We start from the raw sequence: 144,179 nt of genomic DNA, 5'->3' as shown, positions 1-144,179 counted from the left end.
TAGAAAACCTGTACAAAGACAACCTAATAAGAAACAGCATGACTCAGATTGTGTCAGAAAACGTACAATTAGAGTGTGTTACTCATTTGAAATGAAATTTTTGTATGTGTGTGAAGGGGAGCACTGTTAGGGTAGGTTGGATGTAGGCTATTTTGTCGTTATGTAGCTATTGCTATCATGGTTGCTAATTAGCTACAGTGGCATAGACCTGGGGCCTGTCACACAAAGGATTTCTTGCTTAGCCAACAAGATTCTTGGCTTAGCCAGCTAACTTTCATCCAGCGCATAGATTTGGGGTCATTCATGCAAAAAGGAATGTACTTTTTTTAGGTTTTCAACACCACACAGCATTAGCTTGCTCCGGTTTCTCCTGAGAACTTAGTTGAGCTGTGCTAGTTCCCATAGGCTAACCTTGATAATGAGTAGCAGTAGTACTTGACCATGGTAAAGAAAAACAAAGCTCAATACCATGAAAAAGTGATGAGAACATCACAACCATACATCTACTCCTAATGATCTAGGTTTTTTGTTAGTGAGCCTTTATGTGGTTTTGTATGTGGTCAGTTTTTATAGAAACTTACATAAGCCAGTTATATAATCATGTCCTGTGTTTAATGTTCCAAATTGTGTTATTCTGCCCTTCTTATTATGGTAATGGGTGGATAAATGTCTGACAATTTGTAATTAAGTTGGTTAGTTGGTGGTTTCATCATCCTCACTCTAACAATATCTCTGGGCTCTATTAGCTTGCCCCCTCTATTTGTAACCAGCCCACCTCTAATATGTAAATTGGCAAGTTATCCTGGATTTCTGTCTTGTTAACTCACACTCCTAACCTTCTCCAGGCCAGGTGAAGTATAAGAGTTTGGATCACAAACAGCTCTTGGACCCTCAGGGTCGAGCTTCTGACCAAAAAATGATGCCAACCAGCCATAAAAACAATCTTTATACATAGATATCGAACATATAAAGCAACTATGACTCCACTAAGTACTAACATAGTGGCAGTGGTGACAGTGTGGCTTTTTATCATTGTAAATGCTTTACTTTCTACAAATTTAGTTAGGAACCCTGTCTTTGAACTTCCCTCAGTTCCATAGCTCAACATGTAGCAACAGCAATCTAAGAAGCCAACAGTTGCAATGAAAGAACCTGTCAATGGGTGGAGCATAGTCCACTGTCCTTTTGTGCATACGTGTGGCTGCATCTGTGCATTTGATCCATTGTTTGTGTCATTTATCAGCTTATCTGCAGAGATAATCTCGCATTGTAAAGCAAACAAGAAGCTAACACCTCACGTGCATTAAATTACAGTGCCACAGAGAGTGCAGCAAGGACAGCATTCAAATGGACACAGTTTGAGCGAAGAAAAATCAACGCTAATAAGACCAGAGTGATCATAATTTACTAGAAAACATCACTTCTCTGCGAAACTTCCCATCATTCTGATTTAGGACTAACCTAGACAGCTTAATGATTGCCATGTGACATCAGCATCATTCACTTTCCATCTGCTGGCCTCTTCTTCCACATATTCAATCAAATATACACTGTTTGCCTCTGTGACATTAGCAGGGCTGCCAGAATTGCCCTTATTTACACTATCTTCATCATACAGAGATAGAGAAAGCAAGAGAACGAGAGAAAGAGAGCACGAGAGAGCAAGAAAGCGAGAGAAAGATTATGATGATAAATGAATGGCTGTCAGGCTTTGATATTCAGTAGCCTAATGCCTCACAATGGGAGGTGCACTGCTGCATTCAGCTGACAGAAACAAACAGATAGGCAGAACTAGCACAAATACACCAAGTATATAAAACATATTTAGGGCATTTGTCTCTTTAGCTGAAGGGAAGGTATCTCCGTGGTTTGAATGGATCTCTAATAACTGGAGAGTCAAGTGTTGACAGCAGGAACTGAGCATTGTGTGTCTCAGAGAACAGTACAGCTTCTGGGCCTTTCCTGCAAATTACTGGGAACTTGAAAATGAGAACAAGATCCTAATGGCCTAGGCTGTTTCGCGTTGCTCAGTAGCTGTATTGAATAAGAGTTCAGGCATTCACTAGGCACCTGGTAGCAGGAACATTGGAACACTGGTGATTCAGTAATGTGTAGTAGATGTGGAGACACTATGCAACAGCATGAACAATATAGACTGTGCAGCTCTTCCACTGTGCTTAGCTGTAGTGTCATAATTAAGTCAAAATAAAGTGACATTCCAGTCATTTCATCAATGTTTTCATTTTGTTTAAAACTGACAGTCATGTGAAGATACAGCCATGTGTCAGTCAAACATAGTAATGCTAATCTCCATTAACATTACTTTGGGGTCATACAGTGTAATTTTGGCACTAAGCTAACCATGGTCCAGTTAAGGAATTAAAGTCAAGCTGAGAAGTATTTCCTGTCAGGGAGCAGAGTGAACAGTCCATGTTTTTATGGTGCACTGTGGGAACGTTAGCACTGTGACTAGCGTGAAGTTCCATTCTGATCGGCGATCCACACATCTGAACATACATAAGAGTTTACTCTGTAGCATTCAGCAGCTTTTTAGCAGTCACACAAAAGCAAAGATCTGTGATTGTGACATTATCCACGTTACGTATGAAGACTCAGACTCATGTATGTTCACCGGTGGCTTTGGAAACTAAATAAAGCTATGTTTGTGTTGTAGACATTGCCACAACTGATTCCTCTCAACACCCCTGTGAGTTGACCAGTTTCTCTAGAATGGAGAATTTTACATCAAACCACTTTGACTTCTGACTCTGCATATACACTCACGTTCAATTGCTTGTTAACACAAATAGCTAATCAGCCAATCACAGGGCCACAACTCAGTGCATTTAGGCATGTAGAGGTGGTCAAGACAACTTGCTGAAGTGCAGACAGAGCATCAGAATGGGGAAGAAAAGGGATTTAAGTGACTTTGAACGTGGCGTGGTTGTTGGTGCCAGACAGGCTGGTATTTCAGAAACTGCTGATCTACTGGGATTTTCACGCACAACCATCTCTAGGGTTTACAGAGAACTGTCCGAAAAAGAGGAAATATCCAGTGAGCAGCAGTTGTGTGGATGAAAATGCCTTGTTGATGTGAGAGGTCAGAGGAGAATGGGCAGACTGGTTCAGGATGATAGAAAGGCAACAGTGACTCAAATAACCAACCAAAATCTCCGAGGAACGTTTCCAACACCTTGTTGAAAGTAAGCCATGAAGAATTAAGGCAGTTCTGAAGGCAAAAGGGGGTCCAACCTTTTACTAGCAAGGTGTACCTAATAAAGTGGCCGGTGAGTGTATGTCACCTAATGAATTATGCAGAAATTCTGAAGAATTCTAAAAAGAATTCCTATTTAAACTTCAATCCTGAGCTAGGTGAGTGTTCAAATTCAACACAACTCAAAAGAGCCAATATGTGGCCAATACTATCATTCCCAGTCTTGTTTCCAGCACAGGGTTCCCCGTTACATAACCACTTGCTCTCAGCAGCTTGTTACCATGTGACAGTATTGTGACAGATGATGTAGCCTTGCATTTACAGAAAATCATGCAGAATTCCTGTGCTATTATGAAACATTTATAACTCTGTTCCTTTTCTTACAAATGCCTTTTTAATGACTGCCTGAATGGGTAGCTGTTATAATTATTCCCACGGCTACAGACACCACTGCAGCTAATTAAGCTAAATTAGCAGTGCAGCTCTGGCTGGTGCTCTGATTGCATGTACCACTGTGTGCCCCCTACTGCCCGCCAGCCTGCTGCACTCTTCACAAAGCCTCTGACAGCACCAGTTTTTGCTGCAGATGCTGCCGCTACCTGGGTATCGGACCTTAGCAGTCCAGTGCTAAGAACTGGTCCAAGGTGTTTTTTTCTGAAAATAACCTTGGACCTCAAAGCCACACCAAGCAAATCTAAAGGAGCTCTTGACCTTGTTGCCTGTTTCCAACTGAGCACTGTACATCCTAGCATTAACATTCTAGAGCTCTCTGGGGATCATTCTAGAAATCTTATTGGTGTAGTCAAGATGCTAACTTTCTAGAACTCCATGGGAAGAACTATAGATGCTAGCATTCTAGAACTCTCCAGATAGCACTGTAGATGCTTGCCTCTGTAGTTAGAATCCATCTGGTGCAATCTAGATGTTATCATTATAGAACTTCCCAGGGAGTATTGTAGATGCTACCATTATAAAGCTCTCCAGAGAACACTGTAGATGCTAGCATATTAAAACTCTCTGGGGAGCGTTGTAGAACCATCCAGAGAACATTATATGTGCTAACATTCTAGAACTCTCTGTAGTGCCATCAAGCGCTAACAATCTAGAACTCCTTTGTGATGGCTGCAGATGCTACACATTTTAGAACCCTCCACAGAGCATTGTAGATGCCTTCTAGAAATCCCTTTGGTGAAGTCTAGATGTTAGCATTCTAGAACTTTCCAGGGATCCTTTGCATATGCTAGCATTCTAAAACTCTCTGGGGGCATTCTACATGCTACCATTTTAGAGATCCCTGTGGGGCAACAAACCAATATCAATTTCTTAGCAAAAATAGTCTCAGAGATGATCACATTGAAAGTAGTGCTGTTGTTGATAACGTATGTCTTACTTCTGAGAAATAACTGCAGATTTCTGATTGTTTGAGTAAAATGGACAAGATGTTAATAAAAATGACATTTTTGGTCAATACCTTATTATCTTTATTATTTTTAGGTTGATTTTAAGCAATGTAGTGATCTGTATATACTAGACAGTAAAAGAGCATTGTGGGAAAAATACCTGTGTTGCAAGAAGGCGGCCGGAACATCGAGCGGTGACAAACCCCGGCAAGGATGGTGGGGAGAGAGGTGGAGGACGGAGGCAAAGCCCGAGCTCCGAGTGACATGAGTGACCATGGGAGGATGAGGAGGATGAAGACGGTGCCGGCAACAAGAGGCACTAGGGCAAGGGGCGAGGCCGCTTCACTACACCTCACGTTCGACCCGGGCAGCTGAGTTGGGAGCAGTGAGCTCTTGTTCGGGTGCTCACACTGACCTTAATGAGAGCCACCTGATGCTGATCTGGCTGGCAGCATGAGTGCCTTTAAAAAGAGCTGAGAGGGAAGAGAGAGGGAGAGAGGGACAAGCAGCAACAACAAGAGACTGGCTGAAGAGCTGAAAAGCTTGAGTAAAAAAGATTGAGAGTCTGGCTAGTTGAAAAGTGGCCAGCAGAGCTTTGATTATTTGGTTTGTTTGAACTTGGAATTAAAGGAATCGCTGCTGCAAACATTTCCCCTGCCTCCAGTGTCCTCCTTGAGTCCGGGGTAGCACATGTCATGCTACAACCAGATGTGTGTAATAGAGCCTTAAATGCAGGTCACACAAAGCAAAATGAGCGAATTTACATAAACTGAGTTTAGAACTGCAGATGTAGCCATAAGGCTTGTGTGGTTAACAGCATAATTGCCACTCAAGGCTGAAAACATCACTGTTGGTGTCACTGCATAAAAGTGACCTCCATTTGTTGCAGCTATTGATATTCATATGATTCAGTGCAAGCTAGCTATTATAGCAGCAGTTGGCCTGTTGGCTGGCTTTATGCTTTTAGATGAGCGTTTTTATAGATTGTGTCTAGGTGTGTTGACTGCTTGGCTGTCACTTTTTCTGTGCTACTGAGACAATAGTGTGGTGCAGCCTTGGCAGGTTAGGAAAACACACTGTAATCATAGAACACAGTTAGACTAGCCCAATGAGCCAAGACATATTTGAAGTCTGAAGTTTAGCTTTGTGCTGGACTGCTGAGGCTAATGTAGCTAACAAGCAATGGAATCTTTGTGAAATCTATATAAGTCTCTGATTGATGATATAAAGTCATTACTAAATTTGACAGTCTCACATGACTGTTATGTTTAGCCTATTGTTTTGCCAACGGTAGCTAAATATACTCAAAGGCACTTATTAGCATATAGCTAGCTAACTTGTTAAAAAGAATAAAAAGGGTTCTTTATCACTATTCTTTTCATCAACTGTCAGATCAGTTTGGACTTTTTATCATTTTTCTCATTTAAAGGCTTTAATGTGATTTTGTCTTTGTCTGAATAGAATCAGAAGATGTTTTGATATAATTGTGATGCCAAAAAATAAGAAACAAGGAATAATTAAAACAACCAAGTAAGTGAATTGATTTAATTAAGCTGTGAATACAGAACCATAGGGTGTGAATTTTAATCGAATGGAGCTATGATTTCAGTGCTAAGAACTCCAGTGTTAAGAATGTAATACCACATAAATTGAGCAATATTGTTATTGATACCAATGGAAAAAAATCTGAAATCCCAAACTGACCCCTGATTAACATGCCTAGAAATCACATGTCACCTAAAAAGCTAAACATACTGGACCGGACCTGTTTGTGCTTTTATGGGCAGTGAATTAATATGGGGCTAAGAAACGCTGATACAGAGCTGGAGAAATCTTTCACTACAAACTGGCAGCTGACTTGTAAAGAGAGTGCTTTGACATCTGGATCCAACATTATAAACATGACAACGGCTCGTTTTTGCCTTTGTTAGAGACCGTTCCTCTGTCTCTACTCCCCGCTGTTCAGGCCACCACCTGCATGCAAGTCTCCTCATCTGTTTCTCTGCCCTTCTAGCTCTCTGATTGGCTGTTGTTTGAATAACTCATTGAGTAAATCTCTGACCTTCTAGCACTACAGGACTCATGAACGTAAATATCAAACATGATTGATAATATCGGAGGGCCTCTGATCACTTCAGAGTTCGATCAGAGGGCTAAAGATTTGGCTCATCAGATCATCTGCGCATTCAGTCACTTCCGATTGAGCTCCAGACCTGGAAAATCATTTCAGATTGTAAAAATTTGTCGCAAGGGGCACCTGGGGGTTAAACTCGGGCAAAAAATTATGTAGTATATGTCCAGCCTTACAGCTAAAGAAGCAACCTCCAGACAACAAACATGTCTTGGTTGAATGGTTACATTTAGGATAAGATGAAAACCCATGTACATTTGGTTTTAAATAGATATTTTCCTTTAATTTATATAATTAAGTATGGATGTGGAGGTGCTAAGGGCAAAATGATTGGCTTCCACTGCCAACTCAGCGCTTTGGGGGCATCATGATAAAACACAATCAGGAGCTCAAAGGTAATTCTCAAATTCTGAGAACTTCATTAAAAAAAGATTTTTTAAAACTTACATTTTTGAGCTAACATAATTGGTCTGTTTTTGGCTATGACTTTTTTAAAAATGTGTGTAATTCAAAATTGAATAAATTATAGTTGAGTCCAGAGTTTTAGAGAAACTGGGAATGGAGTTTAGCAGTAATCAGCAATCGCAATCACACCTTAAATGATGAGAGGGATGTGTTGGGTTGGTGGACGCATTTTCAGCTTGCTTGCTAGGCTGGCCCAAAGTGTGATAAGCATTCCTGAAAATAGCAGCAGTAGTGAGTAACCTGTACCTGTACTCTACCAGGTACAATCGACAAATCCACGACACCAGTTTTTCCCAGCAACTCAAGTGCTTTCTAACAAAGCAAAGCACTGTGAAACCATATGTGTGATAACCCATCTCTGTTCACAGGTCATGTTCCATTCTGCCTTAAAAGCCAACAGTAGAATGTACCTGCTGCACAGTTCAAGGTAGAATGAAATTTTGGTGGCAAAGAAGAAGGCAGCTTCAGCCTCATGCATCCAAATGGGTTTGGGTCTCAGTACCTTTCCAGCCTGAACAGGTTGAGCTTCAAGTTTGTGGAAGCAGGTTTGGTTCGGGCTTCAGGTTCATACCCGTGCAGACCTCTAGAGTGTGTAGCTTGACATTGGGTGTGGCACAAATAAGGCCAGTTCTGTGCCTCATGCCTACAATCTGATTGGTCAACACTCAGCTCATTTGCAGACAGCAGAGTGTGCATCAGCAGTTGCTGCATCAGTCATATGTCCATATTTGTATTGTTGTCTCACCACAATATTGCACGTTATCATGTGTCTAGTTCATGTAAATCCTGTAAAATTATTATGCAAAAAAAATAAAATATTTGGCATGACATCACGGTGTACATAACCTATATCCTGCCAGAACAATTAGCACCCTCAACTTCCTGTGTTACTGAAGTAAAGCACACAAAAATATGTCCAAGAGACAGAAAGGAGAGCGTGTTCGTGTTTGTATGAAACAAAGAGCCTGAAACTCATTGCACAGGTGGGCTTGTGTATGTGTGCTTGCGCACAGATGTGTTTCTGGGTTGATGTGATGGAGTGCATGCATATTTGTGTGTCTATATGTGTGTGTACTCGTGCACGAGTCTGATCATGGTCATGGTCAGATGGCTGAGGTATAAGACATATCGATCAAATGGACCATAAGAGAATAAGACTGAGCCTTTCTTTCTGCAGCCACCCACCAGCATGAGAGAAAAAAAGACAAACATCTGTTCCTTTTCCATTGTCCTACATACAACATGTTCCAGCTGAACGTGAGAGAGAATATGCGCACATTCTGAGGCACATTAAGTTGCCTGCTTCTGAGTGTACTTCATTTCTGCAGCTGAAAGTTCTAACCCAGAAATTTAAGCGTTCTCCTCCACACAAAAGAGGGATTTTGCATAACATGCCATGGCACAATACAATAGAATGATATGGATTAGTGGAACACATTCAGCCTGCTTAGAGTTGCTCGGCTGCTAATACCAAATGGCCTTCATTGTTGGTCAATAGACAGCGCACTCTGAAAGTACTCGCTGCAACTTTTCATTTGTCATGCGAGCTCTGTACTGCTTTTTTGGATTTTAACATGACGGAGATTAGGCAGGTTGAAGTGCTGGCTATCAGCTTTCATTTCAAACTCTTGGTGCCCGTATAAGACGACCCGCTTAGACATTATTCAACCTTTATTGAACATGTTCACCTCACTGTAAGAAATCAAAAAGAACCTGGACAGAAAAATGTCAGTGTTGTTTACAGTTGGTTACAGTACATAGACATTTACACCTGCTGGCCACTTTAAAAGAAACCCCTATATTGGTGGTACATCATGTCCAGTGCAGTTTGTCTTATTCATCCTCTGGTCTTTCCTCAGTGGTCAGTTTCTGATCACAAAGCTGGTGGACCACTTTCAACAACACGGCTGTGCCATATGTACACCTGTACCAGCACCACACACATTACTCTGTCAGCATCATTGCTGTGCTGAGATTGGACCACCACCCAAATTATCTGGCCAGCGGTGATCCTGACCAGGATCCCATCACATCAGAAACCTTTCATTCTTCATTCAGTCCACATCGGAGACACGTGAAATGGCATGCAAAGAGTTTACAGCTGATAAAGTTGCTGCCGCAGTTTTAGAAAGTAGGAAAGAAGTTAACAGAACATTTTGATATGAAATGCATGACTTATGTATCGTGTTAATTTAAGAAGATCGAGAGAAAAATCGAGAAAAACCCCAGCAGGCTGAGAACAAGTTATTGATTTTTCAGTGTGAAGAAAGAAGCAGAGCATTATATTGAACAGAAAAGTTTACAGATGCCTTAATAATAAATGTAATATCAATATTATAGTGTTTAGTGTGGCCACCCTTTGTCTTTATTGGAGCTTATATTCTATACCTCCTATATAAGTTCAGTCTTAAAAGTTGGTTCCATTTTCTGCTTCTCACAATGGAAGAAATCCAAAAAACACATTCAGTGATGTTGAGGCCCACATTCTGGGGTGGTCAGTCTATTGTTTTGAGAACACCAGCAGCTTCTTTGTTTGATTTGCATTGTTTTTTTTCTTTTTTGTCCATATTCTTTTCGCGGTAAGGGCTTCCTGACAGCTACGCATCCTTGCAGACTCATATATTGCCGGAAAACTGTATAACTTATACTTAATGGCTGTTTTGCTTGGAAATGAAATAAATTCATGGTTATCTCTGCACAGTGCTGTATTTTTTGTGAGAGTGCCTCAAGAAGGGTCTGGGTTCAATTCCCTGGCCAGTTGACCAGTGTCCTTTCTGTGTGAAGCTTACATGTTCTAAAGACAGGCAGTTAGGCCAAACGGAGATGCTAATTTGCCCCTACATTTGAATGTATGTGTCTGTATGTCTTGTGATGGACTGGTGACTTGTCCAGGGTGTTTCCTTCTGTTCAGTGACTGGGTGCCTTCTGTCCAGTGACTGCCAGGGTAGTCTCCAAGATGAATAAGTGGCTTAGAGTGTATGTGTGTATTTTATTGTGAAATTGGGCAGCTCAGAGTACACTGTGAATGGCCACAAAGCCTTTTTATATTAAACTGATGATATCTTTAAGCTTACAGATGGAGTTGGATAGAAGCAGTTCATCTTGAAGCTGTGTAACTGAGCCAACTCTACCCTGAGACCAAATAAATGCCAGCATCCATAATGCCCTCTGAGTGGGAGAACACAGCCAGGACACACACACAGCCAGTGAGATTCAGCCAAAGCTTCTGTCAGAACACACACATGCACAGCCATTCACACACACACAGAATGAACCAATTACAGCTAATAATAATTTATTACTCTGCATTATAAGTTCAATAGACATGTATAGAAGGTTTTCTGTTGTATAAATGAGCTGGAATAATTTTATGTTTTCATGAATAATTAGACTATTTGAATACCATGCTTCTTAGCTTTGCACATGTTCTGCATTGAACATGTACAATGTCCATGTGGGCATTAACTGGATCATTTATTACTTAACACCAACTTAGCTTCCAATCTACAAAACAACCACAGGTGTTTCTGTCCATCCTTCCATTGTGAGAAGACAACTCAGCTCTATAAGTCTGAAAGTATGTGTAGCTGTCAAGAAGCTCTTATTGAAAAATGGAAGTAAAGAGGAACATGTTCAAATCAAGCAAAGAAGATGCTGGTGTTCTCAGAATAATGGACTGACCACCCCAGAGTCCAGACCTCAACATTCTTGAACATGTTTGGGATTACTTGGATCATGAGAAGCAGAAAATGTAACCAATGTCTAGGACTAAACTTTGGAGATGTGAAGAAGTGTCCCAGATTTCAAATACTGAAAGAGAGTCTCCTGAAAAGAATGGAAGCCGTAATGAAGGAAAAATATGAATTTTTAAATATATGCTTTATTTGATTGCACTGAAAATGAATAACTTGTACTTAGGGACCGTTTTCAAAGTAAATAGTGGAAAGGTAGTCTCTAACAGTGGCACGGTACTGTAGACTGGGTTCTATCTTTGATGACAGATAGATCATTTCTTCCCAAGGCCAAGCCACACCACAGGCACAGAGACAGCTGTCCTTGGAGTGGACACACACTTGGGGTGTCATACACTCAAGGTTGAGAGACAAACCTTCACTTCATCTTTACCGAGGCATTTTGGGAGGGTGTGGATATTAAGTATTGATTGAATGTGGAGCAGAGCTCCTTCAACCATCCATCTTACATGCTACTGTACAGCCATTACAGTAATGTCTTGACTCACATTTCAAGAAGCAGGAGAGATCCATCTTTGGGTGTTCCTATGACATTGTAACATACCAGAACATGCTGGTATCATGTGAGAATGGTTCTTCACTGGTTCCTTGGAGGGACATTCTGGCCTAAAGCTAGAAGTTGTCATATTATGTAGTATTTAGTAGTGCAGCGTTGCTTCCTTGAACCTCATGAGTTTGACAGCATTCACAATTTTTTATCTTTTTTTATGTTTTTGTCCATTGATGTTCGCTCACTACAATACCCAGCATGCCAAATACATCATACAACCAATGGGAATCCCCCCGCCCAGCAGTAAAGAAATCCACTGTGGTATCAGTGCTAGAGCCTGTAGATTGTAGATGCTTATTATGTTGTCCTTATGTAATAGAGAGCAAGCAGCACACCAACTGAACATTCAGTAAAAAAAACACAGTTTTGTGAACAAAAACATGGAGCTTTTGGAGTTTAAGAGGTTAATAAGCAATATTTGGGATTTTTAAGAACTATAAGGAGACTATCATAATATCTTTCTATTCAATAACACACTACCCAGCATTCTGAAGATGGGTAAATCAGAAACATGGTTCAGACATGCTTCAATACTCACAACATGCTCTCTCTTTCAGAAATATTACATGCCGTGCTTAACTTGTCCTTATTGTTTCTCCTTGGAAAAATCCTAAATGCCTTTAAGGGGCTGTTTCACTTGATCAAAAATAGGGTGAGAAGGCAAGTGAACATGAATATAAACTTCAGCAGCAAAATTTGGCCAGAAGTTATAGTTATATTTTATGAAATTCATCTTTGAAACCCCATGAAAATGGTGGACAAAATAGTTTGTGATCAGAGCAAAAAAAATTGCTTAACTTACTTTGAAACTGGGCTTTATGTTGCCCAGATCTCCATTCAGATGTACCATCATTTCATGCATGTTAGCAGGCTAAGGGCTAATGTGGAGCCTCACTAGTGACATCCTTTTTTATAATAAAATAAAAAAAATGTAATTGTGAGCACAATTTAGTAATAAATGAGGCTGAGATAATTAAGTTGTGCCCACAACTTAGTAAGGAATGGGAATGAGATAATTCAGCTATGTGCAAGGCTTAGTAAGGTGTGAAAATTAGACATTTAAGCTGTGGCCATGATTTAGTTAGACATGAGAATGAGATAATTCAGTTTTAGCCACAACTTAGTGAGGCATGGGAATGAGATGATTAAATTGGGCCACAATTTAGTAAGGCATGATAATGAGATAATTAAGTTGAGGCTATGACTTAGTAAAGTGAGAGAACAAGATAATTAAGTTGTGACCCTGGCTTAGTAAGGTGTGTAAAGAAGATAATTGAATAATGTCCACAACTTGGTAAGGCATTGGAATGAGATAATTAAGTCTTGCCCACAACTTAGTAAGGCAAGGGAATTAAATAATTAAATCATATCTGGGGCATAGGAAAGTGTGGGACTGGGATAATTAAGTCATGGCCATGGCTTAGTAAGGTGTGAGAATGAAATAATTAAGATGTGCCCCAGACTTAGTAAGCCACGGGAATGAGGTAATTAAGTTGTGATATTTAAGTTGTTCCCATGCCTTACTAAGTCATGGCCATGCAATATTTTTATTAAGAAGATATTTTACCAGCGGTGCTCCACAGACTACAAAGCTGACAAAAACAATAAAGAAGGGCAATACATGGTTCTAATTCTAACATCTGGAGAAATGATTCACAAATTTATACATGTTATGCTTCAAGTTCTCAAAAATGTGTTATTAAGAAAGTTTTCTTAGCTATCCAATTAGCACATTGAGGCTCATTGTCTCCCCCTCCTTTTGTCCAGGTTGATGCTAGAACTTCCAATTTATGAGGTGACGGGAATAGTTTAATTACAATGTATATACATTGTAATTACTATATAAATACATTGTATTACAATGCAGAGCTGCTATAGAGCTCAGTGAACTTCTTGTACAGTGGAGCTTTTGTGAACTTTCTATGGTGCAGCCTTTACTTTGTAAAACTGATCAGAGCCAGAACCACAAGCCTTTAGCCACAAGTCTTTGGCTCTGCCTTCAGCGGTGGAGTCCTTGTCTGTGTGAAACCTGTTGATCTTTTATTTTGAGTAGCAGATTTTTTTCAAATGGCATCTTTCCTCAGCCATTCAACTCTAATGTATACTGTAATTGGCTGGCATTTGCGCAGAAGTACCTTTGAAAACAATCTGTCAGCATTCTGTCTCCCTCTTTCTCTCTCTCTCTCTCCCTTTTTCTCACTCTCTCTCTCTCCCTCTTTCTCTATCTCTCCCTCTTTCTCTTTCTCTCCCCCCTCTCTCTCTCTCTCTCTCCCTCTTTCTCTCTCTCTCTCTCTCTCTCTCTCTCTCTCTCACACACTCTCTCTCCCTCTCTCTCTCTCTCTCTCTCTCTCTCTCTCTTTCTCTCTCTCTCTCTCTCTCACACTCTCTCTCGCTCTCTCTCTCTCTCGCCACTGTATGACTCAACCCACTGGGCTGTGGACCTGCCTTCTTCTGAGGGGCTTCACTTCCTGGGAATTAAATTCGAGGTATAAATAGCACCTTGCCATGTCAAGGCATCATCATCACCATCATCATCATCATCATCTACAATAACCTGCAATACAACGGATAAGAGTGCCCTCTTCTGGTCACTACGTGTAGCACTACTTTCTTGTCTTCGCGCACCGGCGCTGACCACACAGCGCATCTGCCTCAATTCTCCCGCGTGCGTATTTCACGCGCCATCACATATTTCTCATAGACTGTTACAGGCCTGTGCGTTTGCTGTTTATTTGTTATCAACGTTTTTGAAGCGTCTACAGAAATAGCAGTTAGCGCGCACACGCACGCGCCAACATCAATAACAATAAATGTAAAAAAAAAACAATAACAATAAACAAATAATAATTTAAGCTTTCAGGCTACTAAGCTGTGAACTGTTGCGCGAGCGCGTGAGAAAGAGAGAGAGAGAGAGAGAGAGAGAGAGAGAGAGAGATGATGTGTGAGAGCGTGAGAGCGTATGCGCGCGCCTTTCCTTACCCTTCCACCCGTTTAAACCAAACCGCATTCCGCGCGCGCCCCAGCCGGCCAAAAACATTTAAAAAAAAATAATAAATAAAAAAAAGCGCGCGAGGAACTTCCACGCTTAAGCGTTTAAGCCTCACTCACCTGTGCTGGAGCAGAGCGCGCGCTGCCCCGTGCCCCTCTGCCCCTCAGCAGGGCGAACAGCAGCACCGACTGGCGCTCAACACCATAAGAGCGCGCGCTCCCGCGGAGCAGAGGCGAGCGTGTCCGCGAGCAACATCCTGCCCAGGTGCGGAGATCCACATGCTGCTGCTGCGCGCTGGACAGCGGTCAAGCTGCGGCGCGTACCCAGCCGCGCATCCACGCGCGTTCGAGTGAACGACACTTTTCCCTTCGTCTCGTGCACAAAGTGCGCTTCTTCGCTGTTCCTCGAACTTGGAACAAAAACCAGGTGCAATGACGAGCAACAGCAACAAAAGAGCTATGAAAGGTCGTGGAGGTGCATTTCAGCGTCGAGAGCTCGGAGCGAGACGGAGCTGCAGTCCGGCGTCCAACAACAGCGGAAAAAAGCTGCAAATGTTGTTGAAGATGTAGCTGAACTGCGAAGCGCGCGCAGGAAACGAGGGGAGAATCTGCGGGAGGTGTCGATGCAGCCCGTCCTGCGTCTGCTCACATCGCCCCTCTGCTTCTTCCAGCAAATCACCTGGGCGCGCGCACGCGGCCACTTCACCGAGAGACGGTCCGATGACGCGCGCGATCCCTTCCGCCTCCCCACCCGCTGTACCGCACCGCGAGGACGCCTGATTGACCGTTCCTGGAAAGCAGGGGAGGATCAGTCTGGAGCCTGGAGACGAGTGTGCACACTCCTCCTCTCCCTCCTCCTCTTCTTCTTCTGCTGATACGCGTCTCCGGTGGAGCTGATGGCAGCGCACGTGTGGGCTCCTCACAGACAGAAAAGAACAGAGAGAGAGAGAGAGAGAGAGAGAGAGAGAGAGAGAGAGAGGAGGAGGAGGAAACAGAAGGGCAGGGAAAGAGAGGGAGACTGAATGAAAGAGAATAAATGGAATAGAGAGAAAAAAGAAAAGAGCAAGAAAAAGAGTAAAAAAGAAAAAAGGAAAAGAAAAGGAGAGAAGAAAGGAGAGGAGGCAAGGGAAGAGAGCAGGAGAGTATAAAGAGAATATAAAAGAAAAGGAAAAGAGAAAGAAAGAGGAGAGAGAGAAAGAGTGAAATTATAGAAGTAATATGTGAAAGAGAGAGAGTAATAGAGAGTGAGTGGGATAAAGAGACAGAGGGAGAAAGAGAAAAAAGAGAGGAAGCAAGACAGCAAAAAGAGAGAGATCAAGAGAGAGGGAGAGAGAGCAAAACAGAGGGAGGGAGAGAAAGAATGAAATGATAAATGTGAAGGAGAAAAAGAAAGAAAGTGAGAAATGAGAAATCATATGTGTGTGTATATATATATATATATATATATATATATATATATATATATATACATAAAGAGAGAGAGAGAGAGAGAGAGAAGGTAAACGTAAGGAGAGAGAGACAGCATGACAAGAGAGAAAGAAAAACAGAATAAGGTATGGGAGAGAAAGGGATGAAGAGAGAAAGAGAGAGAAAGAGAGAGGAGAGAGGAGATTGTGAAAAGAAAAAGCAAAAGACAAGAAAATAGAGAAAGGGAGTTAAGCAGGAAAAGAAAGAGAGAGAGAGAGAGAGAGAGAGAGAGACAAAAGACAAGGAAACGTGAGAGAGAAATTTAGACAGAGAGACATCTTTCACTCTATAAAACCTGTTCCAGAGAGAAGCCCTAAAAGGCAGTTTGCCCCATGAGCATTTCTTAACAGGCACCAAAAAAGGTGTCCAGTCTACAGTCTCCATATAAAACAGCAGTGTTTATACTGAAAGAGCGACGACTCCTCAGCCGTAAACTTGATTGAACACACTGCCAGAGTTTTGGCTGGAACATTTGTGGCCCACTTCAGCAGCGTTGTGAGTCTCTAAACATGCTATAAAAATGATTTGTAGTTGATTTGCTGTCCCTCAGCCTTGGCGAGAGGACACTGTAAAAAATGATTGATTGTCTTAAGATATCGGACTTGTTGAAACTCAATTAGTACGTTTATAGTGACTGACCTGCTGATTATGACACCATCTGCACAGCACAGGGGAGTCTGAGTCAACTTGGGGAAAGAGGAAAAGTTACAGCGCCGATGAGTCTGAATCAGTTTTAGTGCAGAGTTCAGCACTGATTCAGCACCACGGACAGCAGCGTTAGAGGAAAGCCTCTGAAAAATCACATCACTGCAGAGTTTGGTGTTTGTCCTGCTAAGACACTTAAATCAGATCATGAATTGCTCTGTAATTAAATGATAACTTGTTACCTTAGGGCTTCTTTTAATGAAAAAGAGGTAATTATTATTCAGTTATGCATATTTGAGTGTTAATGATGAACTCAATGAAATATATTTGAATTTTACTCAATTAAAAGGACCTTTAAACAATTAAAATGCATTTGTCAGGCTTAAGGGCTTTCATTTAGCAAATTAATTTGAGGGGTGTAACAATACATCCATCCCACCCCATTCAAAAGAGCTATAACATTTGAAGTGGGTGTCAGTTCTGACTAATGCATACGAGAAGGTTGAAACATAAGACTTTATATATACTATAATTATTGCGTTATTTAAAAGAAAAGATCATGTCATATTACAGAAACTGTTGAATAATCACCAAATTTCAACATTTTCCATTAGAAGTCAAAGTTACATGGATTATTGTTACAAAACCCTTCACTTCTGAGCAGAACAGGCCATATAGTCAAAAGCCAACATAATATTCATTTCAATGTTGTGCTTATTTAAAAAACCTTACAGAAAATCAAAAAGCAAAAAGAGTGCAATACAGAGGTATTTTTTAAAAGCACCTTTAAAGAATCATATATAGTCTTATGCCAAAGTTTGGACACCCTGGTTCCTGGTTAAATGACACACTTTGTCAAAAAACTGAAAATAACTTAATGCAACCTCTATAGGCAACAGACAAATGTCATTATAACATACATTATATTTCCAAAAGTATTCACTCATCTGCCTTTACATGCATATGAAATTGAGTGATATACCATTCTTAATCCATAGGGTTTAATATGATGTCTACCCACCCTTTGCAGCTATAGCAGCTTCAACTTTTCTGGGAAGGCTTTCCACAAGGCTTAGGAGTGTGTTTATGGGAATTTTTGACCATTCTTCCAGAAGCGTATTTGTGAGGTCAGACACTGATGTTGGACGAGAAGGCCTGGCTCACAGTCTCCACTTTAATTCATCCCAAAGGTGTTCTATCGGGCTGAGGTCAGGACTCTGTGCAGGCCGGTCAAGTTCTTCCACACCAAACTCACTCATCCATGTCGTTATGGATGCACAGTCATGGTGGAACAGGAAGGGTCCATCCCCAAACTGTTCCCACAAAGTTGGGAGTATGAAATTGTCCAAAATCTCTTGGTCTGCTGAACCATTAAGAGTTCCTTTCACTGGAACTAAGCGGTTGAGCCGAAATTCCTGAAAGATAACTCCACATCATAATCCCCCCTCCACCAAACTTTACACTTGGCACAATGCAGTCAGACAAGTACTGTTCTCCTGGAATCACCAAACCCAGACTCATCCATCACACTGTCGGACAGAGACATGTGATTCGTCACTCCAGAGAACACGTCTCCACTGCTCTAGAGTCCAGTGGCGGCGCTTTACCCCACTGCATTCAATGCTTTGCATTGCACTTGGTGATGTAAGGCTTGAATGCAGCTGCTCAGCCATGGAAACCCATTCCATAAAGCTCTCTATGCTGTTCTTGAGCTAATCTGAAGGCCACATGAAGTTTGGAGGTCTGTAGCAATTGACTCTGCAGAAAGTCAGTGACCTCTGTGCACTATGCACCTCAGCATCCTCTCACCCCACTCTGTCATTTTATGTGACCTACCACTTTGTGGCTGAGTTGCTGTCGTTCCCAATCGCTTCCACTTTGTTATAATACCACTGACAGTTGACTGGAATATTTAGTAGTGAGGAAATTTCACAAGTGGACTTGTTGCACAGACGGCGTCTGATCACGGTACCATACTGGAATTCACTGAGCTCCTGAGAGCGACCCATTCTTTCACTAATGTCTGTAGAAGCAGTCTGCATGCTGCATAGGGGATTGGTTTAATATACCTGTTGCCATGGAAGTGATTGGAACACCTGAATTCAATTATTTCAATGGGTTTTCAATACTTCTGACAATATAGTGTATATATTTGTTCTTTGTAGAGGATGTGTTAACATATTTTCACTTAGAAAATCAACAAAACATAATTTGACTAGAGGTGTTCACATTTCCGCATTCAACTATACAATACTGTCTCTATCATAGAGATGAACCATTCAATGGTACAAAGAACCATTTAACATTTAAATAGTTTGTAAAATTGTTATGGTTCTGTATATAACCATTGCTTTTACTAAAGAACCTAGAGAACCCATTTATTTATGTTAATAAACTCAAAACTGATCAAAACAGGAAGAATCATTTTCAGTAATATTTTATTTGGAGTGATCCGTTGTAGATAAACAATGTATCAGTAACACATCAACAACATGTCAATGAAGTAGCAGTAGTGAAGCATCTGAATGCATTGAAGTAAGTATCTTGTAGATGTTCTGTTGATACATTACTTAGATCAAGTAGATGTAAACCCTACTGAAACTCTCTTATTTTAGACATATTCTGAGAACTGATTCACAGGAAAATATCATGCTTGGGAAGTTGGAAGTAAAAGAGGAAGAACACGACCAGCAACAAGATACAGTAGCATTGACGGAATCAGAGGAATCATGAACCAGCCATTCAGAAGCCTGAAGATCCAAACAGAAGACAGGACATTCTAGAAAAACACAATGGCCAATTAAAAATCAAAAGAAAAAAAATTTAAATGGTAACTTTTCAGCAGAACACAAATCTTCTTAACTCGTTCAATCAAATACATACATATACAAACATTGATACGCCCTCAATCAAAAGACGTGTTTTGTTGGTTTAATAAGTAAAAATGTAGCTTTTTTCAGCAAATTTTGGTTTAATACGCCAAAAAATGTGCTACAACTTTTGCAGAGGCCAGTAATTAAACAATACTTGTGCAGAAGTGTGCAGAGAGGATTTGCTCACTTATTTTCACTTAGAAAATCAATAAAACATGGAATTTTGGATGATTTATTTTAGCCCATTAATCAGAAAATGTTCACACAGTGTGAAAGGCCACTGTTTTCAAATGGAGTTACAAGCAATGATATGTACTCAGATCTTACATTCAGTGAGTTATATTACTATGAGGTGTTGTTGTTGTTTAGGTTTATGGTTTATGATTATTATTATTAGGGTTAGGATTAATAACCCTCTCAAACCCACCTCAGGGTTTATCTACATGCTTCCTCTATATAGTATAGTTTCTTACATCCATTCTTGTGGTTATTAATATCTGCTGTCATGCTATTTAAGTCGAAGCACCTACCAATGTCTAACATTAGCGTTATTATTATTATTATTATTATGTGGAACTATTCAGACTCTTTCTGCCTGAATTAATGAGCCGGTATTTGCATTCCTCTCATGCTGCCGAAGGGTGCAGCTCTCTTTGGGAAAAATGAGACATAATCCAGAATGATGATAGAGTTTCAGCTGTATTGATGACCTGACCTCAGAGAATGTTAATGGCAGAGGACAATAAAAAAGTGCTACTATATCTGCAATAGTGCCAACTGAGTGTACCATGTTATGGGACTTTGTCTCAATGATCCACAAGAGTGAATCAGGTCACTGTCCTGCACTGTCCAATTTGAATTTGCAGAAAGTCAGGAATACTTTTTAAAGCACCTTTCCAGGCCAAAGTCACAAAATGATTCATAACACAATCTAATAAAATGATACTGATAACAACAAAAACAATAATACTAATACTAATAATACTACAAATAATAATAATAATAACAATCATGTCGTTTTAACATGAGTTTAACATAACATGTAAAGTGTGCATAAACTTTTGAACAGGCCATATTTTATGTTTTATTATTTCCACCATGTTAAATTCAGTAAATAATCTGTAATTGTGCACTAAATTGTGCAGATGTGTGTTTTCTATAGAGGACATGTTCACTTACTTACATTTCAATATCATTGTCATCAAAGGGTGCCCAAACTTTCAAACTTTCACTTACAGATGTAATAATAATAATAATAATAATAATAATAATAAAATACAATACATTTACATAATCCAACAATAAATAAAAGAAATACTAAATAATTTATAAATAGCTGATATTATACAGAGTCTTAACAATAATAATAATAATAATAAAGCCACAAAATATCCATGAAACAACTATAAAATAAAACAAGAAGATGATCTGAGATGCAAACTCAAATATAAATGAATGAACAGACAAGCAAATAGATAGATAGATAGATAGATAGATAGATAAATAAATAAATAAATAAATAAATAAATGAATGAATAAATAAATAGCAATGTTAAACTCAGCTTCACATATTATATCCTATGTTATATAGTGTCAGAGTCCAATGTCCGGGGGAAAACTGTTGCTGGGTTTAGGAACATACACAGCAAAGACACCTAGAATGTTTTCTAGAATAGGTTTTTCTGGAAATTGCTAGATGACGTTAGCATCTTCATGTTATTCCAGGAAGAGAACAGCTCCAGTAATACGCTCAGGGTCCTGTGTGTGCTGTAATTTCTTAAGCTGGAGTGCTCTGTAAAGCTTGTCTAACCTCACAGCAGGTTCTATGAAAACGCTTTTTACGAGGACAGAGTCTGGATAGATTAACTGGGTCTATAGTAATAAGTTCTTTAGTAGAGTTCTTTACCACTTTGTGTCCCCACTCAGCACGCTGTGGCAGAATCGTTGATCACAAAGTGATAAGAGAAGATGAAGTAGTGGTGATAAAACCTTATGAGAGCTACAGAGAGCCCCATCCAACACTCATCAGAGTACTGAGACCATCAACACACACACACACACACACACACACACACACACACACACACACAGAGCACAGAATTTCTCTCATTTCTTAATTTCCTAAAGCTCCTTTCTCCACAAACAGAATTAAATAAATGATTACAACATTCTTTTCAATTTTCATTTTCTTTTTGACTGCTGAAATAATTACAGCTTTCAGGAAACAACACATTGTTTTACATCAAACCTTCATTAGCATTAGTCATTAACATCGAGAGAAAGAGAGAGAGAGAGAGAGAGAGATGAGAGGGGGCAGGGAGAGAGGTAAAGAAATAGAGTGGAAAAGCAAAAGAGAAAGATATGTTTGTGTGTTTCAGTGGTGTGTGAGTGTTTCAGTGGTGTGTGTGAGTGTTTCAGTGGTGTGTGAGTGTTTCAGAGGTGTGTGAGTGTTTCAGTGGTGTGTGCAAGTCTTTCAGAGATGTGTGTGAGTGTTTCAGAGGTGTGTGTGAGTGTTTCAGTGGTGTGTGTGAGTGTTTCAGAGGTGTGTGAGTGTTTCAGTGGTGTGTGTGAGTGTTTCAGTGGTGTGTGTTTCAGTGATGTGTGCGAGTGTTTCAGTGATGTGTGCAAGTGTTTCAGTGATGTGTGCGAGTGTTTCAGTGGTGTGTGAGTGTTTCAGTGGTGTGTGTGAGTGTTTCAGAGGTGTGTGAGTGTTTCAGTGATGTGTGCGAGTGTTTCAGAGGTGTGTGCGAGTGTTTCAGTGATGTGTGCGAGTGTTTCAGAGGTGTGTGTGTGTTTCAGTGGTGTGTGTGTGTGTTTCAGGGGTGTGTGCAGGGTGTTTCAATGGTGTGTGTGTGTGTGTGTTTCATGGGTGTGTGCAGGGTGTTTCAGTGGTGTGTGCAGGGTGTTTCAGTGGTGTGTGTGTGTGTGTGTGAGTGTTTCAGTAGAATAGAATAAATAGAGTGAAAGAGCAAAAGAGAAAGATATGTTTGTGTGTTTCAGTGGTGTTTGTGAGTGTTTTTGTGGTGCGTGTGAGTGCTTCAGTGTGTGAGTGTTTCAGGGGTGTGTGTGCAGGGAGTTTCAGAGATGTGTGTGAGTGTTTCAGTGGTGTGTGAGTGTTCCAGAGGTGTGTGTGGTTCAGTGGTGTGTGTGAGTGTTTCAGTGGTGTGTGCAGGGTGTTTCAGTGGTGTGTGTGTGTTTCAGTGATGTGTGTGAGTGTTTCAGAGGTGTGTGCGAGTGTTTCAGTGGTGTGTGTGAGGGTTTCAGTGGTGTGTGTTTCAGTGATGTGTGCGAGTGTTTCAGAGATGTGTGCGAGTGTTTCAGTGATGTGTGCGAGTGTTTCAGAGATGTGTGCAAGTGTTTCAGAGGTGTGTGCGAGTGTTTCAGTGGTGTGTGTGAGGGTTTCAGTGGTGTGTGTTTCAGTGATGTGTGCGAGTGTTTCAGTGATGTGTGCAAGTGTTTCAGTGATGTGTGCGAGTGTTTCAGAGGTGTGTGCGAGTGTTTCAGTGATGTGTGCGAGTGTTTCAGAGGTGTGTGTGTGTTTCAGTGGTGTGTGTGTGTGTTTCAGGGGTGTGTGCAGGGTGTTTCAGTGGTGTGTGTGTGTGTGTGTTTCAGGGGTGTGTGCAGGGTGTTTCAGTGGTGTGTGTGTTTCAGTGGTGTGTGCAGGGTGTTTCAGTGGTGTGTGTGTGTGTGAGTGTTTCAGTAGAATAGAATAAATAGAGTGAAAGAGCAAAAGAGAAAGATATGTTTGTGTGTTTCAGTGGTGTTTGTGAGTGTTTTTGTGGTGCGTGTGAGTGCTTCAGTGTGTGAGTGTTTCAGGGGTGTGTGTGCAGGGAGTTTCAGTGGTGTGTGTGAATTTCAGTGGTGTGTGCAGGGTCTTTCAGAGATGTGTGTGAGTGTTTCAGTGGTGTGTGAGTGTTCCAGAGGTGTGTGTGTTTCAGTTGTGTGTGTGAGTGTTTCAGTGGTGTGTGAGTGTATCTGTGGTGTGTGTGTTTCAGTGGTGTGTGCAAGTGATTCAGAGGTGTGTGTTTGTGCCTTCTGTGGTGTGTGTGTGTGCTTCAGTGGCGTGTGTGAGTGTTTTAGTGGTGTGCACGAGTGATTCAGGTGTGTAGGAGTGTTTCAGTGGCGTGTGTGAGTAGTTTTCATATGTGCAAGTGTTTCATCCTAAATGTTCACCCCCCCACAAAAACTATTTTGCTCTTATTGCCCCTCCATACTCTTAGCTGAACTGACCTTGGCCACTGCGTAGTAAAAGAATAAAATTATTCTTAAATAGTGCGCTCTCTCTCTCTCTTTCTCTCTCTCTGCCTCTCTCTCTCTCTCTCTCTCTCTCTCTTTATCTCTCTCTGCCTCTCTCTCTTTCTTTCTCTCTCTCTCTCTCTCTTTATCTCTCTCTGCCTCTCTCTCTTTCTCTGCCTTTCTCTGAATCTCTCCTCACACATGCTTATTTATTCTTCTCTAAAGTCTTAAAAAAGCTAAAAGTTTTAAGAGGAGACTGAGGAGATGATGAAATTGGCATGAAAAAAAGAAGATAAAATTGTCATGAGACCAAAGAAGCGTGGGAATTAAAGAAAAGAGCGGACAGAGAGACATGAGTAATTATGAAGATGAGATACAGGCAACTCCAGAGAGAGAAGGATAAAGGAGAAGCAGAGAGAGGGAGAGAGAAAGAGAGAGAGGGAGAGAGAAAGAGAGAGAGAGAGAGAGAGGGAGAGAGAAAGAGAGAGAGAGAGAGAGAGGGGGAGAGAGAAAGAGAGAGAGAGAGAGAGAGAGAGAGAGAAAAGAACTGAGAGCTGAGGAAAGTATTGAAAGCAGCCTAAGGATTCGCCTTATCAGTTGCATAAACTTCAAAAATATGTTTATCCTCTCATTGGGTAAGGAGGTGGGGTTACAGTAGCTTTTTGGTGGGCATCCTTGGCCCACAAGCTAAATTTTACCATACCTAATATAAAGTGATTCATTCATACAAGCTCTGGAAAGGTCAGATTCATTTTTTCATAGTTACCATTACAAGGTCGGATAAGCTTCACACACCACTTACAAAAAGAAATTGCATGTCAGATATCTGAATTTAGAAAGTTTCATTTTAAATTATATGAAGTGTGTGTTTATTTTTATTTTGTGTCTTCATCATTATGGTTTACATTCATCATTATAATTTGCAACCTGACTAGATCAGCTTAGCTTCAATAACACAGTCCAGCTTGGTAGCATAGCATTTTACACTGGAAGCTCTTACTGACTCTAAACAAGGAGCAGCACAGTTTCTCATTAGGGTGAATGGGAATGTTGCTAACATTATATCACTGGTGTCGGAAGAAAAGTAGTTTTTTCCTTCTCCTGTAAAGTAAAGGTTTTGGAGATATTAGGTTTTCTTCCGACAGAAGCAATATCACTAGTCATAAAAACATATTTTGTCAATTCTTATGGGATTTCACCCCAGAAAGTGTTCAGAAAGTGTATCAGAAGGAGATATTAGATGTTTTAGACAAAAGTTATAATTATAAGCTAGTTGATGTATTTTAAATACAGTCTAGGTCTTCATTCAAATGATATTTAATTGTATATTGTAGATATGAACTCAATTCTTGCTGCTGTACAGATTTTTACTCCATTCTCGAATCATCCACAACTTACAATTTCTTACACCTTGTGTGCTATGAAGTTATACCAAACTTATCTCTTAGAATAATTTCATACATTTATCTACAAACAATTTGGCTTTATATTATGGATACATTGATTCCAGTCTTTTGAATGGTGATTTCTGAACTTTTGACCTGCCTGTCCTAAATGAGGTTTTGGGGCAAAAACAACCAGTTCAAAAAACCTGAATAGAAGTCATCATGCCATGGGCGAACAGAGTACAAGGACATTGTTTCCAAATATGTTATACAACCACACAGCCTGACCCAGAATGTAACAGTCAGTGACCTCTAAACGTCTTCACACTGGAGAGTTTCAGGTGATCCATGAATGTAGCATTATGATCATTCTATTTTTTGGAGATTGTTTAAAGTGGCACTCTTACTGACATCCTGGAGCTTTTGAGAGCAAAAGAAAGAAGACAAGACAGAGAGCAATCAGAGAGAGAGTGAGAGAGAGAGAGAGAGAGAGAGATATTGAGAGAGAGAGATTGAGAGAGAGAGAGGAGACAACCTGGCCTACAACAAAAAAGTTCAAGGAGAAAAAAGCAACCAACCACAACCACAGTCATAAACAGCATGTGGAAAAAAGTATGACAAAATATCATACATATATAAACGTCAAAATATCACTAGCATAGCTGGGCATTTCTGTAACTACAGGCATATCTGCAGGGTTCATACTGCATGCTAAGAGAGAGTTATCATCATAGTAGCCAATCAGATATGCTAGCTAGGTATTGCTTCAGTATGTCCAAGCAGAAACCTCTGGACCCTTTTATGAAGAGATCTACTATTTTACAAATGTGAGACTGTGAAAACCTTTTTGTTTTTTTTTTTTACATCCTTGAAATCACACCGTTCAGGGTAACTTAGCGACTACAACCATCACTGAAGGGCAGCCTTCCTATTGACCTTATTGGTCAGCACAAATGCTGTAGGGTACTGTAACGCTTTGAGTTGAAACGTCAAAAGACGGCCATGCAGTGTGCAAAAACAGCACATAAAATGCATCTCAGTCTGCAAGAAACCTTCCAATATGAACACCCTTTAGGTCCTGGCAATGGATTTCTGGATGTGTGATCACATTTTCTGAATAAAGCACAGAGAAAACTTCACTGGTGTCATATTACTTTCATATGGAAACTGGTGCTACATTTAGTTAGTTAATCTCATTTATGAAGCATGTTTTAAGCCAAAATCCCCTTTTCTTCATATCACGCTTGTGATTTCAATCTTCAGATGTTAAAAAAAAAGAAGTTGCCAAAAGTTGAACCATTAAATAGCATCAGACCCAAAATAAAACTACTTTCAATAGAAACATAATTAAGTCAGAGAACATATAAGCAAATAAAATCATGACAAAGAAAAGTATCATAAAGAAGGAGACTTTGGCTGTAAGAAGAATGATAATGCTCGTCACATTCAGCATGGCATCTCTTCAGTAGAAAAAGTCCTATCTTTCCATATCTGGCAGTCTGATGGATGAATATGGATTTGGTGGATTCCAGAAGAATGCTCCTTACTGGACATAGTGCCAACAATAAAGTTTGGTGGATGAGGGATAACGGGCTGAGGCTGTTTTTCAGAGTTTGGGCCACTTAGTTTCAGTGAAGGGTGATGTTGATGCTACAGCTTATATTCAAGGTATTAAAATTTTAAACATTTATATCCTTCCAACATTGGAGAAGGTCCTTTCCCGTTCCAGCATGACGGTCCACATGTGTATAAAGTGAGCTCCATAAGGACATGGTTTGGCAGAATTGTTGTGGAGGAACTCCAGTAACCTGCATAAAGCCCTGACCCCAACCCTATTGAGCACATCAGTGCCTGACCTCTCAAATGCTCTTTTGATTGAATGGGCATAGATTTCCATAAACACACTCTTGTGGAAAGCCTTTCTTGAAGAGTGGAGGTTATTACAGCAACCAAGGCAGGCTGACTCCTAATGACATGTTTCTGTCCACATACTTTTGGCCACATAGTGTCATTAATGCAATGCCATTTAGTGTATAACTTCATTATTCATATTACAAACCCTGATACTTAAAAAAGTTCATTGTAACTATCCACCTACGCAAGGCTTAGAAATGCTTTGGCTCTACATTGTACATTTATCAAAACTATAAACATACCTTAGTCACATAGAAATGTTATATGCTTGTAAACTTGAATTTTTCCTTTAAAAAATTGGTGCAGGTGGATTTTTTTAAACAATCAAAGGCAAACAAAAACAAGACAACTAAATAATGAACTATAATAACTGTAAGAGCAGGAGCAGGAAAGTGTTCTTCACTTTAATGTTAATATAATGTAATACAATATGTTAATATGAGATTTTTTGGGGGGATGTAAATAATTTTGGACCACCTCTACTGGTCCTTTCGTCATGTAATGAATATTTTTGATAACATATGTAAAGATAATCAATATGGGCCTTAAAGACAAAGTTATATTTTAATATAAACAGTTCATTTAATTCTAAATGCAATAGTATTCAGTTATTTAGAGAACAGAAATTCATCTGCTAAGCCCAGAGCCGTCTGGGCTCTGGTGCTCCCGTCATAAAGATACGAGTGGTGATGAAGGACACTGTTTCTAGTCTTGGAGTCTTGCTACTAAAATATGCAGGACAGCAATTAATGTGAGTCCTGTAGATGAATTTAGACTCCGTTTGTAGATGCTAGTGCTCTAAAAAATGAGCAGGAGGTGTACGAGTACTTTCTCAAAGGACATCTGAAGTAACTTTGAAAGTGCTGCATTAAGTTGCGGTGAAAGGCTGGTAGTTCAGTAAATAAGAACCAGAATCTGGTCATTCCTATACATGAACAGCCATTTCATAAGGTAATACAGAAAGGAATAAACTCAGACATAAAATATAAGGGCCCATATTATAAAAACCAATGCACTTACATATATCTGCACATTCAAACTAGTGCAGTTCACACTGAAACGATAAGAAGTGTATGTGAGTCTTTGAGGCACAGTAGCAAAATCTAATTCTAAAAAAATTGAATTCTAAGGGATAAGAGAAGATTGAAAATGAAAATAGTGCAAAGATTAATAATTATCTATCTATCTATCTGCCTGTCAATCTGTCTGTCTGTCTCTCTGTTTGTCTGTCTGTCGGTCTGCCTGTCTACACTATATTGCCAAAGGTATTCGGTCATCTGCCTTTACATGCATATGACATCCCATTCTTAATCCATAGGGTTTAATATGATGTCGGCCCACCCTTTGTAGCTATAACAGCATCAACTCTTCTGGGAAGGCTTTCCACAAGGTTTAGCAACTGCCAAACCTACACTCTTCCATCGGATTGCCAGATGGAGAAGCGTGATTTGTCATGCCAGAGAACATGTCTCTACTACTCTAGAGTCCAGTGGCGGCGCTTTACACCACTGCATTCCACGCTTTGCATTGCGCTTGGTGATGTAAGGCTTGGATGCAGCTGCTCAGCCATGGAAACCCATTCCATGAATCTCTCTATGCACTGTTCTTGAGCTAATCTTTGGAGGTCTGTAGCAATTGATTCTGCAGAAAGTTGGCAACCTCTGCGCACTATACGCCTCAGTATCCAATGACCCCACTCTGTCATTTTACATGGCATACAACTTTGTGGCTGAGTTGCTCTCATTCCCAATCACTTCCACTTTGTTATAATACCACTGACAGTTACCAGGAGAACAGTACTTGTCTGATTGCTTTTTGCCAATGTAAAGTTTAGTTGACGGGGGATTATGATGTGGGGTTGCTTTTCAGGACTTCGGCCCCTTATTTCCAGTGAAAGGAGCTATTAATGCTTCAGCAGACCAAGAGATGTTGGACAATTTCATGCTCCCAACTTTAGAGGAACAGTTTGGGGATGGCCCCTTCCTGTTCCACCATGACAGCGCACCAGTGCACAAAGCAAGGTCCATAAAGACATGGATGAGCGAGTTTGGTGTGGAAGAACCTGACCGGCCTGCACAGAGTCCTGACCTTAACCAGATAGAATACCTTTGGGATGAATCAGAGTGGAGACTGTGAGCCAGGCCTTCTCGTCCAACATCAGTGTCTGACCTCACAAATATGATTCTGGAAGAATGGTTAAAAATTCAAATAAACACACTCCTAAACCTTGTGGAAAGCCTTCCCAGAAGAGCCGAAGCTGTTATAGCTGCAAAGGGTGGGTAGACATCATATTAAACCCTATGGATTAAGAGTAAGATATCACTCAATATTATCTATCTATCTATCTATCTATCTATCTATCTATCTATCTATCTATCTATCTATCTATCTATCTATCTATCTATCTATCAGGAGTTGGCCAACCATAACAAGTTTTAAACTGGCCGATGGGTTTCTTTCATGGTAGTGATTGTGCCTGATTGCTTTTGTATAGGCAAATTACCACTTTAATGAAATGGGCAATGAAGCATGTAATGTTAATACTGTTGGAGTAGTTCTGGGTAGGAAGCAGCTTCATTATCAGCATAGGTAAGAAACTGCCATGAAGTATGGGAGATCTGGGAACTGTTTAAAATAAAAGTCAATCCTAATAGACACCAGTCCATGGCTGTGGCAGTCTCAGATACATGTGGCGACGTGATCAATCCACCCAGTCAGTAAAATAACACTGGACCCAGGTATCAAGTGACTGTTGATGTCTATTGAACTGTTTAGGTTCCACTGCATTCAGCGCCAATTTGCAGCTTCTCTGCTTTCAGACGTCTCTGCAGAATTTCCAACTGATTACTGCGAAAATTGGGGCATATTTCAAAGGGCACATATCAAGTAAAACTGAATTGCTGTTGTTTTTATTCTTTCTTTTAGTAATAGAGTTTAAGCTGCATAAACAGCCTGTTTCGATATCATTGTTTTTGTGATGTCATGAAAACCAGCACATAGTCTTAAAGGCACAGCAAAAAAGGTAGAAAGAGGTAATGAAATATAAGATATGTGCCCTTTAAATGTTTTTTAGACTGCTGCATCCCACCAATGGGAAAAATGCCAGTAACTGTCTATGTTACATTACATCACATTACATTTACATTTAGCAGACGCTTTTATCCAAAGCGACTTACAAATCTATGGTGGACTTACAAGACTATGGTGATCAACCATTGACTACAGATGTAGCAGATAGAGATTAAAAGCTGGAGTATTCCTTTAACCGTTTAGAAAATAGATGACTTAAATTGCATTATGTCAGCCCTATGAGAACAGAGTTACATTGGAAATGACTTGTTTTTACATCTTAACTAACTAAATAAATAAATAATATGTATAATATGTCTATGCATACTGCTATATAGTAATCTGCAGTGATCATGTAGGATCTTAGTAAACTCTAGTAAATGTCCAAATTTACTATGACATTCTCATGGGAATCCTTTCGGCAGTATTACTTTTCAACAGATTCAACAGGGGATGGAATGAACATGTTTTTCATGGTCAGCAGTGTATTTTTCAGCCTGAGGGTCCAAGATGGAGGGTCTCAGAGCCATCTAATGATGACTGTCATACCTCAGGATGTCCCAGATGTCTCTAGCCTGCACTCTACAACTAACCACCATCAGAAAGAAGCCCTCTAGGGAAGCCCCCGGGGCCAAATCTCGAGAAGCCGAAGAATGAAGCTGTGAGATGTAGTTAGTGACTCTGTCAAGAAAAGAAATAAGATAAGACAGAAGAGGACAGAAGGAAATGAGGTTTGAGCATGAAGAAAAGTGAACAATTATAGAGGTAAAAATGCATCGGGGGTGAATCTCATTGACTGAGGAATGTTGGTTCAGTGACTTGCCAGTGTTTGTTTGTTGAGTAAAACTCATTCTCACTGGCTTCTGGCTCCATATTGGATGTGCCAGTCACACGTTATTTTGATAGTCCACTACAGATGATCAACAGATGCTCAAATTATTGACAAACTTTCTGGTGATACTAAGTTGATTATCAACAATATTATGGTTAGGGTCCGGAGTAGGTTTAGTTTTGTGTTGAAGTTAAAGTTAAAGTTAGGTTTAATAGAATTTATCACGCTCTTCAAACTTCGAGGTCAGGTGCATTTAATAGATATTCAGTTGAACAGTTAAAGACAGAGGGTCTTCAAAATAAAGTGTGAGCGATGTGTCTTGTGTGCTCTTTCTGCCTGGCCTACCTTCCCTAGTCTCATGGGCGGTGAGAGTCCGCATGTCCTATTGCTCACCATGCTTCTATGACAGATGGGCACTAAATAATGTGGGTGAAACTAAAAGCTGCACTGTGTAAGATTTTTGCTAAAACTGAACAAAGTAGCATTACTGAGTCAGTGTCTTGATGGAGATTAATATTTAATTATTTAACTATTTAATATTTGTCAGAGGCCGTGATGCAGGAAGGTACTGAACTGCAAAATTTGCCTTCTTATTTATTTATTTGTTTGTTTATTTTCAAATTTACATCTATCAGTATCTGTCATAATGTGCTATAATAAGGCAAAATACGCACACTTCTGATACACATCCTGATTTCTCTGTTCTCGCTCTTTCTGAACTTTATGCAAACTAGTTGAGTGGCATCCAGTCAGATTGTTGATGTGTAGCGTGTGTCAGGCCCACAGTCATATGCTGAGATTCTGCACTATAAAACGCAGCAAGCATGGCGATTTAACGTTTGATTAAAAATGAATTTAAAGCATTGGACAATAATACTTTTTAGATCAATATTAATTGATTCTCGGGGCTCAGAACTGGCCTACGGCTCTGCACACATGTTTCCTTTTGGTCCTCGACCTGTTTGTGTTTTCGTGACAGGCACCCCAAGGCAGGGATTTGGCTGCTGTAATAAAAATAGAGTGATACCTAGTGCCACCAGCCACTGTAGATTTTAAAAGTATAATTATTTAAAATTGTATTAACTGAAATTATTTTTAAATGACAATATTTTAAAATGAAAATAGTTTTTAAAATGTGTGTATTTAGCAGTTGTAGGAGCTGCCGCAGCTTCAACCTAATTTCCTAGGTCCCTGGTCAGAAGCGTCAGAGTTCTTTGGAGAACATCATACAAATTTACACTTTAATGCCACATACACAGCCTCAAATGCAGGTCTGTGAATGTTCTGCTGAAGCACAGCCCACATTACAAAATGTTCTTCACACGTTGCATGCAATTACACATTTCCACCAGAGAGGTCCAAATCCCATCCATCCATCCATCCATTTCCTAAGCCGCTTCTCCGTAAGGGTCGCGGGGGGATGCTGGAGCCTATCCCAGCAGTCTTCGGGCGGAAGGCAGGATACACCCTGGACAGGTCACCAGTCCATCGCAGGGCAGACAGGCAGACAGACAGACACAGACAGTCACTCACACACTCACACCTAGGGGCAATTTAGCATGTCCAATTGGCCTGACTGCATGTCTTTGGACTGTGGGAGGAAACCGGAGAACCCGGAGGAAACCCACGCAGACACGGGGAGAACATGCAAACTCCACACAGAGAGGACCCTGGCCGCCCGGCCGGGGAATCGAACCCAGGCCCTCCTCGCTGTGAGGCGACAGCGCTACCCACCACGCCACCGTGCCACCCCTGGTCCAAATCCCAAAAAGATTTAAATAAACGTTTAAAAGTGTTTATAAAGGCTCCTTTTGTTTATACTGCACATGTAAACAGTTCCTCCAGCTACATTTGTGTATTCAGTGCATTTCTTCAAAATAACTCTAAATATAATAATAATAATAATAATAATAATAATAATAATAAAATCAAACTGTGATGGACATATTTATGATTTATGATAAGATCATACACAATCTTTCCAGAATCATTGAATGGAATTGTTGTGAGGTCAATGATTTACATTCCTGTTAAGAAACATTCGGAAAACTGGATGAAACGAACTATGATCTGTAACACACTCTAGCATAAGGTTCATTTTCTCTGAACATCTTTTTCAGAGTTTGGAGGTGTGTTCTTGTTTTATTGTACTCCTTAAATAAATAAATAAATATGCACATGAAAGCACAAATCCGCTTTGCCCTCATGTTTGTTTAAATGTCTAAATATTAAAATGGGCCTCGGATTCGCTCGTTACTTCTGTTCTTGCTCTTCCATTTAAGCTTGTGATGTAAGCAGCATCACGTCCACTCTTTCTTTAGTTAGAGATAAGAGGATCGTTTTGGCTTCAGAGCAGCATCGTGTAGCAAAGAAATAACACTCTACAGCTCAGTCAGCACCCAGTCAGGCTTTCATCAACTAATGACAGAGAGAGAGCAAGAGAGAGAGAGAGAGAGAGAGAGAGAGATGGCGGAGAACATGTCCTCAAGACAGAACAAAGATGTTACCATGTATCATCCTTTTTCAAGGACTGTAGAGTGTTGAAGATGTTGAAGTGGTGAAATCGTATGATGGGATTGGACTATTAGGTTAATGAATGAGTGTTGGTCCATTATTGTCGCACCATGTGTCAGAAGCCTTAGTGGTCAACACTGCATAATTCCCTCTGGTGCCTGTTTGCATTGAAGTCCCTGTAGTTTCTGAACAAGAGACCTTACTATGTAATAAGCCTGGGAGTTTAAGGGGTTGAATAGGTTAACACTTTGTTGCATGTTGTATCCTTATTATATTATTTTTGGAAAATCTGCATGCTAATTTGAATGATCTGTGGGTCATTCAAAATGATCTGTGGGTCCCCCACAAAACATCCTCCATCTGTCATGCCAATGCAAGCACTTGTTTTGAATCCACCCTTCTCATGTTAGATGCCCTGAAGAATGAGGGCAAATATTGTTCATTCAATATTAAAAGTATAGGCTTGATTTGACTACTTGTGTTTAATCAACTATTACAGCCTACGGAAAATTAACTTTGGACAAGATTCTCAGCTTAATAAGCATCTTATTTTGACCAGGGAACGCCAAACTATAGCTTGTTATGTTTTCCCACTGTAAATATTCACAGTTTATGAGACCCTTAAATAATAGGCTTACAAAAAGTGCCTACATGCAGGTGATTGTACATGTTTCATACAATTTAATGTAGCTCTTAATACAGCATTAGATGTGATGATCAGTTCAAAAATCTGAACTCCAGTCCTGTAAATGTTTATGTTCTGGATATGTGTTGGTTTTGAAGGAAAAGGCCCAGATGCTTTTGGAAATTTACTCTGTCATGTTATTTTTGTCAGTTAAGAAGACTCTATTTTTCAGTGTAAGCTGTTATTTTTGAACTGTCCTGGGAAAATATTTCTGCCAAATGTTTTGGCTCAGAGTCCATGTCATGAACCTATGGTCAGCCAGAGGTCAGTGAAAACCCATGTGAGATTCGCCCATAATATGCTGGCTGCAGAAAACTCATGACTGTTCATGGATGAAAGGCTGATCAGGCCAAATTCGGCCAGGTTCTGGTTGATGTTTCCCTTCAAAAAATCACAGCATGCTGAAAATTTTCCAAATTCAGTTTTTTGCTGTTGCAGAGTTATTGTAGTCTTGTTGTTCTATATTCAATGTACATTATATAATTGCATATGGGTTTGCATAATTACATATGATAATGTATTATTGAGAGACCACCCATCATTCATTTGGTTTTCAGTCACTCCTCACCTTTATTACAACTTTTTTTTTCAGGAGACTTGCTTTCAGTTTTTCATAAAAGTCTGCAGGGATATTTTTTCCACACCTCCAAAGTTCAGTCTTAGAAGTTGGTTGCATTTTCTAGTTCTCAAACACATTCAGTGATGTTGAGGCCTGGACACTGGGGTGGTCAGTCCAATAATCTAAGAACACCAGCAGCTTCTTTGAGTTGCAATTCTTAATTAAACCTATTTCCTTTTTTCAGTAAAGGCTTCTTCACAGCTACACATCCTTTCAGACCCATAGCGCTGAGTCATCTTCTCACAGTGGAAGGATGAACAGAAACACCTGTGGATGTTTTCATATGTGAAGCAGCTTGATTTTCCCCTCTCTCTCAAAGATGAAAGCTTTAAGAGCTGTTTATCTGATAGGAAGAGTGTTGGTGGTCTACCAGGTCTTGCAAGTGGTCATTAGGAGTCCCATTTTAGTATCTTAATCAAATTCATTAAAACGTTTAGAATCTGAATGTTGCACTGAATTCCTCTGCTTGTTTCGTTGAAGTTAAAGTGAAAACAATTAGAGGCATTTCAAAGCATAGATGGTATAGCAGACCTAAAAAGGTTGATATCTTTATTTAATTTCTACCTGAAGTCATCATTTGCTGTGTCTATAATCTTTCTTTCTTCTTTTTCATTTCTCATTGTTTCCCCCCGAAGTCATTTTACCCTTCACCTCCAGTTCACACACCTTTTTCCTTAGTAACTTTTTTTCTTGCTTTGCCTCTCAGGTCACAATATCACTCTCAGCCTCTCTGTTTGTAAGTGTCTGAATTGTATAAAACACCTTTTGTGCTATTTTCCTGCAAAGCCACCTGATGCTTTACAGTGTTTCTTCCTCCTCCGAGGCCACCTGATGCTTCTCTTTTCATCTCTTTTCCATCCTCCCAGGATGAATGCGAGTCTTTAGTGTGTCCATGGCAACTGAAGACTCTCCCTTTCTCTATCTGTGAGCTCAAGCTTAAAGGCATCTTTTTTCACCAGAGCGTTCCCTGCTGAGATGTCTCCGGGTTACAAAGATCATTTATGCAAAACAGCTGAACTGCGCACCATTAGCAGAGATATAGCAAAAAAAGTTGAGCCGAGGTGTGTAATGCATGTTCCTTATGATCAAAAGAGTCTTTGAACAGTGATTATCCTCTTAATGAGTATTGACCCTCTTTTATCTCTGTAAAATTGTGAAAGTGCATGATCAGCACTGTCTTCAGGTCCATGCACACATTTACATGTCCCTACCTGTAATTCGTCCATATCTTTTGATCTTTGCGGACGCATGTTGTACTTTGACCTTCACTTCCTGTAGAAAAGGAAGGCCTGTCTTTTAAAGAATAATTCAGCCAAAAATGTGTTTTACACAAGATACAACTTACACCAGGTGTAGGCGCTCAGTGAAGACGCTTGGTGTCCAAATTCTGCTTCTTTAGTTCAGCGCTGGCGCTATGAGGCTAATGTAGCTAACGCTCACTAGAAGTCATGGGCTGGAGGTTTGGGAACCAGCCTTGTGACTGGAAAGGTCGCTGGTTCGATCCCCAGAGCTGACAGCACATGACTGAGGTGTCCTTGAGCAAGACACCTAACCCCCAACTGCTCCCCAGGTGCTGCTGATTGGCTGCCCACCGCTCAAGCCAATTGTGCTCACTGCCCCTAGTGTGTGTGTGTGTGCTCACTAGTGAGTATGTGGTATTTCACCTTACGGATGGGTTAAATGGTAATAAGGGTCTCTTAATCACTTAAATCAATAGTCACTCAGATCTTTTCCATAAATACGTCCACAAAACTTGGTTCGACCTGTTTAAAACACATGGCAGGTGTTCATTAAGGTCATCAATGTAGTTTAGAACACAGTATGACATACTATGAACTATAAAAACAAGCAAAGTTTTACAGTGTGGCCAAAAATGGGCATTTGTCATGTCCAATCCGTGTTGTCTCTATTGTTGTCTCTAATTGTCTGTCAAGTCCAATTCGTGTTGGCTCTATGACCCTGGACCGCCTTGACTATGACCCTGGATTTGCCTCCACACTCCATGTCACATTAATACTCAAACTTTAATACCAACTGCCAGTGGTGTGGATACACAATTCTTTGCTATAGGCCTAAAAATGAAAGATCACTTGCATTTTTTTGCAAATTGCAAATGTCCTCTTAGATAGTTAACTCCTTTTGTACGGCTTATTATAATGACATACACTGACATTGACGTGTTACTTTTGTGGTGTCAGTGAAGAAGCAGAAGCAGGAAAGCTTGAGGTTTAAAGGCAGCTGCTCTTTTATTTAATAGATATCAAAGAAATGCAACCAACCAGCACTGCTGAAACAGCTGAGATAACAGGCAGGTCACTTCTAACCACACAACTCTTCTTCAGGGTAGACACTTAACCCACACTACTTCCCCCACAGCACTACAAAGAATAACACATTTAACACATATGCACATCATTAAGCAGCAAAGACTTATTATTTATATAAGAAACACATTTCCTACCACGAATGCTGCACTTACCAAGAGCCTCCTCATACAGCCATGCCTCCCCCAGCAGCTACGGCAGCACAAGTCTGTAGCGAGATGCCACACAATATTCAATGCTCCATTGAAAACACAGACTTTCTCAGAACATCCAAATAAAGTGGTTAGTAGGGCGTTATGTAGCAATTGTGTTTTTTTATCTTGAAGAAGTTTTAACCTATCACGGTCTGATATGCTAAAATATGCTAACAAGGGAACTTACATCTTTCAAACATGCCTACACCAACATAATAAATTAATTATATTTAAAAATGGTGTTTAAAATTTTTAATGTCTAAAATATAATTCATTTACTGTCAAATGTGGTGGATAGGGCTGTTTTAGTAGCATGCTAGCACAGTAGCTTCCCTGCTAGAAAAAACAACGTAGACAAACAGCAAATATGTGTTTGGGATGCTGTTATGATGGTCAACCAGCATGACCATGCTGGGTGAAGAGCTAATCCAGCACCAGACCAGCATTATATGAGCATAAACCAGCTTAGACCAGCATGAAATGCATGCTAGTCCAAGCTGTATTTGCTCATTGGGATTAGCATCACCACACCACAGCGCAAGTCCATTCCAGCCAACCGTAGCTTCACTGACCCAAGTTTTGAGGATAGCGACTCACGTCTAAGCAGGAAAATCTACGTGTTTGTGTGTGGACCTGTTAGCTTGAGGTACTTGAGGTAGTTCATATCCTTGTTAGCACCCAAGGCTTAATGAGCTTAATGAGAAGGCGTAAAGAGCTTTACACAAAACAACGCAGGTTCATTCCAACTCGCTGAGGCCTCTTAGCTTTCAGTTCACTGCCCTGCTGAAGGTTTAGAAACAGGGGGAAGTTTACAATTTGCATAATTGTGCATTCACACAGATCTATGCATTATTAATGAGTGTTGAGGTTTAGAGGTGCTCCTAAGCCATTTCTATTAAGTCTCTTGGGCATAACATTAAAACATAAAAACAGTTAACAATTTATTATTTCAATACTAGGTTTAAATTGTTCCAGGGTACTTAAAAAAGTGAGAACATATGTAAAGTGGTCCTTCCTGCTTTTGTCCGATTTGTCCCATAGCATCTTTCTGCCCCCTGCTGGATGAAAGAAAATACTACTTGTGTCAACACGATGTTGTTCTGTAATGACAAGAGCACTGGCAGCCTGCCTCATCTCTGGTAATGTGGCTAATTGGGAATGCGCTGAGGGAGAAGAAGCGAAATAAACCACAAAAGCAAATCCATGAGAGGTGTTTTTGGCAGCAGACCGAGGTACCAAATACACATTGTGGAAACACACAGGCATGCAAATATCTGTGACCTTCACACATTGGATTCCCTCTCTTGTACCATCAATCTCTTTGATAAGCATATGCTACCTCATGAGGTGCATCTAGAACAAATCCTCTTCTGAGCCAGTGTTCATGCATTCATCTAGTTGAAGATCAGGTCAAAGCTTGGAAAAGAGCTATATGAACACGACCACTGTCTTTAGAACATAGCTCATTCAGGCAGTTGTCACTTCACTTATGTACATCATTCACAGACATTGTGTATGATCACACAGTCATGGGGTGTTATGCAGGCCATGAGTAGGCACAAAGTCCTTGCTAAAGCCTCCAGAGAAAGCACTGGCTTTGTTAGCTGAATAACAATTTCGCAGTGAGTCTAAATAAGGCGTTCTTAGGAATATGATTTATTGTTGTATTGTTGGTTTAAGAGCATCATGGATAACTGGATACATATGGAATAGTCTGTTTATATGGTACAGTTAATCTTTTTTTTTTAAGTTTGTTTGTTTTTTAAACCAGCCATTACGGGTGTACTTTGTGTACTTCTGGTGCCGGTCCCAAGCCCGGATAAATGGTGAGGGTTGCGTCAGGAAGGGCATCCGGCGTAAAATTTATGCCAAAACTATCATGTGGATCAAAAATATGATTGCCATACCGGATCGCTCGAGGCCCGGGTTAACAACGACCGCCTCCGGTGCTGTTGACCAGCAGGGTGCCGGTGGAAATTGGACTACTGTAGGTCGAAAAGAGGAGAGGAGGGAGGCAGGTTAGAAGGCAGCGAGAGAGAAGGAAAGGCAGGAGTGTGGAGGTTAGAGTAGGGACTCTGAACATAGGGACAATGACTGGTAAAGGCAGAGAGCTTGCAGACATGATGGAGAGAAGGAAGGTAGATATTCTGTGTGTCCAGGAGACCAGATGGAAAGGAAGCAAGGCCAAGAACATTGGAGGTGGATTCAAACTGTTCTATCATGGTGTAAAGAGGAAGAGAAATGGAGTAGGGATAATCCTAAAGGAAGAGCTTGTGAAAAGTCTTCTGGATGTAAAGAGAGTGTCAGACAGGATCATGAGCCTGAAGTTGGTGGTTGATGGTGTAATTTTGAATGTGGTCAGTTCATATGCACCACAGGTTGGTTGTCAGTTAGAGGAGAAAGAGGAATTTTGGAGTAAGATGGATGAAGTGGTAGATGGTGTCCCTAGAGAGGAGAGATTGGTGATTGGTGCAGAAATCAATGGACATGTTGGTGAAGGAAACAGAGGGGATGAAGAGGTGCTGGGAATATATGGTGTGAAAGACAGAAATGCGGAAGGTCAGATGGTTGTAGATTTTGCAAAGAGAATGGAAATGGCTGTGGTGAACACGTATTTTCAGAAGAGGGAAGAACACAGGGTGACATACAAGAGTGGAGGGAGGTGCACTTAGGTGGATTATAGCCTTAGCAGGAGATGCCACCTAAAGGAGATTGGAGGTTGTAAAGTGGTGCCAAGGGAAAGTGTAGCAAGGCAGCATAGGATGGTTGTCTGTAGAATGAGATTAGAAACAAAGAAGAGGAAGAGTGTGAAGACAGAGCCAAAGATTAGATGGTGGAAGCTGAAGGAGCAGGAAGGTTGCAGGCAGTTCAGGGAAAAATTGCAACAGGCCCTTGGGGGCAATGAGGAGCTACCTGAGGACTGGGAAAATACAGCTAAGGTGGTGAGAGAAACTGGCAAGAATGTGTTGGGTGTTTTGTCTGGTCAGAGGAAAGAAGATAAGGAATGTTGGTGGTGGAATGAGGAAGTCCAGGAGAGTATTCAGAAGAAGAAGGCAGCTAAGAAAATGTGGGATAACCAGAGAGATGAAGGAAGTAGGCAGGAGTACTGTGAGGCTAGTCGCATAGCAAAAAGAATGGTGGCAAAGGCAAAGGCTCAGGCCTATGATGAGCTGTATGAGAGGCTGGACAGTAAAGAAGGAGTAAAGGACTTGTATCATTTGGCTAAACAGAGAGATAGAGCTGGAAAGGATGTCCAGCAGGTTAGGCTGATAAAGGACAGAGAGGGAAATGTACTAGTGAGTGAACAGAGAGTGCTGAGTAGATGGTAGGAGTACTTTGAAGAACTAATGAATGAGGAAAACGAAAGAGAGAGGAGGACAACAGAGGGAGAGATAGTGAATCAGGAAGTGCAGAGAATTAGTAAGGTGGAAGTGAGGGCAGCTTTAAAAAGGATGAAGAATGGAAAGGCAGTTGGTCCAGATGACATACCTGTGGAGGTATGGAGATGTTTAGGAGAGAAGGCAGTGGACTTTTTAACCAGGTTGTTTAACAAAATCCTGGAGAGTGAGAGGATGCCTGATGAGTGGAGAAGCAGTGTACTGGTCCCCATTTTTAAAAACAAGGGTGATGTGCAGAGCTTCAGTAACTACAGAGGTATAAAGTTGATGAGCCACACCATGAAGGTATGGGAAAGAGTTGTTGAAGCAAGGCTAAGGCGAGAGGTTCAGATCAGTGAGCAGCAGTTTGGTTTCATGCCCAGAAAGAGTACCACAGATGCAATTTTTGCATTGAGAGTGTTGGTAGAGAAGTACAGAGAAAGTCAGAAGGAGCTACATTGTGTCTATGTGGATCTAGAGAAGGCATATGATAGGGTGCCAAGACAGGAACTGTGGTACTGTATGAGGAAGTCAGGTGTAGCTGAAAAGTATGTTAGGGTGGTGCAGGACATGTATGAAGATAGTGAGACAGTGGTGAGGTTTGCAGTTGGAGTGACAAATGGTTTTAAGGTGAAGGTAGGGTTACATCAGGGATCAGCTTTGAGCCCCTTCTTGTTTGCAATGGTGATGGAAAGGTTGACAGATGAGGTGAGGCAGGAGGCTCCATGGACCATGATGTTTGCAGATGACATTGTAATCTGTGGTGAGAGTAGAGAGCAGGTGGAAGAGAATCTGGAGAATCTGGAGGTTTGCACTGGAGAGGAGAGGAATGAAGGTCAGTAGAGATAAGACGGAATACACGTGTGTGAATGAGACGGAGGCAGGTGGAAAGGTGAAGATGCAAGGAGTAGAGGTCGTAAAGGTGGGTGACTTCAAATATCTTGGGTGAACCATCCAGAGCAATAGACAGTGTAGAAAAGAGGTGAGGAAGAGGGTGCAGGCAGGATGGATTGGGTGGAAACGGATGTCAGGGCTGATGTGTGACAGAAGGATAGCAGCAAGAGTGAAAGGGAAGGTTTACAAGACAGTAGTACGTCCTGCTATCCCTCATAGGGTCTTCGGGTCTGTGGGACCCGTTTCCAGTTTTTCGCTCAATAAAAATATTACAAATAATTATTTTTTCAAACTAAGATTCACTGGCCATGGCTCATTTTCTGTACATAACATAAATCAGAAAACATTTTCAACGACCCCCCCCATATACCCCCCCTTCACATTTATATTACATACAGGGTCTTCGGGTCCTCTGGACCCGGGGCTACCGAAAGTGTGGAAATCATAGGTTCTCTGTGTGTGTGTGGGGGTGTGTGAATGGATGAGCACCCACAGTGTGCACCCACTGTTCCCGCATAAGTTTGCAACATTGTTGCAAAGTTAAGAGCACCATCACTGCCAGCACCCACATTCCCACACATTTCACCTTCTATCTCGTGGGAATCAGTCTTGTGGATCTAACACTATAAACAGCTCTGTCAGCATGGTTCTATACCATAAATGATCAAGATGGCAAAGCGATTCACTGTTCAGAGTGCCTTACAGCTGATATTGGAGGAGACAGAGGGTTCTCATAGTGATGCAGAAGAAGAAGTTTCAGAATATGAAGATCCCATTTCTGAAAATTCAGAGTCTGACCGAGTTTGAAGAGAAGGATCAGCATCAGTCAGCTCCAAAGCATAAAAGAGCCTCAGGACCAGCCCATCAGCAGCCAGCCATAGGACCAGCCTGTCAGCCAGCTCCAAAACGCAAGCAAACCACAGGACCAGCCCGCCAGCAGCTAGCCCCAGGACCAGCCCATGAGAAGCTAGCCACAGGACCAGCACATGAGAAGCTAGCCACAGGACCAGCCAAGCAGGGTCTTTGGAGATAGGTAGAAGTTTGTGGATAAAACCGGTTTGGATGCTTACTTTGGGGTTCTTATCCTTGCTGGTGTTTTCAGGTCCAAAGGGGAGGCCACAGAATCCCTATGGCATGAAGAAACTGGCAGAGAACTTTTCCGGGCAACGACGTCTCTGAAAACTTACAAAATAATTTCCAGGACCATCCGTTTTGACAAGCTAGCTGCCATCAGAACAGTGTGGGACAAGTGGGTGGCCCGTCTCCCCCTGTTTTACAACCCTGGGCCCAACGTCACAGTTGATGAGCAGCTGATGCCATTTCGGGGTCGCTGCCCTTTCCGGCAGTATATCCCATCTAAACCTGCCAAGTATGGTATAAAGATTTGGGCTGTCTGTGATGCTGCTTCATCTTATGTGTGGAACTTGCAGGTCTACACAGGGAAATGCAGTGGAGGAGCCCCTGAGAAAAATCAAGTAATGAGAGTGGTCCTCAATATGGCTCAGGGACTTTCTGGACACAACATCACATGTCACAATTTTTTCACATCACACCAGCTAGGACAAGAGCTGTTAAAGCGGAAGCTGACTATGGTGGGAACAGTACGCAAAGGCAGGTCTGAGCTCCCTCCCCAGCTCCTGAAAACAGAGGACAGGCCTGTCCAGTCATCAAAGTTTGTGTACACGGCTGACACGACCCTGGTATCGTATATACCAAAGAAAGGTGGACAGAAAAACACATGCAACACACACACAGTGAAACTCTGCCCTTCATGTGTGGTATAGTGGATGGTATAAAAATGGCCACATTCAATGGGGCTAATGTGTTCAGTGGGGCTTAACTGACCTGAGCAGGTCAAAAAAAAAAATCCATTTTAGTTTTGGAAAAACATATTTCATTTGTTCATTTCTTGTTTTTATTTTTTCTGTTATGCCTGTTTTATGATGCATGTCCTTATGTTACATTTTAAATTAAAAAAAATAACCAAAACGAGTGGCATTTCTATTCATAAATGTGATTTAACAAAGGTAAACGCCACAAATTTAACCCATGTGTTGTTTATATTACTTGCAATTGGGATAAAGTAAACATCTGCTGAGTATATTAAAATAAGATAATCGATTATGTTAAATTAAAAGCCCCAAAATGCATTGGGTCCACCAGACCCAGCAGGACTCTTTATGTAACAAAAAAACGAGGACCCTATAAGGGCTATGATGTATGGTTTGGAGACTGTGGCTCTGTCTAAAAGACAGGAGGCTGAGCTGGAGGTGGCGGAGATGAAGATGCTGGGATTTTCATTGGGAGTGACAAGGCTGGACAAGATTAGGAATGAGCAGATCAGAGGGACAGTGAAGGTGGAGCAGTTTGGAGATAAAGCCAGAGAGGCCGGGTGGAGATGGTTTGGACATGTGTTGTGGAGGAATAGTGGATATATGGGGCAAAGAATGTTGGAGATGGAGCTGCCAGGTAGAAGGAAAAGAGGTAGACCTCAGAGAAGGTTTATGGATGTAGTGAAGGTGGACATGGAGATGGTTGGTGTGAAAGTAGAGGAGGCAATGGACAGGGCAAGATAGAGGCAGATGATCCGCTGTGGCAACCCCTAAGGGAGGAGCCGAAAGAAGAAGAAGTTTGTTTGTTTGTTTTTTAATGCTGAAGTAGCTAATAGTTTGAAATAACCACAACAAAAACGGGCCTAACGTAGCCAGTCCCTTTAGATGTAGCCTGAAAATGAATGTATTAGTAGAGACTAGGATATTAGTTCTCACATTTTCTTACTTTCTTGGGCAACTTTCTTACATTTCTTAGGCACTCAATAATTAGGGGGGTTGTCCACAAACCTTTGCCCATATAGTGTATATAGCAAAGGAAGAAATGGCTTATGCATATATGTTTTGCTTGTTGTATCTTTATATATATAGTACACCTCATATTGGGTAACTTGTCACACTGGATTTTTCAACATAGAAGATCAAATGTCATTGTGAATATGTAATCTATAGCATAAGAATGTATAATTAATAATAATGAACATTTAATACAGTTATCATAAAGGCAGTAGCTGATTAAACAATATTACAATGATTTAAACATAAAGTTCTATGTGTCAGTTTATACCACGGCAAGTTGTAACACATCACAACTTACCTCAAAGCCTCTGAAACACTTTACGCTGAACTGATATGTGTAACTGTAGCTATTTCTTAAGCATAGCTTACAGCTACAGTACTTTGTTCTGTAAATAAGAAAATTGTGCTTGTGAGCAACTCTGACCACAAGTGAACGGGAAGTTGACTTCACACAAAAAAAAAGACATTAAAATTTTTGAGTCCTTGAACAGTGTTAAAACTTGCCCCACCCTCTGCTAGAAGACACATCCCTGCGCTGTCTAAATGCTTTAAGAACTGACCCTTTGATAGACTACTGAAGCTGCCATTATAGGCTAAAAATTTTAGGAAGATTGGCCTTCACTATAGTTGGGCCAGGTTACAGTTTTTAGAGTCAGCCTATGTTTAAGCAGGGCAGGTACAGTATTTAGAAGATGTTTATTGAAGGGGTATTACTTATCTGTACTTCTCATCTGTACTACATTGATAATGAGCAGACAAGTTACACTGCTGCAAGGTGCTGGTTGGTGTTTTAAAGGAATTGTTCAACAAAAAAGTCTAATTTATTAAATTTTCCCATATCTCCAATGCAGTTTATCAGCCAAGGCATGTTTGGTGCCTGAAGATTGTTTCTTTGGGTTTGCACTGGAGCTACAAAGCTAATGAAGCTGGCATATAATGGAAGTCTGTGCCACCCACAATCTATTTCATTGTCTTCTATTATATTAACTGAAAAAAAAAAAATTTAAGAGGCAAACGTCAGACACCAAATATGTCTTTGCTGATCAATTACATTTTAGGTAGGAGAAAATTGTGTAAATTAGCTTTGTTTGGTGAGCTATTTTTAAGTGCAACAGGTAATGTTACTTATGCAAGTGAAGTCATTTTAAATAACACTTATTCTTATATTAAATCTGCATTTAACTTTCTGTGTAACTACAACCCCAATTCCAAAAAAGTTTGGACACTGTGTAAAATGTAAATAAATGTAAACAAAAACACAGTGCAATGATTTACAAATCTCATAGACCCATATTTTATTCACAATAGAACATAGAACACATCAGATGTTGAAAGTGTGACTTTTAACCATTTCATGAAAAATATGAACTAATTTAGAATTTTATGGAAGCAACGCTACGCAAAAAAGTTGGGACAGGGCCATGTCTACCGCTTTGGAGCATCGCCTCTTCTTTTAGCAACAGTCTGTAAATGCCTGGGAAGTGAAGAAACCAATAGCTGGAGTTTCGGGAGAGGAATGTTGTCACATTCTTATCTGACGTAGGATTCCAGCTGCTTAACAGTCCTGGACCTTCTTTGCCAGATTTTTTTGTTTTATGAGGTACCAAATGTTCCTTTGCGGAAAGTTCAGCACCCAGACTCTTCTTCTGTGAAGCCGTGCTGTTGTGATGGACGCAGTATGTGATTTAGCATTATCGTGCTGAAATATGTGAGGTGTACCCTGTCTGGTTAGCAGCATATGTTGCCAAAATCTGTATGTTTCATTCAGCATTAATGGTACTTTCACAGATCTGCAAGACATCCATGCCATGTGTCCAGAGGTGGACGAAGTACACAAATCATGTACTTGATTTAACATAGAGATACCAAAGGTAAAATATTACTCCAGTGAAAGTAGAAGTCCTTACTCTAGACCTCAACTTGAGTAAAAGTCCAAAAGTATTTGCCTTCAAATGTACTTAAGTATAAAGTAAAAGTACTAAAAGAGTAATTCTGGCTCTGATGTCCTGTTATCATTTTTATAACCAGACTGGCTTCATGATCTCATTTTAGGTGAAAGTCCTCCAGCGTCTCTCTTGGTAAACCAGTCTTTTAATAGAACGTCATTAATTAGTGACGCTGACGTCTATTAAAATGATCATAAGCACAAAACCCTGAAGGTAAACAGTTTCCATCAGGGAGAACCGAGTGGCTCTAAAATCACTTTTTACACACAAGCAAAGTTTCAGTTTAAGATTACTTTGTAAATTAGTTACTAGTTGAGTAAAAACTGGATTTAAACTCAGGATCACAAATAAGTTTTCCTTTACTGTATTGATCTGTAGGTCTCTGTTCATAAACAAAACCAGCCCAAACTAATTTACTATAAAATGAAAGTGTTTGTATGAATTCAGAAAAAAAGAAACACGTCAGTCACGACTGCATATGTGGACATATTTCTATATTGCGGTTTATTTACACAAAGTTAGGTTAGTTCATCATTTAGGGATGCATGTGCTCCCAAATTTTTACGCTGCTGCGCTGACTATGAACCGTGTGCTCCACTGGGTCGGTATGACCAACAGGTCAAAACCAGCTCAGAACAAAGTGACCGCTGTGCCCTGATTGGTGTTCTTCCTTTGAACTTCTTTTGTTTTGACATGTTACGTTTTTACCAAAAACCAAAAGGAACGACAGATTTCTCAAAATGTAGTGGAGGAAAGAGTCAGATATTAGACTCTGCAATGTAGTGGAGTGAAAGTAAAAAGAAAAACCTTCAGTACAGATACACAAAAAAACTACTTAAGTACAGTAACGAATTACATTTACTTAGTTACTGTCCACCACTGCATGTGTCATGCCTGGGACAGATTCCTCCAGTGTTGCGAATTCCATTTCCCAGGAGCATGAGGGAGATCACGTGACCAGTGATAATCGATCACCTGTGCTAGTTTGTCACATGTGCAGCATAGAACAGTTTGTAAGCCTGGGCTTAAACGTAGGTTAGATGCAAAGTATTGTTTCTTTCATGAAAGTACTGGGCATTTCTCCTGATTGCTGTATCCCTTGTTTGTGTATGACCTTTTGCCTGTTTACCTGGACTGTGATGTTTGTCTTGCCCTATGGATTCTGATTACCTGTTTTTGCACTCGACCTTGTTCTCTGGATTGCCCTTTTGCATAGGTTTGCCTGTTGTGATGATCACAGTCATGATCATTTCTGCTCTCCTGGTTTTGACTCACACTTGCACTTTGACACCACCTCTGCCTATTTTGAATAAAACTGTCCACAATTTTTAGACACAGTTTTTCATAGATTGGTGAACCTCTGCTCATTTTTGCCCCCTTTTCCAGCCTTTTGTTCCCTCTGTCTCAACTTTTTTGAGATGCTTAATAATAATAATAATAATAGTAATAATAACAACAATAACATAGTCTGCTATACCAGCAGAATGTGCTTTCCAGAATTGAATCCTACAGTTGCGGGCTGTAAGTGAGTTCCTGCAGTGTGACTCCTCTGTACAACTCTCATTGGCTTTAACCTTAACTAGTGATAGATGAGCCGTCTCCTTCATGACAGGGTTTGATTGACATGTGGAATAAGTTCTGACAGTGCTCGTTTATCATCTGGTCATGCTGACAGCCCAATATGCCACTGTTCACCTCCTCAAATATCTCCATTACAAACTCACATAATTGTCAATTAATACTTCCACAAAGGCGCATCCGTCATATAAGCATGTGTCAGTTACCTTGACGTAGACACATGTAATGCAATTGAGTATCATTTAATTAAAACCTCTTGGTACATACTGTGCACACACACACCTGTGACCTTTATTGTTTCTTTTTTAGAATCTCTCTCTCTCTCTCTCTCTCTCTCTCTCTCTCTCTCTCTCTCCCTCTCTCTCTCTCTACATTGTTATCCACAGTAAAACTTCAGTGGACTAAAATAAAATGTAATACACTTTCTCTTCCCTAATGATCCAGTCTGTTTTTTTCTTCATGTCAGAAGTATACACACACACACACACACACACACACACACACACATATATATGATTCTGGGTTTGGTGAATACCAGGAAAACATTACCTGACTGCTTTGTGCCAACTGTAAAGTTTGGTGGAAGAGGGATAATGTGGTTTTTCAGGGGTTGGCTTTGGCCCTTTAATTTGAGTGAAAGAAAATCTTAGCGCTTCTGCAGACCAAGACATTTTGAACGATTCTATGCTTCCAACTCTGTGGGAACAGTTTGTGGAGGAAACTTTTCTGTTCCAGCATGACTGAAACAAGGTCCATAAAGACCTGGCTGGGTGAGTTTGGTGTGGAAGAACTTGACTGGCCCACACACAGCCCTGACCTCAACCCCATCGAACACCTTTTGGGATGAGCTAGAATGGAGATTGCAAGCCAGGCCCTCTCGTCCAACACCAATGTCTGACCTCTCAAATGCTCTTCTGGATAAATTCCCATAGACGAACTCCAAAGTCTTGTGAAAGCTTCCCAGAAAAGTGGAAGCTATTATCACTGCAAAGAGGGAACAACTCCATATTAATGCTGGAACTCCATATTAATTACAGGGAACACTTAATTTGTTAACCATAACATAAAAAAAATGTGGCAAAACTTTTGCACTGGCCACATTTCATTTTACTTTGGCACCCAATAAAGCTCTTCTTTCAATCAAAGTTCCTCGATCACTAGTGGCTCAGTCTGCCACAAGAAATGTAAGCCCCTTTACAAATAGAGCACTGTTCACTGCCACTGAAAACGTAACTGTTTTGAGTCATGCGGGTCATTTTATGTCAATCAAAAGCACTGGGAACAATGATTTGATCTAAAGACATTGAGTCAGTGGTGTGCAAGATGAGATCAGAGTGACTAGTCTCTCTGTTTGTTCCTCATGTCTCTCACCCAGACTGACTTTCCTGCTTATCTCTGTCACAGCAACTTCTGTTCTGGCTTGCTAAGAGATGTCACATACACAGACACACACTCAAAGGGTGTGTGTGTGTGTGTGTGTGGTAAGTGCTGAAAATGTGTTAGTTTGGGTGTTACCAAATGAAAGATGGCCAAAAGTGGCTTTACATATTTATTTTTATTTTTAGGTTTTAAGCTGCAGAAACAGACAACCACATCACTTTCTTATTAGTATTATTGTAGTTACTAGTAATGGCCAGTATACCAATTCATATGGTTCCTCAATTATGAGTTTTATCATAACTGTTATACCAGTATGCTACAAATAAGAAGTCAACCTCAGCTTCGTCAAATTTCTCAAGTCATTTGTCTTATAGGAGGGTCTCATGACACAATGCACATACAGCGCCTACATGCAGAGTCAGGGACATTTCATTTATGCTTCAAATGAAAGTGAGAACACAGCTGACTCTCAATCATCTCTGACTGGCATCGGAGGCAGTCCACTTTGCTTTTGAGGAAGTGCACATTAGGAATGGCCGGCCTTTGGGGTCATGCTTAGCCTCACATGAACACCAGAGAAATTGCTGCACTTCTGTTTCCTCTTGTTCTGCCTCAGAAGCTGCCTCACTCTTAATCAACAAAAAAAATAGATTTACTGAAGCATCTCAAGTTTTTTTATTTGAAAATATATGCATTATGTGGACAAAAGTGTCAGGACACCTACACATTACACCCACAGAAGCTTTTATGGCATCCTATTCTAAATCAATAGGCATTAATATGGAGTTGGTACCCCTTTGCAGCTATAACAGCTTCCACTTTTCTGGGAAGCTTTCTACAAGATTTTGGAGAGGGCTTGTTGGCTATTCATTCAGAAGACCATTTTTAGGTCAGACACTGATGTTAGATGAGAGGGCATGCCTCACAGTTTCTGTTCAGGTTCATTCCAAAGGTGTTTGATGGGGTTTAGGTCAGGGTTCTGTGTGGCCCAGTCAAGTTCTTCCACACCAGACTCACCCAGCCATGCTTTTGTGGACCTTACTTTGCGCACTGGGGCTCAGTCATGCTGGAACAGAAAAGGGCCTTCCCCAAACCGTTAAAAAGTAAAAGCATAGAATTGTCATAAATGTCTTTGTATGCTTAATCATTAAAATTTCCCTTCACTGGAACTAAGGCTTTACACCACTCTCTTTTCAACTTGCTTCGTGGCTAAGCTGTTGTTGCTCTTATATGCTTCCATTTCACAATAATAGTGCTTACTGTTGACAGGGGCAGATCTAGCAGGACAGATATTTCACAAACTGACTTTCGGGGGCAGTCATGGGCTGGAGGTTAGGGAACTGGCCCTGTGACCGGAAGGTTGCTGGTTTGATCCCCAACACTGACCGTACATGACTGAGGTGTCTTTTCAACTTGCTTCGTGGCTAAGCTGTTGTTGCTCTTATATGCTTCCATTTCACAATAATAGTGCTTACTGTTGACAGGGGCAGATCTAGCAGGATCTTGAGCAAGGCATCTAATGCCCAGCTGCTCCCTGGACGCTGTAGATTGTGTGCCCACCGATCCGGGCACTGCCCCCTAGAGAGAGAGAGAGTGTGTGTGTGTGTGTGTGTGTGTGTGTGGTGTTTCACTGCATGGATGAGTTAAATGCGGAGGTGAAATTTCCCTGTTTTGGGACTAATAAGGATCACTTAACTTGTGGTAGACTCTGGCCTTTATCTACGTTTTGGAAAAAAATACTGTCAGAATCTAATTGGAATTAGATTCAGGCATCAAACAGCCCTAATAATTAGCCTCAGTCTCTCTGGTTGGGCAGGGTAGACCTCCTTCTCCCAACATCTGCAGCAGTTTGCATTGAAAAAAATGTGTTTGTATTGAAAAAACACACCTCATAGTGGTATGCGGCCATCAACAGCATGAAGTCACATAAACATGGGTAAGGTGACCGTGGTGCCAGCAAAAATGAATGATTAACAGAAGAAAGATTTGGCAGTGTGAACTGTTTATTTACGGTGGAGAAAGTCAAAAGGATGCTCTGCACTCTTATTTTTGTTGTAATAATAGGTTCACCTGGAATTCAACAACGTTTGGTGTCTATGGCTCTCAAAAATTAACAGCTGCTTTATTTTACTTCTGTGTTCAATGGCAAAAGTTGGGAAAGCTGAACTCTTCACAGCTGCTGCTTGCGGTGGCAGAATTTTCCATTTTGGCTCCATAGAGAAAACAATGGAATATCTGGTTTGCCGTCATCCATCTTTCGCAAGCATGGGGATGCAGCATCAGTCAGCCATCATTAATAAAGCATTATAAAGCATAATTAAGCTTTTACTAATTAACATATCTTGCTGTGATAGGCTAATTTACTCAGCAAATAGGTGAGGGAATGTGCACAGGCTCCCTTCAGCAGATCTTTTCTCTGAGCTATGTTATAAGGTACACCATGCTAAGATCAGTTAACCCCTTAAATGGCCAGGGCCCACTGCTGTCCCAAAGTTTTATTATATACTTATAAAACGTAAGAATAGCTCAGACAGTTTGCATTGAAGTCTGTATAGTTCTTGAATAATAAGCCTTAGTATATAATAACAATCAAAAATTTGTTAGATATAATTACTGATCATGATAATGAATTACTTTTAACAGTCGATTGCACACATGTTGTACATTACCTTATAGAATGCTGATTGGCTAGCTTTCTAATAATTAGACTCATGTGTAAACTGCAGTCCTAGTGTCCTGTCCAGGTAAAATATTTTTTATTTAAGTTATATTTAAGTTAACATGCACTAAAAAGTAATGCATTAAATTTATTTGATTCAAAGACATCATTTCCTCATGAGTGACAAATATGACTAACTATAACTAGTAGCATTTGCATTGATGTAAAAAAAAGTGTGCACAAAAATGCACAAATTTGTCATTTTAATACACTAATAGTATTTTTTTCTAAGCACCCCAATATAATCTCTGAGTTTTACCTGGCCACCCCATTATAAAAGTTCTATCTACATCCTTGATTCAGTGTGTGGTTAGCTGGGGTGGGCTGCACATTGACTCATCTAATGGGACATGCTGTAAAAGCAGAGCAGTAAGAATCAGTGCTGTTTTTGTTTATTTGATGTAAACAAGTTGTTCATGCTGGATAGTGAATATGATAATTCTCTTACATTCTAAATTGCCTTTTGTCCATGCTCTGATACTTTGGCTTCTCAGTAATGGCCTGTAATAAGGTGACTGTGTAAACCGCCCGTGTTTCTTAAGCCTACACCAGAATTGAAATAGCCAGTGGTGCACTGAGGTCATCCAGTGTGGTCACACAGGGTGGCCGGGGGGAGGGGATGATGACTTTTCTCTCGCTCTTCCTCTTTTACTGCACCGTGCTAAACCACAAAGCAACTAGAACGCTACAAATGAACGTTCAGTTCGCAGCCTTATTTTGTAGCTGTTAGAAGATTAAAACTTTATTCACGTTGACGTTGCTGCTTCATAGACGATTTCTTCAGACTGCAGTCTTTGCAGGGTGAGCTTTGGCTGTCGAAGGGTAAGAATGAACGAAAAAAATATACTTATCATCACTGGTATCATCACTGTCCTAACAAAAACAGCAGTGACTGTATAGGAAGAAGGAAGAACTTTAATGTATGTTGAGCAATTTCGAATATTTTTGGTCCATTCATCATGGAATGTTGATGTGAAGGCCAGCTGGAGGTTGCAAATGTTATAGAAAAGTGACAGGGTTTTGAAATGGCAGTGATGATATTAATGTATGTCTGATCACAGAAGAAAGTAATGAAACAAAAGTTTAGCATATGGCTGTTGAGTACTTCTCTAATGTGCTTGTGAACAGTGCAAAGAATTGGTTTATCTTTCTTTTCAGTATTGTTTAAAGTACTACTCGATAATTTGAGACTAAGAAAGTAGTGCTTGCACTACATGTTTTGGTAAAAATAAAAATAAAAAAAATACAAAAAATTCTGAAGTAGACTTATGCTGTGGTGGTGTTAATATGCTATGACCTTTAATGTGGCCACAAAATTGTAATTAAGCTACAACCTTTTTTCCAAAAAAAACTATAACACTGGGCAAAATGTGAATAAATACCGAATGCCTCTGTGCTGCACCACCTTTTCTTTTAACAACACTCTGTTAAAGTAAGTAAAGAAAGTGTTTGGGAACTGAGGAGACCAATTGCTGTAGTTTTGAAAGTTAAATGTTTCCCCATTCTTGCTTGATATAGGATTTCAGCTGTGTGACAGGGTCTCCTTTGTCATATTTGTGTTCCATAATGCACCAATATTTTCAATAGGGGATAGTTCTGGGCTGAAGGAAGGCCAATTTAGCACCTAGACTCTTTTACTATAGAGCTATACTGTTGTAATATGTGCAGAATGTGGTTTGGCATTGTCTTGCTGAAAGGAACAAGGCCCTCCTTGAAAAAGACATTGTCTGGATGGCAGCACATGTTGCTCCAAAACCTGAATATATCATTCAACATTAATGGTGCCTTCACAGATGTGCAGGTCCCCCATGCCATAAGCACCAATCCACCCCATACAACAGACGTTGGTTTTTGACCTGTGTGCTTATAATAATTCCTGTCCTGTTCATGATTTCTAGAAATAATTTCAAATTTTAATTAATCAGACAACAGGACACTTTTCCATCCCTCCTCAGTTCATCTTAAATCAGTTTGGGTACAGAGAAGGCGGCAGTGTTTCTGGAGCCTGTTTATGTATGGTTTCTTCTTTGTATAGTAGAGTTTTAATTTAGATCTGTGAATGAAGTGATAAAAATGCTCTGGGACCCAAGCAGTGATTTCCACTACAGAATCACTTTTGTTTTTAATGCAGTCCTGCCTGAGGGCCATGACCAGCCAGTATTGGTTTTCGTCCTGGATGTTCTGGAGTCTTTTAATTATGTTTTCTACTGTAGATGATTAAATACCAAAGCTATTTTACAATGAGAATCATAATTCTAGAATTGTTGCACTGGTGAACCCCTCATCATCTTTGTGTCTGAAAGACTCAGCCTCTCTGGGATGCTTTGTTTTTTTTTTAAAACCAAATCATGTTACTAACCTGTTGCAAGGTTGTTTTGTCTGATGTCAAGTTGTGCAAGAACTGAGATACAGTATGACAGCAACTTTTCTCAAAAGCCATTTTGTCTGATGTCTGAAAATCAAGACTGTAGGATGTCATAAAAAGAACCTACATAAGATAACATAACATCTTTGTGCAAGCATGATATCTGCCTGCTGCTATGGCACATAGAGGATCCCCAAGCCAGGTGTGTGAGAGTGTGTTTAACGAGTGCAAGTCAACAGCTACATTTCAAGAACAATTTCATCTGGGTTAGGTGCAATAAACATGATATTAATGTTGGATATCACATTGTCTAGGACTATTACTGCATGGTCTGCATGGAATAAATCCGTACATGAACAATGTTTTATAAACCATCAGTCAATTAGTTTTTTACTGTCATTGGGTGTTGTTGCCACAGTAGCTTGGCTAAATATTACTGGGCTCAGGCCTAGTAGGAAGTAAGCCACACTGCTCAAACTGCATTGAAGAATCGCAAAACACTTTTGCTTTGCTTACAGTCTTACTCTTGGTAATGGAAAGAAAGGTTGAAAATGTGTTGGTACTCAAATTGCTTGATGGCAATTAGCATTCTTTCTCTCATTGTTGCTGCACAATGAAGTCTAATTTGGCTTCTACTGATGTGAAATTTGAGGAATAAAAGAACTGGTATAACCATAACACTGATGTCAGCTAAATTGATCTACAGTGATAGATGCTCTCATGTGCTATACAAAATAGATAAGCCATTATCTTTCCACTTTACCTCTAAATTCCATCATATATATGAGCGAATTCTGGAAGCAAATGTGACACAGTCAAGAAAATGAACCCCAGAAGAAGCTGGTTTCTACAATATCAGGATAACCCAAAGCTTACCTCAAAATCCACCATGAACTCATTTTAAAAATAGTGTGTTATTCTGTTTTTGAAATTCATCAAATAAACATTAATGGTGCATTAACATTTTTCATCAACGTTTTCTTTAAAACAGTTTTCTGTAGAAGTTGTGCTTACTTTTTTCATTAAATGAAAGCAACAAAATATATAATTTAGTCAACAATGCTCTAACTTTTGCATACAACTGTACAGACAGGTGACAACTTAAAGTAAAAAACTTGAAGTGAGCGGAAAAACATAAGTGTAGACACCTCCAGACAGATACTGCATGATGCAATTAAGCTGTTAACATCCTCTGTGAAAAAGTTAACCTGAGGTTAATCCAGTTAACCTCAATTTTATCTCAAGAAGGCAAAGAGTAAAAGGAACTTTTTCGAAAAGGGTTCATTACTGAAGCATGAAAGGAAGGAGCTTCAGTCACAAAGACTAGCGCTTCAATAGGAGCAGTGACTAAAGTGACAATTGCATTTAGGACTATGGGAAACTAAACAGGGCTGGGATTTGTGGCTGAAAGTACACGTTCAGTGACTGTGATGCTTATGCGTTCTGATATGTATGGAAAAAGGAAGAGCAACTTTTCCTCAGGTGACTGAAAGTGTCAATACAGGATGTGACCAGACTGTGTCAGCACGAACTGTCTGTCCAAAACCACATAAAGAGGGATGTTGTGGTAGGGCTGCAGTTCATAAACAAAGATGAATGACCATTTTAGAGTTCAGTGGTGCTTGAACAACAAGCATTGATCTACAAAGCTGGGGAATAAGTGATATATGGTCAGATGAGTAATTCTTCATATTCTCCACAAGTTGGCAAGACCACCAACAGGCCTGAATGCTTGACTCCTACATTAAGAGGGTCTGGTGGCACTGTTATATTGTGTGTGTGTGTGTGTGTGTGTGTGTGTGTGTGTGTGTGTGTGGGAGGGGGGTCGGGCTTGATGAGTATGAAAATTATGTAAATGATTTGAAATGGCCCTCACCGCCGCCAGATTTCTATGCATCCAGTAGGTCATGCTGACATCAAAGTGTTTAAGCACTGAAAAATCATGTCAGTCATGTTATATATCCAAAACAGACCTCACAGAGAAGAGAAGAGAAGAGAAGAGAAGAGAAGAGAAGAGAAGAGAAGAGAAGAGAAGAGAAGAGAAGAGAAGAAAGGTGGAGAGAATAACTGAAGAGAATAGAAGAAAAAAGAAGGGAGAAGAAAAAGGAGGTGAAGAGTGGAGAAGATAGGTAAAGCGAATAAAGGAAGGAAAAAGAAGAGGAGAAGAACAGAAGATGATAGAAAAAGGGTGAAAAGAAGAACTAAAGAGAAGAGAAGAGAGGAAATGTAACAGCAAGCTTGTAATCAGCAGAGTCTTATCTATGTAGAAGGGCAGCTGCTCCCTGTGCGCACAGGAAGCTGAATTTGCACTACAGTTTGACACTCAGCACTGCTGTCCCTGCAGTGTGTGGGGGTGCTGTTTGAAGGGAAGTGGTTAAAACCTAGCAGTCAGAGCTGTAGGGTGGTCATTCTTCTCACATCCACAGCTTTCAGTCCTGCTAGCACAATTCAAAACATTTCTATCACCGACTGGCTGAAGGAAAGTTTTATCACTCAACAAGTTTATATTTGTAGCCTTAAAAGGCAACTAGCAGAACTCATTCACATAGTTTAGACTGACAGAATACACCATTAACCTTTAAACACAGAGGTCACTTTAGGTCACTACCAGCCCACATCATTGTTTTCCCCTCTTTACCTTGTCCATTTTTGTTTTTTGGGTTTTTTTTTTTTAGAAAAGTTGCATGTTTTAAAGGTTTCTCTAACACAAAATGGGTTATGAAGATCAGGAAATGTGCAAACATTATATAAAAATATTATATGCTGCTTAACCTAGAAAATAAATAAATAAAAGGAAACTATTTTCTTAGGTGAAAAAGCTGCACTATTTCATTTAATTAGCCTGTTTTTGGGAAATAAACTAAAAAAAAAACAGCACAGTTCATATTGAGTTCCCTCATAAACTAGATACTGTCCTGGATAAAAGTATTCACCTCCTCACTTATCACACTAGACGGTATCAGATCCTCATACGAAATGTAATAAGACAGAGAACATGATTAAACACAAAAATGTTTTTAATGCTCTGTTCATTTATTGAGAGGAATAAAGTCACAATGAGTCGAACTGATGACCAGACGTTCTCCTACAGGACTTTCTGGTAGAGAGCAGAATTTACAGTTCTGTCAGTTAAGGCCCTGAAGCTGCAAAGCATCCCAGCACCATCACACTACCACCACCATGTTTAGTTGTTAGTGTGGTGTTCTCAGCTTCACGCAAGGTGTAGCGGGACCCCTGTTTCACTACTGCTTTACTCCATTTGGAGTTAATGTCACTTACTGTGGCTCGCTGGAGTCCCAGAGCCTTGAAACTAATTTTGCAACCCATTCCAGACTGGCATATTTCAGTTACCTCCTTCTTTTCTCGTCTCTTCTGAAATTTCTTTTGATTGCAGCAGACTGTGCTGCTTGTGAAGACCCGTTCTGCTTTCTTCACATCGCTGGAGAGTTTGTATTTAACCTCTTATTCTCCAGGGTATATTTTGGTTTGTCCATCTGAATTGACATGATCAAATCATAAGGCAAAATTACTCAGTAACTACATGAAATTAAATTAAAATTTATTTTATTTATATATTTTTATTTTTTGATGAAAGCTCCCTTCAAATTAACAGAACATGTGTTTTATGATCATAAACATATTGCTGTATGCTTACAATTTACTTTAAGATGCTCAGATGCTCTTTATTATTATATAAAAATATCTTTATAGTTTATAGCCCAGATTTGTAGAAAATGGGTCGACTTTCAGTAGAAAAAAAAAGTGAGTCTTCTTTTATTATAAGGGTTTAAAATTACATCACCCATCTATTTGACTGGAAAGTAGACAGTTACAGCCTCATACAACACCCACTTTTTGAATGTAGCATATGAAATATGAATGTTATGAAGAATATGACAAAGTGCATTTTGGAACCACCAGTGGTTCCAAGGAGTTTAAGAGGCTGTGTGATATTTACATTCAACAGAGCTGGCTGTTATCAAGCCTGGGTATGTTTGTATTTTGTGTTTAATCAGGTTGTCTTTGTTTTACATACAATGTATGGCTACAGATCTGAAACATTGTTTCACACACAAATTGAGTGTGAGGGGGTAAATGGCACTTATTTAATGGCACTGTCAGTCACTGCCATATGACACAAGGAACAGCAAGAATTGCATAAATAGAATAAAATCAATGGTGTTTTTCGCCAAGGGCAGATATCATGGGAAAATGGCTTTCCCTCAGTTTCAAATAAAGGCTTTCAAAGTCACTTGAACATTGCTAATGTTTCAAACATTCGCTCCTCACTCCATACAGTCCATATATGAAAACTGACATGCAAAAACAGCCCATTTTGAATTCATTGTTTCTGTGATGTCATGGGAACAAACTCATTTGCATATATCCATTGTGTATGTCCAGCCTACAGCAGAATTGTTTGATAAAGGTCATGTAAAAATGAATCATGACTATTTATGGAACATAGAACCACACAAGAGTTCGAAACAGACTCATGAGAGAACAAAAATAATATATAGTCCCTTTAACACATTCTTTCCTGATAAACACATTGAAGAAAGCCTTCCTTGCCTTAATCTTCATACATTGGTACATGCATTAGTTAATAATGAGTCATTTAACCTCATAGTCATATGTGACATTTACTTGTTTCTGCTAAATGACTCATTACTATCCAAATAACTATAAATGGTTGCTTTAAAAACGGGAAAGGTGGAACAGTTAAAGGGGAATCCCATCAAATGTTTACAATGTCTGCATAGTTGAATGGTTAAGATGTAAAGTCGTTCAGAGTGATTTTATGTGAAATGGCCCATTCTAGAGTAACTTACCAAACTTACCAAGAATTGTTCATCGTGGTGGTGATAAGAACCAGATGTCTGAAGAATTTAAAGCTTCTTCATGTTATTGAATGAAATAGGGTTTTATAACTATTTTAACTCCATCAATATAACACACAAAACTTAGTAGTGAATAGTGAATAAAAATGACTAAAGATTTAATTGACTATATCTGAATATACTGATCTTTGTTTACATCTCAAGCATTCTCAAGAGTTGTACAAAAAATTGACAAATTACAGAAAGTTCCCCTTTAAAGTGACAACCGAGTGCACAAAAGAGTGGACAACTGAAATACTGATAGATATGATATTGTACTGTGTTGGAGGCTTTTTGTATTTGTGTTTAATGGCCAGAAACTAATCAAACAGGAAGTCTCTGATGCACTTGTCATTCAAACGTCTCTCCCTCTCTCTCCCTCTATCTCTCTCTCCAGCATGGAGGCGATTGGAAAGTTTGATTTCACTGCCACAGCTCCTGATGAGCTCAGCTTCAAGAAAGGAGAAACCATTAAGGCAAGATAATCTTTCTGAACCAAATACTGCCTCTAGTGCACGGACTCACTGTATAACTGATTAGAGAAGCTCTGAAAAAGGGAACACTTGTACACCTACACATTCATGCATCTAATCAGCCAATCATGTAGCGGCAATGCAGTGCATAAAATCATGCAGATACGGGCTGCAGCTAAAGGTAATGGTCACATGAATAACCAGAATGGGGAAAAATATGTGATCTCAGTCTCTAGACTTCACTCAGAATGATGCAATAAAGAGAAAACATCCAGTGAACAGCAGTTCTGTGGACAGAAATGCCTTGTTGGTGAGAGAGGTCAATGGGGAATGGCCAGACTTGTTCAAGGATAGTGTAACAACAGTAAGGGTAACAAAAGTCGCCCCAAGCTAGTTTTATGAACATGCTCAGGAGGGTAATGAAAGGCTCACACATATATCACATGGTATATGGTGCGTATGAGTCATTTTGCATTGGGCTGTGGGTGTTTTGTGTTGGGGGTTGGTCTACCATCAAGGTAAGACCTGTGGCTAGTGGTGACTTCCCACATGAGTTTAGTGCCTTTCTGCCCTGGTGTTTAATAAAGAGCACTACTCATGGTGGAATCACAGCCTCCTCTGAGACTTCTGTATGCTGATGCCACAGTATAGTAGTCCTAATAAAGTGCCCAGTGTGTGTAAACTACATAATGGTGTGCCAGCTGGGATCTCTGTGGATTGTGAATAATAATCTAATACTCTAATTTTAAAAATTAAGGAAAAAACAACCACTAAACAATGTGACTGTAACTTTATGATGGCCAGTTCTCTAATTGTCTCTGGATTGGCAGTCTGTTGAATTGAACTGACACCTTGTGGTCGAAGTTGGTATTTCATGCTAGTTCCCCCGAACCTTTTTTCTCACGGTTCATGAAAGGAAGAGAAAAAGCCACTAGATAAACTGATAAAAGAAAAAAAAATAAAAGAAGAAATAATAAAAAAAAAACATCTGAATGACTGTCTTTCACATTATGATGCTTCAAATTTTTGTATTTGTGAAATTCACCCAGTTTGTGCAGTTATACACTATAATGATCTGTACTTTTATTATGAATTAATTAATCAATTAATTTCGTGAAGTGAGATATAGTCCGTTAACCCCATATATGTCCCAGTTATTAACAGTAATATGAAAAAATATATTTAAAATAATATATTTATCAATGTATTTTAAATTATATTCTGAATCTAAGTTCAATGAACATGTTTGTAAGTAGAAGACAAGCTATTTTTTTGGGATTTGAGTTTGATGAAAATGTGTGTGTATAGTTGTAACATTCTGCCGTGTCTTGTCTTGTTTGTTTACCTTCTCTGGTGTCTCTGCCTATGTGCCTTTGTTTGTTTTGGCTTTCTGCTCCACCTTTGTTCCACCATTGTATCATCTCCTGCACCTGTGTCTTGTTTACAGCTCTTCATGTAATTGTTTCCAGATATTTCAGGTTTGTTTCCCCCAGTGTATACACCCTTTCTCTTCTCAACTCATATAGTGTGCTTGTGCATGTACTCTTATATGTTTAGTGTTAGCCTTGTTAGATTTGGGTTTATTGTTTTTATCTGTTTCTGAAGTTATCTTGTTGCAGTGTTTTCTAGTCCTTTATCTTTAGAGGTGGTTCTTGTTTCATATCATAGTATATCATGCTCACCATGTGGACTTCAATAAACCAAACCACTTGCACTTGCATCCTGCCCCTTTGCCCAAAAACACCCTTTACATTTTTTTAATGTTTTTTCAAGCAGAAAATGTGAGTAGGGTAGACCCAAACCAATCAATAGAAAATGGAAATAGCATGTAACTAAACTTGCTCGTTAAGTCTTAAATTCCTCTGCAGATTTTGGGTACGAAGGATGACTGGTATAGAGCCGAAAAGTGCGGCACGCTTGGATTCGTTCCAAAGAATTACATCAGGCTCAACGTTCCCAGGTGATGTGATACCCTCACTGAGATGACCTACTGGAAGAAAGAAAGAATTTTAGAGAATAATTCTACATTCTTAATTGCATATGAAAGGAGCAAATGATAGACAGATTTGGAAGTCTTTAAAGTGGGATTACACCATTTTTTCAACGTGTCTGCATAATGTGTAATGTGATAAACTATTTTCTGTTCATAGCTCACTGAAACAAGCTGAGAAATTATATTGAAAGTGCACATTTTTTACTTTCCATCCTCACCACCTTTGGGTGTGCACACTGTAGAGTAGATATTTGAATATGATTTTAATATGATGTAACATCATTGTTATGCATAGTTTTGCCAAAATAAAAAACATCCTTTTTCCCCGTAATTGGTCATATTTTTGTCTTTGCTTGATGCTGAAAGAAACCAAAATGTTAATCGAATGTTGATGAGATTCAGAGCATAAGCACTGTTGCAGCACAACAAAATAATAACTCTCAGCTTTCTGTATTTTTTCAACTGTTTTGGCTTTGATGTTCCAGTACTCCTCAGCTCATTGTTGTGAAATCAGAAATGACAGCACAGACAGCATACTAAAGTCATTGCTCACTCCGTAGCTGGTATCAGGAGGACGTTAGTCGACAAGAGGCCGAGACCATTCTCATGTCCCAGCCAATAGGAGCCTTCATGATCCGCGACAGCCAGAGTTCTCCAGGAGATTTATCCATCTCAGTCAGGTACGATTACTCACAGTCCTGCACGGACACTATTAGATAGTCCGGAAACATAGAAGGTGCACAATACAGTATATCAGCAGTCTATATATTCACCTGTTCATGTATTATGTCAATTACTGTTGGTCTGCATTAAATGTGGTTTGTATTAAAACACATCACTTGGCACATTTGCTGATCCTTGACATGCTAAGATGCTGCAGGCTCAGTCAGTGGAAGTTTTGTATAGACGTTCTTCATAGAGGAAGCGAACCGAAGTGCGATATTCCTCCAAAAATGTCAGTAAGGTTGGAAATGTTTTTTTTAAAGAAGAGGTTTTCTTGAAGCGGTTGTTTGAAAACTCATTACTTACATCATAAAGATCACCTACATACATTAGCAACCATCAACTTTTCAGCAACAAGCATCTTTTCTAGCAACCTGTTTTTAAGCCTAGGCTCTTAGGCTTTGTTGACACTGCAGGACAGATCGAATGTGTTACTTTTATCTGACTTGTCAGATTTCAAGTTACAGGTCACCAAATCTGATGTCTGTGGTCAGACTGCAGTCGCATTTGCTCACATATCCACATCGTGTTACCCGTTTTAAAACTTTGTGTCAAATTGCTTTCTGATTTAACACATTCTGTGATAAAAGTAGAAAAATGTGTTGTCTGTACGTGGCCACAGAAAAGTTTCAACACATTGTGTGTTAAAACTAAAAGTGTGTTGTTCCAACTGAACACACTGATGTGTCTAGTTAGAGACAGAATGTGTTGTTTTTTAACACATTTGTTTTTAGAGTCATGCTTTTTAATAACACTTTTTATACATGTCATAGGAACAGAACATGGCAAAAGTGTAGACTGACCTGGTCAACAAACTGCCAACAAGCTACAGGCTTTAAGTTCAAATCTTTTAATGAAGCAGTCACAAATATACAGCACGCAAAAGTAAAAATTGTGGTACCTAAATAGCTGTTAAATGCTTCCTCTCTCCTTTTCTACGATGTACATGAATACGCACCAGCAACTTTCTTCTCACGTAATCTGACATCATGAACTGTTGTGCCCCGAATTACAAAAAAATAACACATCCAAACAGATCAGTTGTCTGAACTCTGAACAAGTCTGAACTCTTACTTTCTCAAATTACATTATGCCGAAAAATTGGATTTGAGCTGCCTGTCTGAACAAGGCCTTAGACTCACTGCACATATTGTATTGAGTTTTAGCCATGGTAGGGGACAGTGGAACATAAGATATTTTATGTACAATGTGGTTTTGGTCATCTTCTCATAGTCCCATAGCAAATTTCATCTGTGAATCCTCACAACAATCGGGTAGATATTTGCCAAGATTCATACGTTTTTCCCCATACCTCAATTTTTATTACTGACTTGCATGCATGCAGAGGTTGCACATTCAGTTCAAAAATAAAAGTATATAACCCTTTGGCAGCTGTAATTCTGAACCATTTTGAAGCATAATAACCAAATCACAGTGGAGGTTAGCAAGACTAAAGTGCATCCTCCACATGGTGCAGTTAGTTTTAACACAGTTTTATAACAAGATCTACCAGAGTAAATAATGGTAGAAGTCCATATCTTCCCATATAAACTCATTCATTTTTGAGGGGAGACCCTACAGATGCCATGTAAACAAAATCTATTGTATATACAGTATCATAGTGCTGATGATTCCTCTTCTACTTCATAACCAAAAGTACAATTAATACGTCTCGTTTTACAAATGATATTTGTATATATTTATGTATTTAGGTTGGAAAGCTCATCCAGTTCAATCAGCAGAGTTATTTGTCTTTGCATTGATTTACCAGACTTTTTAGCAACTTGTACAACTAGCCCCTCAGTGTGACACAGTTAGTCCTGCCTGTGGGATAATTTGTCATGTGTTTCTCAATCTGCTTTCAGCTGAGCTCTTCATAAACGGTAGATACTAGAAACAAAGTTTAAGGTTTCATTTTTTTTATATAAAAACAATAAGAATCTTACTCAAATATATTTATATTATTTAGCAAAAAACAAAATGCTTTTTCCCCCTAGTAAACAGACGAAACTACTAACACAAGACACGATGGCTGACCACTATAGACAAATAGCCATGTTCAGTGGAGTTCAATGGCATGGCCTTCTTTCTGCTGAGCTGTAACTGCCCCCTGGTGTTTAACTGCAGTAGTGCACCTTCCTGGCTAATGAATAAACAACAATAAATAATATTCAGTCTTATCTTTTTATTTCAGTTGATTTCAAATATTATAAGCAGGTGATGGTTAATATCAATCTGGGTTATAAAAGTTATTTCTTAACTACATTTCTTAACCCTGAACAAAATTTTCCAAGGCCTGTCTTTGGCTATGTATATGCTTTTGCATTATAATTAGCCATAGAAAAAAGAAACAGCTCTTTTTCAGCTCACAGACAGTCTAGTTGAGCACTTTCTGAAAAGTGATCTAAAATGACAGCATTTGAATTACTTGTACATGCAAAACATTAAAAAATTCAGGAGGTGCTCAGTGCATTTCTGATCCAAAAGTGACCAAATTCATAAAGAGATTCTTCATGATGAGATTCATAATTCTGTTGTCATTTACACATGATATGATGACATATCTGAGTGACCTAGGGTTTCCTAAAAATAACAACAGCATGGCATAAGGAAGGTGTGACTGTTTTTTGTACATACTTAATATGGCCTATAGGGTTCACTGGGTTAAATGCTTTTCTGTCTTGTTTTTTCAATGACTTTGAGCTGATATCAGAAAAATTATGTAATAATACTGTATTTTGTTGTTCACCCTTTCAGGCACGAGTTTGACGTGCAGCACTTTAAAGTGATGCGGGATCCGAAGGGACAGTATTTCCTGTGGAATGAGAAATTCACTTCTCTGAATAAATTAGTGGACTATTACACACTCAATTCCATCTCCAAGCAGAGCTGTGTCCGCCTCCTCATAGAACAGCAGGTGAGTCAATAGCAGAGTAGCTGAATAGCTGGACAATAGCAGAGACACTGTACCCTTTATCTGGAAAGACACACAGTATCAGAGAGGCTGTAAACCATGGACACTCAGCACTTAGATGAGTTGTTTTTTAATGTTTTATTTTAATTCAATTTGTTTAATGTTGCATAGTTACCTGAATATGATGCAACATAATGAACACAGATGTTTGAACACTCCTGGTCAGTTTACATGTGTATTTAGAGCGCTTGAAAAGGCGCTCTATTGTTATCTCTCATACTTCTTATTCTTCTTCCACACTTTTCTGCGATTAATACAGCCTGAACTGCTTCACATACAGACTCCGTTCAAACTGTGTTTAGAAGGTCTCAGTGCTGTGACTTGTTATATGTATTTTTGGAGTTGGTTGGATTAGTAGTCCTTAATAAAATTAAGTTTAAATATTAAAAACCTCCCATAAGAATGAATGGCGGAATGCTCAGAACTTCAAATTCTGACATCGATGACGTCACAGCAGGCCACTCAGTCTCACAGACACAGCTGATCACGCAGGGAATCTGCTTTAAAATCCTTAAACTTTCACCTAGAAACTCAATTTCAGAAAGAAACTTGTCCTTTCTGAAACCTCAAAACATCTCATCATTTTCTCAATTAGCTTTAGAGTTATGAACATTTGTTTGGCACTAGGCACAGAAAACTGCCCCATTCACTCCCATGTAAATTTCTCAAAATCAGCATCTGCTTATTTCAAGATTTTCTCTGTGTTTAACTCGTCATAACTCAGACATTTTCTTCTCAATACACACAACACTACACCAAAATAATCATCAAGGCGTCTTACCTCACACCATCTATGTGCTTAAGCGATAGAGTATACATTTCCCGAGTTATGACTGCTTGTTCAGAGGGTGCAAATCGGACTCAAACAAGGCTTCTCCACTAAGAGCTGCATAATAACAGAGTGACAGTTCATTTGAATGACTCCCCCCCCCCCCAAACACATACATTTCTCCTTCTCACGTACATTACACAGATAAACACCACCACACAGACACACACAGACAGACACATTCCTAAAGAGGTGTTGTTCATTTATACAGAAACACACACAAACACACACACACTTGCAGCTCTTTTCAAGCACTCTTGCAGTTCCTTCAGGAAATGCACATCTAGTTATTAATACATATATAGATATGACCTTTAAAATGGTATAAAAAAAGTATATATATATATATATATATACATATATATATGTGTGTGTGTGTGTGTGTGTGTGTGTGTGTGTATATATATATATATATATATATATATATATATATGTGTATATATGTACATATACACACACACACACACACACACACATATATATGTATATGTGTCATTGCTTTTGCAAAGGCCATATTTTATGTTTTATTTTTCCCAGTATGTTAAGTTCAGTGAATAAACTGAAACTATTCTGAAGTGTGTCCTCTGTAGATGATTTGTTCAGTAAAACATGTCATTTGATGAGGCATGCCCAAACTTTGTACAAACACAAAGGTGGTGTAGGTTTAATATGAAATTAAGTATAGAATCTGCACTTTCCCTGCTTTTAATCTTTTTCCAAACAGATAAACACTACTGTACTTCTCTCTCTGTGTCTTCCAGAACCCATTAGATGTTACTCAAGAATCCAGACCATCTCCTCGGGTGCTGACACTTCTCTTGCCTTTAAATGACCTAAAACATACCTAGAACCTAACGTTTAAAGTGATGGCTGAACTCATCTCTTTGCCCTTATGCTAATGTAGTGTTGTTGCAAAACTAAAGATTTAATGTAACAGTTTGACATATCACAAATGAGTTCATTTATGTTGTCTGACTTAATATTTAAACACTGTTAAAATGTCAAAGCATACCATGCAGTCCATGTAGGAAAACTATGCTGCAAAAAAAAGCCTGTTTTGAATTCAGTCTTTTTTGTGATGTCAGAAAAAACAGCACATTTACATATTCAGTCTACAGCAGTAGTGGCCCACCCATTCACAGTGAAGTTATAAAGAGTGTTTCAGCCCTGACTGCTTTTTGAAGGAAGAACTACACTGGGCAACCAATCAGAACATTATTGATATATACCAGTCTTAAAGGTACAGTTACCAAAGATTTAATTCCCAGGGATAAAGATTTATCATAGATCTATACTCAAATTATAGCAATAGGGTCTGGCTGCAGATATGCCCTCTCAGCCAGATGCACTCTCAGCCCCAGTGACATCACGTGCACATGCACTCTGTGCCACAATGGCAGAAACGGCCCAACAACACAGTAACTTTTGGTCACTGCTGCTTAGTGATATCATTACTTAATTTTTCATTCATAACACAGCTAGGGAGTTACATTTAATGTACCTCCCTGCTGAAAAAAATTATAGAACCCATTAAAAGTGTCTGTTGGTTCCTGGTGGTTTTCAGTAGTCACTAATGGTATTCTGTGTTTTCCTGATGGGTTGATATCGCAGTGTAAAGGATTCTGATATTTTAAACAGGTGCTTTGGGACTGCTTCCACATACATTTAATTGTTTCCTAATGGCCTCTAATAGCCGCATTTGAGGCAGTCCCTGTTAGGAAGCAAAACCATCAGGTCTGCTTGGTGCTCTCTACATTGTCACATCATTGAAATGTAATTCCTCAGAAAGTTATCACAACGTTGTCTGACAACATCCTAGGTTGTGGCAACATTGACAAGACAGCAAAAGTAATTGGTACCATGTTGACTGTATGTTGTCACAACCTCCGAGAATCCTTAATGAGTTCTACTTTAATCAGTATTACAGTTTTTGATACCTGGCTCTGATCATGTTCAGCATGGCTTTCATGAGTTTCAGCAGTAGCTTTTGTTTTTTATGCGAGAAAACCAGACATTCATGTCTTATTGTCTGGGTAGGTTTTATTTTTACAGTGTCCACATTTAACTCTCTTATTGTCAGTTGATCCCAGCTAGAAAAATATGAGAGAAATGCAGGATGTGGACCCTATAACTCTCTCTCTCTCTCTCTCTCTCTCTCATTTCTAGCCCAGGTTAGAAGTCCCTAACAGAGGCATTTCAGATGCTAGAACATTTCCTCAGGTACTACCACAGCCTTTACTCAGACAGGTTATACATACAAGTTATAAATAATGAATATCAAATAACATCAAGCTTAAGCAATAATTGGTGGTGAGAGTGTAACATTATGAAAAGAAATTCTAGGGAATTAAGTGCTTAACCCCTTAAAATCCCTGGCTTAGCGCATCCTAATGTATTATTCAGTGACTACAGGGACTCCAATGCAGGTAGAAAGAATACAAGACAAATGCAGGATGTGGACCCTATAACTCTCTCTCTCTCTCTCTCTCTCTCTCTCAATTCTAGCCCAGGTTAGAAGTCCCTAACAGAGGCATCTCAGATGCTAGGACGTTTCCTCAGGTACTACCACAGCCTTTACTCAGACAGGTTATACATACAAGTTATAAATAATGAATATCAAATTACATCAAGCTTAAGCAATAATTGGTGGTGAGAGTGTAACATTATGAAAAGAAATTCTGGGGAATTAAGTGCTTAACCCCTTAAAATCCCTGGCTTAGCGCATCCTAATGTATTATTCAGTGACTACAGGGACTCCAATGCAGGTAGAAAGAATACAAGACAAATGCAGGATGTGGACCCTATAACTCTCTCTCTCTCTCTCTCTCTCTCTCTCTCTCTCATTTCTAGCCCAGGTTAGAAGTCCCTAACAGAGGCATCTCAGATTCTAGGACGTTTCCTCAGGTACTACCACAGCCTTTACTCAGACAGGTTATACATACAAGTTATAAATAATGAATATCAAATTACATCAAGCTTAAGCAATAATTGGTGGTGAGAGTATAACATTATGAAAAGAAATTCTGGGGAATTAAGTGGTTAACCCCTTAAAATCCCTGGCTTAGCGCATACTAATATATTATTCAGTGACTACAGGGACTCCAATGCAGGTAGAAAGAATACAAGACAAATGCAGGATGTGGACCCTTTAACTCTCTCTCTCTCTCTCTCTCTCTCTCATTTCTAGCCCAGGTTAGAAGTCCCTAACAGAGGCATTTCAGATGCTAGGACATTTCCTCAGGTACTACCACTGCTTTAATCTTGTGTGCTCATTGTTTCATTAAGCTACAAGTTATAAATCAAATTACAGCAAGCTTAAACAATAATTGGTGGTGAGAGTGTAACATTATTAAAAGAAATTCTGTGGAATTAAGTGATTAACTCCTTAAAATGCCAGGCTTAGTGCATACTAATTCAGTGACTACAGGGACTCCAATGGAGACCAGGTTCTTAAGCAATAGTGAACTGTGACTCTTAAAGCTCTGACCTCCCCTCCCACATCTAAAAAAAAGCAGCCTAGTTTACTGTGTGCCCTCCTAAAACAAATATATTGTTAACCCCTCAAATATGTCACAGTCCCATGGTCTGTGTGGGGGCAACTGAAAGGTCTTACATTTACTTAACACTTCAGCCAGCTCATGATATTCAAGGGGAATAGAAATGATAGAGCCACTCATAGGACTCTCGACTTATGTGGCCAGGCAGGGAATTGATAAACAGATAAGCAATAATTACTCCATTTTAGGTTTTGAGCCTAACATTTTCTGTGATCTGTGTGACTGATCCCTCTTCCAGTGGGCTTCTATCCACAGCCTTGATGTAAAAAGGGGTGCAGCAAGTTTTCAGATGAATCTGCTGCTATTGAGCCATGATGCGCCATTAAGTTTCCAGCAGCTCCAGAGTCAGTAGATTCACAGTAGGCTGACCCATAAAAGAAGTTGCCTGTTTTCTACAGGAAGCATAATAATCATTTACTTACCTCTGATGTCCCAGCAAACCCAGAACGTACATGGCAGTTAGTGGCCGGCTTGCCCACATTAGAGACACCCATTCTTGCAGTCTCTGCTGCCTCTCTTTGATAGTAAGGCTCTGTGGAATCTCACTCCGCAGATTGTCCTGTGAAATGGACATCTGAATAAACTGGCCAAAGGAGTGTGTTTCCCCATGACATGTTAGTTCTGCTTGTACATCATGCCATAGCTCTCTGCTGCACATTGTTAGTAGAGCTGGTTCGCTCCAACCACTTCCTGCTGTTTGGGTATGGAACTTAAGAGCACACTCTACAACAGTCCTTGACACTTGCCATAGATTAAAGATAATTGATCCCACATCCCTCCCAGCAGCAGGGTGATCGAAAATAATTTTGAAATCACATAAGACCTTAAAACTTTACTTTTAGTTGTTCATAATGAAGTGGCCCACTCCTTAGCTTTCCCTGTCAGTAAGGACAGTACAAGATGTACTTGATGGATTGTTGATTTCGGTCTGAAACTGAGGAGAGTGGTTAATGTAAAATGTGCACTACATGAAAAACCTTTTGCATTGTCCTAGAGAACCATTGTGTCTCTCCGGAATAATGACTAGAACAGGAATGTGGGGCCATATTACAGAAACATTTGTCTTAATTTAAGATCAAACAGGTCAAGATACTAATTTTTACAAATTCATATTACAGAAGCAAATCTTATCTTAATTTAGGAATCTGATCTCATCTCATGGCATCTTAACTTATATCTGCAGCCTGTCACTGAACAAAACAATAGAAACAGACAGTTGAAACAGAATGTTAAGACCATCTGGGGTTTATTGTGAAGTTAGGACAGAATTTAGGAGACTGAGTCTAGTTAGGATGTTTCTGTAATACTGTTTTCTTATCGGGTGGCACGGTGGGTAGTGTTGTCGCCTCACAGCAAGAAGGGCCTGGGTTTGATTTCCCGGCTAGGTGACCACGGTCCTTTCTGTGTGGAGTTTGCATGTGTCTGCATGGGTTACCTCCCACAGTCCAAAGACAAGCAGTCAGGCCAATTGGGCATGGTAAATTGCCCTTATTCTACATATTCTCATTTTTCCGTTCTATTAATGACAGTAAATCCATTAAGCTTAACTGGATGTACAAGTACAAACCAAAGTTCTTGATGCCTTTTTATGGAGCACAGCAAGTTAAACCAGCAAAAAGATCCATGAGAACGGCTGCCTTAAATGTTCTAAATAGGCTACATGCTTTATATGTTAAGAGTGTAGGGGTTAAGTGGAGGTACAGGTGGTGAAAGTGTTTTCATCTGTGCAGGAGAGAGGAGAGAGGATAGAGAGTCAGAGTAGATCAGCAGGCCCACGGTGCCCCCCTCCCCGCCCTGCAGAGACCCTACCACCTCCACAGGTAACAACAAACACACACCTACACACATCAAACACCCTCTACACAACCACTTCTTACAAAAGGTGCTTAATAACAAGATTACGCACCTGCAGCTTCAGAAACACACCCACTCAATCTCTCCATCTCTGTTTTGTGACAAATTTTTACAATCTGAAGCATTTTTCCGGGTTTATATTTGTTCATATGACACATTAGGCCTTCTGAGAGAGGATGCTTGGGTGTATTTATCTATTTACCACAGGAATCAGACAATTTTCTGTGGGACATGATACAATCTTCACTCTTTAGTTTCAACCAGAAAAAAATTAATTATAAAAATAAAGCTATTACAATAATACTTGCAGAGTTTAAATACAGCATGCATGATTACTATTACAGACATGTTGTCACGATTGGCCCCTCCCAGTCCTGTCCATGTGTTTTGGTTTAACCCATGTGAGTTTGTTTTGGTCCAGCCCCATCGTTTCCTGACTCCACCCCTGATTGTTTCCACCTGTCCCTCATCAGCCCTGTTGTATTTAAGCCCTGTGTTTGCCCATTGTGTATGCTGGTCTTTGTTATCTGCTGTGGTGTTTGTACTGTTTGTATGTTGGATTCTGGTTTGATTCTGGTTTTCCCCCTCCATCAATCCTTGTTGGCTGTATGATCCTGGACCGTTTGGACTATGACCCTGGATTTGCCTATAATAAATCTTGCTTATCTCTGCATATGCGTCCGCCTCCTTGCTCCCCGTTACACATGTGTTTATATGTTCCCAGAAATCAGAAATTCAGCGAAGGCCTTAAAGGCCCTGAGGGGCCTTCTGTGTGTGTAAATATTTACAATAGTAAATATAGTTTGGGCACCCCGATCAAATTCCCTGTATTGTTGATTTTCTAAGTGACAAAGGTATGTAAGTGTGTACAATAAGAAGATCTACTCTTAACCCAAAACCCAATAGTTACCTAAAAATAAAAGTTCTCGCCCTTTCAGTTAAAAAAAATAAATACAACTTTCATGTTAGTCCTGAAAATGTATAACAGTAAACACAAACACATAAAATCCTCTTGTACAAGGGTGGAAAAACTAGTCAGTCAGAAGAAGCACATTCAACCACACTAAAAATGTACAATAAGGGTGTCTGTAGCCAAAACACTAACATGTAATGTGTGTTGTTGTTTGTGCAGCCATCACTGACGCAGGTCAGAGCTCTGTACAACTTCACTGCAGAGGAAAAGGATGAGCTGGACTTCAACGCAGGCGACATTATAGAGGTCCTGGAGCAATTGGACTCCTCCTGGTGGATGGGTCAAATACGAGGCAAAACTGGACTCTTCCCCTGCAGCTACACCACTGCTTTATAAACATATACAGCAAAAATAACCACATAGTGTTCACCTGGACTCTGAAAGCTGCAGAAATGCCACAATGCTGACTTTAGTGAGATATTCTACTTCTGTCAAACTACAGCTGTCTCATAACATTAATGCAATACAACAATATGCACTGTACAAAATTATTTGGATTGTTTCAAAAGTTTCAATTTACTGAGCAATAATAAAAATACAGGTTATTATGTTATCCTAGCAACACTGTTGAGTCCAGTCGTGACCAAAGAGGATAACATACCATCAAAATAATTTTTGCTGAGCCATCTACAAGATGCACTTTTTTGCAAGGACTTTGTGTTATCTATGATGCCTTCCAAATAAACAATCTGATCAATCTTTGCATTCTAAAAGTCACTGTGTTTCAAAGAATGCCAAAGTACAATATAAAAAATTCTGAAATTACAGTAGTTAACTGGTTGCAGTTTCTTTAGTGCTGTGCTGTTTATTTACAATACTAATACAGCAAGTCACAATTAAAGTGGCTTTCTAAATCTGATCTAAATATACAGACTATTACTGTATTTTTAATAGACACTGCTGTTTTCACCATATTTATTTAATCACAGCATAACTGCATCATACTCTACTAAGCAATTGCTAGGCAATTATTATGGTGTCATAGGTGGTTGCCAAGCATTTGCTAGGTGGTTGCTATGGTGTCCTAGGTGGTGGCTGAGAAGCTGCTATGCGGTTGTTATGCTGTCCTAAGTAGTTCCTAAGCAGGTGCTGGGTGATTGCTAAGATGGCCCAAGTGGTTGCTAAGCAGCTGTTAGGTGGGTGCAAGTGCTTAGCAACCACCTAGACCACCATAGCAACTGCTGGGAAACTGTTTTGAAACAACTTCGGCCTCTATAGCAACCTCGTAGCAACTTCTTAGCAGGTACCTACAACACTACAGTAAGTGCCTAGCAAGCTGCTAAGCAACCACCTGCAACACACCATAGCAACCTCCTAGCAAGCTGCCTAACAATTGCTTAGCAACCACCTACAACAGCATAGCATGTGCCTAGCAAGTTGCTAAGCAACCTTCTATTCCTACTTTCATAATATACTATAATAACATTCTACAATATATTAATTTAGATACCTCACTGTTGACAAAAGGTCCAGGAAAAGCCATGTGCTCTTGAATTTAAGCTAAATTGAATAAGTCAGTGTCAGTTGACATAGTTCTTAAACGTCAGCTTGGTGCTGAGGATTAAGATTAGATTAAGAGACCCTTAGTAGTCCCATAATGGGGAAATTTCACCTCAGTAATCTAACCCATCTGTGCAGTGATACCACATACACACTAGTAAAGACACACACTAGGGGGCAGTGAGCACAATTGCCCGGAGCGGTGGGCAGCCTTTTCCGCACTGCCAGGGGAGCAGTTGGGGGTTAGGTGCCTTGCCCAAGGACACCTCAGTCACAGACTGTCTGCTCAGAGGATTGAACCGGCAAGGAGTTGCACTGTTCCTGGAGGTACAGTAATACAAGATCAATGCATGGAGCGGACAGAGCAAGCTCCTCTTCCATCTCGGTGCTCTAAAAATCTGTTTAATATATAGTCCTCATATAAAGGACGTATCAGATATTTAACTGATAAGAACAATTAGTACACTTGATCTTAGCCAAAAGGTAGAGATGTGATGGCCATCAGCTCAGCTTTGCCCATCGTTTCCTGTGAAAATTTGCCCTGTCCCACCATGAAGATTACATCTGATGGCTGATACACTCAAACCTAATGTACAAAAGGGAGTCCAAGGAAAGAATCTGGAAAGAGAAACGGTAAAACTGCAGCGTACAAAACAAAGAACATTGCTGCTGTTGGAACAGAACCTTGTATCTCCATTTTAGCCATTTTTCAGTTTTTGACATTAGTTTGAAAATGCCTTTTGTCCTTTGTGTGTAAATATCCTGATGAATGGACCATAAGAAACGGCCCAAAATGACCTGGAAAAAAAGTTTGGTTCCATTGAAGTACATTAAAAGTAAAGTAGGTTTTTTCCTTCTCCTGTGAAGTTGCCACTTTGGTTTGGTGAGTTTTGCTTAAACAACAGCGATAGATAGATGATAGGTGGTTGGTATAGTGTAGTGGTTAACGCCTTCTACGCTGTAGACTAGGGTTCAATCCCCCACCTGGGTAAGCACCCTACACTAAACCAATAAGAGTCCTTGGGCAAGATTCCTAACACCACCTTCGCCTACTTGTGTAAAATGATCAAATTGTAAGTCGCTCTGGATAAGAGCGTCAGCCAAATGGCGTAAATGTAAATTATATGTCGTTAAAATGTGTTACAAGCTTCAAAAGTGCATGTTTAAGCTAGCATGTGAGCCGGAACTATTACCTCAGAATTTCCATAGTATATGTATTATTCATAATAGTATTGCAATCTTGTTTAAGCATAGTTTTGACACAAGGTTTTCGCCTCAAACACCAGCACTGCAGAGAAATCTGAGGACTCCGAATGACTTTGCGTGATAATGACTGAACTACACAAAGAAATGAAAATAGGTGAAGATCCTCTTTAAGGCAGGTGTGTCGGACAACAAGTAAACACTGGTGCTGCGTTTCTGGCGAACTGTGGCACCCTCAGGTAGGAGGAAGGGAGCCAATGAGCTTGGGTTGATTTGCATGATGATCAGACTCCGCCCACCGCTGCTTCAACTCTGCCCTACCTGAAGGATTCGCTCAGGTGAGCTCAGACGGCCTGGACTCCTTCAGCGCGAGCGCCTGTACCGGACGTGTGCCGGTACCCGTGACCCGCGAGCCATGGCCGAGTCCCAGCTCGCGTGCATGGAAGATGGCCAAATAACCCAGACGATCCCCGAAACCAAGCCCGAGTTTTACTACAGCGAGCAGCAGCGCGCGGCCCTGGAGACTCTGCTGCGGGACGGAGACGGAGCCTTTAAGACGCGCCTGGACCAGGACAAGGCCAAGGATTTCCTGTCCGCTCGCGAGATTAAAGTGATCAGAAACTCGCTCGTGCAGTTCAAAACGAGCGAGGAGGAGGAGAACGAGCAGCGCGCGCAGGGTCGCTCTGCGGACTCTTCCTCTATGCGCTCCACTTACTGGCCCCAGATGTCGGACACCGAGGTCCCGCCGCTGGACATCGGCTGGCCGCACGGTGGCTTTTTCAGGGGGGTCACGCGCGTCGCGGTCCACACGCACCCGCCCAAAGAAAACGGGCCACACCTTAAAGAGGTCGTGAGGAGGCTGATCCAAGAGGCCAGCAAGGTGAGCAATGACCACAGTAATAACAACAACAACAACAACAACAACAACACAGTAATAATCACAGTTATAACCATAGTAATAAGTACAATAATAACTATAGTGATAATCACAGTAACCATCACAGTTATAACCACAGTAATAATCAAAGTTATAATAACAACACAGTAATAATCACAGTTTTAATAACATTTATGGCATTTGGCTGACGCTCTTATCCAGAGTGACTTACAATTTGATCATTTTTACACACGTAGGCCAAGGTGGTGTTAGGAGTCTTGCCCAAGGACTCTTATTGGTATAGTGTAGGGTGTTTGCCCTGGTGGGGATTGAACCCCAGTCTACAGTATAGAAGGCAGAGGTGTTAACCACTACACTAACCAACCACAGTAATCACAGTAACCATCACAGTTATAACCACAGTAATAACCACAATAATAAATCACAGCAATGAACACAGTAATAATCACAATTATGACCAGTCACAATCACATGATGACTATAGTGATGGTCACAGTAACAATCACAATTCTAACCACAACAATAACTATTGTAATAGTCACAGCAATGGCCACAGTAATAATCACAATTATGACCACAGTGACAATCACAATACTAACTAGAGTGATATTCACAGTAACAATCACAATAATAACCACTGTAATAATGATAGGACATAACTACAGGTAAGGTACTGTAACACTAAAGGTTCTGCTTCTGGTATGAATAATAATAATAATAATAATAATAATAATAATAATAATAATAATACATCCCCTGGTCAATTACCATATTTTGTTAATTTTCCAAATGTAAAGAAATGATCACATCCTTTATGAAGGAAACACTTCTGAACATTTTAACACAGTTACTGTTTGATTAATTTAATATATTGGGTAATATAAATGCATTGTTTACTGTATAAGGAAATCAACTTATTATTATTATTTTTTTTATTTTTTTATTTTTTTTGTTGCAATTGAACCATTTCAGTTGTACAATTTTACAATGGCAAGTGTTACTTTCACCTTTATAAAACTGTAATATCTTGTCAGAATATTCTAAATTATGCTGAGTCGTGATCTTGGTGCTGTAGGGTTGAACCTGTTGCTGGTGAGCCTTTATACACTCTCATGCAGGTTTGATGATAAGGGAAGATGTGTGTGAATGTGCTGAGCTGAAGAGCCTTGATTTCCAGGCTGAAACACAAGAAGTTAAGCCGACAAACACAGACTTGTATCCACATGAACTCCAGTGCAGTTTGGCACTGAACTGCTTCAGGGCATCATCTTCTCTCACCTCAATAACACCCCTAAAGTGGATAAACACATGCAGCAGCAACCAGCACAAGAGGATTAAGTCAACAGAGAGGAATGTGAAAAAGGGATTGTGATCAGTTCCACTGAAATTCACTGTTTAAATTCACTAGTACATTGGATTTTGGGTGTGAAAGTGGAATAGGCCTACACTCATTGTGTAGACCTGCTGTTCACTGGAACTCTGCTCATTCAGGCTTTGTTTTAGCAGCAGTAATAATCTCACTAATCTGTCATCAGCAGGGGTATTATAGCATTTAGATCAGTGTTTCTTAGTCATGGTCTTGCACTTCAGGGCTTTGTGTCTACCTACTCTGACACACCCATGTAGGGTTTGGAAATATGCAGATGAGTCATGTTGGTGTTTTTGTATGGTAAATATTAACATGTGGTGATGAAAACCAGCTAAAGCTTATAGGCACGTATAGATCACAGATAAATTAACAAATAAAGAAAATAAATAAAATTCTATATTAAAAGGCCTGTACAGGGGATGCACTCAGGGTTACATTTTGAAGCAGACAGTCTGTTTTTGATCTCCACTGTCCAGTATCATTGGTACCATTATTAAAATGTTCAGTCAACTTTTACTCAAAATATATTCCATGTATTGAAGATGATAACATGCCATTCTAGCCTTGTCATTGCATCTCTTTCTCTCTCTCTCTCTTGCACTTTCACTTGCTCACACACATATATGGGCATGTATTCATGAGGGTTTTCAATATTGGGTGAGTTCTGAAACCGTATTGCATGTCAAATTAGTTCACCACCAGTAGTGCCATTGTTATATTAAACATATTGTTCAGCATAGTCTGTGGATGAGACACAAAGTCTACCTTATGGTGGGTTTTAGAATAAAAAGGAAAATGGAACATATTTTCCTAAATTAATTTCAAAAAGTAATTAAATATGCAGCACTTCGGGGACAGTCATGGGCTGGAGGTTAGGGAACAGTATGTGACTGAAGTACCCTTGAGCAAGGCACCTAACCCCCAACTTAAACATAACTAACGATTTCAAATGTAACTAAAGTCAAAAGAACACAAAAGATAAGATAAGATAATCCTTTATTAGTCCCACAGCGGGGAAATTCACAACTCAAAAGTACATATTGCTACTCTAACTCCCTTCCTTAAAACAGGAGAAAAGGCAACCAAAAACAAAATGCCACCCATGCCCTACTTTTACAATGTTCACACGAGTTTCACAAAATCTAACAAAACCTTCACAAACTTTCAAACTTTACGCACAAAGTGAAGTGATAGAGTGCCATGAAGAGTGACAGATTGGTCTGAACAGGTGTTCTTCCAGGTCTTGTCAAAGGGGAAAGAGCCCTTAACGTTTCCCGAGACGGTGGCTCGGCAACCTCTTATATCTTTGTGCGCCCCAGAGTGGCCAACCATGTACCTGCACATAATACAGCAATGGAAAAACACACAACATAGCCACAAACAGATACAAAGAAGGGAAATTATGACTGGGGGTCGTAACAATATCCCAAATTTTCTTGTATTTCATAACAAAATATGAAGTTTATATACAGGCTGCCATGTATTGTGCCTCTTTAAAAAAGCAGTAAAGGCAAAACATGGCCTGTAACTTTGGGCGAGTGGGTGGGGCTAAAGAGCTGTAGGCCAATCAGGCGAGGTACCATGAGCAGTTGATTTTTGTGATATCACAATTCGAATAGCTTCGTATCAAATAACTTAGTGAAACTTTCACAATGTTTATAGGTTACAGACCCTTAAGAATGATCTGATGATCTATCTACTTTTTCCTCCTGCCTGCTGCAATATCATTAATGATGTCTGATTCTCAGAGGTGTTTCTTTTATTTTAGCTTGGTTAAGGAAGCTCATTGTTTTTCAGTAGACACTTTTGAAAGACTTGCTGTTTGTCAATATTGCTAAGTGCTAGTCTTTTTTGTTTTTACTTTATTTTACACTGTATTCGCCCATGTGTCTGGTTACTGAGAAGTGTTGTGTGGCCGCAATAATGATTTTATTTTGAATTTCAGTGAAACTGTTTCAGTCTGATAAGCTAACCCTGTCGTGAAGACACTTTGTGGATTGCATTGATTTCATTGGTTGATTGCACAAATGCGCGAGGTGCAAAATGTGTGTAAAAATTAGTGCTTGGAAAACATCTCAAATTTGGCTTTGAAAACCTGCTCTTTAGTTCGTAAATGTCAGTTTGAACCTATTTTTAGTGTATGTCACTGTTTTGAGTCAGTAGTACTTGGTTCATTTAAGGCAATTAGTTGCCACAAAAATTTTTAAGTAGTCACTCAAGTAATTGAGTGTTGTAAGTCTTTTCCTTTGAGTTGTAATTACTTTCAGTATTTAATCACACTGAAATTATGGGTAAGTAAGAAGAACTTGTACAAAATAAGTTGTCAACATTAAATATTTCGTTAAAATACTTAAAACTTGACTTATTTGTACTTAATTGTACTGCGTAAGAGAAACATATGGAATAGATCCATATTTTCAGTAGTACACACTTGAAATAAATGATTGTGTGTAACTTAAAAACTCAAAGTTGTGCATTCTTCTGACATTTGAGTTTATAGACTTAAAAATACTGATTCCCTTCTTTTTTTAAATTGGGTTTACAGTGTACTACATGAAACTTCCTTATATCAAATAATCAATAGTGCAAAATTTCAGCAAATTCCATATTTGTGTTTATAAGTGGAAAAGGAGCGGTCACTTCACAGCAAGAAGGGCCCGGGGTCTTTTTTGTATGGAGCTTGCAAGCTCTCCCTGTGTCTGTGTGGGTCTCCTCCCAGTTCGAAGACAAGTGTTTAGGTCAATTGGAGATGCTTAATAGCCCCTTGGTATGAATGTGTGTGTGTGAATCTATATGTCTGTGTATCTTCCCTGTGATGGACTCGTGACCTTTCCAGGGTGTATCCTACTTCCCGCCCTATGAACGTTGTCATAGGCTCCAGCACCCACTGTGACCCAGAAGGAGAAATGGTTTAGAAGATAGATGGATGGACAGCTCACTATGTAATTAAATGTAGTTGTATCTATAAAAGAGGAGTGTTGCAAAATGAAAGTAATAAGTCTCAGTTTAGGGTTAGAATGAGTGCAGTGAGTAGTTTGAGCACTAACACATCTGAATCAGTCTAATTACGGGCTTTTTGAACAGGCCTATGGCTCAAACAATGTTCTACACTGTATAAGTCTGATAAATATCTATTCCATCCAAAGCCACCACGGCAGTAGTTTGTTTGAGTTATGTCCATAGTAACGTTTAAAGATTCCTGTTTTGTTCTTAGGAAACTGATTGCCGTAGGCATTGCAGGGATGATTCATTAAGACATATAAATAAGTTAGGAGCATGTGACGTGCTCTGCCCTGAAAACCCCTGATTGTTCTTTAGTCAGTCAATCAGAATGAGGAAGCATAGCTTTCACTAAACTCATAAGTACCCATCATTTAAAGAAAACTTTCCCAGCTTTAGTCACAATCCCAAGATCTCCCCTGTTCAGTTAACACATCCTCTGCCGGATACAACACGGAAATGACACTTTTCTATAAATTTCAGTGCACAGTTTTTACTCATTTGAGTTTAATATTTTGGGAAAAATAATGATAAAATATTAAATGTGCCACAACATCTGCACAAACTGTATTTCATGCTTTATTGTGCTTTTTTTCAATATGTTAATTTAATAATTTAACACTAATTGTGCAATAAACTGGACAAAATGTTGAGAATATATTAACTTATTTTAATGTAAAAAAAAAAAAAATCACCAACATGTGTAATTTGTCTAGGGGTGCATAAACTTTTGCATGCAACTGTATAATAATACTCAAAAAATAAAACTCAATTAGCGCCTGAGGTTGTAGTCAATTAAATCTAGGTTAAATATTAAAATAAATCATGATTGTTGCCATATGGCAACACCATGTAACAATGGAACTGTTATCTAGAATGTATACAATGCAATGCATGCAGTACAAACATGCATATTTTTATCAGTATGTTAATCTACCTTTTTATATTATCTTTAAAAATGTTTGCATATTTGGCTGTTATGCACTTATTTTTCATTTCTGGATGATGAATGTGTCCTACAACTACTGTAGCAACTATTTGAATGTGCCTTATAGTGTTTTTTTCTCATTAGAACTGCATTATGGACTGCAGTTCCATTTCAATGAATGTTGCCATTAGGCAACAAAATGCAAAGTACTCATCAAAAAGCTCTACACAAACTGGTAGATTACATTTTCATTTCTTTTTTGCTGTATTTTGTTATATTTTGTTTTTTACTTGGATGAGATAGAGGGCAGAAATGAGGTCACAGGTCTCTAGCAAACCTAATGTACACATTTAAGTGCTAAACAGCACTAAATCATTATTTTAACATAGATTAATTCACTGGTATTGCTGCATCAACACATTAGCAACTCAGCAACACCATTACTCAAACATATCCAGATGCCAGTGGCTGGTGTTTGGCCTTTAAAACCATATAACCTCACTTTCTTTTCCTTTCCATTTCTATGATCTTATCTAAAACCTGACTCATAATGCTACTGCAGCCCAAACTTCTGTTACTCAAACTAACCTCAGGCACCAGTCATTGGTCTCAAAACTGGTTTCAAAGCAGGATCTCAAGTGCAACTTGAACCTCAAGCAGGATTCTAATGTGCTGCAATACCTTTCATAGTTTTTCTTTCTTTTTGAAAAGCCACAAGGAGGAATTTGTGGTTGGAGGTAAATGTATGGGTGTTGTACAGCATGTCATTGTGAAACGGAAATTTACAGCAACAGAAACAAGAGCCAGTTTCTAATTTGTGCTAGTTCTCAGTAGCTGTAATTACTTTCACTTAAAATGAACACTTTCAATTTTGGTATTAGAAAAAGAGAAATAATGAAATAGTATAATATAATAAATAAATAAATAAACAGGAGTAAAAAGCAGCAAGTCAAAAAATGTTGTAGTACCAAAATAGAGTTTCCTATAGATCTGCAGTGGACCTTCTTAATACATACAGCATCCACCAGTATAGAAGCTTGTTAGGATCCTTTTGGTCTAAAATAGAACAGTAAAGCTCCAAAGTGAGAAATGTGAGCAACTGTTAAAAGCAGGAATTATTCACTAAATGTCAAAGTACATTTAACAGTGAGTAAATTACTTTTCTTACAAACATATGTGCAAGTAAAAAAGTAAAAATGCATTATTAACATTTGAACTTTCTCAGAAAGGCTCTGTGCATCTCAAAAAAGGAACTTATTTTTTCAAAAATATTGACTTAATATGGCAAAAATACTACATGCTTAATGTTTTCTCAAGGGCTCTTTGGAAAAGACAATGGCTCTATATTAATGTGAAATTGTTCTTCTGCCTTGAATTTGAGCCAGCATATACTTGGGCAGTAAATCCCTGGGAAACCACCTCTCACATTAATAGGTTTGTGTTAATTGGACCATTAATGTTTCCCTTATGAGTCAGCATTGTGGCAGCAATAAAATGGTCCACCAGTTAGGTAGCATTAACTTGTGGTTCTTTCCAGCCCATCAGGTGTTTCCAGGTGTTTCCTGTCCAACTAGGTTATATTCACCACATTCAAATGGAACATTTTAACTAACTGAGTTTTGATGTGTGAACAGAATCAAATTTGCTCCATACAGCACTTAGCATGCTGCTTAATCCTACATCCCATAAAACCAATAGGTGTGTTTTGCTGAACTACATTTCACTGTGACAACATTCAATTGCTGCGCAAACAGAGAAAGCCAAACAATGAGATTGTACTTGATCTTTCTTTAACTTTTTTCCATTGCTGTGTGTCTTTTACTATACCTTTTTATAAAAAACAAATTAAATATGCACAACAAAAATACATATAGGTACATATCTTGCCCATGTTTAATGGCTTAAAAAGAATGAGGAAGCACAGTGATGAAGAACCTGTTTGACAGCCATGAATAGATCCATTTTTAACCACCTGCCATATGAAGTCATTGACTTTTCCCACTTTCTCTCAGCAGATATGAATATAGATACTGTATCTCTAACCTAAATTCTTATCAAACAGAACAAACAGCAATTACCTATAATCTACTGTACATAAGCATGATGCATTATTGATGTAACTCAGAGTTAGTTATGTTTATAATATGTGCTGTTAGACCACCTCATACCACTCAGTGCCTGCTGTCTTGTAAATGCAGCGAATCTGTCTCATATGCCATGTAAATATGTAAATAGATATACTGTTATACTTTATTTTATTTCTTTTATACTTTAACTTGTGTCTAGATTTACTTCTATTTGGTATTTAGCAGAATTAGAAGAACTGGACATCAATTTAAAAAATGCAAGATACAGAGGAAATGGGACTCCTAACATCTGTGCAAGACCTGAAAGACACCAAAACTGTCCATCAGATAAATGAACAGTCATTTATAAAAAAGAAGGAACAAAAAAAGAAGTGGCTATCTCAAAGTCCAGACCACAAAGTCCCCGAATGTGTTTGGGATGATTTGAAGGATGAGAAGCAGAAATACAACTAATTTCTAAGACTTTGGAGGTATGGAAAATTATCCCTGCAGATTCTTTGAATGACTGAAAGGGAGTCTCCTGACAAGTAAATAAATAACCTGTAAAAACAAATGACTCCTTTGGACTGTCTGTAACGGTTATGCAGAGAAAAACAAAATGCAGCCTGCTTTCAGACTAAAAACCCTCCTCTTATCAAGCTTGTTCGGCATATGATCTGAGAGATCAAATGTTAAAATATATATAATTTCTTCTCTGTTTTATACATATTATATATATTTTGCTGTTATTGTTGTTTTCATGAATGAGGCTTTATATGAGCTGTCTTATGTTAAATGTTATGTAAAATGAGGAGGATGTGTTAACACATTGTTGGTTGAAACCAACAAAACATACCATCTATACCGCTGACCCAGGGGCGTCCAAATTATTTCATACAACTGTACACACATGCACTGTATTTCCAAAAGTAGTCACTCACCCATCCAAATCATTAGATTCTGGTATTCCAATCACTTCCATGGCCACAGGTGTATAAAACCAGGCCCCTAGGCCTGCAGACTGCTTCTACAAACATTAGTGAAAGAATGGGTCGCTCTCAGGAGCTCAGTGAATTCCAGCATGGTACCATCTCACCTCACTATTACCCACCTCACTATTAAATATTCCACAGTCAACTGTCAGTGGTATTATAACAAAGTGGAAGCAATTGGGAATGACAGCAACTCAGCCACGAAGTAGTAGGTCAAGTAAAATGACAGAGCGGGGTCAGTGGATGCTGAGGCACATAGTGCGCAGAGGTCACCAACTTTCTGCAGAGTCAATCGTTACAGATTTTCATGTTGCCTTCAGATTAGGTCAAGAACAGCATAGAGAGCTTCATGGGTTCAATGTGTTTCCATGGCTGAGGAGCTGCATCCAAGCCTTACATCACCAAGCACAATACAAAGTGTTGAATGCAGTGGTGTAAAGTGCCGCCACTGGACTGAGCAGTGGAGACATGTTCTCTGGAGTGACTAATCATGCTTCTCCACCTGTCAATCCAAAGGATGACTCTAGGTTTGGCAGTTGTCAGGAGAACAGTAATTGTTTGACTGCATTGTGCCAAGTTTGGTGGAGGGGGGATTATGGTGTGGGGTTGTTTTTCAGGAGTTGGGCTCGGCCCCTTAGTTCTAGTGAAAGGATCAAGCCAACCAAGACATTTTGGACAATTTCATGCTCCAAACTTTGCGGAAACAGTTTGGGGACGGCTCCTTCCTGTTCCAACATGACTGCGCATCAGTGCAAAAAGCAAGGTCCAAAAAAACATAGATGAGCAAGTTGGTGTGGAAGAACTTGACTGGCCTGCACAGAGTCCTGACCTCAACCCGATAGAACACCTTTGGGATGAATTAGAGTGGAGACTGTGAGCCAGGCCTTCTCGTCCAACATCAGTGTCTGACCTCACAATTGCACTTCCAGAAAAATTCATATAATCACACTTTGTGGAAAGCCTTCCCAGAAGAGTTGAAGCTGATATAGATGCAAAGGATGGGCCGACATCATATTAAACCCTATGGATTAAGAATGGGATCTCACTCAATTTCATATGTGTGTGAAGGCAGACAAGTGAATACTTTTGGCAATATAGTGTATGAACACAGAAATCAACTGCATTCTGTATGTCACTGTTGTCAGAAGAAAACCTCATATCTCCAAAATGGTAACTTTACAGGAGAAAGATAAAACCTACATTACTCTTAATGTAAGTCAATGGAAACATATATTTCCATTTAGTTCTGGGCCATTTTGTCTGGTCCAATCATTATGAAATGTACATGAAATAGAAAGGACAACATGCATTTTTAAATGATGTCAAAACCTGGAAAACAACAAAAATAGAGCACAGCATATCACACAGCAATGATTTGTCTGCTGATCACTGACCATTAGGTATGCTCACCCTGTATCTACACTCACTGTCCAATTTGTCAGATTTATTTACTATATAGGTGGACTTCTATACTATATAGGCAGTTCTACAGTTAGAGTTTGTAGCCCATCTGTTTAGAGGACCACCACTGAGCTAATAGGATGTTTTTGTAGTAGTGGATCATTCTCAGCACATCACTGGCTCTGGACAACCTTTATTTTTCCACCTTGCTTAATTGTACACAATTTCTCACGTGTTCCTGATTGGTGAAAAGTTGAGAATATAGCCTTTCAGAAAGCTTAAATGTTCTATTCTCTGTTTGTATTTCTCAGGTTATTGCTATCGTAATGGATCTCCTCACAGATCTCCAAATCCTGCAAGATCTATTCGACGCAGCGTCCAAGCGAAGGGTGCCTGTTTACATCATACTGGACATTCAGGGAGTGCCGTATTTCCTTGACATGTGCAATAGACTGCAGGTCAAATCTCACCACCTACAGGTGAGTAGAACACACACAGATGGGCAGCGAGAGAGACTCACAACTTCCAATGACTGAGTCTTTGAGTTATCGAGTGTTTCTCTTATTGATTAAAGGAAACATGTAGCACATTTCACTGATTTATACTTGTAGTGTATGGTCAGTTATCATAGACAATCATTTCAAGGCATTTTAATTCTACATGCAGAACTGAAAGAAATGAAAACTCATTGACAAAACTCACAATAGAAGCTACTGGGCAGCTGCTGAATACTGCAAATAAATGTTTGAAACATGCATATTTAAGGTCCATTTTAAAACCACAATCAATGCACTTAACAATGGAGGAGACGGGTATGAAAGACTGTCTTAATGTTTTTTTATGCTAAAGCAGCAAAGTAAAACCAGTTCAGTTACTTTTTTTATTAAATGTTATCAGGCTTCCATCACTATGCAGGTAACATGATTTGTTGACTTTTTAAGTGACACACCCTGTACAGACAGCAGACTTGAATATGGCATTTTCTGCAGACTTTACTGCACAATTTATATCTACTTATCCATTGGAGTTTGAGTTTAACATATTGGGAAAAAAAACATCACATTTAAAATGTACCATAACATTTGCACAGACCACATTTTATATTTACACAGGATTCCTGAAACTGTTTTACAAAAACATGTGTCTTACATAAACATTTAGTGGCAACCTAGTTCAAGCTTAGTGCTGGAGGTTGAAGTTGCAACCACAATTTGTCACACCTGTTCCAGGTAATCTACCTCCTTCCAAGTCCCTGATTGGTTAGGTCAGATGTACTAGAGTTAAGTAAGGCAGCTTCTTGGGTATAGGTTGCAACTAAACTCCAAACTTTTGAGCACCAGGGCTGGAAACCACTGGTCTATAGACACTTTATGCTGGTGGGGGCAGGCAATTTAGCGAGTTATCTACTAAAAACTTCCATGCAAGTGAACACAGACACAATTTCATAGTTAACATATAGAGTGGACAATAACCCCCTGTTTTAAACATATCCTTTTAAATAAGGAAGCCAGGTTAGGATGGGGGAAGGTGGGAGAAAGCAATACTGTGTGTAATTTGTAGTGGTTGGTACAGCATAGAGGGTAACACTGCTGCCCTCCACATAACAGACAGTGGCTCGATGTCCTGGTCTGGCAAGCACAGCATACTACAGCAAGACCACAAATGCTCTGTTTCATCTTTCTGTTTTCAGCAGGACTGTCAATACTTTTCAACATTTTGGGGGGGGACTAAGCCAAAAGGGGAAAATATGAAAGACAAAAAGAGAAAGCCAAAGATCAAACAGAGAGACAGCTCAGCAATGAGGAAACAGAGGCACAGACAGGCTTACACAGATCAACAGGTGATGACAATCAGTAGTGAGCTGGATCTGCTGGTTGGCTGATGATTGGTGGACTGAGTCACATGACTAGCTGATTGATCTGAGGAGTTGGAGATCGTACTTGAGTTGAGAGTCCGAGTATAAACCAGGAAGCGTGATGCTGGTTTTCTCATAATAATTCACAAATTGAAAAACTCAGAAATAAGCTGTGCTGACATGCTGCATATGCTTTATTTGTCACCTGAACTCTCAGAAATAAAGGTAGCAAGCTGTCACTAAGGCAGGACCCCTCTTGTCACTGAGGTGGTACCCTCAAAGGTACATCTCAGTACCTTTAGTCAGGGATCATATTTGTACTATAAATCAAAGAAATTATATTATTTTATGTAAGTTGTACTGACTACACACACCCCATCTCATCTCCAGGCTTTTTATTGTATTGCTCTGTAAAACATTAGGCTATGAAAAGGTATAAACATGTACTTTTCATCTGGAAAAACACGTTTAAGGTTCACATCTGGACTTTAAAACCATATTTTTCACACCTCAAAGTTCTTAGAATTCAGTTGTATTTTCTGCTTTTCAAAATTGAATTAATTCCATTATACATTTAGATTCTTCAGTCAATACAACTGAACTACACCTGTCAGGTGGCCAGTTTAAGTCCAAATGTTCTTTCTTTTTCTCAATGAGGCTCAGACTCATAGTGCTGAGTTTTCTTCTCACAGTGGAAGGATGGACAGAAACACCTGTGGATGTTTTCAGAGATTTAAATGCTGTTTATCTGACAGGAATGGTTTTGGTGGTCTGTCAGATCTGACACAGTTGTTAAGAGTCCCATTGTCTCTATATCTTATTGTTTTATGTTTTGAACTACCTTTGGAAACTCTTGGTTTATTTTTTCTTATGCAAATGCATTACCTTCTATCTAATCTCAGAAGAGAATAACTTGTACTTACTGTATGTTTACTGTAAAGTAATTAAATAAAGGGTGATTTCTGACTTTTGCACAGTACTGTATATGAATTAGAGTGAAAATACCAATCACACTTTTTAATATTTTTTAACATACTTCTACAGAACATCCGCACACGTGTGGTGAAAGGCGTAGGATTCGAGCTGTCCTATGGGAGGATCCCAGGGAGCTTGTGCAGCAAATACATGATTGTAGATGGAGACAAAGTCATGTTTGGATCATACAGGTAGGTGGCTTGTGGCTTGTGTGAGGCCTGGCTGGCTCATTCACAACGGTAATTATACCAGTATAAATTACAATCTGTGAGCTTACTGTAATTAATAAAATGCAGTGGTTATCACACAGGTCATTAAATATTTGTATAAATTCTTCAATAAGTGGGTCCGATTTGTAGTCCTGTACACCCACTGAATTGCACTGTTTCATGTTTCTCCTGTACATACACACCTGATAATTATTGGTCCTCAATGTGCTGAATGTCGAGAGCAGAGAAAATGTCTTGAGTAGAACTGAAAGGGACCACATAATGGAATTTTGAATATATAAACACTTAAAGTTTTAAAACATACTTTTCACTCCCCACAATTCAAGAAAATTGATATCTAAGCAAATGAAAGCATCTTAAGTCCAGCACTGTCCAACATTTCTCATTATGATACTGCTGTAAGAATTTTATAAAAATGAGTCAACCAATTTCTACACAATTTTACTTAATTTTTTTTTTGTGGTATGCGTCTTATTCCATTGGGAGATCATTTTAATTGTTTTGGGAAATAGTGCAGACCAATATTGCTTGAAGTACAATTATCTGCCAATAGAATATAATAGAAGATAAAATGACTTAAAACAAGTAAATATGTCTAGAAATTGATAAATTATCAAAATATTCTTCAATTTCAGAAAGTCAAATATTAGATATGCTTCCTAGATTTAATGTTTTCACTTGCTTAAATATAATTTTTGCACTGCATTGCATAGAGTAAATATATGGAATCTAAGTAGTAAAAACAGCCCGTTTTCAATTCACCATGGTTGTGACATCACAAACATAAACACAATCAGATCAGATCAAATCCTTACACACATTTCAGACTGTAAAGAGTAGCAGGGTTTTGCTCTTGAGTCAAGGTCTCAGACACCAGTTTCTCTCATATTGCATGTTGACTGATTTGCAAACAAAGTTACGAATTAAAGTGCCAACCTTGCAGCAAATAAAGAAAATCTTTCAGTTCCAAACTTACATGTACCTTTACTGTAGTTTTGCTCCAGTCGTCATTACTGGAATGCCATTCTCCTGCAGCTCACAGTTGCTTTGGATTTGATATAAGTTCAATGAGCTTTTTGTTAATGAAAAACCTTCAGTATGATGAGCAAAATGACGCATTACATTCAATAAATGTGGTGTTTAAAGGAAAGGGACAACTTGAAACAATGGGCCAGAATGTAGTTTGCATAGAGAGAATACTATCAGGCACAAAATCTAATTTAGCTGAAGTTTAGAGAAAATTTAAGCTGGGTTGGCTATTAGGCTGGCTAGCACATCTGTAATACAGACTAGACTAACCACTCATTTCTAGTTGTTTTGCCTCTTTCCTTTAAGCACTGCATTCGAGCATTCGAGAGAGAGGATGGAAAATGATAATATAGAAAGTCTTTTTGAACATTATAACATAAAAACTAGAAAAAGTAAAATACTAAAAAAAAAAACAGAACAAGGACCCTGTGAGTGATACTTTTTCCTGCTTTTCGTAGTTTCTCCTGGACATCATCCCGTATGGACCGAAACATGATCACTGTAATGTCCGGCCAGATAGTCGACTTCTTCGACAACGACTTCAGGGAGCTTTACGCAATCTCGGACAAGCTGGACCTCTTTAAAGAATTCCACGTTGGGAAGCCAAGCACAGGGACCCTGGGCCGCATGACTGTCCCCAAGCGGCCCTCTCTGTCTGCCACCTCCCGCTTCCAGGTGAGCCTGGGGGACGCAGGCACCTTGAAAGTGCCTGAGCACAAATACTACAACCCTAAATACCTGCTAGCTTTTGGGAATATTCCTGGACCCAGTGGTTCCCTGCCTGACCTTTCTGGTAAGAAGCAGACAGAAGCATCTCCAGAAGAACTGGCATCAGAGAAGATTCCAACACAGGCAGGCAGTGACAAACTAGACACCTTGAAAAGACTACCCGCAGAGAGTACAGAGAAAGGAACCATCAAAAAGTTTTTCAATAAATATCGAAGCTCTCAAAAATCCAAAGGCAACAAAAATGATGATTCAGCAGCAGCAGCAGCAGCTGAGGAAGGTACTCCTAGTCCTTCTACCAGCAGCAAACCTGCAATGCCCAATGGCATAGAGGACCTTACAAACATCCCAGAAGAACCACCACCACCTGTGAAAGAAAAGAGCAAGAAGAAAATTAACTCATCACAACTGACCATTAACAGCCAGGGTGAGTATAGCATTGATCACTTTCATTGCCAGCTTCCTAGCAATGGATTCAAAGAATAGTTTGGTAAAAAATCAGATTTACATGTCCTTTTGTACTGCAAGTCTAAACGATCAGCCAAGACATGTGTAGTGTCTGAAGTTTGCTTCTTTGGTTTTGCACTGGAGCTACAAGGCTAATGCTATTAACATGTAATGGAAGCTTATACCCCATCAACTACTGCTAAAGATCAAATACCCCACCAATATATCATCATACATTTGCCTCAGAACATACCACCTTGTTAAGTAATTTCAAACAGACTTGCTTATGTGGTTTCTGACCCTGTATAATACACTGTTATCTATCAAAAAAGCACAGAAGTACATTGCACAGCTAAAAACAATAGCAGTAGCCATCTAATATTTGACTATTTTAACAGCCAACAATGTCATACAGTGTCAACAGTTCTATCTGAGATTCCCTAACAACTCTACATGGTTTGATGCAAATGTGTGATGATTTAGCCATGGAATTGCTAACACAATGCTAACTTACGGCTACCTTCATTGCTTGCTAGCTACATTAGCCTCATAGCTTCAGCGCAAAACTAGAGACATAAAGTTTAGATGCCAAACATATTTTGACTGACTACATTTGGGGTAAGAAGCAAATTGTGTAAATCGCCTTTTTTTAATGTTGTCAGTGATCCACTATTGAAACTGTTTGTAGTCTATACACTGACTTAATCTGGATGTCCTATGGTCAGTTTTCTGGACAGGAATTAGGCTTAGTGCTGGACTATACAGCATTTTGAATGGCGATTCCTCAGAATTGGAAAATATAATCCAGGACCAGGCTTTAACCAAACAAAAATATTTAGATCTGTCTTCTGATTCTTAAAATCTTTTGTTTATCTTGTCTTTTTTAGAAACAAAAGGCCGTAAACAGTCCAAAAATAAATGTGTCCAGTCCTGAAGAGCCGGATGGAACTGTGTGGTTGTTGACTTTATTCTCAGGTGCCAAAAAAGGGTTGAACCTGTTTAAAGACCTTTATTATAAGTATGTGTCATTTATTTCTGTTTTTATTTTGAAGAAGTAAAAGTAAAAGAATTCTGCACCAACTGTTTGAAAAGCTGCTAGATGAGGTTCAGTTGCTGACAGCTATATCCTTAGGCCATACTACAGAAGGCTATACAGATTGGGACTACAAGACTATTTGCATTAGTCATCTGCAAGCCCTTCACCCTTGGACAGTTTATGACCACAGGACTACTGGATAATTTTGGTCATCAGAGCTTTACTGAAAATGTTTCACTACCCAAATAAAATCTGTTCAGTAATGGTTCTATGGTGGCCCCTCTCCACTGATTGCTGGGATAGAGGAGGATGACAAATTGTGCAGCTATGGTCAGCAACTGTAAACTTACAAAGTGCCCTTATATGGTAGATGTTTCTGATAAAATGGCCAATAAGTGTAAGTACAAGGTGTATCTAATAAACTGGCAACTCAGTGTGTATCTGCTGTGAATGTCAAATGTATGCAAAACAGTCAAATATCTACAGTATAATAGTCAGTAAATGTTGTGGAAACTATATGTTTAAACTGTCCTTAAATGCTTTCAGGGGCAGATCTCAGGCCTTTAGCCGTAGTATTGGATCAAAGGCACATATGATCCAGTCTAAATATGTATCCAGTCCACTATATGTATATATATATATATATATAAAAAACAATTTGTTATTATTTGTCTGTTCTGTGAAGACTGATTGTAATAGAGAATGTGAGCTATGGCTCATGTTGTTGATAAATGATGTGAAAATAATAAGATGTATCAAGTGTGCCCTCTAGTGGTTAATTGTATGTATGTGCATGTATGTGTTTGTAGCAACACAACTCAGGTGACGAAAAAAAAATCCTGAATAAATGAGTTAAGGAACATATTGAGTGCAGATGCTTACAGATGAGCATACCTCATTACACAGTTAAACCATTAACACCTTATTAAGTTTCTTATGTGTAAAAATGCTGAGCAGGCCTAGCTGACCTCGACTCCTTTGAAAGAGGGGTCAGTGCTGGGGTGCGGACAGCAGGCACTTCAGTTGCAAAGTCTGCTCAGCTGGCTCTGTTTCAATACAAACAGTGACATCTGCATTTAAATCTATGCGAAAGACATCAGTAAACAGCTCTGGTAATTGTGGCCAAAAGCCACCTGGTGACTGTAATACTTGTGCCTTAGTGTGATATGCAAGGAAAACAGAAGAGCAACTGTTCCTCACGTGACCAAGAATGTCAGTACAGAACATGATCAGATTGTGGCAGCTAAAACAAAAGGCCAGTGCCAACCCAATACCCCAGAAGCTCACACATGATGGGGAACGTTGATGTTTACTGCTTTCTTTCTTTTTTTGTCAGCTTTAGTTAGCCATACTTTTGACTGCAATATTGTAAGGTATAGTTACAAAAGGGAAATTGGGTTCATAGGAAGGCTGATGTCTACAAAACTCATAGAATCTATGCCAAAAAGCTCTTCTGGTGGCTCAACACTTTACTCAGTAACACTTCATGTTAGTGTTTCCTTAAATTTGTCAGCTGTATATGACAGTTCGAACATTCTTGATGGGTTCTGCTGATTGGTGTTTGTATAAATGTCAGAGACGATGCACACACACCCCCATTATCTATGGCGCTTATCCTTCTGTATCATGGGGGGCTCTGCAGCTTATCCCAGCAGTCATTGGCCCTGGACAGGAGTCAGAGGCCATGTTTCATTTATTTATTTCCAGTTAAAATGGCCATTAAGTACAAGTTTTCCATTTTTCAGGAGGTTAAATATAAGATAATTACATTACATAAGGAAGGGGAGGTCAAATGCAAATAAGTGAAAGCAAGTGTGTACAAAATTTGAGGTGAAAAAAACAATATAAAGATACAGGGATAGGGCCACAAAAACAATCACTATCAGCAAACAGTGCTACAGTAAATACGCAGGTGATTCTGTCCATCCTTCCACTGTGAGAAGACCACTCAGCGCTATGAGTCTAAAAGGATGTATAGGTGTTAAGAAGGCCTTACTGAGGAAAGGAAACAGATGAAAAAGAACATTTGAGCAGGTAAAGAAACTGCTGGTGTTCTCAGAACAGTGTAATGACCATGTCTGAGTATAAAATAAAGCCCTGAATGCGTTTGGGATCACTTGAATCATGAGAAGCAGAAAATGCAGCCAACTTCTGAGACTGAACTTTGGAGATGTGGACAAATATACCTGCAGGTTTCTTTGAAAAACTGAAAGCAATTCTCCTGAAAAAAATGGAAGCTGTAATAAAAGTAAAGAGTTGACACATTAAATACTGGTAAAATGATTCTGTTTAGTTGCTGAGGCTTCTGGGCATTTTTCTGTTAAATATACACTTTCTGTTTTTCTCCTGACATTTCACCAGCACTTAGTATCTTACTGTAGATACTTACTGTATGTGTGTGTTTTTGAGTCTTGTGTGTTTTCAGGGTGTGTTGTAACAGCCCTTACCGCAGAAAGGAACGACCGTTCAGGGAACTGAGCGAAGGATGCTATCTGCTGCAACACTCTTAAACAGGAAGTAGAGAAACAGGAAATAGGGCCTGGAGGGTAAAACAGCACACATACCCAAACCACGAAACACATGAGCACTTCGACTGTGTACATAACTACTAATAGCTGATTTGAGCACAGTCCTGTAAATCTGTCAGTAATAATTACAATAGGGATGTGGTCCTAAACCAGACCTAAATTACATCCTCTGCTGTCTTAACACTATGATAATGAGCCAAGATTTAGGCTTGGCTAAGCCCTGGTCAGGAACTGATGAAACTCTGACTAAGTCTTTCCTTATCTGAAATAAATGGTGAACACGCATATTGTACAGTTCATTAGGGTTGAGTTTTGTAACATACACACTTTAAAAAACTGGTGCTACTGAAGGATCTTTGAGTGATGACATAGAATAACCACATTTAGTTCCCCAAAAAAAGGTTTGAAAAAGAGATTTGTGAGTGTGAAGAACTTTATAAAGGTTTAAATGTACTACTTAATAACTAGTACATGTTTATACAAAATGTATCTATGTGTGTGTGTGTGTGTGTGTGTGTGTGTGTGTGTGTGTGTGCGTACGTGTGTATACATATATATATACACGTACATACATATAAGGTCAGGGAGCTTCAGGCCAAACTGCTTTCTGAATGAGGCACAAGCACATTTAATCAGACCAGAGGTCAATGACATAGATCATAAAATCTGCCATTTCAAAACCACAATTACACTAGACCTTTGTGGTCTGTATCACTTGCTAAATTAGTGTGACCGAGGCTGAACTGGAAGACAAAAATGTAAACTACTGAATAAAAAAGTAAGTAAGACTACATTTTTACACACGTCAGAGCATAATGCTGCACACAGAATAATTAAAGGTGTTGATACCTAGCTTAGTTGGTGGCAGCAGGTTGATCTCTGTGTTCAGCTGTGTCAACTCACCTACCATAAACAGTAAAACTGCAAAAAAAAACATAATTCTACCAAATTAGCATTCAGAGTTATGGTAAAAAGTGCAGATAACTAGCATGGTTGGTAGCAGTGTGACTGGGGTGTGCAGCTGTGTTTAGCCAAGATACCAACCTAGTTAGAAAGCTGGCTTACTCATCTGTTTGTTGAGAATGTTGAGCTGAAGCAGAAATTATGTTATGTTTAATGATGAATAAGAAATGGCATATTCCAGGTTTTGCAGATGTTAAATAATTTGTATCTTTGGTAAACCAAACCTTGAATTCTTCATTTTGAAGCCATTTTTCTTGTACAAAAGCATTGGCACGTCTTTTTGGGGATTTCTTCCTTGGTCATTTTTCTGGTTTGTTTTAGACAGACACTATAGCTTGTGATGGCTCTTCCATTAAAAAAAGCCAAGTTGGTCTAAAATTGCCAGTAGAAGGGGGAAGTGGAAAGTGACAAACTGACCTTCGTGATTTTATTCTCTGATTTCTCCTCAACAGTTTGAGAGAACATTGCAAAAACCAGACAAATCAAAGTCAAAACTGGACACTCAGATATATAGCTAAAAAACCTAAAGGTGATTTGTGTGTTCAGCAGTGCTTAGCCAAGCTGCCAACCTTGCAGTTCAGAAGCTGGCTAACGTGCCTACCATAAACAATAAGTACAGGTACATGCAAAACATGGGTTGCATATGTGTGTTTGATAGAAGAGCAAACACATATATGCCTAATATATGGATCACAGATATAAATGTGATACATATGACGTACTGTAAATACATGCATGTCACATAAATGTGTATATGTGACTAATATAAATTGGAAAAAAGGGAAATCTATATATGCTGATACACCTTCAGAGCTTCGGCACAGCTGAATCAGTAGCACTATTGGTTGAGAATGCAGATTTACACGTTTACAAGTTTTCCAGAGTTGAACTTCATTCAAAGTTTTGCTCATGCAATTTATTTGGAAGCCCGCAATGCAAAACTGATACATCTTCCACTGAAATGACTGAATGCAGTTTCGCTTGCGATATTTTGCTGACAGACATTTTTGCGTGACTGAGCTTTATGGAATAAAGACAGTTTGGGGAAAGATCATGTAAAAATTTGTTGTGACTGGGTTTGGTAAGTGAATCCAAAGAAATGTTGGACGTGGACGTACACCTCAAGAAAAACATGAAATATGAAAAATTGGGGATGTGGGAATCCCTGGAACCTTTACATTAAATGGAGATTCTTTGAACTGACACATCTCATTTTACCCTTTTAACTTTCTATTGACTAAAATGACTTTTTAAGAAAAGTGGCTCTTCTACAGAATCATGCAAAGGATTTTTAAGAATGTAGGTTAGATAACGTAAGATTAGATAGAGTAGTAATAATAGTAATAGTAATAGTTTAGACAGAATAGTATCAGGTCCTCATAGGTAACACACATTTACCAGCATAAAAACCCTTGTTCACCAGAGGAGAAAGCCTGATAAAGACACTGACTTAACTTTCCTAACAAGTGTGAATTTCCAGTATTGCCAAGTCTATTTTTTTACTGAACAATGAGACACTGAAAGCAGGAGTGGAACAGAAACTGTGAGGTTTCTCCAGCTTTAACTTTGGCAAAACAGAGCACAAGCAGCCACACATCAAAACAGGTAAATCACTGAGCAAGGGCTTTGTGAAAAGACATCCTTTCACACACATCACTTTTACAGTACACCTACAAAGCAGAAGTGAAATTATTCATGCAGTTTCTCATACTGCCAGGAGGGGCCCTCAGAGTGAGGGGGTTTATAATTAGTTGACAAAATAGGGACCTGAAACCAAGAGAAACAGATGATGTCATAGCTTATTTCCTGCATTATTGGCAAATATTGCAAGACGTGAATCTTTTTTGTGCCTTTTCTTAACATCCGCACATGTAGAAAGGGAGTTCAGCCATAAACAATGGACACAATTTTCCCCAAATGTGGTTAATTAGCCAAGATGTTTGCTTCTTTATTTAGTTTTTATTGGAGCTACAAAGCTAATGTAGCTATTGAATAATAAAAGAAAACGATATCTCGCCACAGAAATATTTCACCAATAAATCATCAAACACTTGCTTTGAAACATGCTGTGTTGTTGTAGTAGCCATCTTCAAGCTTGAATTCTGGCTCTATGTCAATGTTTTTATAGAAAGGGTCAGAAATCACAAAGTCTACAACTACAGTATGATTCGTGAATGAGTGGGTGATGATATAGGCTTGCAGTGTGAGTGATGGTAAAAGTTTCCATTAGTTGTTAGCTACATTTGCCATGTAGCGCCGGTCCAAAATTAAAGAAGCAAACTTCAAAACATCTTGGCTGAGGAAAATTGTATAATATTACATTTGATTTTTGGTTAGACTCTCTTTAAAAGAACTTTCAGTAAAATATCTTTCACAAAATCCTGCACAATTTTCCACTTACCCACTTTAGCACTGGAGCTACGAAGCTAACATCGCTAACAAAGCACTAGTCAATCATCATCCAGCATCCAGTCTTCATTAAGGTCGTTGGACTTGTTGATGTAGTTTCAGACACTGTTTGACTGACTGCGAACTATAAAGATGAACATAACTTGTAGCTGAATGCTGCAGGCAGACATTTAAGACTCCCACTGATGCCTCTGCAGAATCCATTTCATTTTACATGCACGCTAGACATATGGACCATAGATTAGAATGGCGATTTTCATTGTCTCTATTCATAACAGATAATAGATCTTCAAGAAAACTCAAGGTAAACAATTATTTATAAGAGAAAAATAATATATAGAACGTACTTTGTAGCATTCTCATGGCTGCACGGCATCCATGCATATGACAGGCAGTTGAATTTCATCACAACACCTGTTGTCTAAAGTGGCTGCCTACATGTGCATTCAGCTACATGGTGAAGTTCCACCGTAAATCATAAACCACTCTGACACATCTGATGAAGACCTTGGTGAAGGCCTGGATGGGGTTTGACCTGCTTGAGAGAAGTATTAGACATGCTATTCATTGAAAAGATTTAGGTGACTACTGACTTCCAGAGTTTTTTAAGATTAAGTGACCCTTATTAGTCCCACAATGGGGAAATTTCACCTCCACATTTAACCCATCCGTGAAGTGAAACACCACTCACACACATACACTCTAGTGAGCATACACACACTAGGGGGCAGTGAGCACACTTGCCCGGAGCAGTGGACAGCCCAATCCACAGCGCCCAGGGAGCAGTTGGGGGTTAGGTGTCTTGCTCAAGGACACCTTAGTCATGTGCTGTCAGCTCTGGGGATCAAACCGGTGACCTTCCGGTCACGAGGCTGGTTCCCTAACCTCCAGCCCACAACTGCCCCAGTAATGCTAGCTTTGTAGTATCAATGTTAATTTGGACACGAAGCCTGACTCCATCAACAAACTATTCCTTTGTGACCAAATATAAACCTTGTTGGATAAAGACCCTTAGATCTCCGGATTAAATCCTGATGGTTTTGCTTTCTAATGGGAATGGGCTTATTGGTGACCATTCAAGACTTCTAGTTTCCTGCAGGTCATTTATAGATCCCATTAAGAAACCATCAAATACATCTGGAATCACCCGTTGAACCGTTAGATTCCTTAACATTGTGATATAAACCCATTAGGAAAACACAAAATACAATTAGTGACTATCGGACACTGATAGGAACTGGCAGAAGCGTTTAATGGTTCTATGGTTTGTTTCAGCTGCAAAATGTTCCCCTTGACCCAAATGTAGTCAATCAAAGATATGTTTGGTATCTGATGCTACTAAAACTACGAGGCTAATGTGGCTGACACATAAAGGAAGCTTATACCTCATTAATTTTGCAAGCAAAAAATGACACAATCCTCACCGACTTGAGATCACTTAACAGCCACATTAGGTTGTTCGGCTTAAGTGGTTTCTGACTATCTATAAAAATAGATAGAAGTACAGGCAAAATTCAGGCTTCATGGTAGCAGCTACCCCAGGTTCTAGCATGCACATTCTTTTGTCCAATTTTATACGTAACACTGCATCGTACAGTGTCAGAAACACATGTCTATTTAAGATTACTTGACAACTCAACATAGTTTGAGGCAAACCTCTGAGTATTTAGGCATGTGCAGTTGCACACTGCTGACTGCTGTAAGCTTCTATTACTTGTTAGCTACACTAGCCTGACAGCTCAAGCGCAAACTAAAGAAGCAAACTTCAGACAACAAACGTCTTGGCTGAGTAGCTGCAGCTTGGATAAAGGGGAAATGGTGTAGATTCAATTTGTGCAGAGGCATCGCTGTAAAAAAGTGACTTCCTATAACAGCAGATGAGATCATCTGCTGACAATAGATTTTTTATTCAGTGCAGAGATCCATGAGTAACTATTTCGGTAAAATAAAGAGTTGATTCTGAAAGTGTCTTAGACCTTATATAGCCTCCAGCAAATGGTGATCTTTTGATTGGTAGGCCTAAGAAGTCATTCAGGCTAATGGTGTTTGCAGGTCTAATTGTCTTTTGTTAGTATGAAAAAGTGGCTAAAGTGCTAATATACCAACAGACTAATTCCTGTGAGAACTGCAGAGAAGTGTGACGGTAAAAATAGGTGTGCAGTAAAGCGTATGAAGCATGCTTGAGTAGATGTGAGAAAATAGCAACAGGAGCACAGGTGAAATTTCCCCTTTTTGAAAAACATAAAACAGGACCCACCCGTGTGAAAGCATCTCTAGTTATGAAAGCGTAAAACATTTCCTTTTGTTTACAAACACACCAGAGACCCTGGGCCCAACAGTGGTTCAATTAAATATAAGGATTTATTAAAAATCAAGTGATTCACACACCCTTGCCCTAATCTTATATTCACCAATATTATACAATAAAAAAAATCATTCTAAAAGCAAAATCTGGTGTAATCAAGCTGAAAAATTTTACTTTTTGGTTGCCAAAGGTGAGTAACCAATCAGCCAATACCAATGTAGAGATATTATTAGACAGTATGGATAACAATATACAGACAATATATTCTATGACACATGAATAAATATACAACACATATGTACAGCTATTGTGCTATATGCAGTTATTGGTCAGGCACACTGCCTGTTAAAGAGGAATTCCACTGATTATTCAAATATCTGAATCGCTGAATGTAAACAAGGTGTTTGTTTGATGTAAAGGGGTTAACCACAGACAAATTTTTACAGCAGTGATGATAGGAACCAGGGGTTACAATGTCTGCAACACAAAGCCACTTTATTTACAATTCAAAACAACCAGTGTACCCACACATGTATTCTTTCATTTATAATGTTGATAATAGCAGTAAATTGTCAAAAAAATAAGTTTTGTATGGCAACTATTTTTCCTTGGTGCATGTAAATATGTTTTAGGCCAAAGATTTAACTATTGTTAAACAAAGCATCAGGCAGAGTATTCAGAACAATTTTGTGTACTAGCTTTCTTTGAGGTAGTTTTCAAAGGGAATTAAATTCTTCAAACATCTGGTTCCTATCACCACCACTGTGCCAGTAAGTTTCTCTAGAATGGTACACTTCCCATCAAACCTCTCTGAATCCCTTTGTTTACATCTTAGTGATATAATTCCGCAGCATTTTTGAAAAATGGGTGGGATTCCCTTTTCAATCAGCCTCTTCAAGCCCAAGTTATTGATGATGGTATTTGACCGACAGATCCATTTTGTGAGCGTTTTACAGTAAATTCTGGGCTCTTGTTAATGAAGCGCCTCTGATCAGCTTGCCATGTCCACAGGATCACAGTTGTATGTGAAAGAAAGTAAGAGAGTTCATGCTGTAACAAAACACTCTCCACAATGTCATATTACGATCAAACGGGAGAAATCATGCTGGGAATCGTCTGCATTGCAGCTTGGTAGCTACATTCATCTTGTAGCTCCAGTCCAAAACTAAAGAAGGAATGGCCAGACAGCAGACATCTCTTTGCTGACTGACTACGCTTGCAATAAGTGGGTGAATTTCATTTTTTGGTCAAACTGCCCCTTATGAAAAATGTGTCGGAGATCTAAACATTCAGTCACGGACCTCGCATGAGGGTCTCCAGTGCCACGTTTCTGGTCAGTCTGTATATGCTACGTAGTTTTTTTTTCTCAGTATTAGCAGATATTAGCAGAGACACTATCAGGCAACATGCTGCTTCTCTTCTTGTTACTTCCTTTTCCTCCAAATGGTTGCACAACGTTGCTTTAAACAAACTTTTGATATTGAAGTAATTCAAACTGTCCTTGTGGCTCAGTTATTGTGCTTAGTAAACAAGCCATGCGGTCTCCAACATCCGTCAATTCTAAAAAAACTAAACTGTCCATGATGCTCTGGTGTGGTCAGTCTTGCTGTGTTTGTTTGATGATCTTCTTCTTGCGGACTGAGACTAGGTCATAAAATGGGTCCTTTGTAATGCTTGCCCTGTGGATAAGAGACATACAGTAAAATCAGAGCCAAAGATTTCAAGATTTCAGAAGATCTAACAAACTGGCCCATGTATATATTGTTCCACACTGTAAAAATTCTGCAAAAAAATGTAAAGATGAGACCTGTTAGTTTGTCATATATGTAAGGAGATCAGTTGAATAATCAGTTGTAGTGTACTCATTTTTTTATTTATTTACCTATTTGTTTACTCTACTGAGATTATTTGTCTTATGTACTGTTATGATTATGTTTTTATGCCAGCCTTAAAATTTCAACTTGGAACTGAACAGAATTTCTTATTTTTTATATTTTCAAGTGAATTGCAGTTAAACATGTAGACAGGTAGACATGTAGACTAGTAGAAGAAGTAGATGGCCTATACAGCGAATTAAAGAGTTTCCATAGCCTTTATGTTTAAACTTTATTCTGTTTTACTGTTCACGTGCTTCGGTTACGCAACACTCACATATTGCAGTCTCATCAAGGAACACTTTGCACTGCACCTCTATTCATACAAATGTCAGTCCAGCCAGATGTAAAAATCATCCCAAGAAACAAAGTGAAATATCACAGATGATCCTTCAAGTAATACTATGTAATCCTATGTAATCAAGTAATACTATGTAATCAAGTAATACTAAGTAATCAAGTAATACTAAGTAATCCTTATGCACCTTCTATTTATTGTTTATTGTTTGTCACTTTGGGAGTTAACTGGACCGTGAATACAATGTTTCGTTCCACCTCATGTACTACATGTGATGTGAATGACAATAAAGCCCTATCTTATCTATCTTATTTTATATATATTTTTATACATTTGGGTTGGGCATTCTTCACACAACCTGCACGAGATGGCTTTGGTGAACCGCCTGTTATCAAATGACACAGGAAACAATGACAGCATTCTAACTGATAGGGAAGTCTTTCAGTTAAATGGATGGTAAGGCTGTTGGAGTCATACAAATGCAAACTTAGAAACGTCAGACAAATGAATTTCCAAAAAAAAAAGGGCTCTCTAACGTTGCCCTCAAGTTTTTACACAGCAGCACCATATAAACGTAGCTTCTTTGCAGATGAGATGCTGTCTTTTCATATTTGATCATTAAAAATACGACTTAATGTCTTTTGTTTTGTATCTAAGGTAAACGAGACTATGACTTAACAAAGAGTCAGACCTGATAGACTCGATCCAGTCATCTCTCTCCTCGGCTGTTGAAGCACAGATCATGTAGCTTTGGTGTTTTCCCTCCACCACTCTGCCGTCTGTCTCTGTCTTACATGCCTTTATCTTCTGTCCTTTACTGTTTGGGTTGTACAGCTCCAGACAGTACTGCACACATATATACAGACACAGATACAGACGTACAGGCATACGGTTATCACTGAAATCATAATACACTTCCTGTTCATTACAATACAATATGGATGTGAAATGTGTGATAAACCCCACTGTGGAACAAGAGAATGAGTGCGAAAAATGAGCTCAGTGTTTGAGGATGTGTTGCCAGGGTTTTTGACATAACAATATGGTGTAATTCCAGTCCCACTTACTTATTTACTCACACAAGCACAATCACTCACAGAGCCTAAAAATGGCCTTTAACTTTTGAACCACTGCGTGTTCTTTAAATACATGTAATGGAGTTTCACAGTAAATGCAGTTTAGGAGGAAAAAAACCACACCCCAGTGCCTAATACACGCCTTACTCATCATTAGAGCTGGAACAGGGATCACTATAAGCCACACAACACAACATTGAACCACAAAAAAAATCCCACTGCAATATTTAAACATTGTTATAATATACTCTGATTTATTCATTTTAACTACAAGTTATTTTCCTAAAGGGAAACTATATTTGATCTGCTGAAATAGAACTGATAATAGATTACCACTGTATTTTTTAGAATATTTTTTAAAAAGAATAAAATATCGATATTTGGGCCTTTGAGTATAATATTATTATTCAATCTTTTCACCCACCTCTGCTCCACAAAATGGCTAAACAAGTACTGTAAATATATTAGTATTTTTAGTGATTATGTATACGATTCACTCCCTTTAACTAATCAAAAACTGTAGTCTGCACTTACAAACATACTACACAAGGAGGAAAACAAAAGGAACAATCGGCCAAACTATAGCTGCATTAAAACACATGCTTTAGGGCTGCAAATAATTTCCAATATAGCAGTAGTGGCACACACTGCCACACACTGGTCACAATTAACATTTTTAATTGTAATTAATCATAATTTATATTGGTTGAATTACATAATATTATCCATCAAAGCACCCACAGAAACAATCATCTGAAACTGTGGTCGGTCACAACGATCAGACAGAACATCTGCATGTTGCAGCATTCTGCAATATCAATATCATCACTGTAAAGGCCTTTATCACAATGATGATTAACAATGATGATTAACAGACTGTGCTGTGTCTTAGAGCTTACCGGTTTGCGTGTGCAGTTAACCTCTCTTACACACAGGTTCTCCAAAGGAATTATCCCTCTGGGTTCTTTGTCCTGAAAACAAAGAATGTAATCATTTTATGGCTCTAATCATCAGCAAACCACTCATATTCTAACAATAAACGGAGCAAACATGCATATTTAGGTGTTACTCACTGTGGTGTATTCAAAATAATACAGGCAGTTATCGGTTAGAATAAACCACCTCCTCTTCCAGGTTTTCACTCTTCCTCCTGCAGACCAAACACAAGCAATAATCCCCACATATGAACCACATTGTGTATGAGAGAAACTCAGCCATTTATAAAACTCCTGTGCAGTTCATACAAAAAAAACTCTTAAAAAAGACTAATTATGGACCCTAGTGGGCATTCCACCAGCAGAATGGAAATAAGCTTGAATAATGTTTATTAATATGATCAAATAAGTGATTTTTCCCCTTTAGTCTGTTATTAGATTAACCCCTTGACATTCCAGGATCATTACATACTAAGGCTTATTAGTCATTAACTATAAGGGCTTCAATGCAAATTAATAGAGCTTTTCTTAGGTTAAAGAAGTATGTAATAAAACTTTTGGCCTATATGGGGTTAAGAAGGTCACTGTCGACTCTTTGTGTATGAAATGTGACTCTCTTGTGTTGAGCTGCTAGCGAGCAGTGGGAGCTAAAAGGAAAGGATGCATGGACAGCATAACTGCAGCTTTCTTGCTAAAAAATTTAATTGTACAACTGCCACAACAAAAATACTTTTATTTGCTTGTTCATTGGAAAATCCATTTTCCAAAATATTACATCATGGTTACTAAAGAAAATAACTGAAAAGCTGAACTCAGGGAGCTCCACAAGTGGTGGGAATTACATTTATGGATACTGCGAAAAATGTTAAACTCTAAACTCGCTAAACTAAAGGACTTCACGACTACAATAAATCTTAGTTTTTGTTTTTTTTATTGCTCAACTTTTAATGTAACTTAGTGCAGTAACTTCCCCAAAGTAATTGCAGATCTAGCATGTGGGGACTTCTGAAATGAGGTGTAGTACCCAGTTTGAGTAGCCAGCCTTCTCTGTCAGGGTTGAAGAAAGTATGAGTAAGATCGTTCCCATCGTCCTCCGGGATTTTGAATGGCTCGTTCCGTATGCTCTCATATAGTTTCTGTGGGTTTAGAGGAAAGAGGAACACGTGAGTGCCAACAGAAACTCCCTGACTGTGTGTTTTCACTGCAATACTTTACCTAAAGTCAAAATGTGAATTAGAAAACCCTTTCATTTTGTATTTTTAATCATTTTCAGAATTTGTTGCTAATTACAAAACATTTTCAGTAAGTGCAGAGTCATCACATATAATACACATATAATTACACAACTCATAATGTAGTGAGTTAAATGACTATAATACTTACATTCTATTTACATTAGGTCTGAGTCTGTACTTCTAACTTCTTTCTATTTGTTCCAACGTCAAGATATAACAATAACATAAAAACCTAAAGGATGGTTTCCTTCCAAAAAAAGACTCTATGCACAATTACATTTTGTCAAAGTCAGATCCAAATAAAATATATCTTCTTCCACCAAGTTTTAATGAGCTACAAGTGGAAAATAATTAATATACTAATACAACACATCTATGTTACTGCCAGTGATTTCAAAGGGCTCAAAATGATCAAAATGCAGTGAGTAAAGACATATTTCATTCCAATATTTTACTATTTGTAATCATTTAAGATTTGTGTCAACAATTTTGCCATGTTGTGACTTAAAAACAAAACACATTTTGGTAATATAGTTGACCAACAATGGGCTTAATACATGTTAGTAAATGAAGCTTAGTCCTCAAAGTATGCATTGATATTTTTAAACTCCAAATATCAAAGTATTACACTGTATTGTTTTGTCTCCCACTTCTTTAGGACAAAAAAGGACAATATACTGCAGAAACACAATAACTTTTAGTCTTCTGCAGAGCTGCTCTACTAATGCCCTTCAATCGAATTGGCAGCAAACCAAAGCTTCTGAGAATCAAAACCCTATCTTGCATACAATCCGGTCTTGGTCGCCCTCATTGTTCCTGTGTCAAAATATTTCGCTTCCTTTATTACAGAAATTGATGTGACCTGCATGGGCTTATTGTGAATGGCTGTTTTGCCTAACCGTGAGAAGCTCATTAGGTAGATCTTCTCCATTGTTGATGCCTTTATTCATGCTGATGAAGCGCTCCAGTGTGGTCTTGTCCTTCACATTGGGGTTGTGCAGGCTAGTGTTCAGCATGATGATAGCAAATGAGAGGATGTAACAGGTGTCTGAGAAAAAAAAAAGAAGAAAAAAAACATATGTATGTCAGTCTGTATGCGTGGCCTAATAAGCAGGATGAGTTTACCACAAAGAGGACCTATGTTTACAAAGGTTAAAGAATTAGTAGGCCAAGTAATGTTTGGTGTCTGAAGGTGTCTGTAAATAAACATAGTTTTAGAAATCTCAAATTGACTTGCTTGATGTGGTTTCCGATACTGTAAGATACACTGTTACCTGATGATTACAGGATAAAAAGAATGACTAAAAATCATACCAGACACTTGAAACATGAGCTGTTTTAGTCCATTTCAAGGAGTGTCAGACACCACGTGGGTCTATTTGAAATTACTTAACAAATTGCTGCTATTTAAGGCAAGTATGTAATGACTTATGCAAAACTTTGGGCATCCCGGTCAAATGACGTTTTGTTGATTGAATGATGAAGTGAAAATAAGTAAACACATCCTCTACAGAGAACACACTTCTGCACATTTTAATGCACAATTACTGTGTATTCATTTTGAAAACTTGTATACAGCTGAAACAAATATATGACAATTAACAGATCAGGACTATTTAAAATTTCATTAATATTTTGATTTTACTTTTCTACTTTTCTTACTATTGTATAGGCCAATATACTGTATAACAAATGAGTGTCCCTGGTGTGGAAGCAACTGTATCAAATGTGCACTTTGTCTGCCATGCATAAATAGGCTGTACATTAAGCTGTTAATGTGCTTAACAACAAATGATTAAACAGACAGATAAAGTAACTTTGTATGGAATATTTTTTCCCTTTGATTTCTTTAAATGTTGAAGTCATGTGGGTAAACTTGAAGAGAAGTTTTACAGAAAGAAGAGTCAGTATTTTTAAACTTTTAAGCAACTTTTAAACTTTTTTCTGGGCTGTGTTTTTTTTTTGCACAATTTCCACTTACAGATTTTGTGTGGCAGTGGAGGAAACAAAAAATGTGACAATTGTTTATTGTACTTGTTGGTTACACTGAACTTGGCTTCAGTCCAAAACTAAAGAGGCAAACTTCATACACCAAGCATGTCTTGGCTGACTTGACTTCTGCTTTAAAATACTTAAACTGAAATAAATAAACAGCTGACTACAGAAGGAAATTCTCTCTTGCTAACCAGTTGACTGGAAGACGTCTGCGTTGCACTCGCAGTAACGTGTGGCGAAAGCCTCCATCATGCGGTCAATCTTCTGGGCTTCACCAGGAAGACGGAAACTCCAGAGGAACTGCCTAAAACAGAGAGAGAAAGTGAACCCCAACCTGAGAAAGTGCAGGACACTCAGTTAAGGCTCACTCTATCTATCTATCTGTCTGTCTGTCCGTCCATCCATCTATCTAATACAAAGTAGTTTTGGATCATTTCAACTGATCTATTCTTCATAAGCTGTTCAATGTAAAGAGCAGCTGGTGCTTTCAAATGGTTTTAAAAAATGAGGTTTTGGTTGGATAGCAATGATATAAACTGAAAATGACAAGCTACTACAAGCAGTCATGGAATAACTACTGCTCTTCTGCTCAGTGAATGAGCATGAGAATAACAAATATGGTGAATAGTCAATAACAAATGAAAAAATTCACACACAGAATCAACGACTAAAAAAGGAAACCTGAGCTGACCTCAGTGCCTGGACAAGGTTGAGATCAGAAAACTCATGAAGTTCCACAAAAGCTTTCAGTATCTGTAGGTGCATCTCCTCTCTGTGAAGGACAAAGAGAGCTCATCAGGTTTATAACGTGTTGGCAACAATGCAAGAGACTGACAGTACAGAACACACTGTGCATTCCAACTTAATATTAAAAGATTACTTAGGTAAAACATGACTGATGAATATGTGTAGGGCTTGGACCACTTATAGCATTAGTGATAAATATCAGTAACAGCAATAAAATCATAGAACAGGCCTTATTCGTTTTTATAGTACTTTCATTTTTTAATTTATGTAATCTTGTAAAAATAGACATCTTACAAAGGATATCTAAATTAAAGGATATCTAAAAAAAAGTTTTTGCTTTCAAAAAGATTTTCTGCATTTGTTTTCTATATTCTCAAACCAAAAGCCAATTGCCAGACAACATTGAAATGCTAAAAACAAGAGCTTACAAAAATATGTTTCATATTTTTACTTCATTTCATTAGTTGCCTGGACTAACCATTAATAGTAAGCATGTATAAATTAACCACTGTTTCCAATGAACTGTTCCATCAGAAGTTATAGTTGAATACCCCTATTTTAGCTGATGCAAATGAAATATGTGTTAACTGGACAGCAGTCCTTTCTGTTAAAAAAAAGGTTTAGGGGACTTCCACCAACTCAAACAGGAGCTTGAAGCTCTGCTGCAGGTGCTGTGTGTGTTGGGTAGGTGTGTGTGTGTGGTGGATTTTGAGGTTCTGCTTCAGCTCGGAGCACTAAAAGGAGCAAACAAACCGTGCAAAACCATGTGCTCTGATGTGGAAGACAGTATTTGTGTTAAAGGGCTTGATGTGAAATTTTTTTTTTTTTTTCTGAGGCTGTAAAACTGCAGTAGTTCCCCTGGTGCAAAGGCAGACTGTCCTAGATGTCCTCAGTACTTCAGAGAAGTCCTTATGAATCCTAAGAGCTATAAACTGATATTTTTTGTAATATTAGTTCTTTTTTTGTTAAACAGATTCATGCTTGGATGATTCACTGTTAAGTTCCGGATGGAAACGAGTCAGATTCTTCAAGCTCTGAGCAGAAAACTGTCTAGTCAGGGATAGTTTTTCTCTGTGGGATCTAACTAAATATAGCTAAGTGAGCTCTCCTACTGGTTAGGACTTCAAGAGCTGAAGAGAAGACCAAACGTTACATGTTACATTAACCATCAGCATATTTACAATGTGACAGAGGAATTGACCAATCACGCTTTGTTTTCCGAAAGATGGTACCAATTTCATTAGAAAAAAAGTCACCTCCTGAAAGTCGTGGATCTGTCAGTGAATATAAAAATGAGTGGCAGCCTAGAAATGGAAAGCAGCTCTATCAAAGGTCCTTCTACTTAAAAGTGTAACTGTCAAAATACAAGCTACTGTATTTGTCACAAGCTTCAAGTAAGACATGGGAAGCTTCAAATGTCTGTGTTTAATCTAAAACATTAATGCAAATCATCTTTAGTTTAGTGCTAACAAACTACTTGAATCTCATTTGTACATTAACAGAAATTAGCATAAAATGCTAAATGAGTTTTGACATTTATGGCTTTAACATATATATATATGTATGTAACAGTAAAATACAAAGATTTTAAATAATGAAAGTATCGATATGTATCGATAATTTTGTCCTAGCCTTGAAAACATATATATCTGAGTCAGTATGACATAATTCCTATCTATAAATAATACTATGTTATTAATAGTTTAATAATAGTTTAATAGTGTAACACTTTAAACTGCTCGCCCTTTAATTCCCATGATGTCTCAGTGCTGTTCTTCCTTTTATTATTTGATAGGTTTTGAAAGAGAATTAACTACGAAAATTCATAGATTTTTATTTAGTCTCAGAAATTGCCTTTCTGAACAAGAAAATAAATCACACATCACCTGCGTTTTATTGTTCCACAAATCCAGGATAAACTCGATTAGGGATGAGTCAGAATGTTTGAATAGTTACATAAGTTTAAAAAAAATAGTGAATTAGAATATAAATTGCGATGATATAAAATTAAGCTTTTCTAATGTTACTCGCAGTCATATTTAAATACAATGACATGTCTGAAAAAAAGACATCTGAACTCCAACAGAAGGCATTGTAAAATTTACGCTGTGGTTACTGCAAAATGTATGTTTTTGTCCAGTCTGTTAAAAAGGCAAAAACACCTGAGGTACCCTCAAGTGTTAAACAAGTTGTAAAAATTTAAATGCGAAACCATCGTTCAACTTTCAGCAGTAGGGCTAATATGGACGACAGCCCTGCACCTGAACCGAGCCAAATGACTGAAGCGGTGGCCAAAAGACCACAAAATGACAACGTGCCTGCAGTGGTCCTGTTCATTACAACACAAAAACGACTTAAGTAGGACTTCACCACTACTGTGAGGACATGCGCACCTCACTTCACGTGGACCTTCTGAATTGGTGGCAAGCAAACGAAAACAAACACATGCGACTAGTGCATCTAGCAAGAGCCCGCTTGTGCACTCCAGCTGCATCCGTGCCGTGAGAGAGTGTTTTCTGCGGGCAGGGCTCATCATAAACCGGTGATGGTGGTATTCATCGAACATTATTTGAATAAAGCCATGAAAAAACGAAAATCAAAAAGAAAAGCCCATGTCTATTACATAGTGTGCTTGCATGGTCGCTCTGAAAAAACCATAATCCATCCAACAATAAAGGATGACGGAAAACACAGTGGCATATAGATCGTTCCGATTCTACATGCTGATGCATTTTACTCTGGCCAGCAAAGACATGCACCACTTCCCCTAAGCAGCAGAGTTTATGCAGATTTAAACTAGATAATTCGCATCATGCACTGGCATGATGCCGAGTACAATATGGTTAAAAATAAACCCTATCTAGCCAGGCATGCTGTCTGTGACTCTACACATGAAAGCTGAGTAAAAGATAAATCAGAACTTGAAGCTCCTCCATTGCTGCTACTCTTATTTGGGTTTACTACTGTACATGATGAACCATATGACCACCTCACAACATCCATAGCATCTGCCTACTTTCAAGGTGATGGGAAACAGACTTAAGCAAGGTATAGACAGTTTTGGATTCTTATTTGTAAAAAAAAAAAAAGACAGGTCTTATATAACTCTGAATGACATTATATACATACAGTGGTGCCAGGGATGCCTATAGTAAAATCAAAAAATACTGGAATTAGAGGTTAATATGAATGTGTCCATAGAAGGTAGTTCTATTAGGGCTATTTCAGTGATCACTGTAATTACTAAAAGTGTGGTGTATTACCTCTCTCCTAAGAAGTCTCCTATAGCTGTCTTATTGAGGCCTTCTTCTTTGTAGAGGAACTCCGCTACAGTCTGGGGCTTCCACTCCAGCAGGCTATTTTCCACCAAGTAATTTACTCCCTGCAATAAAAGACACAATATTTATATTTATTATAGCTATCTGTATAGCTATAGGTCCTAATTCATGTGCTAATGTTTAATTAAACATATACAGTTTAACTTGGCAACATGTGGAGGGTAAGCTATCATTTTTCATTTTCTCTACATAACCTTCTTCCCCTTTCTAAATAATACCATTTCCATTTTGTCAATTAAGCTTAATATATTTATAGTTAAGCTTCCTCAAACTTTTATCACCTCTTACTCTGATGTCGTCCGTGTTAAAGCCCTTTGAAGACCACAAAATGATTGGCTTGTGCAACCCATTACAGTCTTGACTAATCCTATCAAAACATAGCTTAATGTGTGTAGATGTCAGAGTACAGTGGTTTTACTGTGAAGTCTTGGGGTTAGAAGGAGGAGTAGGAATCGATGAGCCGGTATTACATATTCTAAACAAGACTGTCTGAGGGTTATTTAGTGTCAGTGACCATGTATATGGAAATGCATTATATCCAAGCCTGAGAAGACCACCACTCTTTTTGTAAAACTGTTGCAGATTACAATAATAAAAAGGTCTTCTTCCATCAGGAGACTACCAAGATATTTGAAGACAGTTTTTAAATGGTCTGTAACATTGAAGAACAAACAAACAGTCATGTGAAAATGAATTTTGAAATTTGAAATTTGAAATTTTTGTTTTAGTTTATGGTTCAAGTCTTAGCCCATATATTACATATAAAATAATAGAAAAAGTAGAATAGAAAACAATGAACTTTCCAAAATATTTGACACCACTAAAACTTTACCAAATGTTTCAGGAGTTACAATTTTAAACAACTTAAAAATTAAAAAATAAATAAAAACGCTAGCCAGTACATGACCAGTACTACAGTTCTGAAAAGGATTACACACATAAAATCATAATCTTTCTAATAAGTCCCGCTCTAAAATGCAAGTGAGTGGTTAAAATAAGGCTGCAGACAGGGGCTAAGACTTTATGCTTTGGTACTAACATGAAAATGTTGGCCAGCATTTTTTGAAAAAAGTTTTTATTTAAAAATTAAGCTTATGATAAATCTTCACTTTAAAACATGTTTTTTTAAGCAAATATTATTTGTGCAAATGTAAATTTAGGGTTAGAGTTTGGGATGGACAACTTCTAAAAGAAGGTACCCTATAGATTATGATCTTTTATATATATTTAGCTTATTACTATCTCCATTAATTCCTTCGGTTTAAACAGAGTAAACCACATTAATCTTTGCGAATATCAAAAATCGTGAATATTTGTTTTTTTAACTAATTCAGTATGATGGTCCACTTTTTATTACAAATTTTAAATTTTACTATGTTTTTCACTTTGCACAATGTTAAATACACCCAATCTATAGATGTACACTATATGGATAAAAGTATTGGGACACCTACATTTTACACCTACAGGAGCTTTTATGACATTATGCCTTTCTGAATCCATAGGCATTAATATCTGCAGCTATAACAGCTTCCACTCTTCTGGGAAGATTTTGGAGTGTGTCTGAGGGAACTTTTTGCCCATTCATCCAGAAGAGCATCTGTGAGGTCAGACACTGATGTTGGGCTCTGTGTAGTCAATGAACTTGCAGTTGCCACGGTATCCTATTAGTACCACACTCAAATTCAGTGAGCCATTCTTTCACAAATGTTCAGCGCTCACTTTTATGAAGCATCCAAAAACCTCTCTTTAACTTAGCATTTAATTAAAACTCTATGTCTGATGGTGCTTATCTTCCGTATCATTTCCTTATGATTCTAAATGAATGTTTCTAAAAAATACTTTCTTGTATAACTGTTTATCACCTGCCTGTACTTTGAGCTGCTACCATCATGAAAACTGCTATATAAATAAAAAAATATTATTATCATTATTATGTTTGTAAAGGCAGATTTCATGGCTGGGTGCTTGATTTTGTATACCTGTGGCAATGGGACTGACTCAAACACCTGAATTTAATGATTACTTTTGAATACTTTTGTCCATATTTTCCACGTGTTGTGATGCAGCAAAACATCACACTCACTCACACAGTGTGCAAGTGCAGGCACTCTTGAACAACACTATGTGGAATCAAGTCCAACGCTTTGGATTCAATGATCAATTCTCTATTGCCTGGAATCAAAGAATCAACGCTTTTGACTCCCAGCCTTAAGAGTTGCAAACATTTAGTGTTCTAGAAGCACTGATGACGTCTGTGATATGATCAGAAACGTGTATAGTAGCAAAATGTATCATGATAATGATAATAAACCATCACAATGTGCACTCTTACTTGAAAACATTTAAAGGTGTTACTAAACAATCCAGAGTAGTTACTAGATAAAAAAGCTTTAATAACAGAAAAAAAGCCCATAGCTTAAGCATGCTCAACAAAACAAGCAAAAAAGGCATGTAAGTTATGGCTCATCTTCCCCACGGAAACAGCATCTGAAAAGATGTTTGTTTCTGCTCGCTAACATAGCTCAGTACGTCACCATTTGAAAACCACAAATATTCAGAGTGAAAAACCACAGGGCCAGTTAAAAAAAGACATGAGAGGTGGGTCTTCCGTTTCTCAGCTGCTGTCTCTCACTCTCTGCCTCTCTACCACCACCCTTGTAAAGAAGGTCCATTTCAAAAACGCTAACATTTTCCATGGTCAGTTGTTCCAGACAGGGTCAAATGTACACGGCCATAGACGCCAACTGAGGTCAAACTCTAAAGTGTCTCGAAACGTTTTCACACAGTCAAGTGAAGTGAGTCACTTCACAAATGAAGAGTAATCAGCTCTCTGGTTTGAGCTGAAGAACTGGTGGGGGCTACACTTGCTTAAATGGGCATCTTAATTTCCTTACATGAATGGCCTGAATGAACTGGCATGTTTTTGGAACTTTATGTGTTTACAAACTATATACTCTTTAGAAGGAAAAGACAAAAAAAAGAGGAAAGCGGAGTTTTCTGTGATATGGGCCCTTTTAATGTTATGACAAATTCAGTACATACTACTCACTCCAGTTATCAAGTTCAGCACCTTTGCTGCTGATAAGCCTACCTTTTTAGGATCCATGTTGAACTTCTTCTTGCCACTAGAAAACTGCTTCCCTCTCTCAAGAACTTTGCTGTGAGAAAAAATAAAAGAGAGAAGTGAGTAAAACAACTAGACAGCAGTTACTCGAGTAACATGCAGCCTTAAAAATAAAGATGCCGAATAAAGATGTTCGTTAGAGTGATGAAATATACGATCCAATTTTGGTTCCCTAAAGAACCCTTCAGTGAATAGATCTTTAAAGAACTATTTTTGTAAATGTTTGACTGTGAAAACCTTATTTAAGTCTCTGTTGCACAATGTTGTCTCAGGGCAACAAAGCCTTTTTTCTCACTTAACAATGACATGATACATATTTAATGATGATGAAAGGGTTAAAATGAAAGGGGGAGTTTGAATAAAGCAAAAAAAGCTTCTACTTGGTCACCTAACTTCCTGGTATGCATCCTGAAATATGTTTGTTGCCTTGAAGCAAAACTGTGCGACAATGGACTGGATTTAGCCAGTAGCAAGTGAGCTGTCACTCCTGCAGCCACTTCAGGGAGCATTGCAGTTATTGTTTTTGTCACTGTGCCTTTGAGACTGATGTGTAAATGAGATCTCTTCTGATTGGCTGCCCTGTGTTGTGTCTCATTCAAAAAGCAATCTAAGCTGAAACATTCCGTATAAATTTCACATGAATGGGCAGATCTAAACTGCTGTAAATAGGACAGCTAGATTCACTAGTTTCCTTAGTTCAGTTCAATAAAAGAGTGTGGTGTAGTATATAGGCATGAAACATAAAGTTACTATGTAAAGTTTCAAAATGTATCACTACATACTGTCGATATATGGAAACTAATTCACTGTTTTGTACACAAAACAGTGAATTAGTTTGTTTTATTGAACTGAACTGAGGAAATGAGTTTTTGCATGATATGGGCCCTTTAACACATTCCCAGTAAACAGTGAGAGTCGTGCTCACTTACTTCTCCTCCGCAGATTCGAAATCCTGAATTTCAGCCATTACGTTCTCTATCTCCCACTTCAGCTTCTGCAAAAACAGTTTCAGTACAACGTGACTCACTGTCACACATGCATGAGTTGCCATGGCAACAGCACAAGTTCCACAAAGATCCTTTTAACTTGCTGTGTAAAATGACACTTAAGTCAAAAAGACTGATATTCAAAAAATTAGTGGTGATATGAAAAAATACATATAACACACAACACTTTAAGAGAATTTCTCGATGGACAATATGCATACATATTTTTAACATTTCACACACTGTACTGCACTAAAGCCAATTAAACAGGACAAATTGTTGCTGCTTCTGTAATTAAATATGTGGTTTGTCAGTGCTCTTTAAACACTGACGATATCAAAGATATGCTCAGAAAAGAATATTGTGTTGAGACAATTTGCAATAACAATAAATATAGTAATACTGAATAGCTTTTTTATTTAAAAATTAAACTGAAGATACACCTAAATCATTACACTTTAAAAGAAATCACAACTTAAAAAAGAACACTGAAGAACATTTTTGCAAGTCGACACTTAGGGATTAGGGTTTGGGACAGACATCTCCCAACAGAAAGAAAGTACTTAGTTAATGCCTTGGGTTTAAACAGATTACAAAATAATCTGTATAAATATAATTTTTGTTTTACACTATTGGACCACAATTAAATTTGGTAAAATGGTCAACATATACATTAGCTTATAACCCATTTATGATAAACATGGGCCCTAAATTGTGCTATACACTCTATTAAGACCACCGCATTTGTAAAGAGTTAATAAACCAAGTAAATGTGATGCATTCATGAAGATGCTGAATGTTTCTTCCATTAAATCTTTATGATCCGTGTCAAATAAAGTTCAGCTTGATTGTTAACAGTGCGCACTTACAATGACACATTCTGTGGTATAACTGCGCTGTAAACTATCTGCTATGTGATGCGTCCACTTTATTATGCTTGAAAGGATGAAGCGAAACCAAAAATGAAGCAGTAAGACAAGAAAACATGATCAAATTTAACAACCGTTTGAAAAACAATCAAATTTTTATATGGTTTAAAGTCAACTGGATTGATCTTTTACTAACTGTGTTAGCTTTTATTCCTGAGACATTGCTTTAAGTACCTGAATGTCATCCAGGAGGTCCTGCTTGTGCAACTTCAGGTTTTCTATCTCCCGCCTCTCCTCCATGGAGAAATCCGACGGCACTTAAACACACACACCAAGACATTAACTTACAGAGTGACATCACATCCGTCTCTGATTCTACAGCTAAATTTAGGTCGACATTTAGAGACACCATTTTGGCCTCATTTACATACTTAACTACATGTTAAATCGAGCAGGGGTGGCATATATAATATTTAATGTTCAGACCAAATATCAAACTTCATGATTTCAGTGCAAATGAATTGTGAAAATGTGTGGGAGTCGATTGAATGTTCAAATCAGAATCAGTCTAGAGTGAAAACATCTACAGCAGATGAAAGGACGGCTTTGTTTGTTGTCGTTTCCGGACTCAGCATGTGCAAGTGTTTGCCTGTAGTCATGTGCGTCTGGAGTTTGTGTTAGTGTGTGAAGGGTGTAGCTGACCAGTGGTTATAACACTGCTTAAAAATGCAACGTGTTCCTCAGTTTAAGGATTAAAATGGTTTGAATGCCTCATGCTTCTTAGAGACACTTCGTATAGACTTTTTGTTTCTTGTAGACTGTTTGTGTGAATCCAAAGCACAACCCATGTTACAAAATGCTCTTCCATGTATTACATGCAATGACAAATTTCCACCAGAGAGGTCTCCAAAGCCCCAGTGTTTTCACTCAGAAAATCAACAAAATGTGTAATTTGTCCAGGAGTGTTTGAACTATTGCATTCAACTGTACATAAACATGCAAGTGGCTTCTCATTTAACCCTTTAAAAAGAAAAATATGCTTGCAAGTTTGGCTAATAAAAATGCTAGAAATGTGCTAGTGCATTAGCTTTAAATAAAAAAAATCTAATTCATGATGAAAGGTTAGATAAAAATATATTTACTTGTAAATAATTTGCTCCCAATTTATCGTGATCTTTCCAACCTTCTATATTCCACAACTGTGTAAACAGTATGCAATTTTAAATGTAAAATGTCATTTTAAAAATAATTCTGAATCATACCAAAATAATCATAAGTTCTGAGGAAGCTTAACATTTCATTGATTCATTTTCTAAGAATCATAACTGACAGTTCTCTGATTTCTGGCTCATCAGTCGTAGGCAGCCTGTCATCGTTTCTGACAGAAAACGAGAATGAGCCACATACCTTTGATATGTCGGCCATGGGCATCACGTGGCACAACTGAGGCTTGACCCTGAACCCCTGTGGAAATAGTGCTATAACTAAACTCTTAGCCATAGACTAGCTGCTAACTGCACTGTCTATTTAAAGGTCATTTAATGTTTTCACAATCACTGCAGACACAAACTTCATCAATGATGATGTTCCTCTGCGTGGTGATAGTGTAACTCTACATGGTGATAGTGTAACTCTGCATGGTGATAGTGTAACTCTGCAGGGTGATAGTGTAACTCCGCAGGGTGATAGTGTAACTGCATGGTGATAGTGTAACTCTGCATGGTGATAGTGTAACTCTGCATGGTGATAGTGTAACTGCATGGTGATAGTATAACTCTGCATGGTGATAGTATAACTCTGCATGGTGATAGTGTAACTGCAGGGTGATAGTGTAACTGCAGGGTGATAGTGTATCTCTGCATGGTGATAGTGTAACTCTGCATGGTGATAGTGTAACTCTGCATGGTGATAGTGTATCTCTGCATGGTGATAGTGTAACTCTGCATGGTGATAGTGTATCTCTGCATGGTGATAGTGTAACTCTGCATGGTGATAGTGTAACTGCATGGTGATAGTATAACTCTGCAGGGTGATAGTGTAACTGCATGGTGATAGTGTAACTCTGCATGGTGATAGTGTAACTCTGCAGGGTGATAGTGTAACTGCATGGTGATAGTGTAACTCTGCAGGGTGATAGTGTAACTGCATGGTGATAGTGTAACTCTGCATGGTGATAGTGTAACTCTGCAGGGTGATAGTGTAACTGCATGGTGATAGTGTAACTCTGCATGGTGATAGTGTAACTCTGCATGGTGATAGTGTAACTGCAGGGTGATAGTGTATCTCTGCATGGTGATAGTGTAACTCTGCATGGTGATAGTGTATCTCTGCATGGTGATAGTGTAACTCTGCATGGTGATAGTGTATCTCTGCATGGTGATAGTGTAACTCTGCATGGTGATAGTGTAACTGCATGGTGATAGTGTAACTCTGCATGGTGATAGTGTAACTCTGCATGGTGATAGTGTAACTCTGCAGGGTGATAGTGTAACTGCATGGTGATAGTGTAACTCTGCATGGTGATAGTGTAACTCTGCAGGGTGATAGTGTAACTGCATGGTGATAGTGTAACTCTGCATGGTGATAGTGTAACTCTGCATGGTGATAGTGTAACTGCATGGTGATAGTGTAACTCTGCATGGTGATAGTGTAACTCTGCATGGTGATAGTGTAACTGCATGGTGATAGTATAACTCTGCAGGGTGATAGTGTAACTGCATGGTGATAGTGTAACTCTGCATGGTGATAGTGTAACTCTGCAGGGTGATAGTGTAACTCTGCATGGTGATAGTGTAACTCTGCATGGTGATAGTGTAACTAGTGTTTCGACTGCTGCAAAAATTCAGACTCACATAGCAGGACGGACAGTTTTTCTGACAACTTAAAAACTGGTTATCAATTATTTTGTCCCATCTTGACTATTGCTGAGATGAGACAGCAAATGCTAACTCCCTCTACATTGATACTTTCAATATATGGCCAAAAGTATGCAGACATCCCTCCTCATTACTGAGCACAGATGTATAAAATCAAGCACAAAGCCATGCAATCTCCATAGACAAACATTGGCATTGGAGCTGTATTAAAGAGCTTAGTGACTTTAAACATTTCAGTCATAGAATGCCACCTTTGCCACAAGTAAATTTTCTGCCCTGCTATATCAGCTCCAGTCTACTGTAACTGCTGTTATTATGAAATGGAAGCAAGAACAGCTCAGCCCAAAACGGCAGGCCACACAAACTCACAGAGCGGGGCCACCATGTTGCACGTAAAATCAGCTATACTCTGTTGCATCACTAACTACAGAGATCCAAACTGCCTCCAGAATCAACATCAACACAAGAACTGCGTGTCAGAAGCTTCATAAAAAGGGTTTTCATGGCCGAACAGCTGTGCACAAGCCTAAGATCACTATGTGCAGTGCCAATCGTCTGCTGATGTGGTGTTACGCACACAGTCACTGGACTTTGCAGCAAGCCATGAAACATGTTTTCTGGAATGATGAATCACATTTCACTGTCAGTCTGATGGATGAATCTGGGTTTGACAGATGACAGGAGAACACTGCTTACCAGAATACATAGTGCCAACCGTAAAGTTTGGTGGAGGAGGGATAATAGTCTGGGTCTGTTTTTCAGGCTTTGGGTCCCTTAGTTACAGTGATGGTACTACAGCATTTTAGACATGTTTCTATCTTTGTGGCAGCAGTTTGATGAAGGCACTTATAACTGTGTCCCTGTGCACAAATCTGGCTCCATGAAGACATAATTTGACAAGTTTGGTGTGGAGGAACTCCAGTGGCCAGCACAGAGCCCTGAAGCAGGCCTTCTTATTAAACATCAAGACCTGTGCTCAAAAAATGCTCTGCTTCACTGTCAGAAAAAAAAGCATGTATGTTCTTTTGTTTGTATGTTCTTTTAAAGTTCTTTTATGTAGATCTGAGTTTTTGTTTGTGTACATATATGATGCCAGTGCAGATGCCAATACATAAATAGTCATAAATGTATATCAATTATTAATATTAATTAATATTAATATTGGCGACTCTAAACATCTTCCCAATGCTGATCCTTTTTTAATGATCATCTGCCGATATCAATGACAATACGATTGCGATATTGTGCATTCCTATGTTAACACTGCCACTAAGAACTAGAGAAGTATGCATTAGTCTCAAGGCAGTGTTTCATTTCATTTACTATGGACTGACTACATATGATAATGATCTATAATGGCCATTAAATCATTAAGCAGAATTTAACATTTTGTTTTTATTAATGGTTTTTCTATTATGTCTGCACTCCGATCCATTAGTCAACAGAACAGTCCTGGTTTTGTGTGCATTTTTACTTACACTTTTATTTACACACAGCAGTGAGTCAGTGAGGGTCTTGTGCAAAATCTATGGCCTTTTATATTTCATGTTTAATTTTTTTCCAATAAATAAACAAAATGTGTGCACTAAAATTAGTGCACATATAGTGGCATATTTAATTTGTTCCCTGTAGAGGATGTGTTAAAGCAACATTAAAATACACAGTAAAATATGTTCTGTGTGTTGTCATTTCCAGTCGCCCAGAAACAGCAATTAAAAGTCAGAGGTGTCAGGTTGGATTTTTCGGGTTTTTAATCACGTCATTTCTTTAGGTATTAAAGCCACACACACAGACTCAAAAAGAAAATGCAACATCAACATTATCCTAATGAAGATATTGCTGCTGTAGGAAAAAAAAAACTTTTTCAGTTTTTGCATAATTTGTAAATACCCGTTACCCTTTACATCGTGTGAAATTTCATGATGAATGGACCAAGAGAAACAACCCAAAATGACTTGGAAAAAAGTCTGGTTCCATTAAATTACATTAAAAGTAATGTACATTTTTTCCTTCTCCTGTAAAGACTACGTTTTTTTTTTCCAACAACAGCGATATGGTGACAACAACAGATAATTCACTCACAATCTTAAGCAGACTTGCTCTTCACCAAGTTTTGACTGAGTTCTCTTTGAATACTCTTTTAACACACTCACAATAATCAGACACATCCACTTGTGTGAATCCAAAGCACAAATGCAATTACATTACATATGTTACATGCAATGACAAATTTCCACCAGAGAGGTCTCCAAAGCCCCAGTGATTTCACTTAGAAAATCAACAAAATGTGTAATTTGTCCAGGAGTGTTTGAACTATTGCATTCAACGGTACATAAACATGCAAGTGGCTTCTCATTTAACCATTTAAAAAGAAAAATATGCTTGCAGGTTTGGCTAATAAAAATGCTAGAAATGTGCTAGTGCATTAGCTTTAAATAAAAAAATGATGAAAGGTTAGATAAAAATATATTTACTTGTAAATAATTTGCTCCCAATTTATCGTGATCTTTCCAACCTTCTATATTCCACAACTGTGTAAACAGTATGCAATTTTAAATGTAAAATGTCATTTTAAAAATAATTCTGAATCATACCAAAATAATCATAAGTTCTGAGGAAGCTTAACATTTCATTGATTCATTTTCTAAGAATCATAACTGACAGTTCTCTGATTTCTGGCTCATCAGTCGTAGGCAGCCTGTCATCGTTTCTGACAGAAAACGAGAATGAGCCACATACCTTTGATATGTCGGCCATGGGCATCACGTGGCACAACTGAGGCTTGACCCTGAACCCCTGTGGAAATAGTGCTATAACTAAACTCTTAGCCATAGACTAGCTGCTAACTGCACTGTCTATTTAAAGGTCATTTAATGTTTTCACAATCACTGCAGACACAAACTTCATCAATGATGATGTTCCTCTGCAGGGTGATAGTGTAACTGCACCAGTGATAGGCCAGGTTAGAGACATAATGCTGAAACAGGAAACAGTAGGCAGTGACAGGTCTAAATGTCATGAAAGTGCTTCTGGGGGCTGAGAAAGAGGGGAGTGTGAAGAATGTGAGTGTTTGTGGGGGTGTGTGCGTGGCATGACTGCGCCTTCATTATACAAGTAGTGAAGGACTATAGAAGAAATGTAACCACAGAGAACTAGCCTACAGCATATGAATATCGCTGCTGTCCTTTTTCAGCTTTTGACATAATGTGAAAAGGCCTGTGGCATTTACATTGTGTGTAAATTTCACGATTAATCGACCAAAAGAAACAACCCAAAATGACTTGGAAAAATGTCTGGTTCCACTGACTTACATTGAAAGTAGAATTTTTTTCTCCTCCTGTAAAGATGCCATTTTGGATATATGAGGTTTTCTTCCGACAACAGCGATAGATTTAATGCTATAGGCCTCAAAATACACTTCTGACTGAGTGAGCTTTCACATCTTTATATGCGCTAATAAAGCCGCATTACCGAAAGCAACTAAAGAGAGACAGCATGCTCCCGTTTAAATAAAACTCAACAGAATCACAGCATATGAACTTTCTCCCAATCACAAAATCATTTTGGATTTTGTCTACTGACCAGATGCCAATACAGCCATCATTATTGTAGTTTTTGCAGCAGTAGAAAGTGTGTGACCTGACATAAGACCATTCCAACATAGCCAATGGGTCAAATCCACATAATTCAGTCGTAAAGACAAAACAAAGTCATTCAGAGTGGACGTTACACCATTCGGAGTGGTGTAATGGTTCATAGTAGGAGTGGTGATAGAAACTAGAGGTAATGTCTACAACATTTACAAAAGTTTTTATGTGTGATAAATGGTAATGAGTAAAATGGGGTTAAATCTGAGACTATTTGGGACTATATTTCCTTGCAACACCCTGCAAGTAGCCCTGCATTTTAAGCCAAAAGCTTATCTCAAAACTAGTGTAAACATTTTAAAGCAATGTCTCAGGCATTGTGCAAACTATTTGTTTTAGTTTTCATGCAATAACTTTCTCAGATGTAGCTTTTAGAGGCATTAAACGCTTCACTTCACTTCAGACATCTGGTTCCCATCACCACCACTGGCAACAATTCTGATGGGTATGTTTCTCTAGAATGGAACATTTTACACCAAATCACTCTAAATGACTTTGTTTTCATCTAAGCCACATAAGTATGCCAACACTAACCATGGGAACTGTAATGTAAGTAAAAGACCACAATGAGGATGGTTCTGGGTTATAATAGTCCTATCAATTATTTTGACTGCATCACTGAATAAAACATGCCTTATCGTTGTAATGGGAACAAACAGGTTCTTACATGTGGAGAAATATACATATCATCAGAATTCAGACAGACAGACAGACAGACACTGAAAGACAGATAGATAGATAGATAGATAGATAGATAGATAGATAGATAGATAGATAGACAGACAGACAGACAGACAGATAGATAGATGTACTGCAAAACTGAATGTGAACTGCAACTGACACTGCACTTTCATCAGTTTAAAGGGGAGCTCCACCAATTTTTTAATTTCTGCATAATTAAATGTTTAACATGTCACCAAAATCATTCAGAGTGGGTTGGTGTGAAATGCTTTGTTCTAGTGGAAGTCAAGAGTCAGAAGTGTTCACAGTGGTGGTGGAACCAAATGTCTGAGTAGTGTGGCATCTCTAAAAGCTCCCTCACAGAAAGGTATTACATTAAATGATTATGAATACACTGCCTGAAGTCTGACACATTGTTTTATGGTGGTTTCTTTATTTTAATCCATCCATGATAGAGGGATACATGGGATCTAGGCTAAACAGACCCCTAAAAACGTATTTTCAGATTTACACATATTTCACCATTTACTTTTTAAGGTTTCACCATTTAAGGTTACTTAAAAAAAGAAACATGTGGGTGGTTTTGCATAGTAAATAATGACTATATTTGTGATGTAGACATCTGGAGTCCTGGTTCCTACAAACACCACTGTAAAGATCTTCTAAAGAGACACTGTCTGTAAAGAGTCACTGTATATTTCTCCTCATATGAACCCATGAAACCACTCTGAATGACTCTGTTTACCTCTCAAACTTTCTGAATTACTCAGGAATTTTAAAAAATCGGTGGACTTAGCCTTTAAAATTTGCAGTGTACACCCTTCACAAAAACACGTTCTTTAGTAAACGCAACGGTTATAAAGAGAACCGTGACAACCCAACGAGCTGTATGAATGCTTCATGTGCTCTTGTGCAGGGTTAAATGGCTCTTCTCTATAACATTACGTTGTCGAAATAACACATTTAGACAATCTTTCGTGACACTGTACTTCAGTGAACTTGGACTGGGAGTGAACGCAAGGTTTTCTTCATTAACCTGCTGAGCTAATTCGGCTAGCCTTCGCCATGCTACTGTTATGCTGGCCGTGCTGTAACTTTATAACGGTCGCCTGTGTCCGTTTCCCCTTTTCAGCTCAGCACGACCAACAAATATTAAAAAAAAACAGACTTACGCTGGCGACAGCACTCCATCATGGCTCAGCAGAGGGGTCAACTCCAACAGCTTCTCTCGCTTTCTGTCCTGCTTTCTCACTGAGCGGTCCTAGCTGTGCAGGCTTTGGTCATTTTGGGTGCTTGAAGCTCCAGCAGAGTGCTACTGCTGACAAACCCATCAGTTCCTGTGTAAACGACGACACCCTCCACCCTCCACCCCCACCCCCACCACTGAGGGCGAGCCACTCTAACGCGCGTGTTCGTGTGCATTTATTTTAGACGTTATTTTTTCATAGGGTAATACTGCAATGTAGATAGATTTTGTCGACATGAAGTATTGCTTAAAACACACACACACACACACACACACACACACACACACACACACACACACACACATATATATATATATATATATATATATATATGTATATATACATGCATACATACCGTCAATGCAATGTGTATATGATTAACAGAATAAAGATGAATTCTTTTGGTGTTAAACTCCTGTAAAGACCAGCGCTCTTACCAAAGCACCTGTTATAAACGCATCATTGTAATAATAGATTAGTCTGCCATCTACTGGTGCTAAAAGGTAAGTACAGTACAGATGTAATTATTAAGATGCCACTATGTACTTTTTAAAATGTTGTATTTGGAAGTCAAAGTGTAAGAGAGTCTAACTTTTCTCTGACAAAAAATAATTTAGGATACTGATGAAGTTTCAAATTTTATTCTTCTCTGCCCAGTCAAAACAGTCCATGAATAGAAACAAAAGTACCCAAACAGCCTGTGTTGAAATAATTGTTTTTGTGATGTCACAAAAAAGGGACGGACATATATGGACTTACCCTACAACAGTTTAGTCGCACTAAAGAAGACTTAAGGAGTGTTTAATCAGGGATTATTTCTTAAATACGGTGCCAAACATGGGAGCCAATCAGATATGATATAGTTTACATATCTCAGTCTTAAAGGGACAGTAAATAAAACAGCCTAATTCATTCTAATGTTGAACTGAGGTTGGAAAAGTTTGGTGTTTAAACAAACACAGATATTAAAAATGGACAATAGAAGAAGAAATCAAATTAAAAAATAAGAAAAATGTTTATATTCACTCTTTAAATGGCACCCTACACCATTCAACATTCACTGTCTGCCTGAGAGTGAGACAGGTAAAACTACAAAGGCCTGTATGAGCTTTGGAGTCAAGTATGTTTTCTCATATTATTACAGTGTTATATTAATCATCGCCCTTAATGTGTATTAGATGTCAGTTTTCTGCAAACTATTATAAGAAAACACAGAGAAGATGGTATTTGATTTATTGAAAATGAAGGCAACATAAGACAGCAAACTCAGCCATCAGCCTCCTTTCCCCACCCTCCTTTCCCACTCCTACCCGCTGGAGCTCACCTGATGTCCCCTCAGCTGCCTCTCCAGCCTCATCTGGGATCAGACGTGCTCTACAGCAGTGCATGAACAGAACGAAAGCTTCTCTTCACAGAGGCCAATTTCTTCTCCAAAGCCTCCATCTGATCTTTCTCCTCATTCACCTGGGCCCAGTCTTGCTCTCAGTGCTTTTTTCTGATCAAGCTCTTCTTTTCTTCTTTCCTTCTTTCTTGAGATCTTCAGAATGTGCTCTCTGCATCTTTTCCTCCAACCTCCTCAATGTTTCCAACTTCTTTTTTTCTATCTAAAGCTGGAGCACTTTTCTGTCCATCTCTCTCTTCTCTCATTGTTTCCATGGAGGTCTTATTCTCCAGAAACCCTTTGGGCCGCGAGTCCACGTGTTTTCTTCAAGGAGCCACGATTTTCTCTTGCTCCCTACTTCAGAACATTCCTGTTTCTCGTTCTCCACCTCCAGCATGATGTTCTGTCTCTCTCTCTGCCACTGCTCGCGCTCCAAAGCCGTGGAAGCCTCCAACTTCTCCAGCTGGGCCCCGTCCTTCTCTCTCTCCATCTCCAGAAGCTTTTTCTTTCTCTCAAACTCCTCCTGCATCTTTTTGTCCATCTCTTCTCTCATCATTTCCATGGCGCTTGTATTTTCCAGAAACTTTTTGGACCACACGTCCACATGTTCTCTCCAAGCAGCCACTATCTTCTCTTTCTCTCTCTCTGCTTGAGAACGTTTCTCTCTCTCGTTCTCCACCTCTAGCATGAGGTTCTCTCTCTCTTTCTGCCATTGCTTGCGTTCCAAAGCCATGGAAGCCTCCATCTTATCCATCTTCTCCTGCACCTGGGCTCTGTCCTTCTCTCTCTCCATCTCCAGCTGCTTTTTCTCTTCCTCAAACTCCTCCTGCAGCTTGGTGGACTTTTCTTGAAGGCAGGCCCGGTAAACCTTACTTTCAGCCTCACGAAGCTTCTCCAGCTTTTCTATCTCTTCAATCCATTTCTTCCTCTCCATCTTCCACTGTTCCTGGAGACTTTCTCTAGTATTTATTTCCTTCCTCAGTTCCTCCTCCATCTCTTTCAGAAGAACCTTCTTGGACTTTTTCTCCTTCTACGTATAAGAGATACATATAATATAATTATTGCTCTATGAATAACAAATACTCTAAGAAACAGTTTTCTTCAGAAACCAAATAACCACATCTCTGTTCCCCAAGCACATGGTTTTAAGTCTCCTCACCTTTCTCGGCCAGCACATGCGCAGAAAACGCATGCCTTTTCCTTCTTCTTTCACTTCCATGATGGATCCAAAGCCTCAATTCTTAGGAAGAAATACAAATAACTGTACATTAGGCATCATTTTCTAGTCTTTGTAACAAAAGGAAACAATTCCTGTAGGTCTGCATGTCTCAAGCAAATGAAATTAAGCTAACAAATCAGATTTTCAACTTAAGAACTTATTTGAATTCTGCTTACCTGAAGGGGTCTTTATAGTCGCTGAAAAGTATTGTTGTTGTTGTTGTTGTTGTTCTTGTTTTCTGGAGAGCGTGAAATGTGCGTGCAGTCGCTACTCAGACAAAACAAGTTATGCTCGAAGGTTCTGCTGCAGCTCCTTTTTAAGCATGTGATGACGTCACAATGGCCAAAGTTATGGTAGTTAGCGTTCCACAATAGCGTTGCCACCAGTTTGGCGCTCAAGTTCATTCAGCAGTGCTCTGGCTGTTTGTAATGAAATACTAAAGCCATAAACGATCCCGCAAAACCAGTAAATGGCGTTTTTTTTAACTTTTAAAATTGCAAAGCACTTTAATCAGTTTATTTGAGGGTACCGATCGATGTAATTTGATGTATGATGGCAAATGAAAACTGTAATATAAACGATATTTATAAGCTGAGAGTCCCCGCCGCGTTATTATTTGCACGTTCCAATTCACATACTAACACACTAGATGGTGTGCAAAAACAACGCATACACCATTGGAAGTGCACTCACTAGTGTAGTAGGTGAAGTACAGCAGTGTGTGGTTTGGAACGCGGCGTTAGATCAGCCAGTGACACTCGATCAGCGGCTCCAAGTGGTTGATTAGCTTCGCTGTGCTGCTCATTAACTGAACAGTTGAACATCTCGAAGCAAAAGTTTGAGGTACTTGTTGATTAAATATCTTTACTGAGGTAAGTGGACGCATTTATTGAGGTCAGCCGATGTTAGCTTCGTATTCAGCAAACTTTCGAAATTCGTTCTACGTTTAAGGCACCTCAGTGTAACTGCAGCTCCATTTATGGTGGAGCGGAAAATTCAAATAATAAACTGGCGACTAAGAAACTGACTTGAGCTTAATGTCTGTGTATGAGTTTATTATTTAAGAGCTTTGAGAGGCACGTTTATGAGTTTTTATAATATATGCCGCGCTGGAATGTTCTGAACTCCGGAGATGTGCAGGTTATATGGATCCAGTCCACCAACCTAGCAAATCCTCTTCTCATAGCGTTTTTGGAGACTCATCTAAAGCGTCTTTAAATCTTTTTAGTGGTCATTCTCGTCTATTTCGCTTGTATTTTATCCACTTGCAGGGCTGTACATGCAGTAAAGGTAAGGAGACGAGCTCAATCAGAGCACAGTCAGAGTTTGCCTTCAAAAATAGCGACGTGTCTTTTTAATGAAGTCATTGAAAAGTATGAATAACAGACTTGATGATCACAGAACACTGAGCCAACATTTTAATGCTAGCAGGGGTGAACACTGACCTAGAGCCCGTCTGGTCACATCACAGCATATGAACTTGAGTGACATCCCATTCTTAATCTATAGGCTTAGGTCGACCTCTTAGGTGACCTCTGCACACTATGCCCATCAGCATCCGCTGACCCCTCTCTGTCATTTTACATGGCCTACCACTTTGTGACTGAGTTGCTGTCGTTCCCAATCACTTCCACTTTGTTATAATACCACTGACAGTTGACTGGAATATTTAGTAGTGAGGAAATTTCATGGCTGAACTTGTACAGTTCAAAAAACACTGCTCAAAAAAATAAAGGGAACTTAACACAATATAACTCCAAGTAAATCAAACTTCTGTGAAGTCCAACTGTCCACTTAGGAAGCAACACTGATTGGCAATCAATTTCACATGCTGTTGTGCAAATGGAACAGACAACAGGTGGAAATTATTGGGAATTAGCAAGACACACTCAATAAAGGAGTGGTTCTGCAGGTGGGGACCACAGACCACTTCTCAGTACCGATGCTTTCTGGCTGGTGTTTTGGCCACTTTTGAATGTTGGTGGTGCTTTCACACTCGTGGTAGCAGGAGACGGACTCTACAACCCACACAAGTGGCTCAGGTAGTGCAGCTCATCCAGGATGGCGCATCAATGCGAGCTGTGGCAAGAAGGTTTGCTGTGTCTGTCAGCGTAGTGTCCAGAGCCTGGAGGCGCTACCAGGAGACAGGCCAGTACACCAGGAGACATGGAGGAGCCCTGTGGCGCCCTGTGCTCTTCACAGATGAAAGCAGGTTCACACTGAGCACATGTGACAGACATGACCGAGTCTGATGCCGTGGAGAGCGATCTGCTGCCTGCAGCATCCTTCAGTATGACCTGTTTGGCAGTGGGTCAGTAATGGTGCGGGGTGGCATTTCTTTGGAGGGCCGCACATCCCTCCATGTGCTCGCCAGAGGTAGCCTGACTGCCATTAGGTACCGAGATGAGCTCCTCAGACCTCTTGAGACCATATGCTGGTGCGGTTGGCCCTGGGTTCATTCTAATGCAGGACAATGCTAGACCTCGTGGCTGGAGTGTGTCAGCAGTTCCTGCCAGACGAAGGCATTGAAGCTATGGACTGGCCCGCCCATTCCCCAGACCTGAATCCGATTGAGCACATCTGGGACATCATGTCTCGCTCCATCCACCAACGCCACATTGCACCACAGACTGTCCAGGAGTTGGCGGATGCTTTAGTCCAGGTCTGGGAGGAGATCCCTCAGGAGACCATCCGCCACCATCAAGAGCATGCCCAGGCGTGGTAGGGAGGTCATACAGGCACGTGGAGGCCACACACAATACTGAGCCTCATTTTGACTTGTTTTAAGGACATTACATCAAAGTTGGATGCTGTAGTGTGTTTTTTGTGTGTGACTCCAAATCCAGGCCTCCACTGGTTAATAAATTTGATTTCCATTGGTGATTTGTGTGATTTTGTTGTCAGCACATTCAACTTTGTACAGAACAAAGTATTCAATGAGAATATTTCATTCATTCAGATCTAGGATGGGTTATTTGAGTGTTCCCTTTATTTATTTATTTTTTTGAGCAGTGCATTTGGGTGGTGGATCATTCTCAGCTCTGCCTGACACTGATGTGGTGGTGGCATGTTGGTGTGTGTTGCGAGGGGATCAGACACAGCAGTGCTGCTGGAGTTTTTGAACACCTCAGTGTCCGTGCTGGACTGAGAATAGTCTCCTTACCAAATATCCAGTCAATAGTGTGGGCAGTGTTGTGTTCAAGGTGGACTGGCAAGGTAGGAGTGTCTAATTGAGTGGACAGTGAGTGGATACAGTGTTTAAAAACTCCAACACCGTTGTGTCTGATCCACTTGTACCAGCACAAGACACACTAACACACCACCACCACATCAGTGTTACTGCAGTGCTGAGAATACACCTTCCTTGTATCAGCTCTCTTTGACCTCTATCAGACCTCTACTACTCCATCAGTGGTCAGAGAATGCTGCCCACAGCATGCTGTTGGCTGGATATTTTTGGTTGGTGGACTATTCTCAGTCCAGACTGGGCTGTTTAAAAGCAGTGTTACTGTAGTGCTGAGAATGATCCAGCAGCCTAATAACACATGCTCTGTGGTGGTCCTGTGGGCTTCCTTACCATTGAAGAACTTAATGAAGTTTGCAGAGAAACAGATGAACTACAGTCTGTAACTGTAGAAATAAAAATCATTTATGGTAAGTGGAGCTGATAAAATGGACACTGAGTGTAGAAGCAAGGAGGTGTGCTTAATCAAGTGACCAGTCGTACAGATGTTGCAAACATCCTGAACTGTGAGGTGTTTCTTGAAGTGTCTGTTCAGGCTGTGCAGATCTACTATTGGAGGACACGACAAGCATCTCATTGTGATGGTGAGCCCTCTGGTGGCTTTAATGGGTTCTGAACCACAGGCTCCATTAACATGAATGTACACACAAACACTTTCTAAGCTGCTTCTCCCTCAGGGTTGCGGGTAAGTGCACATATGTTCTCTAAAGAACCTTTAAATACATGATAAATAAAAGTGTAAAGAACCTTTATAAAGTTTAAAGAAAGTCCACATGCACAAGTTCTATATCAGTAAAAGTGTTTTTTTACATTATGTGGAGGTTCTTCAAAAGGTGCTTCATACTCACTTTATAAAAAATAATTGGAGAAAAACTCAAGTTCTATCAAATCTAAATTGGGGATTGTTCTTAATGGAGGAACAAAGGTTACTGTCTTATAGTGGTTGAACTGCAGCTATTGAGGAATTTGACATGCAGTCGTAAATCTAGTATCAGTCAAACCAAATCATTACACAATAACTAATCCTGGAACACTGAATTTTTAACAGTATTTCACTTTGTCATTTCACCAAAAGTCTGAAAGCAAGTCTGTTTACAATGGATGGAAAAACAATTTAGCACATCTACCTCTCCACAGTCCTGAATTTAGACGGTTCCCTTTCTGCTAAATTCAGCTCCCCACTGCTATAAATACTGAATTTTGAATATGCATATTTGATGCTCCTCCAAGATTGTGATTTTTCCAGCCTGTGTGAAAATTAAATGCCAGACGTTTACATTCTTACTGTCAGACTGATTTTGTTCAGCTATGTGTGACGATGCTTCGCCGAACTCCATGAGGAGACACAAAGTCACCAGGTAGGTTGTAGTTGAATGGATAGGAGGAATGCAGGTGCAGACTGAAGATGGACCAACTCGGAATGATTCTTTACAAACGGAGTGATTTATTTACAAACATGGAAACACACAAAGGAAAACTGTACAAGTGATCCAAGATGGCGGCGCGTGCACAACGCGAGGCCCAGCGTCTCTCCGGATTTCGCTTTCTAGTAGTTATCTGTCTACTGGTTTCAACTTTTTTTACAACAAACTGCCTAGCATACATTTCCTACAGCCGACAGGCTTTGTTGAACATTGGTTTCACCTGCAACAACGGAGTTTTCAACCATCTAGAACTCCCTCGGGAAATCTCAGCAGGGCAACGCAGCCTGCTCCCCCAACGGAGCGCAGCCGGCGCCGGCGCACAGAACGCAAACAAAAGCGGGGTAAGCGAGGGGGGCTACGTGCTAAGCTAAGGCTAAGCCCCCACCGATCGGCGGTTCCCAGCTTGTTTCTTGCCAACGTCCGGGGTAAACAAACTGGTGCACTGACTCCACAGAAACTGAACGTCGGTGTTCTTCTAACTTAGAATACCTGATGATAAAGTGTCGCCCCTTTCATATGGCTAGAGAGCATTCAGCCGCTATTATTACTGCTGCCTACATCCCTCCTGATGCCAATGCTAAACTAGCTATGGAGGAGCTGAGCTTGGCAATCAGTAAACAACAAACTGCGCATCCAGACGGACTTTTTATTGTTGCGGGGGACTTCAATCATTCCAACCTGAAATCTGTACTGCCAAAATTTCATCAGAATGTCTCCTGCCCAACAAGAGGAGACAAAACCCTGGATCATGTCTACACAAATATCGCAGAGGCATACAAGGCTGTACCCCTCCCCCACCTGGGGCAGTCTGATCACCTCTCATTGATCCTGCTCCCGAAGTATGTGCCACTCATCAAACGTGTGAAAATATCAACAAAGACTGTTAAGGTATGGCCAGAGGGGGCCATCTCTACACTACAGCGTCAGTTTGAAAACACTGACTGGAGTGTGTTCTCCTCTCAAGCCACCACAGAATCTCACACAGATTTGGACACGTACACTTCAGCAGTCATGAGTTACATCAACTCATGCATAGACAACGTCACTTCTGTTAAACAACTGAAAATCTTTCCTAATCAGAAACCCTGGATGAATGCAGAGGTTCGCCTACTGCTGAAAGCACGTGATGCTGCTTTCAGATCTGGCGATGCCGAGGCTTACAGCTCAGCCAGGGCAAACCAAAAAGGGATTAGGAAAGCCAAGTACACCTACAAACTGTCTGTTGAGGAGAACTTCCACAACTCTGACCCCCGCCGCATGTGGAAGGGCATTCAGGCAATCACTGGCTACAGGCCTCCATCCCTGACCCCCTCAGCCAGCAGTGCCTCTCTCCCAGATGAGCTTAATCAGTTCTACGCTCGTTTCGACCAGAGGAATGACCAACACAGCACATGGAGTGGTCTTCCCCACAATAAAAGCCCCCTCACACTTTCCACTGATAATGTACAGTCTGTACTGAGCAGGGTGCATGCACGCAAAGCTGCTGGTCCAGATGGCGTCCCTGGACGTGTCCTCAGAGCGTGCGCTGGACAGTTAGCCAAGGTCTTCACCGATATCTTCAACCTATCACTGGCCCAGGCTGCTGTTCCGGCATGCTGGAAGACATCCACCATCATACCGGTGCCAAAGTGCTCATCTGCTGCAGGTTCTAATGACTTCCGCCCAGTCGCACTCACCCCCATTGTGATGAAGTGCTTTGAGAAACTGGTCCTCAGCCACCTAAAGACAGTGCTCCCACCATCCCTGGACTCCCACCAGTTTGCATACCGTGCAAACAGGTCGACTGAGGATGCAGTTTCCACTGCTCTTCACTCTGCCCTCACCCATCTGGATGAAAGGAACACCTACATCCGCATGCTGTTCATCGACCTCAGCTCTGCTTTTAACACGGTCATCCCAACTAGCCTGGTCACCAAGCTCAGCGACCTGGGAATCAGCACCCCCATGTGTAACTGGGTTTTGGAATTCCTGACAGACCGACCCCAGTCTGTGAGATTGGGCAGTCATATGTCTACCACCATCACCCTGAACACTGGTGTGCCGCAAGGCTGTGTGCTGAGCCCTCTGCTCTTCTCCCTGTTCACCCACGATTGTGTTCCTCTGCACACATCTAACATCTTCATCAAGTTTGCAGACGACACCACAGTGGTTGGCCACATCAGGAACAACGATGAATCGGCCTACAGGGAGGAGATCCAGCACCTGACTTCCTGGTGCACCACCAACAACCTCATCCTGAACACAGGCAAAACCAAAGAACTCATCGTGGACTATCGGAAAACCAAGGGCTGCACACACTCTCCTGTCTACATCAACGGAGCAGAGGTAGAACGTGTGTCCAGCTTTAGGTTCCTGGGAATCCACATCTCGGCAGACCTTTCATGGTCCTTCAACACCTCCCATCTCATCAAGAAGGCACAGCAGCGTCTTTACTTCCTGAGGAGACTAAAACAAGACCGGCTGTCTCCTCAGATCCTCACAAATTTTTACAGATGCACCATCGAGAGCATACTGACCAACTGTGTGACCGTGTGGTACAGTAGCTCCACTGTGGCGGAGAGGAAATCCTTGCAGAGGGTAGTAAGGACTGCTCAGCGCATCACAGGCATGCAGCTCCCTGCCATCAAAGACATTCACCACCAGCGCTGTGTGCGCAGAGCACACAGCATCATTAAGGACCCCTCCCACCCCAACCACAAACTGTTCAACCTACTTCCATCCGGGAGGCGATACAAGAGCATCCGGGCCAGAACCAGTCGGCTCAGGTCCAGCTTCTTTCCCTCCGCAATCACTCTGCTGAACTCCACACCTCGCTGATAACACTACCACTCATACTGCACACAGCGGACTATGAACACTGCCTTTCATACTACACTCACCAATCAGAGCTATTGTTTTATTTTATTCATCATTATTACCACTGCACAAATGTAACATTCTACTGCCATGTAAATAACACATCGCAACAGTTATTCTATACAGTGTACATCTCCAACATGTTCATGTATATATCTACACACCTAAAATCTATTTTTTTGCATATCTATAAGTAATTTATTCTATATACTGTAATGTTGCACTATGCCTATTTATTGCACACTTGCACACTCTCTTTTTGCACTATTTGCTACTATTTGCACTTCTGGTAGATGCTAACTGCATTTCGTTGCCATGTACTTGTACTGAGTAATGACAAAGTTGAATCTATCTATCTATCTATCTATCTACAAACACAAAATAAACGATGATTAAAATGTTGACCTGAGCAGCACAGGTAAATATAGGTAGTCTTAGGCTGCAAGGCCATAGGACTATACTGTCAAGCTTTGCTCTACTCCCTGCTCCTCAGTCTCCTCACAATCTGAGGTGGGTATCTCTGAGCCAGCCTCCTCCCAGAACCTTTCCCCGACTTCTTATAGGGTTAGCCTTGGCCCTGCATTACCTGAGCTCATCCATTCCACTCTGCAGGGTTGTTGCGGTCCCACAAGAGTGGATTAAAAAAAGGATAAATAAAAGCATAACCGATATCACAAGGCCTTAATATCCCATTAGCGGTAAAGTGTCTAGCTGCAGTGTGCACACTCGCTACCCTGTCTTACTCTGTTTTCTGCAACCTAGGTTACAGACATCACCCCTCTCATGAGCTAGCCGTGGGCACTCCAGCACGTTCATGAGTGAGTTCTGTCTGATCGGTCTCCCTTTTGCTGCCTCTGCCAGGTAACTGTCAACAGGTGAGTATCACAGGTAGGTGTTCAGGTAAGTATCACACACAGTATCAGAGTCCATAAATAGACCCTAAAGTACCCAAACAACCTGTGTTGAAATAATTGTTTTTGTGATGTCGCAAAAAAGGGACTTACATATATGGACTTAAGAAAACTTAAGGAGTGTTTAATCAGGGATTATTTCTTATATAAGGTGCCAAACATGGGAGCCAATCAGATATGATATTGTTTACATACCTCAGTCTTAAAGGGACAGTAAATAAAATAGCCTAATTAATTCTAATGTTGAACTGAGGTTGGAAAAGTATAATGGAAAAGGAAGCGATTGATTTTTGGTGTTTAAACAAACACAAATATTAAAAATGGACAATAGAAGAAGAAATAAAATTTAAAAATTTAAAAAATGTTTATATAAACTCTTTAAATGGCACCCTACACCATTCAACATTCACTGTCTGCCTGAGAGTGAGACAGGTAAAACTACAAAGGCCTGTATGAGCTTTGGAGTCAAGTATGTTTTCTCATATTATTACAGTGTTATATTAATCATCGCCCTTAATGTGTATTAGATGTCAGTTTTCTGCAAACTATTATAAGAAAACACAGAGAAGATGGTATTTGATTTATTGAAAATGAAGGCAACATAAGACCGCAAACTCAGCCATCAGCCTCCTTTCCCCACCCTCCTTTCCCACTCCTACCCGCTGGAGCTCACCTGATGTCCCCTCAGCTGCCTCTCCAGCCTCATCTGGGATCAGACGTGCTCTACAGCAGTGCATGAACAGAACGAAAGCTTCTCTTCACAGAGGCCAATTTCTTCTCCAAAGCCTCCATCTGATCTTTCTCCTCATTCACCTGGGCCCAGTCTTCCTCTCAGTGCTTTTTTCTGATCAAGCTTTTCTTTTCTTCTTTCCTTCTTTCTTGAGATCTTCAGAATGTGCTCTCTGCATCTTTTCCTCCAACCTCCTCAATGTTTCCAACTTCTTTTTCTCTATCTAAAGCTGGAGCACTTTTCTGTCCATCTCTCTCTTCTATCATTGTTTCCATGGAGGTCTTATTCTCCAGAAACCCTTTGGGCCGCGAGTCCACGTGTTTTCTTCAAGGAGCCACGATTTTCTCTTGCTCCCTACTTCAGAACATTCCTGTTTCTCATTCTCCACCTCCAGCATGATGTTCTGTCTCTCTCTCTGCCACTGCTCGCGCTCCAAAGCCGCGGAAGCCTCCAACTTCTCCAGCTGGGCCCCGTCCTTCTCTCTCTCCATCTCCAGAAGCTTTTTCTTTCTCTCAAACTCCTCCTGCATCTTTTTGTCCATCTCTTCTCTCTCTTCTCTCATCATTTCCATGGCGCTTGTATTTTCCAGAAACTTTTTGGACCACACGTCCACATGTTCTCTCCAAGCAGCCACTATCTTCTCTTTCTCTCTCTCCGCTTGAGAACGTTTCTCTCTCTCGTTCTCCACCTCTAGCATGAGGTTCTCTCTCTCTTTCTGCCATTGCTTGCGTTCCAAAGCCATGGAAGCCTCCATCTTATCCATCTTCTCCTGCACCTGGGCTCTGTCCTTCTCTCTCTCCATCTCCAGCTGCTTTTTCTCTTCCTCAAACTCCTCCTGCAGCTTGGTGGAATTTTCTTGAAGGCAGGCCCGGTAAACCTTACTTTCAGCCTCACGAAGCTTCTCCAGCTTTTCTATCTCTTCAATCCATTTCTTCCTCTCCATCTTCCACTGTTCCTGGAGACTTTCTCTAGTATTTATTTCCTTCCTCAGTTCCTCCTCCATCTCTTTCAGAAGAACCTTCTTGGACTTTTTCTCCTTCTACATATAAGAGATACATATAATACAATTATTGCTCTATGAATAACAAATACTCTAAGAAACAGTTTTCTTCAGAAACCAAATAACCAAATCTCTGTTCCCCAAGCACATGGTTTTAAGTCTCCTCACCTTTCTCGGCCAGCACATGCGCAGAAAACGCATGCCTTTTCCTTCTTCTTTCACTTCCATGATGGATCCAAAGCCTCAATTCTTAGGAAGAAATACAAATAACTGTACATTAGGCATCATTTTCTAGTCTTTGTAACAAAAGGAAACAATTCCTGTAGGTCTGCATGTCTCAAGCAAATTAAATTAAGCTAACAAATCAGATTTTCAACTTAATAACATATTTGAATTCTGCTTACCTGAAGGGGTCTTTATAGTCGCTGAAAAGTATTGTTGTTGTTGTTGTTCTTGTTCTTGTTTTCTGGAGAGCGTGAAATGTGCGTGCAGTCGCTACTCAGACAAAACAAGTTATGCTCGAAGGTTCCGCTGCAGATCCTTTTTAAGCATGTGATGACGTCACAATGGCCAAAGTTATGGTAGTTAGCGTTCCGATGACGTCACAATAGCGCCGCCACCAGTTTGGCGCCAACGTCAAGTTCATTCAGCAGTGCTCTGGCTGTTTGTAATGAAATACTAAAGCCATAAACGATCCAGCAAAGCCAGTAAATGGCGTTTTTTAAACCTTTTTAAAATTGCAAAGCACTTTAATCAGTTTATTTGAGGGTACCGATCGATGTAATTTGATGTATGATGGCAAATGAAAGCTGTAATATAAACGATATTTATAAGCTGAGAGTCCCCGCCGCGTTATTATTTGCACGTTCCAATTCACATACTAACACACTAGATGGTGTGCAAAAACAACGCATACACCATTGGAAGTGCACTCACTAGTGTAGTAGGTGAAGTACAGCAGTGTGTGGTTTGGAACGCGGCGTTAGATCAGCCAGTGACACTCGATCAGCGGCTCCAAGTGGCTGATTAGCTTCGCTGTGCTGCTCATTAACTGAACAGTTGAACATCTCGCAAAAGTTTGAGGTACTTGTTGATTAAATATCTTTACTGAGGTAAGTGGACGCATTTATTGAGGTCAGCCGATGTTAGCTTCGTATTCAGCAAACTTTCGAGATTCGTTCTACGTTTAAGGCACCTCAGTGTAACTGCAGCTCCATTTATGGTGGAGCGGAAAATTCAAATAATAAACTGGCGACTAAGAACTTGATGTCTGTGTATGAGTTTATTATTTAAGAGCTTTGAGAGGCACGTTTATGAGTTTTTATAATATATGCCGCGCTGGAATGTTCTGAACTCCGGAGATGTGCAGGTTATATGGATCCAGTCCACCAACCTAGCAAATCCTCTTCTCGTAGCGTTTTTGGAGACTCATCTAAAGCGCCTTTAAATCTTTTTAGGGGTCATTCTGGTCTATTTCGCTTGTATTGTACACCACATCAGTGTTACTGCAGTGCTGAGAATACACCTTCCTTGTATCAGCTCTCTTTGACCTCTATCGGACCTCTACTACTCCATCAGTGGTTAGAGAATGCTTTAATGGGTTCTGAACCACATGAACGTACACACACACACACACTTTCTAAGCTGCTTCTCCCTCAGGGTTGTGGGTAAGTGCACATATGTTCTCTAAAGAACCTTTAAATACATGATAAATAAAAGTGTAAAGAACCTTTATAAAGTTTAAAGAAACTCCACATGCACAAGTTCTATATCAGTAAAAGTGTTTTTTTACATTATGTGGAGGTTCTTCAAAAGGTGCTCTATACTCACTTTATATAAAACAATTAGAGAAAAACTCAAGTTCTATCAAATCTAAATTGGGGATTGTTCTTAATGGAGGAACAAAGGTTACTGTCTTATAGTGGTTGAACTGCAGCTACTGAGGAATTTGACATGCAGTTGTAAATCTAGTATCAGTCAAACCAAATCATTACACAATAACTAATCCTGGAACACTGGATTTTTAACAGTATTTCACTTTGTCATTTCACCAAAAGTCTGGAAGCAAGGCTGTTACACAATGGATGGAAAAACAATTTAGCACATCTACCTCTCCACAGTCCTGAATTTAGACGGTTCCCTTTCTGCTAAATTCAGCTCCCCACTGCTATAAATACTGAATTTTGAATATGCATATTTCATGCTCCTCCAAGATTATGATTTTTCCAACCTGTGTGAAAATTAAATGCCAGACGTTTACATTCTTACTGTCAGACTGTGATTTTGTTCAGCTATGTGTGACAATGCTTCGCCGAACTCCATGAGGAGACACAAAGTCACCAGGTAGGTTGTAGTTGAATGGATAGGAGGAATGCAGGTACAGACTGAAGATGGACCAACTCGGAATGATTCTTTACAAACGGTGTGATTTATTTACAAACATGGAAACACACAAAGGAAAACTGTGCAAACACAAAATAAACGATGATTAAAATGTTGACCTGAGCAGCACAGGTAAATATAGGTAGTCTTAGGCTGCAAGGCCATAGGACTATACTGTCAAGCTTTGCTCTACTCCCTGCTCCTCAGTCTCCTCACAATCTGAGGTGGGTATCTCTGAGCCAGCCTCCTCCCAGAACCTTTCCCCGACTTCTTATAGGGTTAGCCTTGGCCCTGCATTACCTGAGCTCATCCATTCCACTCTGCAGGGGTGTTGCTGTCCCACAAGAGTGGATTAAAAACAAGGATAAATAATATCACAAGGCCTTAATATCCCATTAGCGGTAAAGTGTCTAGCTGCAGTGTGCACACTCGCTACCCTGTCTTACTGTTTTCTGCGACCTAGGTTACAGACATCACCCCTCTCATGAGCTAGCCGTGGGCCCTCCAGCACATTCATGAGTGAGTTCTTCAGATTCAAATTCCAGATTCAAGAGGAAGAGGAAGAGACAGGAAGACGCTATGCTGTAGTAACGCAGACTTCAACGCGAACCTCGGCAATATTGAGCAAGGCAGCAAGTCAGTAATCTATAAACCACATGGATTAGTTTTCTTAGCCAACACAGTTATAAAACAACTTTAAAAGCTATAAAATTTATATTAATAAACTACTCACTACCGGAAGTACACTGGAGGACGGTGAAGAAGATCTGGACAGTCTGCAAGCTTACATCGACGAGTGTTTCGACCGAGTCGTAATGGGAAAACCAACCAACACTCCGTCCAGCAACAAAGGAGCTCCATCCACCAAGAGGAGTCGCCCAGAAGATTCACCAGGGGCTTCTTCTCAGTCCAGCGAAGTGGCGGACATTTTGGAGTCCATCGATAAGAAGCTGTCCAGTTTCGACGCTCGCCTCTCCATTTTGGAAATTCTTCACAAGGAGTTTCAGGCTCTCTGGGAGTCGGTAGAGTTCAGCCAACAGCAGGTGGAAGCACTCGCTGTGGAGAACGCCGCTCTCAGAGAGTCGGTGAATTCCCTCACCAAGGGAATGACCCGGCTCTCGGAGGAGAATAAAAAAATCAGGGAAACCGTCACCGAGCTCCAGGCCCGCAGCATGAGGGATAACCTCGTGTTTTCGGGTCTACCGGAGAAATCGGAGGAAAACCCGGAAACGACAGTGAAAGAGTTCTTGCAATCCTACCTGAAGCTCCCGGAGGACACCGTTAAAACCATCAATTTCGATCGTGTTCACCGTATAGGAGCTAAGCGACCCGGGGCACACAGACCCAGACCAATCATAGCCAAATTCGAACGTTTCAAGCAGAAAGAGCTGGTGAAGAGCCGCGGACGGGAGCTGAGAGGAACGGACTTCAGCGTCAACGATCAGTTTCCTAAAGAGATCCTGGAGCGACGCAAAATCCTGTTCCCTCTCCGGAAAAAACATATTCAAGAAGGTTCACGAGCTATCATTGCGGTGGACAAACTCTATATAAACGGACAGCTCTATCGCGACCAGGAAACCACGCCATGGCTATACTGATCAGGTGACCTGTGTATACAAACGCCTTTTTTCTCTATCTTCTTTGTTTTGTTTTTTTTCTTTTTTTACATGTCTATATATAACAATTAATGCCGGTTTAGACAGCATAGTGGACTTTATGTTAAGTAATTATTATTATTTTTATTTTATTTTTATTTTATTTTATTTTTTTTTTCTTTCTCTTTTTTTTTTTTTTTTTTTTTTTTTTTTTTTCTTCCCCTCATTCTTTTGCTATATTTGTCACTTTGGAGCACCCTTTCCTTTTCTTTTCTTTCTGCATCCAACATGTTTGCTACACAACACACACAATGCTATACAGGACACACAACATGCAATGTACACTCACATACACATCCACACACACACACATCTTCAGTGAGCACGCAACACTTTCTCGATTAATTTCAATATGAGCACACTGAGGTTTGTTTCATGGAATGTGCGTGGAGTTGGTTCAAGGGAGAAGAAGGTGAAAATTCTTAACCGATTAAACGACTTACAGGCTGACATTGTGTTCCTACAGGAGACACGTGTCCAGAACATCTGCACACACACTCTCCTCTTCACAGTTTCCTCATATGTACTCAGCCTGTTACAACTCTAAACAAAGAGGTGTAGCTATATTAATTAACAAAAGGATAAACTTCTCTATTAGAAACACGATGTCAGACCCCGAAGGCAGATTTATAATACTTAATCTATCTATTCAGAATATAGATTTATGTATTGCCAGTATATATGGACCAAATGTTGATGATCCCTCCTTCTTTCATACCTTCTTCACCTCACTTGCTGATCACTCTGATACCACACTTGTAATAGGAGGGGACTTCAACCTGGTACTTAATGCAGAGATTGACAGGCTTAGTACAGCAGTGAGTCAAAGAAACTGGCAGTCTGCAGACATTCTTAAACAATACATGAAGGATTTTGGTCTTTGCGATGCTTGGCGCTCACATCACCCCACTCTGAGAGATTATAGTTTTTTCTCACAAGTACATCACTCCCACTCCCGCCTGGATTACTTTTTAGTCAGTAGCTCCATGATGACGGAAATCACAGACACTCAGATACATCCTATCACTATTAGTGATCACGCACCTGTATCTGTGTCTCTGACACAGAAACGAGTTACACCACCAACTAGGAACTGGAGATTTAATACATCATTACTTAAAGAACAAGATTTCATTAATTATTTTAAACGAGAGTGGGCTATATACTTAGAACAAAATAATCTGCCGGAAATATCGCCATGTGTTCTATGGGAAGCAGGAAAGGCAGTAATGCGGGGTAAAATAATTTCTTACTGCGCACATAAGAAAAATAAAGAAAAAACACTTATATTAGAATTGGAACAGAAAATTAAATCTTTAGAAAATGCCTATGCTGCATCACCACAAGAAAATATAATTAACAGCCTGAGGGAACTTAAATTGGAATTAAATGAAATACTTGATAAGAAGACACAATTTATGTTGCAGAGGTTGCGTCTGGAAAACTTTGAACATGGAAATAAATCAGGAAAATTCCTGGCCAATCAGTTAAAACTGAATAAAGAAAAAACAGCTCTTCACTCTATTAAAGACTCTGTCGGTAATATTACTCATGACCCACAACAAATAAATAACTCCTTTAAAGACTTTTATGAAGCCTTATACTCATCACAGATTAATCCATCTGATGCTGAAATTGAAGAATTTCTTAATGATATAAATCTACCTAAATTAAATGAGGATCAGATTACAACTCTTGATTCACCATTTTCATCATCTGAATTCTATAAGGCAATACAGCACCTTCCAAATAATAAAGCCCCAGGCCCAGACGGTTTCCCAGCAGAATTCTATAAAGAATTCTGGCCTGTGTTAGAACCTACTTTTTTCAGGATGGTGACTCAAATCAAGAATAACCACACAATCTCTCCAAACATGAACTCGGCCAACATTAGCCTGCTTCTTAAACCAGGCAAAGACCCAACACTTCCATCTAGCTATCGCCCAATCTCTCTTATTAATGTAG

The 144,179-nt window shown here is 39.5% G+C and overlaps 4 protein-coding genes and 1 non-coding gene across 10 annotated transcripts in view; 2 read left to right on the top strand and 3 right to left on the bottom strand.

The window, feature by feature from the left end:
• The window catches only part of LOC108430011 (voltage-dependent T-type calcium channel subunit alpha-1I-like), a 362,256-nt gene extending 346,846 nt beyond the window's left edge, over window positions 1-15,410 (bottom strand). For both annotated transcript variants that reach the window (XM_017702138.2, XM_017702139.2), the window contains exon 1: window positions 14,621-15,410. The gene's annotated coding sequence lies outside the window, so the exon portion shown is untranslated. The remainder of the gene's footprint in view (window positions 1-14,620) is intronic.
• A 37,256-nt stretch (window positions 15,411-52,666) lies between these two features.
• Window positions 52,667-73,322, top strand: grap2b (GRB2 related adaptor protein 2b). Of its 5 annotated transcripts, none has more exons than XM_017702132.2 (12): window positions 52,667-52,801; window positions 59,643-59,721; window positions 61,587-61,678; window positions 62,272-62,391; window positions 65,192-65,351; window positions 66,999-67,040; window positions 68,404-68,457; window positions 68,743-68,796; window positions 69,088-69,141; window positions 69,425-69,478; window positions 71,525-71,614; window positions 72,781-73,322. In XM_017702132.2, the coding sequence occupies exons 2-12, from the start codon at window positions 59,644-59,646 to the stop codon at window positions 72,955-72,957; spliced, it is 975 nt and encodes a 324-aa protein (XP_017557621.1). In that variant the 5' UTR covers window positions 52,667-52,801; window position 59,643; the 3' UTR covers window positions 72,958-73,322. The 5 variants fall into 5 exon arrangements, with proteins under 5 accessions (XP_017557621.1, XP_017557620.1, XP_017557626.1 ...); XM_017702131.2 differs by having other exon boundaries at window positions 52,667-52,822; XM_017702137.2 differs by lacking the exon at window positions 61,587-61,678.
• A 1,104-nt stretch (window positions 73,323-74,426) lies between these two features.
• On the bottom strand, window positions 74,427-74,617 carry LOC119262954. The gene has a single exon (XR_005130026.1). It is a non-coding gene; the product is annotated as a U2 spliceosomal RNA (small nuclear RNA).
• A 1,051-nt stretch (window positions 74,618-75,668) lies between these two features.
• fam83fb (family with sequence similarity 83 member Fb) lies at window positions 75,669-93,138 on the top strand. Its single transcript, XM_017702122.2, has 5 exons — window positions 75,669-76,204; window positions 86,290-86,457; window positions 88,878-88,999; window positions 90,526-91,220; window positions 92,128-93,138. Exons 1-5 carry the CDS (start codon window positions 75,740-75,742, stop codon window positions 92,172-92,174), a joined length of 1,497 nt encoding a protein of 498 aa, XP_017557611.1. The 5' UTR covers window positions 75,669-75,739; the 3' UTR covers window positions 92,175-93,138.
• Window positions 93,139-100,518: 7,380 nt separating this feature from the next.
• On the bottom strand, window positions 100,519-125,509 carry cyth4b (cytohesin 4b). The gene is made up of 13 exons (XM_017702130.2): window positions 125,338-125,509; window positions 117,196-117,278; window positions 116,036-116,100; window positions 115,074-115,140; window positions 111,905-112,023; window positions 108,586-108,666; window positions 108,086-108,198; window positions 106,799-106,947; window positions 105,689-105,800; window positions 104,803-104,879; window positions 104,629-104,700; window positions 103,345-103,499; window positions 100,519-102,160 (listed from the first exon to the last, which is right to left on the bottom strand). Exons 1-13 carry the CDS (start codon window positions 125,357-125,359, stop codon window positions 102,079-102,081), a joined length of 1,197 nt encoding a protein of 398 aa, XP_017557619.1. The 5' UTR covers window positions 125,360-125,509; the 3' UTR covers window positions 100,519-102,078.
• Between the last annotated feature and the right edge of the window lie 18,670 nt (window positions 125,510-144,179).

The sequence above is a fragment of the Pygocentrus nattereri genome, chromosome 30, assembly GCF_015220715.1.
Source record: "Pygocentrus nattereri isolate fPygNat1 chromosome 30, fPygNat1.pri, whole genome shotgun sequence".
NCBI classification, from domain to species: domain Eukaryota; kingdom Metazoa; phylum Chordata; class Actinopteri; order Characiformes; family Serrasalmidae; genus Pygocentrus; species Pygocentrus nattereri.
This window is presented reverse-complemented; position numbering and strand designations above follow the sequence as displayed.

Coding starts and splice junctions, on each gene's coding strand:
- grap2b (XM_017702132.2), top strand. CDS start 59,644: ATGGAGGCGATTGGAAAGTTTGATTTCACTGCCACAGCTCCTGATGAG. Junction 61,679..62,271: donor ATCAGGCTCAACGTTCCCAG/GTGATGTGATAC, acceptor CTCACTCCGTAG/CTGGTATCAGGAGGACGTTA. Junction 71,615..72,780: donor AGACCCTACCACCTCCACAG/GTAACAACAAAC, acceptor TTGTTTGTGCAG/CCATCACTGACGCAGGTCAG.
- fam83fb (XM_017702122.2), top strand. CDS start 75,740: ATGGCCGAGTCCCAGCTCGCGTGCATGGAAGATGGCCAAATAACCCAG. Junction 76,205..86,289: donor TGATCCAAGAGGCCAGCAAG/GTGAGCAATGAC, acceptor TGTATTTCTCAG/GTTATTGCTATCGTAATGGA. Junction 91,221..92,127: donor ACTGACCATTAACAGCCAGG/GTGAGTATAGCA, acceptor TGTCTTTTTTAG/AAACAAAAGGCCGTAAACAG.
- cyth4b (XM_017702130.2), bottom strand. CDS start 125,359: ATGATGGAGTGCTGTCGCCAGC. Junction 115,141..116,035: donor TTCGAATCTGCGGAGGAGAA/GTAAGTGAGCAC, acceptor TTTTTCTCACAG/CAAAGTTCTTGAGAGAGGGA. Junction 108,199..108,585: donor AACCTTGTCCAGGCACTGAG/GTCAGCTCAGGT, acceptor TCTCTGTTTTAG/GCAGTTCCTCTGGAGTTTCC.